Below are 144,179 nucleotides of genomic sequence, written 5' to 3' on the forward strand. Positions count from 1 at the left end.
TTTAAGAAAAAAAAGCAAGCTTGCTACACAAAAATACATTAATAGAAATGTTGAACAACTACGGCGTCAATAAAATGAACAAATACTACATAGTGGAACGTGCACATTGAATTCTATTTGATTAACAGTGTCACTTCGCAAAGTAAACTTATCATGAACATGCACATCTTTTGAAATTACTGCAGATCTGCCTACAGTTTCCAACTCCATTTTTTTTTTTTTTGCTGACGTGTCACTACTTACACATAGGCCAAATGTTGGGGAGACTGCTATTCTTTGTAAGAACTGTTTTCCATAGGGAAAACAGGGAGCATTTGAGGTCTGGAAGTTATTGAATGTTAAGCCTGCTTTGGGGTAACGCCTATTGTTATTGTAGGTTAGCAATTACTGGTTCTGTTTCAAGAAACAAAGAGATTTATTTTCACCTTCTTAGAGTGATTGGGATGTTTCTGGCAACTCGGATTTGCAGCATTTCGCAGAACAGGAGTGCGGAGGGAAGAGGACAGCTGCACCCAGAGTCTTTAAGTGGTTCTGCTCCTGCTCCTCTGCTTCTTTACAGCAGAACCTCGGCAGACAAATAGGCAGTTGCAGGATTTCTGCGGCCAGTGACAGAAATAACGCCACGGGGGACAGAACACTACACGCTACTTTTCAAAGAAGTGACAGCGATTTCTAACAGGAACTCTGCTCATGGGAAGAGGACAGAGTTTGTATATTCATAAGACAAGCGTTGCTTTCACGAAACACAATCAGCTGAGCAGCTAAGGAAAATCCACTTTCACTAAAATACATTCATTTCTCAGCAGCGATACTTAAAATAATTTATACATATTGCTTCATTACATAGAACGTGCCAAAGAGCCAGGTCAAAGCAAGAACCTCAGATTCACCTTGGAAATACACACTCCTCTGAATTGGCAGGATATAAGATGACAATTCCCTCTGTCTCAAGAATCCATTAACAAAAAAACGGAATCAAAGTTTACCTTTAGTGATTATTTGTCCCATTTTCAGACACTTCTCTGTCAGTCTTTGACCTGCTCTAGCAAGAGTGTTCTCTTTAAAATTATTTTATGGATTCCACTTCAGTTGCCTCCTTTCTCTGCAACCTTGGTGCTAAGATGGGGGCCACTAGTTTCAGTAAATTATTTTCTTCCACACAAATCTCTTAAATTAAAGTACTGGGTACTGACCACTGCAGTCTGCTATTCCCCTGCTCCTCTGCATCCTGCCGAGCCATCACTACTCAGACTACCTGCTACAGGTTGCACTGATGTGCCTAAAAATGCGGCATTCCGCACCAACAGGACAATTCAAATAGGCTCAATAAGCAGCTTTTGATTGATTACAGACAATCTAAGCATCTCTGTGAAAGGCAGCGCAACAATCAAGCACACCAAGTGATCAAAGCTTGCGGAGACAGCTAATTAGCAACGCTAGTCAGAATTGTATGTCACAGCTGAGCTTCAGAAGACACTTCAGTAGCTAAAAGAGCATTTTACTGCATTTCCCTTCTCCAATTTGTCTCAGTACATCGATCAAAAAGATCTCATTTACAGGGTCAGAAAGTAGTCTTCAGCTCTTTTGGGCAATTATATGGCACTGGGTATTAACTTTCCTTCTCTGATTATGCCTGTAAGCCTGGACTCACCCAACCTGACTTTAATGATGCGGAGCTCCCAATCTCAGAGGTGACAACCACCTCGCATCGCTGTGCTTACCACAGGAACCCACAGATATTCCCAGGATAGGAAAGATCTTTATTCTATTAAAATTGTAATTGAGATCTTCTTTTAAAGAGACAATTTTCCATATGACTGCTAATTAAAAAATGCCTTTTTTTTTTTACACAGCATTAACATAGATTTGAGCTATTTTCATATACTCAGAGGAACAGAGCAAGCTATTACCCGAAACATTTTTTACTGATAGAGGCAACAATTGCACTAACGTGAAAGCATGCCAGAAAGCATACACAAATAGCAGTGGAAAGAAAAGATAATACTTTTTAAGAGTAATTCTTACTAATCCAATGTAAATAAAAGCTCCTGAAAGCATTTCTTAAGAAGTACGTAGCCAGTTTAATATCTAAGCTTACTTAAATAAAGTGGTTTGGTTTTGTTTTTTTTCCAAAATTAGTCTTATTGTTTGACTGCATTAAAACACTAAGTATTGCATTTGTCATAGTCTGTACAATCATTCCATTTTCTGTTGCTGGGTGCCTTTCCCACTGCAACTGAAAAGTACATAAGAGGACAACTGTAAGTAAGTTTTAAAATGAGCATGCATCAGGATAGCTGCAAAACTTAATTTTTCAACCATTGCAAATTTCACCTATTTCCACCTGTTTCTGTCAGACAGAACTTGACAATGAAAAGCACTGTATTTAGTGCTATCTCAAAATACTTCAAAAAACCTTCAGCAGAACGTAAAGATTGTGCTATTACACAATGTTTCCTGTGACTTAAGACAATGCCACTCAAAAACAATGGAGAAAAAAAACTGCCAAAACTAAAAGGTACCTTACAAAAGAATACACATTCTCAAAGAGGCACAGCTTTACTAAGAAATTCAGAACTATGTAAAAAGCAATTCACATTTTATTTTAAATTGCAATAAACTGTACAAAAATGTCATATTCTTGCCAAAAAATAACAGCAATATTTCCAATCTTACTTCTAGACAAACCACAAATTCTTATTTTAATCTTTCCTGGGTGAGTTTACAAATAAACAGAAGAGATGCACAATTTTGTGTCAGAATCAGGATAGAACAAACAGATTTATATGCTTGTGGAATAAACTTTAAGTTTTTAGTGTCTTTTGGGAATTTCAGTACTCCTGCCATGCCTGTTAAAAGCCTAAAGAAAGAGTTGTGTGTCTCACACAAAGGAATGTAAACAGTCATCAAGAGATTAAAGAGGTTGACTCTTCCAATGAAACCGTAAACGTACCTCTATACCACTGACATTCACTTTACACTACGAACGGTGAACGGTCCACAGCACGAGGATCGTGCAATAGCTGAATCCACTCTCCAAAATGACAATTAAATATACAAAGACCTTTTTTTTTTAAAAAGTTTTCAAAAAGAATAAAATCCTAAGTAACAGAACTGAAATGAATTATACTCTTTTTAACATTTTGAATTTTTTTTTTCCTTATCCTAATTCATGAGCAAATATGTAACAGCCCCATCAGATCTACAATCACAATGTCCTTTTTCCAAAATGCAATAAACGAGCACCTAGTTAAGTCAATCAGATGTAGAAAGCACCGCTGCCAAGAGCGCGGGCTTATTTTCAGGGTTGACTTTGTTCGCATAACACATTTAATGCAGCCTAACAAAACATAATTTGGGTCACCGACCACAGCTTCTTCAGTCCGAGACCTAAAATGGAAATACAATTACCATGATTTTTAGGATTTCGGGTTTTTTTCCTCAGCGTTGAAACCTAATTAAGAAACAGCTGTTTCAACAGATTGGGTAGAGCTTAAAAAAATTAAGCATCTTCTGTTACTTCAGAGTTGTTTGAGGGAATAAAGTCCTCTTGAAATTCCACTTTATCTGGATAGAGTTTAATGTAGGTGTCCACCATTAAATCCAAGTCATGTTTTATATCAAAGTTTATGTTCAGCACAGCTAGGTTGCTTGACCTTTGCTCTGTCAAGGTGTTTTTCAGGTATGCCTTCAAGCGCTTTCGTCCTACTTCATATTTTTCATTCTCCACCTTCATGACTGGAAGTATGCATAAGACTTTAAGCAAAGCGTAAACATTGGGGAAAAACTTAATGTCAGGCAAGTGAAGTGCTTCATAAATAGTAGCTGGAAGTTCGATATCTTTTCCTCTGTGCTTCCACTTGATTCTCCAACAGTGAAGCTCAGCAGAAAGCGTGTCTGGATTAGGCAAGTCATTTTTATACAAGTCAGCGTGATGTTCCTCGGACGTATTGAATTTCAGCTGCCCCATGACTGAGGGCACTAACGATAAACACTTAAGAGCTTTTAAATGTTGTTCTGAGAATATATCTTTTAATTCTTGAATAATATGCTCCACTGTGGGGACACTAAGGATTTCTTTGTAGTAATTTTCTGACGTTACCTCAGAGTTCAAGTTCCCCTGTCGTGCTCTGCGAAATTTTCCTGGGAGTTTAATTTGTACATCCAGTTTTGTAGCCAAATTTGTTGCTTCCTCAAACCAAAATTCATGGTAAACTTCAATATTCTCCATCACTTCATTCAGAGAATGTAACACTGCTGTTAAGCTGCTAGCTGCAAAGAACACATCTGATGTTTGCCCTTGGAGATTTTTTCCGAACGCTCTTGTAAAAGACAGAACGTTTTTCAGAATTACAATGGTGACAATGAAGTCAAAATCTGTTAATGCACTTGAAAGTACAAATGCTCGACCAACAATAAAGTTGTTCCACCTGACGGATGAGTCACTGCTTACCGCATCCAAGCACAGTACCAAGGCTTGCATGAGGTCCACTAAAACCTCAAACATATCGTGCCTGCCCGTCCACTGAGAACGGCAGATCTGCTTCAGCTCGTTACCCTTCACCTCATTGTTCTGAAAAAGAACAGAAATCGTGTTGTCCAGTTCTACCAGTAATTGCGGAGACTGATTAAAAAGACAGCAAACTTCTTCAATTGTTCCTAGTGCAATGGAAACCCCAACAACAGGAACGGATTTTGCCAGCCAAACGTTTAAGGCACAGGAGGAACACAGCGTATACACAGCTTGCGGATACTTTTCCAAGAGTCTTGTAGCCACAACTTTCATCTTAGAAGCAAACCCACTGGAGACAATGTAGGCTTGACCTCGACAGTACTCCATGTTCAGACCCCACTTTTCAGTGATAGTCGTGTGGAACTTAACAGCTAAAATTTCGGGATCGGCCTCATATGGTAAAAACCCTATGAATTCTTCTCTTAGATTATGAGAATCATCAACAAATCTCACCAACACTGGCAAATGTTCCTCTCCTGCTATGTCTACTACTTCATCGGTGACAATAGAAAAGAAATGTGAGTCTCTTACTTCCCTCAGTGTCTCTTCTCTAATACAGCTTTCGCAGATCTCAAGCATTTGTTTCTGCTGAGTTTTCGAACAATACTCAAGATTGACTGCAGTCATCTCAAATCGTTTCCTCAGAACTTCATCTCCAGCATTTATTCTATATTCCAGTAGAGCCTGAAAGTTATCTGAAGTAAAAATACCTTCTGGAAGCTCATCAACATTATGGCCATCCAAAGGAATATTTTGTTTACCCATTAGGATCAAAATTTCAAACAAAGATTTAAGGTAATCTTTGTTTTCTCTTTCTTCCAGTGTTAAGGAGACAGCTTCTTCCTCTTGTTCTTCCCCTCCTTCCTCAGAGACAGTATTTTGTTCATTGCTTTCGTTCAATTCTTGGGTTGCCTGTTGCCGTTCAAAAGCTTCATCGACTGCAAAATATAAAATACTGTAAGTGTAAAGATAATAAAAATAAAACATAACATTTGCTTTCCTCTACTATCCCCATTACCTTTACATTACTGGAGTCCAGAGAAGAATGTTCCCACTTTAAAACTGAATGAGTATTTAGGAAAGAGTTTAGGCTGGCTGTTTGAATCAAGCAGGAACTCAATTATCCTCCTGATATAAACTTACAGTTACATGTCCTACATTACCTTGTCAGCCTCAGTAAACAAAGCTTTTATGAACTCAATTATTTTGCCCACTTACTCTTTTGTTGCTTCAGTGTTCTTATTTCATCTTCACTCTTAAAAAAAGAAAAAAAAAAAAAAAAAGAACTTTGATGATAATGTGTACCGCATGACCTTAAAATACTAAAACACATCAAGATCAGACACAAATATTGTAGATGAGACCATTTTAAGAGTGTTAATGTTTACCAAAAAGTGCTACAAGGTCCAAGAGAAATAGGTTTCTTCAGGTAGTTTATTGCTACCAGGACACACACCTACTAACTACATGAGAATAGTTTGTTGCTACTGCTAAGGTTCCCATACTTATATTAGGAGTTTGATCAATATATATTTTATACTTATTACTAAATAGATTCCATTAAAGAATTATGTTTCAATATGACCATCACTGTCAGTAGACAGAACTGTCTTTAACTCTTATTTTCAGTCAGTAAACAGACTCAAACTTATGAAGAAATCTTTAGAAATTGTCTGTAAGTTTTCCCAACATATAAGCAGAGTTTAGGAGTTGAATTCCTCTTAATTGTCAGTATACTTATAACCACAGAGACCTAGAGACACTTTTTCTATAAATGACACAGAAGACGTATCACCAAGACACAATTCCACAAAAAATTGATCTTGGTTTTATACATGGATCATCTTTTCAGAACAATAAGCTAAGCTAAATATGTCTGAATTGGTGCAGGCTTCAAAAGTTATATGGGTGAACTGACGATCACAGTCAGTACGTAACAAGAATTTTAGGCTACTATGCATAAGCTGCATTCAGTTTGTGCTGTAATAACAAGCAAAAGGAAGCTATGCACTTTCTTTGGAAGGCAGAGTCACCTCTGGATCAATACATTTCATTTTCCAGATTATTTCATTAAACTTTCCTTAGTAGATAAAATTTACATCAGCATAATATTTGGACATTTGCATATAATCAACAAAAAGATACTAGAATAGGCAGTACAGAAAACATAAACTAAGTGCTAAATATTATTATTTGACACTTTTATACAAAAGTTTCACATAAACTTACTTGCAAAAAATCTTACATGAAAAACTTACCAGCTCTTTTATCCTTTTCCTATGCCTGCTGTGGGGATTGTTCAGGTGACTCGTAAGATCAAATATAGTTGGCACAGCATTATCCCGCAAAACTGTTCTGTAAGGGCTCTGTAAGAAGACAGACATCAGGATTAGGGATATCTCTGGGAAGTTCTCACTGTGTGTGCACAAAAAGCCCTCAGAATTTCAAATGCCACGCCCTGCCCCCCCTTCTTTTTTCTTGCTTTTTTAGAAAAGTATTTTCACTTTCTGATGTCTCAAAATAAAGCTATGCTACGCAATTTCACATTTTGGGGTATGAAGAGAACACTGAAAATGAGAAGAGAGATATTTAAAAAAAAAAACAAAAAAAACAAACACCACCCAAACCACAAACCCTTTTTCTTCCCCATTATCTTCACATCAAAGACCCCAGATACAATAATTAATGTAATATTATGATTTTTTTGTTCTGGATAAAAAAGACAACTATGCATCAGAAAGGAAACTTTTTTGGTACTATTGAGCCTTGGGTTTTATCATCTATTTCACAATTCTAGAAACAATCACACAACCATTTTCACAATTAAAATGTTCAACTGCTTCTTTATGTAGACTTACGAATTCCACAAAACATTATCGTGAAAGATCATATTGAGGAAAACGTATCTGTCAAATGAGCAGCAGGTCGAAAAGACTTCTAGGTGGTCATGTAAACATTTCTAACAGTTAAAGAAAAATATTTTAAGTAAAATTTTCTATTTGTATATAGTGTAAACTTACATGATCTAAACTGGCTAATTTCCAGTAAGTGCAGAATTTTATTTGATTATCTTTATACCTGTCATTAGACTGAAATACATTAAACAAAGTGAGTTTCATAAAGCTTCATTTCAGATTCAGAATTACTTCCAACATTCATTTGTTCATTTGTTTCTGGGATGCTGGCTAATCAGAGACCCTGTCATGTGTAATACCAACAGGAGCTTAAAGTCTGACCTGTGTATTTTAATTACGTTTCACAACTAAAGGACTGATTTTGCCTATCTATCAGAATAAAATTCAGCCTGGAGATTAAAACCGGATACAAAGCCCCAAATCCACCATTTCCTACTGTTAAGTAAGCTGTTAAAAATAATCGTTAACAAGAACTGAAAGCTGATATTTCATTAACAGGAAACAGTGCCACGATTTTAGCTGGATAAAATATATCAGGAACCAAAAGCTTGTCAGACGTAAAGAATGTTTAAATCTCTTGGCCACAACAGTGTAATTTAACTGAATCACACCATGTACACACTTCAGTAACAGCACATTAATGATTTTAAATAATTAGAGGTATGCAGACTTACATACTTACACCCAATAAATTTATATAATGTTGTAACATCTAGTGACAACAAACAAAATGAGCATTACTTTGCACAAGGAGAGGACTGCAGTGAAGACCAGGGCTCCACAAACACATTAAACCAGCAGGAGCAGCTCTCTTTTTCTCTTCCCCAACTGCTCATTTCCACCTCAACCTTTGTGCCAACATCTGCGAGTCCGTGCGGTGCCCTGGACCATGACAATGATCTCAATTAGAGCTAAGAGATTAATTTTCCCAGGCACCGCTCACCCAGGGGATCAAAGATTAAAATGCAGCATTCTGATGAAAAACGTTAATCACATTTTGCAAGATGCTATAAACAAATGCTTGGTTTTACTTACACTTCTACATATCATAGAAGTCTCAAAATGTTTCGCGCACAATCTGTAATGCTTGTTGAGTTGATCTGGAGTTTTATCTTCTAGATCTGCCCTTCGACAGTTCTCTACCCATCTTTGACATCTGCACATAAGCAAAAGAATTAGTTAGTTTTAAGATAAACCAATTCCAACCCATTCTCAAAATTAGAGCGCAGTGAGCCCTGCCCTTTATGCAAGGCTAAGGGAAGTTCTGTACATCTTCTGTTGTAATGTACCATCAAATCTTTTTAAAAGTTTGGTTTTCTCCTTTTGGTCACCACTTAATACCACACCAGCAAATTCAGGAATCTTTTCCCTCACTTTGTATATTCTTGCCTTTTGTCTCACACATACACACAACCCCACCAGATTTTAGTGCAGCTGTTCATGAAACCTGCCTATTTAATTCCTATTAACTTAATCTTAAAAAGACAGGTTAAAAAAGAAAGATGTGCTTATAGGCTAAAGTCATAAAGTTTTTACAGGTATCTATTAAAATAGTTGTTTTCCTCTACTGCCCTTCAGAATACAGCATTTTTCTGATTTATTTTGGTCATTGGGGAGTTCAGAGTAGATTTCTGAAAAGGGAAATAATAAAAATAAAAAATAAATCATTCTATAAACAGTGCTTACAAGCCTGAAGTAAGTTTTTGTTAGATGCATATTTTTCCAACATTTACTTCTGCTTTGGGTTAGTTCTCTGAGATATAACACAAAACTAAAGAAACATTTCCCCTACTAACAGGGCTCCTTTTAGATATGCAAGGCACTACTTCCTCTGGCAAGTAAAACACTTGCAGTAATTGATGCAAATGCGTTAGTCAGCTTATATTTCCCCCAACAAGAGTCTATCTAATCACTTTCTTGCTATGGATTTTTGAGCAACAACATGCATAGACTGATTCTGCACAGCTACTCCAGTAAAACTCATCTGCTATTTTATTTTGCAGTAAATATATAAATATATGTATATATAAAAATTAATAGGACTCCAGCAGCTATAGATATCTCTGTATTTAAAAGTTTTACGAAAAAAAGTCATCCTTTCCTTCCTGAAAAAGTAATCCTCTGAAGCAGCATTATTTTAATGCACTTGCTTACACTTCACAGCATCACAGAGCTGCCAATTTACAACAGCACGTAAGTAAACAGCGAGTTGAAAATATACAATACAGATGACTAAAAACCTTCACATGGACATGACTGATAATTTTTTCACTACTCAAACTGTAAATAGAGTGGTTACACAAGTTCCCATTCCTCCTAGGGTAAATCCTTCCCCAGAGAAACTCAAGAATGCCAGAAACAATTATATTATAAAGAATTACACAATTATCACAATAATTCTAGAGCAAAAAGAAGAAGGAACTTTCACTACAGTCTCAGAAACTTGTTTTATTTACAGTCCATCACTTTGCTACATACTTGTCAACATGGACTCATACTTTAAAGTGTTGTGTTATTTGGGTTTTTTTTTTTACTTTTAATTGGTACACATTGACAATGTCCACAAAGTTCCAGGAATCTACACAGAGAAGTTACACAAAGAGTTTACTAGGGCAAAATTGGGGGAGATCTCCCCACAACCCAATCATTGCTGAAATTCATGAAAGTGAAAAAGTCGGTTCACTTAAAACCAAAAAGCTTTAAATCTTTTTTATTCCTAAATTAAAAAGAAGATGGGTCTTGACCCAAGAAACAGATGTTAAGAGAAAGCACTTTTTATTATTATTTTTGACTGCGAACACAGAATTATTGCTCATAGGAGCAAGGAGGGAGAAAAATAGTGATTATTCAATAATTTAGGAATGAAGGCTGTCTCGCCAGATGTTCTGGTGGGTAGCCCAAATGAGGAAATCCACAGCTCTGAGTGGATTCACCATCACCTCTACTTTAACTAAGTGCAATAAAGGGCAACTGTGAAGATGAAAGAGGGGAATCTTGGATTCCTATCTCTGCTGGACCAACAGTTTGCACATCTTCATTTTCACTGGTGTAAAATATCAAAATAACAGCTATAAACAGGAATCATTTCTAATATTGCTCCTGTAGATCTAGACATAGTCATCCTTAATAATGACTTAAAATAAGAAAGGAAAGAAAATGTTCAAAAACATCAGGTTTTTGACACCACAGATCTTGCACTCTTGCCTGGACAGCACAATCACCCGAACAAGAGAACGTTCTTCAGTTAACCAAACAGTATAAACACAACCTTTTTATACAGGGGGCCTTTAGCATGCAGATTATATTGAATCTGGCTCGGACACTTTCTGAGGGGGTGCTGATTACCAGTTAAAGGTGATAGCACTGAGCTGTCACAAAGGCTGTTGAGCCTCCCTATAGCCAGTGGGGAGGGTCTCAATCCAGAAGGGTATCCAGCGCAAGAGCCTGACCCCAGCAGTCTTACCTGCCTTGCCCTGTGGCTCAGGGAAGCTGAGGAAGACTACCAGGGAGCAAAGTCAGAGCTCCTCATGTTACACTAACTCCTCTGAATCCCCTCCCGGCAACAAATGAGTGGCAGTGACGGCGCATCTAGAACTGGCACACAGTTGTCAAGGACAGACAAAAATCAGCCTGAATCCCTTCACCTCCAATATTGCTGCCAACCAGAGAACCAGTTAAGCAGATACCGGTAATAGATGGGGACCAGATCAGACTGAGTGATGGCAAAAGACACCATGAGCTCTTCAGAGGGGACATACTCAGGAAATGAGCCTCCCAAAGATTAAATTAACCATTCAATATTCCTCTCCCTTCTCAACTTCTTCTACAGTTACATAAAAGTGGCTCTGGAGGCTGCCTTTTGTGACAAAGTCAACACTGTCTGAGCATACGATCCCGATGAAGCCCTTGAGATCTGAGCCCCAGTTTGTGGGTCCTGATCAGACACGGGCACTGAGCTCCTCACCCCATCAATGCAGCTGATGGGAAACCACACAGAGCTCTAGACATCTAGGAAGCTCTACTGGCAAAGGCTAGAGCGTTGATGCTTTCTCAAGTAGCTACAGGACTAGAGGGAGATGGTGGAAATTATGTGACTGGACTCAAACATGCAAACTCCATGTGAATCGGACCCTTCAGTCTTGCCAAGAATTTGTCTCCAAAAGGAATGCTCTACAAGGAATGAGGAATGGAAGAACAAAGAAAAAGGAGGTCAGACCCCTGAAATCACCCAACACAGCTTTGCATGCCATTATCCAAGCAGCAATTAAAAAAGATTTAAGAATAAAATTATGTATAAAAATTTTTCCATTTTTTTAGTATTCAACGAACACACACTGTATACTGTTGCACAAGCGCTTTAGTCGCAAAATATTTCGAACAAATTAAAAGCTATTTCAATGCAATATATTACATCACTGCTTAGGTATTGCTCATTAGTTTTTAAGGTTTCCTCCAGTCACAAACTTCACGTTTTCAGAGATCTGCTGGCACCTCATGGAAGCTCAAACAGCATTTTATTTAAGTGCAGAAAGAGTGACTTATATTACCTCAGTATTGGTCAGATGTAGTAGAATAGCATCTCTTTGCTTAAGAATTTTGTTCCAAATACTCACACCTCACCTTTACTCAAACGTCCATGACAGAGTCACAAACACAGGTGAGGGTTAAACAGACAGATCCTACTGTGGGGATCACAGCCTCGACTGCATAAAACTATAAAATATGTATCCTTATTAGGGTAACAGAGGTGATTTACAATAATGTTTGATATGAAAAGACTACGTACCATCCATTAAATGCAGCTGGTTCTTTTTCAAAGCCTAATCTGTGCACCCCTTCTCGTTTTTTCAGGTAGCAACGATAAATGAATCCAGTCTTAACTAACTGGTTAGCTTTCAGACTTGCTAGCTCTTGAAAGATCAGACTTGGAACATCCAACTGGAACTGCTTAGCACTGAACTGTGAAAACGTAAAGGGAATTATTCAGTTACTGTGGAAAACTGAAAGCAGTAAGGCAGCAGAGACAATTTACCGGGGACTGTGTATTTCTCATCAATTATTTTTTTAAAATTAAAAATTATTTTTAAAGATGTATTCTAATGCTGTTATACTCAACTTTCTCACTGTAAGCTGCCAAGTGCAAACAACACATTTTTGGCCTAAAGTACTTTGCTCGCCAGACCAGTTTGACTTATAATGGTAAGAGGTTTCTATGACAGCAAGCGGTACAAGCAACACATTGTCATTTACAACTGCAGATGCCTGCTGTACTACAAACTGGAGAACAAACCACCAACATCCTTCAGACTACAAAGGGAGAGGGTTGCATGGATTTATCAGTCTTTAAATGCTCTTACTGAAATAGAATATGATCAACTTTGGACATTTTAACATAGTCTTAAATGAGAAAGGTATAAAATATTCAAGGGGCGGTAAAACTTTTAGAGAACATAAGGAGAGTGTCATCTCTGTCACTGCATGTTTTTAAGAGCATGACAAAGACGCTAGAAACAGTTTAGGTATAGCTAATCCTTCCTTTGGACAGTGGAAAGGTCTAAGATGATCCTTAAGGGTCAATTCTAACTCTATTTTCTACTATTCTGTTACAGGAACATTAATCGTATTAGCCTGAGCTACTTCAAGGGGATTATGAAGTAGTCACACTCAGAAAGCGGGCTTGCTCGCACACTGTAGAAATGTAAGCCAATACATGCTTCCAAAAACCATGCCTGCAATCCACTTTAGCGTTTGCAAATGAAATATCCGTAAAACAATATTGTAGCTGACACACATTGGTTTTTTTCAAAAGGTTTTCATTTCTAAACTTCCACAAATAGTGGTTAAAAGTAGTAGTTGTCTAATTCTGAAATACAGTTAAAAAAAAACTTTAAGATTAGGGCATTCCTTAATTAACTGCACATTTTTGATCTCTGTATTGTCTACCGTGGAAAACATTCATTCAAAATGTCTTTCAATAGAAAAATTATAAACTGGAAGGGTTATTTTCTTCATACAATAAACAGTCACGTATTGACCAATTTTGCACAACTTGACATGACTCAGATTTTACAGCGTGGACTCCTTACAAATTAAGACTGAAGTTCAGACAATACCAAATCTCTTCAATTCCGCACAAACTGCAGTCATTCCTTTGATTGAGTAAGAACCTGTGGTTCTCACAGGACAGAAGGTGGAAAGAGACAAGGCTAGGAGTGAATCATACAAATGAAAGGTTAAGAGCTAGGGAATCAACTATTTCATTTTCAGTCTTCATTAAAAACATAAACATATGTAATAAGGATTGTGCTATAAAACCTTGAACGTACGGACATTAGAAAGAGGTCTGGTTATCCTAGCTTTAACACAAGGCACTGCATTCACCCAGGAGAGCTTGATGACATATCCAGAAACACAGCTTTAAGCAGCAGCTACTACTTATACAAGCTTTTTGTGTCTTCTTTTGAAATCACCTAGAGACTGATTCTAAGATTTCTAAGATTCTAAGATTTCTAAGAAAACAGAATGTTTTCTTAGAAAAAAACCTAGCTACCCACAATTCCCATGGTTTTTGAAATTTTCCAAAAATCAGGTCAAGCAGCTTCAAGAAAGGAAGCAAGAGAATACCGTGTACAAATCATCAAAAAATTCAGCCTTAATTATCTACTGGTGGGAGAGAGATAACTGGTATTGCTCTAGCACCTATGTATCTTTCAAAATTGTGAGGAGCAAGTCAAGTCAAATGATTTTAAGTGTTATCTAGATTCAAAGGGCTTCTACATGGGGGTTTCTACATCTAAGTGCATGATTTATTTTTCATGGTATTTTCCATGGCCTCTCACTCTCACACTTCTTGCTCTACCAGCGCATCACCCCTGCTTTTCACCCATTGGTAACTGGAATATCCCACCGCTTCTGCTGTTGCTCACAATGCTTCGCTACCAACCACCATCCTTGCAATCCTGTGACAGCTGCCTGTCACATTGGTGTCCTACTTGTCACACACACACCTCATCATCCAGCACCACATCACCTCAGCACACACGGTAGGACTGACAGGCTTCCACCACCTGAACCAGTGCTGGCCCTGCACGGGCTCCCCATAATGCATGGGATCCCTTGCCTCATCCCGTTGCTCCTGCACCCATCCAGCTGCCCCACACCTCTAACAGCCAAACGTCCCATTGCTGTCCCACACGCTCTAACAGATGTGCACCCCCTCACACCCTCCCATACCCCTCAGAGCCAGGCATTCCTTCACACCGCTCACAGCCAGGCACCCTCTCACTCCCTCCCACACTGCTCACAGCCGGGCAGCCCCTCACACCCTCAGCCCCCCACATCCCTCAAATACTCAGCATCTCCCCTCCCCCCGCCCCAACCAGGCAGCCCCTCACACCCTCAGCCCCCCACTCCCCTCCAGAACCAGGCACTCCCTCAGTGCCCCATTCCCTTCACAGCCCCTCACACCCTCAGCCCCACATTCCCCTCAGAATCACAGAATGGTAGGGGTTGGAAGGGACCTCTGGAGATCATCTAGTCCGACCCCCCTGCCAAAGCAGGGTCACCCAGAGCAGGCTGGACAGCAACGCACCCAGGCAGGTTTTGAATATCTCCAGAGGAGGAGACTCCACCACCTCTCAGGGCAGCCTCTTCCAGGGCTCTGGCACCCTCAAAGGACATTCCTCATGTTGAGATGGAATTTCCTGTGCTCAAGTTTGTGCCCCTTGCCCCTTGTCCTATCACCATGCACCACTGAAAAGAGTCTGGCCCCACCCTCTTGACACCCACCCTTTAGATATTGATGAGCATTGATAAGATCCCCTCTCAGCCTTCTCTTCTCCAGGCTGAACAGCCCCAGGGCTCTCAGCCTTTCCTCAGCAGAGAGATGCTCCAGTCCCCTGATCATCTTTGTAGCCTCTGCTGGACCCTCTCCAGTAGTTCCTTATCTTTCTCAAAGTGGGGCGCCCAGAACTGGACCCAGTACTCCAGGAGTGGCCTCACCAGGGCAGAGGAGAGGGGCACGATGACCTCCCTTGACCTCTACAACTACCCAAAAGGAGGGTGTAGTGAGGGAGGCCAAAAGGAGGGTGTAGTGAGGGGGGCCAAAAGGAGGGTGTAGTGAGGGGGGCCAAAAGGAGGGTGTAGTGAGGGGGGCCAAAAGGAGGGTGTAGTGAGGGGGGGGCGGTCTCTTCTCCCAAGGAACAGGCGATAAGACAAGAGGAAATGGCCTCAAGTTGAGCCAGGGGAGGTTTGGATTAATAGAATCTTCATGGTTGGAAAGGACCTTTGAGATCATCAAGTCCAACCATACACACACAAAAACCAACAACAACAAAAAAATCCAACACCTACAATCTCTGCCACTAGAGCATGCCTTCAAGTGCCAAATCTAGATGTTTCTTAAACACCCCTACGGATGGTGACTCAACCACCTCCCTGGGCAGGCTGTTCCAGTGCCTGACCACTCTTGCAGTAAAGGAATTCTTCCTAATATCTAATCTAAACCTCCTCTGCCGCAGCTTCAGACCATTTCCTCTGGTCCTGTCATTATTCACCTGGGAGAAGGGGCCAACACCCACCTCTCTACAACCTCCTTTCAGGGAGTTGTGGAGGGCAATGAGGTCTCCCCTCAGCCTCCTCTTCTCCAAGCTAAACATGCCCAGCTCCCTCAGCCTCTCCTCAGATGACTTGGTCTCCAGACCCCTCACCAGCCTGGTAGCTCTCCTCTGGACACGCTCCAGCCCTTCAGTGTCCCTCTTGTACAGAGGGGCCCAGAACTGAACACAGCACTCCAGGTGAGGCCTCACCAGTGCCCAGTACAGAGGCACCATCACTTCCCTGCTCCTGCTGGCCACGCTATTCCTCATACAAGCCAGAAGGCTGTTGGCCTTCTTGGCCACCTGGGCACACTGCTGGCTCATGTTAAGCTGGCCGGCCACCAGCACCCCCAGGTCCTTTTCTGCTGGGCAGCTTTCCAGCCACTCTTCCCCAAGCTTGTAGCGTTGCTTGGGGTTGTTGTGACTGAAATGCAGGACCCGGCCCTTGGCCTTATTAAACCTCATCCAGTTGGCCTTGGCCCATCCATCCAGCCTGTCCAGGTCCCTCTGTAGAGCCTTCCTACCCTCAAGCAGATCAACACTCCCACCTAGTTTGGTGTCATCTGCAAACTTACTGAGGGTGCACTCAATGCCCTCCTCCAGATCATTGATAAAGATATTAAACAAAACTGGCCCCAAAACTGAGCCCTGAGGGACACCACTGGTGACCGGCCACCAAGAGGATTTCACCCCATTAATCACAACTCTCTGGGCACGGCCATCCAGCCAGTTTTTAACCCAGTGAAGAGTACACTTGTCTATGCCACAATTCCCCAGCTTCTCCAGGAGAATGCTATGGGGGACGGTGTCACATTAGCCACCCTCCGGTCATCTGGTACCTCCCCTGTTGACCAGGATTGTTGATAAATGATGGAAAGAGGCTTGGGGAGCTCTCCCGCCAGCTCCCTGAGTACTCTTGGGTGAATCCCATCCAGCCCCAGGATATTAAGAAAGATTTCTTCACTGAAAGGGTTGTTAAGCATTGGAACAGGCTGTCCAGGGAAGTTGTTGAGGCACCATCCCTGGAGGTATTTAAAAGACAGGCAGACGTAGTGCTTAGAGATGTGGTTTAGTGATGTTTTTTGTCAAGAGTTTGGTTGATGATTGGACTCAATGATCTGAAAGGTCCCTTCCAACCCAGGCAATTCTGTGATTCTACGACCTGCTGGCCACGCTCTTTTTAATGCACCCCAGTAGATCACTGGCCTTCATGGCCACAAGGGCACGTTGTTGCTTCGTGATCAACTTGTCCTCACAGCCCCTCACCCCCCCCCCCCCCATTTCCCTCACAGCCCCTCACTCCCCCCACTCCCCTCACAGACAGGCAGCCCTTCAGTCCCTCACTCCCCTCAATCCCTCAGGCCCCCCCACTCCCCTCACAGACCCTCACTCCCTCAGGCCCCCACAGCCAAGCAGCCCTTCAGTCCCCTACTCCCCTCACAGGCCCTCACTCCCTCAGGCCTCCACTGCCCTCACGGCAAGGCAGCCCCTCTATCCCTCAGCCCCCACCCCACTCCCCTCATGTCCACGCATTCGCTCAGCCCCCCACTCCCCTCATAGCCCCTCACTCGCCACCCCACGGCACGGCCCCGCCGTCTGTCACCATCACCCCCACGAGTCCCAGCCGTTCCCTCCCGCGGTGGGAGGAAGCGGCGGCCGCGCCAGCGCATGCGCGGCCGCCCGCCCGCCTCCCCGCCGCAGCCCGGGGGGTCGGCGGAGCTCCGCCCCAACCCCCCCCAGCGAGCGGCCTCCGCCGGCGGAACCGGCAGCTCCGGGCGGCCCCGGCCCCTCGCAGCCCCCTCCCCGGCTCGTATCGCGGCGGCACCCCCTCACCCAGGTGAGGACAGGGGGCGCGGGGGTAGAGGGGAGGGAGACGGCTCCCCGACGCCGTGTCTCCGCAGGCGGAGCGGAGGGCTGCGGGCCGGCGGGACCTGAGGGGAGAACGGAGCGTGTGTCGTCCCCCCCCAGCCCGCCTCTCCTGAGGCGGCGCCGGCAGTGCCCGGCGGGGGGGAGGGGGGCGGTGTCTCACCTGACCGGGTCCCGGGGGAAGCGGAAGAAGGCCAGGTCGGACTGAGTGCTCTTACGGGTGCAGTTGGGAGCCGCACAGAAGTTCGGCATGGTCCGTCCGCCACCGGATTGGCGCCGCTGCCCCTTTAAATCGGCGGGCCGCAGGGAGGAGGGGGGGGGGGGTGTGGGGGGGTGTGTGTATGTGGGGTGGAGGAGGAGGACGGGGGGGAGGGAGAGGGAGGAAGGAGGGGGGTAAGGGGTGGGGGGGGGGGAAAGCGGCTCTACACTGCTGTGAGCGGCCGGGAGGATTCACCGCCGCCCTCCGCCGGGAGAAGAGCCGCCTCCTTCCCACAATGCACCGCGCCCGGCCGCCGCGGCGGGGCCCGGATGAGCGGTGCGCATGCGCCCGCGGCCGCACGACGCTCTACCCCCCCCGCCCCCAGCGCGCGCGCGGGAGGGCGGCGCGCCTGCGCACGGCGAGGGGCCGCCGGCGATGCCGCGCATGCGCAGAGGCGCCGGGCAGGGCCCTGTCAACGGCCGGGCCTCCCTGAGGAGAGCAACGTATATCTGTGGTACACCGACTGTATTTACCTTAAAAATGAACTGAGGATGTAGCGCGAGGTCATAATCTTTTGTCTGTTTTCTTCGTGTCCTGGTTTCCGCGACACGGGGCTAATTATCTTCTAATGCTGGGGAAAACCTGCACTTTTAGAAGGCTTTGTTGTCTGAATTTGTGAAAATATTTACTTTATAGCCAGCTAGGCTATGTGGGATTCAGGGTCTTTTCGAGCCTTGCCAGGTGCAGGGATGAGGAGGAGCAAGGCCTGGGCACTCGTCCTAAGCTGTCAACGGGATTATTTCATATCGTGAATGTCACATTCAGTATAAATTAGGAAGTTTGCCGAGGAGTTCTTTGGCTCCTTTGATGGCGGCAGTCCAGAGAACTTCTTGCACTGGTGCTGGACCCCTGAGCCCGTCCCTTCCTCCTAAAGATGTGGACACTTGCTGTGCACTGCTGGCAGTGCCCAGCTTCTACTGATATAACTGGCTGAGAATAATCCTTGTATATTTTATATTGATATCAGGATCAATACTGGTTCTTTAGTACTGTTAATTATTTAGCCTTATCCTATTAAATGTATTTCTATTTCACCCCTCATGTTTCCTTGTTTTTCCCTGATTCCCCTTCCCGAGTGGGGAGGGGTCATCCAGTAATAGAAGAATTGTCTAAACAACAATAAATTGTGGGTTTCTCAAACCATAACACTTCTGTTTTGCTTTTTAGGAGGAGTCATTACTCTGCATCCCAGATGGATAATGAGAGAAAAGATGAGTGTTTTAAGCAATAAAGTAATCAAAGAGGGAGTATGCCTAGTGTGAAGATGTTGCCAGGTCTGTCATAGGTAAAAATGAAGCAAAGCTTAGGAGAAAAAAAAAAAAAAAAGAAACAAGAAACAGAAAAACTGGATAGTTGGAAGAGGAAGAAAAAGACTCATTCACCAATTGTGGCCTGCTGGTAGTGTGAGGAAGTAGATACAGCAGCTGTGAAATGTATAAATGCTGATGGCAAGTGATAATTGTTTCAGGTGTAACAGTGCTATGGGGTAAGAATTCAGCTGTGATACATCTTTTTATATAGCTTTAAAATAACATAAAAAGTGTCCTGACATGGGGATTTGCTGGGCTTTAGGAAGCATAATCCAAATGTATGAAATTGCCAAAGTATGTGTCTTTTCAAAAAAGTGCATAAAGGAAAAACAACAAAAAAAAGTACTCATTTCATTCCTTTTGTCTGGCTTCAAAATTTGTAAACTTTTTTGTTTAGTATGAGGAGGATAAAAGCTGTCTTTTACATGAGGGAGCTTTATCATCAAGTGCCCTTCAAACTAGGAATCTCAAAGTATGTTTTGTTGGACTGATTTCCATAACATCAATTTATTTGGTGTTAATTCTTTGCCAGAACTCTAACTCGGGCATGTAGGCAAGTTCATTCCTTTTAAGTAGTTTGTAGTAGTCATTTAAGCCAAATCTAAAGATAAGTTTAGCTGCACCTGACTGCTTTCACTTTACTGGGCAATCGCCAACGTTTGTATACAGCAAACGGTATGAGTGAGTTGATCAGATGAGCAACCTTTTTTTAAATACATTCATTTACCTTTAGGTTAGATTTAATTCGGGTAACTGCCATCTGATTTGCTCTGCAGATTGCACAAATGTTAACGCTGACTCAAGGGAACGCACAGGAGAGAGCAGGATCATCTTCATTTGCAGTAATAGTTTAGAAGCATGACTGTATAATGTTAATGTGAAGCTCCCTAAATTTCAAACACTTAAAACCCATTTCGGTATGAAAAAGTACTGCTTCACCCTTAAATAATTGCTATTATCTTTTGCCCAAGATTGAAGGGTCTTTTCCCCTCCAAATTGATTCACCAAACAAAAGTGCGTGCGTGCTAAAACTCCTTAGGGTTCTGAACAAGCAGAACCAGAACAGTATTAAATAAACATATTTCTAAATGGCTACTTCTGACCGTAGCTTCTGTTGATATTGCATCATTTGAATCACTATACAAGCATGTTATGGCTGTTATCTTCTAAATGTGTATACATTTGCATATGAGTTTTCCTAATGAAATGGATGCAATGACTTGTGCATGTTAACTTACTGAAGTCTGCCAGATGATGTTTTTATGGGGAGACTAATTTTTAAGTGATCCCTATACAATGGGAATAAAATGAAGTTAATTCTTTTCAAAACCCAACAGTATTACTAGTAAGTCCATTATTTTAGTTTACATTACTACTTAGTGGGAAGTTCCAAAAATTAGCTTCTGTTGTAGAGTACAGACATCACCGAAACCCTTTTTTTCCCCTGCAGAGTAGCTTTTGGGGTGTACTTACATAACTTGTATGATAGCGATTTTGTCTTAAATAATCCTCCAGGTTATTCAAGTGTTCACAGTATTTTTCCATGTGTGTCTGTCTATTGTCTGTTCACGTTGAATGGGGTTTACAGACTGTATTAGTAGTGTTGTACATATAATCTGTATTGTCTGGATAAATTATTCTTAAAGGAATTTTGTGCATGTGTGTGGATTTTTTAATTGCTTTATTTCCCTTCTGTGCCTTTAAGGTCAGCTGTATCTTAAATCCAGGGCTCTATATCACATAATAGTGGTTGTAAAATAACCTCTTTAAGGTACTTCTGGAGATGAACTGGGATGTCTCTTTCCCAGGACGAAAGTCAGTATGCCTTTATTTTCTGATTGTACTGTTTGAGTATGATTATGTACTCCTGCAGGTTTCCTGCTATTAAAAGTTTATTTGCAAGAGAATATTTGAAGTGTGAAATGCTTTCATGACTCTTACTACTATTATATTCTCTTGCAAGCCCTGTTATTGTTGGGATAACCTTTCTGTAAGAACTAATGGACATCAGGTTAGTCCCATAGAGATATTTTTGTATTCTTGCTCTCTTTGAGACCCCACTGAAATTTGCAATGACAGGATGAAAATCAAGTTGCCTCTATCCAGGGCTTGCCTACGGTTCCGGAGAACTGGGAGGCAAAGGTGGGGAATAACTTAAGTCTCGCCCACAGTATGAGAGAAGATCTCAGAGACCATGCGAGTGCTCACTGAAGTATGCAATACTAGCTGACGAACATGCGACTTAACTCCAACCGTAAATTGGAGTAATGCAGCATCCTGGCTCCACCCTCATGGTTAGTTTTTTGCAAATGAGTGTCATCAATGTCTATGATAATATTTAAGGGCTCTCAGACCCAATTCCCATTGTATTTTCCCTATTTTACAGGTATCTTTCTTTTTTTTTATGATTCTGATTCAAAGAATGCAGATTTTCATAGGTTTTGGATCAGGATTTTGATAGGAGGGACTCCAGAGGGCCATTGGCATTGCAGCTTTGTACTTCTATGAGAGGATGTTGTGTCAGAGTCTGCCCAAATGACGTGGTTTTGTGCACAGGCATAGCTTTCCAAATGACCTGTACTCACCTGATTTACTCGCAGCCGTCTGTATTCCCTCCCAGCATAGGACAGCAGCCTGCTAAATTACAAGCAACTGCTCCGAGTCCAGTCCTCGCTTCCGCTGGAGCTGCTGCAGTTTCTGAAGGGTTCAGCCAGCCCAAGCAGATAATTGCAGCCTACCGTGCTGCTCTGCGGGCAGCCCATGGTAACGGACAGACAGACGTATTACCATGAAGGAGTTACAAGTGAGGGCATCTGAGACATCTTTTATTTTCCCTATTTGCTTGCCCCAACCCAGGAGTGACAGGTTGTCTTTATTTGTCTGCACAAGCCTTGCTAACCACTGCTGTTAAGACCAACCTCTTAAAAAGTACATGAACTTCTCCCAAAGTTTCAGGGAAGGCTGCACAGTGACAAAAATCTTACTGCTTGTGGTTTTCCAACTCAGCACCAGCTTGCTTTATTTCTCCATTGCTGTTTTCACCCTGCAACAATACTGTATGTTTAAGTAAAATTTAATTTCCAAAGTGGTCCAGGATGGATATAATTTCTTGAATTCAGGGTGCAGCAAATGGATGGGATCCTTCAAAAACAGTTGGGCATAAAGGGTTTATAAATGATTATATTGCTAGGAAAAACAAGGTTGGTGATTGTCGAGATAAGCAAATGCCTAGTTTCCTTGGCCGTTAGGTGATTACAATCGTTAACTGTTTATCCTGTTGTCTGTGGAGCTGCCTTTGTTACCCAGTCTCCCTAGAGCGATCAAATACATGCTTCGCAGTTGATATGTTGACTTGCTTCCCCAGCATTTACAGTACGTCTAGCCTTGTAAAAATACTTAATCAAAAGCAGGAGCAAGTCATTCACCGATGAGTTGATCTGGACTTACAAGAAATACGCAGTCTGTTGATGGGTTAAAAGTGTAGCTCGAGGGAGAACATGCAATCTCCCCTCAAACACAATGCAAATCAGTTCCTAGCGGGGCTGAGTACTGCTAAATGCTAATCTAGGATACGTTCTTTGAATTGCAGAAGTATGCTAGAGTTACAGTGGTTTGTAATACGCATATGTGACCGTAGATAAGGACACAAGTTGCGCACTTAGCCTTATTCCCTTCTGAGAAGCGCCTCTGCTTTCTCCCCAGCAAGTTTATATGTTCTTTACCAACACAGCACACTAAAAAGAGGATGGAGGTTTGCATCTGCCTCCCTAGATTGCAGAGGGTACCGACTTTAATTTGTTCATTGATATGCTACAGAATGACACAATAAAGGGTTTTTTTTTCATTATCTGAGGTTACCTAATCAAGTTCTTGCCTCAGTATAGTGGACTGTTTAAATGGGTGCTCAGCTCAATGCACAGTGGTATTTTGATGAATTTAAGCCTTGCCGAATTTAGGTACTTTCAGCACTGAAGCTTTACAATTTGTAAAATAAATCCATAGGTTGAATATAGTATGTATTACTTATAATAGGGGGGGAAAAAATCTCTATGAACTGGCAACACAAAGCTATGTTCACTGAAAGCAGTTGAAATATCTTTGTGGATTTAAATATGAATAGTCCTGGGTGACAATCCCGGTATCTGACAGGGCTGTATATAGAAGGCTTCCCTGGCAAGCTGCCAGCGCCAAAACACTGCTGAGGCTTCTGCTCTTATCTTAACCAGGAGAAAAAATGGGATTGGGAAAGCGTCTGAGGAGGAAGAGAGAGTTTAGGAGTGGTCGGAGGGCAACAGAATGAAATTAAAATAGAGATGCTTACGTCAGGAAAGCGTATGGAGTCACTGAATAATCTCTTAAGAGAAGTGAAAACTCCATTGGTTTGGCCATTTAACTCAGAAGCAAAAAATACCAAGCAATACTTTAACTTTTGTTAGGATCCAGGCTATTTCTCTCTTATGCAAGACAGGGAAGATACTTTAAACCATCTTTAAATTCCCTCAAAATTTAAATTACATACAACGCTGCACTCAGTATAAAAGCGTAGTGGTTTTCTTACTTCTTTTCTCAATTGCTGGCATACTGATAGAAATAAAATATTTTTTTTTCCCTAATATTCCAATTTTACTTTTGAAATTACCAACGTAAGACTCTTGGAAGCTGAAAACTCCCCGTTTATGGCAGAAAAGAAGCAGCTGCAGCAGCTGTGCATGGTTCTCATCCACTACCGAGCTGATGTGCTTCTTTTCTATCCGGGAAAAGCTGCTCTGAAGAAAAAGGATTATTTCGGAGTCTGTATCAATCAGGTTACAGCGATGCGAGTGGAGATGCAGTTAATAATCCAGCGAGAAGCTCAGTGAGGCTGCTGTGCTTGTTCCCTACGAGCCCCCGAAGAGCTGAGAAGCGCAGTTTTGTTGCCGGTGACCTGGGCTGCATACAAATCACCTTCTCCGCCAGAAAATCACCGCTCCTCCCTCGGGCCATCTCACCCCTGATGCTTCCAAGCTCATTGTCTTCCCCCTTCCATTGTCTTAGGGGCTAGAAGGAAGCGTGGTGAGACATAGATTATTCTGTAAGTGCCCAGAAAGTTTAATTAATTAGACCAGTGCCTGTAATTGATGAGAACCATATTATTTAAGATGGGGGATCTGAGGGCGTCAGGTCGTAGAGAATATAATACAAAGCAGGAGTGCTTGATGGTCACTACAATTCTTTCTCATACTGGAAGGAGGAACAAATTTTGCTGAAATGCACGTAATTGAGCAAATTCTTAAAAAGAATACCCAGCAGCATGCTGTTAATAATAATTACACAAAATTACACATGCATAAATAACAATGCGTGGCTTTTGTGTATCACCACCTGCCATTAGTTTTTAAAATGCTTTACAAAAGTGGGGAACGAAGGCACAAGAGACGTGATACAACTCGCGCGGGGTTGCTCACTGGGCCGCGATCAGATGAAGAATGCTGGTCCCAGTTTAATGAGTCCCAGTTTCACCTCTGCTGCCTGCAATAGGAAAGCTAATGGTGAGCTGCTGTGAACACATTTAGAGCTGAGGAACCAGCCTAGTATCACCAAGCTACAAAAATTCAGTGATTCACTGCTTGAAGCTGTTTTAATCACGCGAGTTCTTAGCTTGCCTCAACTGCAGAATAAATTGAATTATTACAAACTACTTTTACCTTGTGTTTTTCACACTGTTGAGCCTCGCCTCCATAGGAAACAATGAAATGTTGCTGCTGCCGACAAGTTTGCCTCTTGTTTTGTTTCCTGAACAGTCAGAAAGTGCTCTGTAATTTTGGGCCTCCTTAATCGATGACTCAGTCAGAGACTGAGCATGTAGGTAACGAGAACTAAGAAAGCGATTAACATCTGGAAGGCAACTAAGGCTAGAAAAAACGTTGACATTTTCACATTCTGCATTTTCTTCCTTCACCCACAATAATTTCCTTGATTTTTATATGAATTTACTGAGAAAAATCCACCTGTGGGACACTAAGCCATGTTGTCTTTATTGTCCTTTTTTTAGTATATAACTGGAACACTCCTGGCATTTTGTTCATCAGACATAAAGAAATGCTGTCAAGCTGTGGTCTCCTTCGGGTGAGCTGCCTGGATTAGGCTAGAAGATCCAAGCTGGCTCTGTGCAGTCATTCTGAGTCCAGATAATTTAGTCTTATGGAAAGATCCGTGCAGCTCCTGGGACCGGTTAGGGCTTCTTGACTCAAGAAGACCCTCCTGACCGAAGGCTGCTGGGCTCGGCGCATCTTCTGGGACTCACCTCTGCTCCTCTGCAGGGACAACCTTGATGGTTCCATCCCAGTTGTTCAACCGCCGCAGAGCTCTGGCCTTGGCTCAGGTTACTTACACTTTCAGGACTCATTATTTATGTGTTTTGGGGTTTTTTTTTGCTTTGCCCATGGTATCTCAGCCCTCCCATTTTCATGGGTAATAGAGAATTGATTGTAGGTTAATCTGAAATAAATGGCAGCAGTTCTGCCGTAACTACAAGCAGAATTTTGCCTTTGGACTTTCTGGACCTCTCTTGCGTATTTCCAAGTGTGGGTCTTCATCCTTAATAAAAATGAGAAGTATTCTTGGAAATCGTCTTACGACATCTGTAGAAATGCAGCAATCCCAGCTTCAGACACTTCATACATAACCGGCTCGTTTTTTACATCTCTCTTCTGTTCCGTGTGCCGAAGGAAATGAAGCGTATACCGTTTTCTTGAGTACATACATATGTACGTATGTGAGTGTCAGTCTGTGTCTGTCCACCTTGCCTGTAATAACTTTTCATCCCGTTGTCCTGTTTCATGCATATTTGAAAAAAAAAAATAAAGATCTAAAAAAATACCAACTTGATCTAATTAAGTTTAATGAATATAGCTGCTGAGCAGAGCTGAGAAAGCCGATTTCTGCTCTCTCAGAGCTGTGTTGTTAGCAGAGATTTCGCTGGAGAGCATGTATATGAAGAGAGTGCATTAATAAACACACAAACTCAAAGAAAACACTCAGATAAAACCTACACCTTAGTAGATAAATTTTCTTAAAAAAAGAGGTTTGGGGATTTTCTTGCTCACAGAATGATTTTTTCTACAAGTACAAGGGCCAACTGTTAAACACCTCAGATGCAATAAAACTGATACCCTGCTAGAGCATCACAGTTACAACTGACGAATAAACCTCAAAAAGGGTATTTTATTCTGATAAGCGGCGAGACTGTCCTGCCTGTTCCTACTGACCAGAGAAACCACATTAAAAAGCACATTTCCAGATGAGTTTGCAGCGCTGTCTCTGACTTGCGAAGGAAAACTTCAGCTTCTGGCACTTCCTCCGTTTGGAGCTGAGAACATTTATTTTTATTAGGTAATATTATGCAGAGATGCTGCTGCTTGCCTTCAGCTGGTTCTTGTTTAAGAAGGCATTACAAAAAACAGAAGGAAAATTGTTCTAGCTCTCCTGTACTGTTCAGCGCAATTGTTTTCAAGTACTCGAGATTTATACCGCTGTGAAGAACAATAGGAAATTGCAAGTGAGAAAATGTTCATCAATGATCGCAGGGAAGAAACATTTTTATCTATAGTTAGGTGGAAAGAAGAGTGCTTGCAAGTCTGCAAATAGGTGTTGCGATTCAATGCAGAGCATCCACCCGCCTTCTCTTCACCTCAGCAAATGTCCAGCTGTTCCTGGCATGGTGAAAGCAAACTATAAAATGAGATTTTCTGGGAGAGAGCAGCATAAAGAGGAGCCCTGCCCTCCTCTTCGTCACACTGTCCATCCCCTGGGCGCCCGTTCGCTTTGCAAAATCAGGAAGCGTGCAAGATGAAGCGTGTAAAACCAGTGCCTGCAGCAAAAACGAAGCCCTGTGAGATGGAGAACCGACAGAAAAAGCTCGTCCTGACGGGGGTTTGCTATGATTTTCCAGCGATCTCCTTGCAGTTTTATGGGTCTGGTTTTTTTTTTGCTTTCTCACTGCAACATGCACCCACATACAGACAGATGCGTTGTTTTCAAGCTTCAGCTACACCCCAGAGGTGTTTTCTTTTCTATTTTTAATCTGATCTAAGGATTTTAAAGAGATACAATTACTGCTTTTCTGGGAAATCACAGAATGGTTCAGGTTGGAAGGGACCTTAAAGATCATCTAGTTCCAACGCCCTGCCCTGGGCAGGGACACCTCCCACCAGACCAGGTTGCTCCAAGCCCCGTCCAACCTGGCCTTGAACCCCTCCAGGGATGGGGCAGCCACAGCTTCTCTGGGCAACCTGGGCCAGGGGCTCACCGCCCTCACAGCCAAGAATTTCTGCCTCAGATCTCAGCTCAATCTCCCCTCTTGCAGTGGAAACCCCTTCCCCCTCGTCCCATGGCTCCCCTCCCTCATCCAGAGTCCTTCCCCAGCTTTCCTGGAGCCCCTTGAGGGACTGGAAGGGGCTCCAAGGCCTCCATGGAGCCTTCTCTTCTCCAGGCTGAACCCCCCCAGCTCTCTCAGCCCGTCCTCACAGCAGAGGGGCTCCAGCCCTTGGAGCACCTTTGTGACAGATGATCAGAGCCAGATCAGATGACTTTTCTGCAAATCTGCCAAAAAAAATTTACAACTGCTGTTGTATCTGAAATAACAGCCAGGCCTCACGCTCCAAGACTCGTGTTTTTGGGAGCAGGCGGTTGCTCTGGTCTCCAATGAGTGACTGGGGGTGTTAAAGGAGGAGTCGCTGCCCGAACACTCACACACCGTTCACGGTGATGCTCACACGCACACACTTACTCTCCTTCCTCCTTCTTCAGGCTCGACCCGAGGTTTCCCACAGCAGAGTCTCAAGACGTTGGATTTCATAAAATAATTAAGTTAGTTGGAAGGTACAGCAGCAAGGACACCCCGGGCTGGGTGCCTCCAAAGAGAGGGATCCCGAGCAAAGAAATCCATGGGCAATGGTACCTTTGCGATCTCTACACCTGCCCCTCACGCGCTGTCCACGTGTCTTTTAGTCCAATGGTGACTTTTGGTCTGAGGTTTTCTAACATCTTCTTGGATTCTTTTTCTGTGTCGGGGCAGGGCAGCTCTTATCTTGTTGATCCGAAGTTTCAGCCGAGGGTTGGAGCCTCCGTATCTACTGATTTACACCCCTCGTGCACCTGCACTCCCTGGCAGAATGTGGAGAACCGAAGAATCATAGAATCATTGGGCTTGGAAAGGGCATTTCAGATCATCGAGTCCAACCATCAACCTAACACTGACAAAACCCATCCCTAACCCGTGTCCCTCAGCACCACGTCTGCTCATCTTTTAAATACCTCCAGGGATGGCGACTCCACCACTTCCCTGGGCAGCCTGTTCCAATGCTTGACAACCCTTTCAGTGTAAATTTTTTTCCTAATATCCAATCTAAACCCCCCCGCACCCGCCGGCACAACTTGATGCTGTCTCCTCTTGTCCCATCACCTGTTCCTTGGGAGAAGAGACCGACCCCCCCCTCACTACACCCTCCTTTCAGGGAGTTGTAGAGAGCGAAAGCGAGTCCCCAACTTGGGAAAAAACACTACCAAAACATTGTTCTTACACTAAAAGACTAATTGCAGCACTGCGTCTGCAGCTAAGAAAATTACTGAGAAAATTAACTGTATTGCGGGCTAAAGGCTTCAGCAAGTCTACATTCCTGGTCAGTACAGCTAAGCAAACAGCATAAATAGCACCGTATTATAAGCCTGAGTAATTTATTCTAATTAAAACTTACTTATTTACACTAATATCCCTCAAAAGCAGGGAGTGAAACCCTCTCCCTGAAGCGGCGTGGTTTTTATGACGTCACTGATTGCGCAGAAACTGTTTGCACCGCGTCACCACTGCCCGTTTTGAGTCAGAGGCTGGAAACGGCCAAATGACGTCAGGGCTGATGTCAGCCCCGCCAGATTTCGTTAAATTTCGGGGGACTTTCCAACCCTCCCGCTCAGGCGGACAAAGCGCGGCGGGTGGTATTTTGTCCCCTCTCGCTGCCCGTCCCCATGGCGGGTCAGGCCGGTGCCGCTCCCCTCCCTCCAAGGACTACAACTCCCAGCAGCCCTCGCGCCGCCGCGCATGCGATCCGCGCCATCTTGGCCCCTTCATTCTGCCATCTCCTCGCTTGCCGAGGAGGGCGGCCGGGGGACTACGATTCCCGGCGTGCACCGCGGCGGTCCGCGCATGGGCAGTGCGCCCCGCCGCCATCTTGGTCCCGGGGAAGCGCCGCCGCCGCCGCCACTAAACAAACCCGAGAGCGGCACCGGGAGGGGGGGAGGAGGGGCCCTGCCGCCGAGGAGCCTTTCGATGTGCCAGGCACGGCCGGGCAGGTGGGTCCCGCTCCCCAGTAACCCCGCCGCGCTTCCCCACCTTGCCCGGAGCGCTCTCCCCCCTCAGGGAGAGGGGCAGCTCCCCTTCCCTGGACGGCGGGGACCCGCCGCCCCCTCACGGGCCCGGGCGGGCAGCGCCCCGTCTCCCGCCTGCAGGGAAGCAGCGACCGCCGCCCACACTCTCCCTTCCTCTCTCTCGCCGGTGGGGGTCCCGGGGGCGGCCGCCTTCCCCCCCGAGCCCGGCGGGGACCGAGGGCCGGGGGGTCCCCGGGTGGCGTCTGCCTCCGGCCGCCCTTATAGAAGATCCTCCCTCCCTCCTTCCAGCCCAGCGCTGGAAGGTGAGTCGGCGCCGGGGCTTTTGTTCCCGGTGCCTCCCCCTTTCCCCCACCCCCCCGCTGTGCCGTTCCCTGCCCGGGGAAGGCGGCGCGGCCGCGGGCTGGCACAAGCCGGCTCGCCCCGCTCGCCTCCGGCTCCTCTTTTATTATTTTTTTTATTATTTTTTTTTCCCTTTTATTATCCTCGTTGCAACGGGGGGATGCGCCCTCTTCCTTCCCCGCCACCCCCGGAATCTCGCCGAGATCCGATCGGGCGAGGGGGTGTTCCCCTGTTTGTTTGGTTTGGGTTTTTTTTGGTGGTGGTGGGATTGGTGTTGGTACGTGGAAAGCAAATTTTCATGGTGTTTTTGCCATTCTGTCATATAATAGGCTAGTGCTAAATGCATTCCCCGGGGGGAAGGGGGGGGGCGTGCGGTTAGCTGAAAGAGTTCTTATAATAGGTGCTCTGTGCATAAAGAGAGGGAGGAGACTCCGACATCAATTCGGGGAGCGTTTCAGCATGAAAAAAAAGGCTTGAGAAGGAGATAGGAAACTCGGTAAAAAAGCTTGGGTGATGGATCTGAGCAGGAGAGTGTAGGAAGTCCGTGACCTTGTGAAACTGCTGAATTCCTGCATGGCAAAGCATGCCATTACAAAGGCTGGAGTAGGGATGGGAGCGAATGTGTCCGTGGAGTTGTGAGCAGGCTGAGGAGAGTTTGCATTAATCGGCTTGGGAAATCAATAAATGATGGACTTGCACTTACTGCATTTATATTCCTTTTTCAGCGAGGCTGAGCTCTGTGGGAGCGCAAACGCGAGGGAAAGATGCCCGTGGTGTGGCCAACGCTTCTGGACCTCAGCAGAGATGAATGCAAGAGGATCCTTCGCAAACTGGGTACAGTAAGATACAATTTGTGGGTCTGTATGTTTGCCCTTTTAAGATTTGCCTGGCTGCTGCTTCCACGAAATACTTTAATATGTCTACAGGCAACCTACAAGTCATTTCCTGCATTTTGCATGTGTCATTGGTTTGACAGCCCTGGCTTAAAATGATGTTTGGCAGATGCTCTCTGCCTGAGCAAAATGAATAGAGCAGAATTGTTTTGGTTTGGTAGGATCTCTCATGGAAGTCCTCATCTATCTCTGCCTTGATGTTGCAGTATTGCATTGCTGTTCTTTTTACAACTATTAACATGCAAAGGGATATTCTGTGGGAGGAGGGTCTTTGTTTTTCAATTCCGTATTAAGACACCTTTTTCTGCCAAAAAATGATGGAACCCTGGTTTAACTGGCACTGTGGGACTGAGTGTGAGTAGTAAAGGTACTGCTGTAAAGACCTGAAACAGAAGAAGAAAGGTGGTTTGTGATTTGAAGTTGCACAGATTGATAGGGAAGTGTGAAAACTGTTCATACTTAACTCATAACAGCAGCAGCTTTTTGCATTGTTTCAAATATACTTCAGTATCTGAGAGCCCTGCCCAATAGATAACATATTGGGAGGGTTTTTTGTGCACTGTCGCTGCAAGTGCATGCGTACAAGGAGACTTGCTTTTGTATGCTGGATGGTAATAAAAATATTTGCTCTTCCCTTGCATCCACTTTTGGCTACCACAGGAGAGAGAATCCTGTGTTGGATTGTTGATCTGATCTTGTGCAGTCATTTTTTGAGTCTTAGAGCTGAATTTCTTTTTATTTAGTTAAGGATTTTTTGCCAGTTTAATGATGTGTAGTATTAGAAGGGAAAAAGACCTTAGATTTCTTTTCAGGCTTTCTTCTGAGGAGCATAATCTAGGAGATGACGTCAGGAAGAAAGTTGAGACAGCCTCTAACTTCCTGGGACAGTCAAGTCACAGCTTTTCTTGTTCTCATTTTACTTGAATGTTAAAAGATGATGTGCTGCACTTCTTAACTGTGCCAAGGTTTTCATACATTATGAAGCCATCCACTTGATTTTCTGAGAGTTGAGAATTTATTTTCTCTTGCTTTGCCCTTTTTATTTCATTTTTTGGGAATCTGGGATTTGCATTCTCTTGAAACAGACAGCGACGCAGATGTTGCACACGATATTGCAACTAAGCTGTACATCCATTACGGTGACATCCCTAGGTCTCAAGCGAGGCTTGAGAAGTACAAAAACTAGGAGAAAGTGCAGGATGCCGAAAGATTTGGCCCGGATCTGTGCTACTAAATTTTGTTAACGTAGCTCTGCTGGCTAGGAGCGTGGAAAAAAAAAAAAAAAAAACTTCCAGCTGCCGGCGGTGTGCTGGCAGAACCTTGCTGGTGCAGCTGAGCCAAACAGAACTGCAGCTACACCTCCTTCAATGACATAACCTAGGCTGACAGGAAAAAAAAAAAAACTAAAAAAAAAAATAAATCTTTTTTTGTTGGCATGAGCTGTGTCCCCACAAGGGGGCCCTGCCAGCGTTAACAGAGGATCAGAGCCTGTAGCAGCCGCTTCTCTCCCAGGGTAGAGAAACTCTGTTTAAATAGGCGTACCACAAGATTGGAGGATGAAGGACCACAGGCAGTGGGAGCAGATATCTGTCTAACGGACACATCCAGCAATATTCATCTGCTTGGGAGAGTCCCGCTTTACCAGCTCTCAGCCCAACATCAGCTTCGGTTGAGCGTTCAGCAGTAGTGGGGTAATCCGTCATGAGTGAAGTGCAATGGTGTAGGTGAGGCTGAAATGCATCCTGAGGCGTGCAGGACCTAGTGTTGTTCTGCGGCATTTGTGGCTTATAACTGATTAAGGGGATGATGGTAGCACCTTACACTTAAAAAGATGGTATTTATTTGTGAAACCTGTTTTGGACGTTTGGTGTGTTTTATGTTGTAAAGAGAGCGCGCCAGTTAGTGATTGCTGCATAGACATAAGGGTGAGGACGCTAGTTATAGCTCCTGTTGTCTTTACTAGCTTCCCAAAGGCCGGAATGTGCATTTTTAAAGCCCTAATGTAGAGGTTCTCTATTAAAAATGAGGAAAGAGGAAAAAAAAAACCAAACTATCCTTGCTAAATAATTATATGGTTGTATCTGAGAATTATTTTATGTTGTTAACAGAGGAAAATAATTAGTATCTTAAATATTGTAACATGGTTGTCTAAATAAATGTTGATATTAGTAATAACCATTGCATTAATTAGCAAATGTTTTATAACTGAAGCTGTGAATGCTTCTGTAGGTCACTCAGCATCCCCGTGCAGGCTGCATAGTTAAGCAAAGCGACTCTGCTTTGTGTTTTGTCTGCTTAATCAGGACAGGAGAGCAGGACTTCTTTTCAGCACAATTCCTTGATTTGATTTGTAAATTAGCTCTTTGGAATCCTAAACTGAAAGCTTTTCAGAACAGCATCAGTCTTTCTTTTGCAGCAAACTTCAGAGGTGTTAGGTTTTGGCCTGCCCCTTTTGTTTTTGCTTTTGGTTAACTGAGATGTGTTGTGGGGTTGCTTTGGGTTGGCTGCTGAATTGGGGGTGCCGGATGAAAGGCACCTATGAAATTATTGAATAAATTTTTATTTCTGGCTTAAAGCAGGAGTTTCAGTAATGTTTCCTTAAACTGTGCTAAGATTAGAACAGCAAGTCATTCTCTGGCAAATTAGCAGACTCCATTATTTGCATTAAGTGTAGTAGGACAAAATTCAGAAGTTTCAGTAGCCTTTAACTATTCTGTTTTTCAAATAGTGTGACCTTTACATAGGTCACCTAGAATTACAAATTTACGTTAAATCAGAGTCGCATTTTTGTGAGTTAATCTTCGTGATGGCTCTACATTTAAGAATAGCTGAATTGGTTCTTTTGTGTTGAGCAGGTTCATTCAGTGCCTTGCATTCTTTTCAGGTTCAAGCAGTTGTACGTATCAAGTAAAATGGGCATAAAAGATTATGATGATCATATTTAACAAACTAGAGCTGATGTTCTCCGTGCTAATTAAGCAACGGCATTACAAAAAAAATTAGTTGCTCTTTTGATAGCGTATTTCTTTGTCAAGCCAAGCTTTTCCATGGAACTTTTAATGATGATACGTATTAAAGATTTTCTTCTCCTGCTTCTAGAGAGTTCTGAACTACTCTCCAAATTTGGGGACTATTTCTTCAACCTTTCTGGCTGAACTGTCAGCTCAGAGACAGTTTATAAACCCAACCGAATATTTCAAACTAGATAATCCTCTGTGATGATACAATTGTTTAATAGAAAAGCTGTACGCTGCAGAGTAATTGACTGAGAGAGTTCTAAATCATCAATCTCCTTTGAAAAGCACTAAATAATTGAAAGACATGTTCCTCTTAATGCTTTTGAAAATTAATAGAATACTGTCAGTAATACTGAAAATAACATTATTTTTTTCCCTTTGCTGTGAGTGTTAAATAGAAATATTTGCTCTAATTCTTCAGAACTGGAGGCATATGCAGGTGTCATCAGTGCCTTACGTGCACAGGGAGACCTTACGAAAGAGAAGAAGGATCTTCTTGGAGAACTCTCTAAAGTGCTTAGGTAACCCTGACCTTTTTAAAATAAGAACTGATGACCTGTTTTCTTTTAAGGTATCGCGTGCTTTTTCTATCACTAGTATCACAAAGCAAATCTTTAGAGAAGTAATTCTCCATCTTGCGGAGGTTTAATTCCTATTCTGCTTTGAGTTTTTAATAAGGAGAACAGCTATGCTTTTGTGGCAGCAGCTTTACTGTTTTGTTGGTGTTTTGTGAGATACTGAGTGTTAAAGGATTGCAGCTAGCTCATGAGGCTGCTCTGTCTTGGAATTCTGTCAAGGTAGGACTTCAAGGTATTTGGGCCCAAGTTATATCGAGAAAGAATGCTGCGTGTTCTGTGCAAATTTTTCTACCATATGCTTTGGATTTATTGCTCTAATTTGGAGGTTGGAGTCTAGCTGTTTTGCAGCGGTACCCTATGAACAGCAATGTTCTTTTTATTCTTTAGTAATACTTTTGAACAATAATACATTCGTTCTTTCTCACTGTGATAGCAAAAGTTAAGTGGCAATCTCTTAAATGTAAATGCCTGTTCCCTTTCGTCTCTTCAGCAGATTATTCATAAGTTTAATTTTAGGTAGAAATTTTAGATAAATGTTCATGTCTCTCTCTGACTAAAATATATTGCTGGTTTTTTTAATAGTATTTCAACGGAGCGACATCGTGCTGAAGTTCGGAGAGCAGTAAATGATGAAAGACTAACGACTATTGCACACAAGTAAGTTACAGGTCATTTTCTACGTGATTTCCAAAAGTACCCTTTGGAAAATCCATTATGCCTTGACTGAACGATAGAACTTTGAGGATTGATGGGTCTTTAAAGAACAGTAGTAAAAACAGTGTATGGGTGAAGGAATTACTGTATCAGATTTGCGTCAGGGAACTGGAAACAGTTATTTAGTCCTGTTGCATTTTGGATCTGAAGGCATCCCATTCACTGCCCAAGTACGATATAAGAAACAGTCTTTTGTCATGAGGAGCTTTCTGTAAGACAGACCAGAAGAAAATAGAGAAATCCATAACCAGGATGAACATGTATGTTTGCTTTATTATGTTTTGTTTTACCTTTAATTTTATTTAAATCCATTTAGAAAAGTTCTATTAAGAGGGACTTAACTATGTAGAAAGACAAAGGGAGGGAAAGAGGTGGCAGAGACTAGTGGAAAACAGTGCATCAGCACAGAGGGGAAAAAATGGTCAGAGTTAAAAAAACCCAAAACTGCAGCAAGCTAACTGATGACATCAGTGTCCACTGTTCCCGGCTTGATGCAGCTGCTGTGCTGGCATCAACTGGGCTGGTTCCTCCTTGCGTCTGCTTTCGCAAGCTCCACATGATTTTGGGAGGTGGAGAGGAGCAAGAGGGCAAATGCTTACGTATCTTTGATAGTTACTTAACAGCCTTACTCTTAATAACTGGCTTTAAACAGAGCTGGATTGTAAATGTCTGTATATTTTTTTTTTTTTTTTCTTTTTCTGTGTTACAACCATTGACTTCTTTTAAGTTTGAGTGTTGTAGCTGAGATGTTATGGGGACAAGAAAAGAAGTTGTACAAATAGGAGGCCACTTGGAGTTAGCAATTGTCTGATCCAAGATTTGCCAAAATCAGCATACTGTTTTAGTGCTTCAGAAGGATATTTAATATTTTAGTGTTTTAATGTTCAAGTTTAAAGAGTTAGAAATATGCTGTTTACCAAACAAAAAACACCAACTTCCGTACACCCCTTTAAAGAAGGGGGGGGGGGAATAATGAAAAATAAGCATTTAATTGTCATATCAGGATTCTTTTCTTGAATCGAGTTTCCTTTTAAGTAGTAGTTCTGTTTTTAGCATTTTACAGAAGAAGCATAAAGTTTGTCCTGAGGTGTTGAACTTCAAATGGATGAGATATTATATTCCAGACAAGGTGCAATTGTGAAGTGCTGCATCTCTTTGTTTTTCCTGTGGTAATTCTTTGTAAGTGATGGTTGGTAATATAGTATTTGACTTAAATAATTCTCTAACTCATTAGGAAAGCCAACTTTGCTAGCTTTGCTATATGCAACATTTATAGTCTTATTTTTTATTTTTTAAAAACGTATTTTGACCTCAGCTGATGTAGATCTGCTTATACTATATGAATGTGTATGAAGAACGCTGAAGCGTATCAGGATTTAACAACAGAGCAGATCCTTTGTGTTTTGCGAACTAATTTGTGGTAGCTTTTGCTGCAACTTGCTTGCAATAGTTCACGTGAGAAGTTGTTTTTCGGAATATATTAATACATTAAATGGGTTGATTTGCTTAAGAACATAACAGCATTGAGAAGTAATTTGCCATTTTGGTTTTGCTGATTTGACAAATGAGTCATGTAAAACAGTCATAAACAGAAACACTTCTCCATCTAGATAAGAACAGCATTTTCTGGAACCATTCTAGTTTGTGTGTAAGTACTAAGGTTAAGAGAAAATGAACGTAGCAGGCTGGTTGCAGTTGAGGGAGATGCACAGGGTGTGTTTAAGTCATTTCACGTTGTCTTACCCAGTTTGGGACTACTTCAATAAGTCTGAGAAACCTTTCTGTTCAGGTAAAACAAGATTTGCATTAGAAGCTGAGGTTTTTTTCCCTGTAACATAATCAATTTCAGTAGTGTTCTACGAAATCTATGGGTAGTCAAAGGTATTTTTGTCATCCAGAAGTAGAGAGTATACCAACTCTGAAATGTGAAAATTAGTGAATAGTAGCTAATCCATTTATGGGGTTTTGAATATGACATCCACAGGCCTCTGGCCCTTTAAGGGCTCTGTGAAACAAAACAGTAAAATAAGAAGAAACTTTTAGATTTTCTATGGGAGGATTTCGATATCAGGTGGGAAAAATGCAAGGGCTTTCATGAAATGAAGAAAGTTGAAGATTATTGCTCTCGTATGTCTTTAGAAACTGCCTTTTAGACTTTCTCTATTGAAAAAAGGCACTTAGATAAGAGTACTGAGTATTTTTGGAAACTTGTCAGAATACTTATAGAATACGCATTTCTGTTTAGTATGTCTGGACCAAATAGCTCTTCCGAATGGTCTATAGAAGGTCGTCGACTGGTGCCACTGATGCCACGGCTTGTTCCACAAACAGCTTTTACTGTTACCGCTAACGCTGTTGCCAATGCAGCTGTTCAGCACAACGCATCTCTGCCAGTTCCTGCAGAAACTGGAAACAAAGAAGGTGAGAGAAAACCATAATTCTGCAGTCTCTGGGAATATAAAAATAACGTCACAGTACAACTTGTTACCTTAGAGTTTAAGTAAGTGTTAGATACTTTTCTAAAAAAACCTGAATCGTTCTGATTGCACAGCATTCACAGAAATATTAAAAAAAATGTTTTTTCTTTTTTTTTTTCCTTTTTAGAAAGATGCCTTTGCAGCATCTGCAGCATAAATCTAACAGCTTTGTGTTAGTGAGTACATTAGCAAGTGGAATAAAAAAAAAGATAAATGCCAGAAAGTGAGGGGGAAATTCACTGGTTAAGCTCTATAAACTATAAAAACTTAGATCTATGGCGTAAGGTTTTGTAAAGTCTGTAAGCGGTGAAATATGGTTCAGAACACTTTAAGAATGTAAGTAGGTTTTGGTAAAAGTCAAGAAAATGTTGGTTTTCTTTTTTTTTTTTTCTCCTTTCCTTCAGATTAAACATACCAAGTTAACATGTTAAAAGATTGCTCTCAGCTGTCCCTATGCCTTTTAAGTAATGCTAGTACACATTCCATCTAACCTGGCTGAATAGGCTCGAATTATGCTTCATGCAAGTAGAGAATGTGTAACACTTCTTGAAACAGGCTGTTTTACTCTGGTTTTGTGAGAAATACTGGATCATTGTACTATTAATTATAAGCAACAGTTTAAAACAGCTGATGAGCAAAATCAGTTGTTCATTACTGAAGGAACACTTGGGTTTCTTCAGCTGATGTACCGTTGAGGAGAGGCAGTAGCTAGTTTCTGCCAGTTACTAGTCCAGATGTGGTCATTTACAGAAAAGCAAAAAGATCGAAATATTGAATTAATGCTAAAATGAAAAATAACAAATTGTAAAGTACAACATCAGATCGATACAAGTAAAAAAATCTAGAATCGGTAGCACAGATCTCTGGGGATGGGAGGAGGGGAGGTCAGATTTCTATTTTATCTTTGAAGGCCATTAATTCCATGGCTACACTTAGGTCAAACTGGAGAGTATTCAACGGTAACAGGATTGCAGAGGCAAAGATGTGGATAATGACCCAATAAGTCTTTGGCTTCCATTTCAATTGTTAAAATAGTGATAGAATAATGGGATTCTGCACTTCAGTTATATGGAAGGTGTCTTTTCTCCTCTTCAGTGGTGGTTTGCTATTCCTACACAAGTACCACTTCAACCCCAACATCCACCCCTGTTCCAAGTGGCAGTGTAGCAACAGTGAAGTCCCCCAGACCCGCCAGTCCAGCCTCCAATGTAGTCGTCTTGCCAAGTGGAAGTACTGTTTACGTCAAAAGTAAGTGATACTAGCAACTGATTAACAAAAGGGAAAGAAAGGGACAGTCTTGTGGCTGAAGCATGGACTGAATTAAACACACTGACCTTGGGCAAGTCATTTACTGCCTTTATACCTTCATTTAGTCTAAAGAATGAATTTATCGCTTCGCTTTTTCAGAGAAATTGTGTTCAGGATAAATCCAGTCACTGTAAAAAAAGCTGCAGGGAGCAGTAATGGCAAGGACAACAAGAGTGAAAAGTATTTTTAAAATAAAATGCAGGAATTGCTGTATGTCAGTGGATTTCTAATCCAGCTTGTTCAGAAGTTGTCTATAAGGTGGCTCTGCTGATCGCTTCCGTAGCGGACTTCCCTCTTCCTTCTGCTTAAATAATGCACAGTAGTCACTTATTTGAGTTAGAAAAGGTCCCTCCTTTCCACTTTAACAGTTGACCGGGACTTCTTTAGAATACAAAAGTTTAGCAAGCATTTATATGGTTACATTAACTACATCTAGCCATTTGGTGATATATTTGGAAGCAAATCTTAGTGAGGCTTGCATTCCTGGGCAACTGTGAAAACTCCATATGAAATTCCACCAGATACCCATCGTCATGTGTTTAAATTTGGAAATCCAGGGCATTACATCTAGAAACAGTCTTTTTTTTTTTTTTTTCTTGTCTCTTCCCCCACCTTTCTTTGGCTAATAAATCATCTAGTTCTGAAAGCAGAATAGTTCCTCATACGTATACATGTACCTAGCTAGTATACTACATAGGTAGTTTTATTTAACTAAAAATTAAAAATGTTTCCTTCTAGCCTTACTTGGTGCCTATCAAAATGCATCTGACAAAGATTGATAGTGAAGTAGATAAGTGCTATTTGTATGCTTGCTGGGGATACCTTTAATATTTTAAAAATTACTGTAATCTTTATGCTATATGTGTGTGTTTGTCTTCTAGCTAGTCAGAAATGTCACATTGTACATAAATACAATGTTACCTGCAAACCACCATCTTTAATGACTGTATCAACCCACAGAACCCATTACATTAAGATTTTTCATTTTTCTGATTTAATGCACTAATCACTCAGCTTTAGTTTAAAGATTCAGGGGAAAATGTTCTTAACCTCTTAAAAATTTAATTTAGACCTCTATTGAATTATTCCATGGTAACGAGTATAAAACCAGTCTAGACACACGATAGAAGGATGAAAGGTTCTCATTTTTTATTCTCGCCATCCCTAGGTTTCTTTTTTTCCCTTTGCCTGTTTTTTTTTTTTTTTTGGTTGGTTGGTTGTTTTTTTTTCCCAAGGAATCATGTGTCTTTCAGAATGTGTTATATTAGTCACGTTAGTTTTAGGAAACATTCTTAAGAGCAAGCTCAGGAGGCCTGAGTTATAGTCATGACTTCACCACTGATCTGTTGTGTGACCGCATCCAAGTCACAGTCTGATTGAGCCATTAACCTCTCAGTGCCTCTGCTGCCATGCCTGTCAAGTGTGAGTTATAGTTGAGCTCAATTACCTTTTTAGCTAAATGTTTGTGGAAAACGTCATGCAAAAGCAGTTTCTAACGTGAAATTACAGGAATAACATTCTTACAGAATCCCAGCAGTGAAAACGGGACATGAAATGAACTGTACTAAACATAAAAGAATGCTCTGCTAGTTAAATCTTACTTTCTTACTTTTGTGTTGTGGGATTTTGGGTTTTTTTTGTGGGTGAGGACCACAAACAAATATCTCTCTCTCCAGTATTTCTTGGTGACCCACCAAAATAACAGCTGTGTCCTAACATCCTAGCTGTGTGTGGATTTTGATTCAAATGAATTCTGAGATTCTGAAATTCCTGCACATATTTAATGTGATTAGTCACCTCACAGTTATAAGTTTGTATAGTGCACTCGCAGTAATTACTTAAAAGCTTGTTCATAGTAGACCTTGAAGTCACGTAACCAAATCTCTGCTTTACAGATGGATATCACCTCTAGGCTTGTTTAGGGCCATAAAGCAAATTGTTGATGAGAGCTTTGAAATCCGGACTTGTAGATCCATGCTTCATCTGTACTGCTACAGCCAGCTAAAACTAATTTTTGGAGTTCAAAGCAAACTTAAAATTGAGCCTTTGCTTCCCTTCTGTGCTTCAGTTTTCCATCTTTGTGTGGATAAAACTGTCAGCCTTCAGATGCGAACCTGCAAACGAGCTGGTGCTGGTACTAGGAGAGAATCCCATCTTTCAGAAATCCCTTGCTGTGCTACTGGGCACTTTCTCGTCCATGTTAATTCCTGCATCTCCACTCTTCTGAATGCCAGAATATTTAGTTATTTTAATTAGAGATTGTCAGTAATTAGATCTTGACCCTAATTAGAGATTGACTGCCAACCAAGTTTGCTTGGGTTACCAGCGAGACTGCTTTTTACTGTGACAGCATTTTTTGTCTGTAAGCCCCAGGCATACAGAACAACATTTCAGTCTTGTTCTGTGTAAGGGGATTGTGTATTTTCTGCATTTTTTTTTTTTTAAATTGTTTAACACTGGCTAATTTGGTAAACATAAATGCTACCCAATAGCTCTAAGAGATTTTCAGAGTAATTAAACTATGTCTTTCTGTAACGTATACCAATTTATGAACCTTTTGCCTACGTAGGGGAGAGTTTTGTATGGATTTAAGATCCATTGATCATGCTGCAGAGTTATCCATTGCTCAGCTGAATACTGCAGCAGACTTTTTTTTCCTATTTATGCAGTAAATTATTGTGAGGAAGAATGAACTCCTTTGAGGCCGGATTTTTGTTGTTTTTTGTGGTTGTGTTAGGTGCCGTTTTATATCTGTTGCACAAAACACACCAAACAAGGCAGAAGCTGATAAAGTGAGATTTGACCTTAATAGTTTAAGTATGTCATATTTAAAAAAAAAAAAAAAAATCTCAAGATGCTGTGCTGAGGTGAAAGGGAGAAGCATACTGTAATGATAAGAACGGCACGAAAGTAGGTACGGAGGTTGAAATCAGAGAAGACTACAGGAGGATAAACTTCAGTAGTCCAGATGCTGTAAACAAAACCAGCAATAAGAACAACAGTGTAGTGTAAAGTTTTAAACTGAAATGTGCATGATGTTATCCCAGCCCCCTTGTGTGTGTAGTCTCATTAGTCAGACTTCTGGAGACTGAATGAAATCCCTCTACTGGCTCTTATGTTTTTTTAATCTCTTAAACTGACTGAAGTGACCCAGTAACTGAGTAACTTGGGTTTTTTGGAGCTTGTTTCTTTGCTTTATGGTACTTTAAGTGTGGTCTGTCTCAAGGACTAAGACCATCTGCGGTGTGATACAGGTTAGTTGTGACCATAAGAAAGAATTTATCCTCTATTTCTTTTTCTCTTATTTGGAAGTGGGTGTAAGACTTGTCAAGTTTGAATTGTTTTAGAAAGCATTGAAAGCCACAAATGGGGAAAATATAATTTAGAAAAAGTCCGTCTTTTCCAGGTGTCAGCTGCTCAGATGATGATGAAAAGCCCCGCAAAAGACGGCGAACAAATTCTTCTAGTTCTTCCCCTGTGCTCCTGAAAGAAGTCCCGAAGGCAGTGACTCCTGTCACTAAAACTATCACAGTGCCTGTAAGTGGCAGCCCCAAGATGAGTAATATAATGCAGAGCATTGCCAACTCCTTACCACCACACATGTCGCCTGTGAAAATAACCTTCACTAAGCCCTCAACACAGACAACAAACACGACAACACAGAAGGTATGTGGGGGAAGCTGCCAAATGTTACTTTATTCTGGTTTTATCAATGAATAAGATGTGATGTTTGACTCTTCCTTTCTATGAACTGTCTAGCTTTTTTAAGGATTGCGCTTGGGATAAGGTAATCCCTCTTTAAAACGAGCAAAGAGAAAACCAAACTCGTGTATGAATTTAGTTCACCTGTGTGTGAAAGGACCTGGATTGACAGCCGTGGAGACTGAAGCCCTCTTTTTATCCACAGAACAGGTACAGCACAGGCAGCGGGAGTGCAAGCTTCCCCCAGACTGCCCCACCAATGTGCCTCAACCCTGACCTGAAGGGACCACTTCTAGGGATGAGAGGGGATTCAGTCTCCATGCTCATTCAATTCTTGGCCTCTCTGGTGAGACTGCCAACAAGGTTGCCAGTTAGTACCATTTGTGGTGTTGGGTTTTGTGATATGGACACTAGTCCACTGAGAACTGGATCACATAGGCCACTGAACAGCCTTCAGATGGTAACAACTATTGGTCAAAGGTAATCTTTCTTATTTCTATTTTCTTTATTTATAATTATTCTTTGCAGTAGTAGAATTCCAGGACAGATGGCATGGGCTTTCCCTTGCCGAGCCTTTTGTCTAGAGACTAGTTTTATGGGGGTCTATAAGGCTTATTCTTGGAGCTGGTCAAAGACTGGGGGGGCTTTATTTTCCTTTCAGTACTAGTGTGCCATTTCTCATTCTACATTAACACCGTTATAGTGCTCCAAATCAGTTGCGTTATTTCAGCCAAGAGTGCACAGCTTTCACCAGAATGCAGTGTGTGGAAAAGGGCTTTCCGTGTTGAAATTTTGTATTGGACTCAGATCTTACGTGCCTGATCTACGGCGTGACTATTTTCTCATGCTTTAGGAAGCATTTCAGATGTGTCTACTTTCTTGTTCTTCAGGTTTAAAAAAAAATTAATGGCTCAGCCCAAGTTCATTCTTGGTACGGTTATTAATTAAGGCAAACTTGGGGGGTCTGTGGAATTAATTTGGCCGTGATACCAACAGACTGATGGTAGGCTGGCCACTAACAAGCATTTTTTTTCCAACTGTGAGAGTTTGACTATTGAGCACAAACCTTCACACGGCATTTGTTCTATTAGGCTTCTTAATTGTTTTATGACTCTATTTGGATTAGCAGAGTTCCCATGTCCTGATTTTTGGAAACTTTAAAACCAAGGAAGATTAACTGAAGTAATGTGCAATAAAGAACTTGCTTTCTGGCCTTTTCCCACTTAAGAGTGCTTTGATGCTTTCAGTTGATTCGCTGTTCTTTAACAGTGTGCTTAATCAAATTTAATCTCTGAATTCTTGTATAGAAATTTCGTGAGTGAGCATAAACCATCAAATAAAATGTCCTGCATTCAATGCAGCAAATTCACAGCTAGGATAGAGTTTAACCTACCCGTCCTGTTGGTCTTATTATGCTCATCTTTTAGCTAGGAAGAATATTTTTGCCTTAATTTTTTTTTTTGCCTTATGTTTTTAGTGTTTTATTAAATATAAGTGTTATATATCATGGTAGTTAAAGATGGAGTGTCTTAAACCTCCAAAAGGGAGAGAATGGACTGTTGATAGTGTCTTTTCTGCAGTTGTGCCTCTGCTTGTCCTGATGTGGAAATTTTAGGGTTTGCTCTGCACAGTAGTATTTGAGAGTCCTACTAATCTGCAATGACAGGAGAATCATCACTTGTTTCATTAGGGAGCTTTAGTAGCGTTTCTATCTGATCTTGTCACACTGCCCTCTTTTGTTGGATTTAGATATGCCAAAATACATAACTGGATCATTTTGGTGGGAGAACTCCCTTTTAGTAGTTTCAAATTAAATGTCAGACTTGTTAGACTTAAATTGGAAATGTACTATTTTAAACAAGTGCAGTTGGATATGAGCGAAGTTGTTGGATATGAATGAAATTCTTCATTTCTGCATGCCAGCCTTCTGAATTGTTTTGACATTTTAGTAGGTTGGAGGAAGATTTGTCGGAACAACTAATAATGTCACAGCTCTAATTTCTGGATTCTCTTATAATAAAGGCCTCTGTCTAGGACACAGAAGGAATCTAGCTAGTGAAGCTTCTGGCAGTTAATGCCTTTATTCAGGGACTAGGTTTTGATGTCTCAAAATAGAGCTGACAGGACTAATTTGTATGTTTGTATGTTAGGAATTAGTTTTTACATTAACAATTAAAATTAACAACAATAAAAAGCAATTTGCCTTTTTTTTTTTTTAAATCAGGCAGTCTTTCTGCTGTAAAAAATGTGATGCGGTTTTGGGACCCATGATGAGGTTACTTTGATCACTTAAACATACATGAGAAAATAGTTTCTCAAAAATGTAATTGCTGTGATTTGAGCTTTAATGCTTTTACATTTTTACCTGAAAATTCTCTTTTCTGGATATACTTCATACATGAAGATCACTAAACTTTGTTCTGTGTCAATTTTGAAAGAAAAAATAGAATGGAGAGATCCAAACCTGCTTAGTCACTGGACAGGAATCTGTTGAACTATAATGCTTTACAGGCTTTTTTCCCTTGCATGATTAAATAGTTATTAAGTGATAATCTTGGGCTGATGGTTTTCTTTCTGCCTTTGAATGAAGAAGTGTGGTCTTCAGAGTTGTGATTATGCCCAGATTCATCCAACTTATCTGTACTTAGCTGAGATGCTGAGCTTGCCCTGTTACACTACGGGTTGGATGGGAACCTTAATGTGAATAATCTGCCTTTTTTAACTGCACGTTGTCTTTTGACTGTATTTCTAAATTAGTTATCCTTGGTAGAATGGAGCCATCCCTAGAATTCAAACACTTGTGAAGTACTTCTAGTGTTAACTTTGTATTTAAAAAACAGGATAAAACTCCAGGGGCACATCCTAGGATCTTTCTGCCTGCAAGCCTTGTACCAGAATCAGGCTGTGTCGGGTTCGGCTCGTCTGCATGGTCATAGCGTAAGGGCAATTTCAGAAGGGTGTTTTGATTAAATCGGGGTTAGACAGAAGGCAAAAATAAAAGTGACGCAGAGAAAACATTCTCCCTGGAGAATGCGATCAAGTAGTAGAGCAGCAGATGTGGAAACCTTGTCCTTCAGGCGTTGGTCAGTTGTGGTCAAATGCTGCAGCTCATGGAGGTAGTAAGGCTTTGGTTTTCCTTAGATCAAGATATTAAAGGTTTAACTAAGTAGCAGGTTTAGCTAAGTAACAAAAACTACGCACTGCAGGGAAAGGAGAGGCAGAGGCAGCTATGGTGGTGAAACTTGCTGCTTTTATTCCATCTGTGTGATTATCTCTCTTTTTTTTTTTTTTTTAAAAAAACCCAACAAATTATAAATGCTTAAACTCTTACTGCTTGATCTGTCACTTAACTCTATTTCTGGTGCCGTTATCATATTATTTCTTTTCTCTATCAGGCAAGGTTTCAGTAGTACTTGGGTAGTAGTGTAAGACTTCTAGTTTGATCTGACCTAGGTTTTCTTTATTCTTTCTGTACCTTTTTTTTTTTTTCCTATCTGCTTTTGTTACATCAAATCATTAATTTTCAAGGTTTTAAGAAATGAAATTTGTGTTGGGACAGTTGCATTATTAATACAATTTCTTGATATTCTTGCATGGTAAACTGAAAATATGTTGCATTTCTGTGCTGTTTCTATTTTAACTGTGTGTTTTTAAGTACAAGGAGGTACATATTAGCAGAATAAAAGGAATCTCTTTACGTAAATAGTCCCCATATTCAATACTTGAAGAAATGTTTAGTTTTCTAGGTCAGTTGCATAAGAACAGACCTCTTCCAATGTTATAATGAATTCTGTTTTCTATGTCAAATTAGATTCATGGTGTTGTAATTGTAACTCACACTAAGGGTAATGTTTATTGTCTTTAGGCAAATGGTTTTCAGACAGATAAGAAAGAATTTTTTGTTACTGAGGGCGCTAATTAAAGCAGAAATTGTTTTAAACCTAAACCATGTTTTTCACTGATGAAATATTGATTGTTTACAGCCTTGTGAATCAAAAATATTTTCCATTACTGACTCAGCAACTGCTTGTTAGTTCTTAAAGAGGAAAAAACAATCATCTGTTCTCTCACTGCCGTTTCTTGATATATGTGCAGGGTTTTGGAGAACAGTGTTTAAAACTTGCTTGAAATCCCTTTCGTTCCATTTAAAATGGGTTTCCAGCTTCCTAGCCCAGTTTAGTGAAGCCATTCCTGTCTGTTTGCCTTCAGACATGAGATACTATTACTTTAATTAGATAGTAATTGTTTTCCTTAAAAAAAAAAAAAAAAAAACAAACCAAAACAAAACCCTTCTAATTTTAAGGAAATGTTTATCACCACTTCTTTAAATGACTTGAAAATGTGTTTTGCCAGCAAATGTGAATATGATGCTCTTAAACAGTCTTAATAAACACGTATCCCTAAAACTAAATACACATAGACAGATATATTACTGAAACTTTGTGCTTTTAAAGAAATGCAAAGAACAAATAAATTTCTTGCTGTTTTTCTTCTTTCAGGTGATAATAGTAACCACCTCTCCAAGCTCAACTTTTGTACCCAACATCCTTTCAAAGTCTCACAACTATGCAGCAGTTACGAAACTTGTCCCAACATCAGTCATTGCCTCAACTACTCAAAAGCAACCGGTGGTTATAACTGCGTCTCAGTCCTCTTTGGTCAGTAGCAGCAGTAGCTGTTCTGCTCCCTCCTGCACCGCAAATACTATTGCTGTGACTGCTGTAGTATCATCAACACCGTCTGTGGTTATGTCAACAGTAGCACAAGGTATGGCAATAACGTCGTATTTATAAAAGCTCTTTCACTGATGAGTTGGACTTTGAGAATAGCATAGGGGAGATGCACTTTATGTTTACATATGATGAGTAAAGCACAGGAGACGTGGAAGAAGTCTGTTGATGAAACTAATCCAGGATACTCCACAAAAGTTCTGGTTGAACTCTTTTCCTTTTTAGTTCAACAATTAATGTGCAGATCCACTTTTTAAAGCAAACGTGGTGAGAGGGGTAATGGTTTCAAACTGAAGGAGGGTAGATTTAGATTGGATATTAGGAAGAAATTCTTTACTGTGAGGGTGGTGAGGCACTGGAACAGGTTGCCCAGGGAGGTTGTGGATGGCCCATCCCTGGAGGTGTTCGAGGCCAGGGTGGATGAGGCTTGGAGCAGCCTGGTCTGGTGGGAGGTGTCCCTGCCCATGGCAGGGGATTGGAACTAGATTATCTTTAAGGTCCCTTCCAACCGGAATCATTCTATGATTCTAGGTGTGGCATAGCTTTTTATTTTGAAAAGATTTTACTTGCAGCATTAAACTACTACAGCCTCAAAATGACTGGCTTTAAGACCTCTATCTGATGCGCTGAAAATGGATGTTTCCAGCATTTGAAGATGATTGCTTCTCTTAAAGCCTGCAAAAACATGCAAAGCTAAGATAAAATAAATACCACTTATGCTTGACATGCACAGTCTTTAGTATATTTCTTGTAGAAACTAATCTCAGTGACAATTCTGAAAAGTAAAAAAAATTTACACCTTTTTATCTGTGTATTTTATCAGCACATCAGTTTTCAAGTCATTAAAAATTAGGACCTGAGTGGGCCTGGATTAAAATTCCTAGTTTTCCGATTTCACACATATGCTAGCCTGACTGATTCAGCTCCACAGCTGCTAGCTAACATTTGGAAGAGAAGCTGTGAAAGAGCCTCTGTGACGAACACTTGAAAAATACAGTGCCTAACAATGACAAGTGTCACATGGCAATTTTTCCTTGTCCATATTTTCCATTCTTGTTCCATTCCACAAAAAGTTGAGCAACCAAATCAAGGCTGAGGAGGTATTTTGCCTTCCATCTTGCTTCTACAGCAGATTTTCATATTGTTTGAACTGTGGATTTTTAGTTGGGTTTGATCATGGAAGAGGCTATAATTCTAAAATACAGTAGACAGAATATCTCTTTAACAGTTTTTCCTCAAGACTATCAGTGTCATTGCAGAAGATGCTGGTGAAATGTTTTGTGACATGAACTGATAATCACTCCAAATGTGGGAAAGTTGAATGCATGAATGAAAACAGCTGACCAACAAAATGGAGGAACCATCTTGGATGATGCAGTGAGAAAAGGGTCACTTATTTAAATTGCCAGACTTGTAGCTTATTTTGATTTCTAACATTGGTCACTGCCATCTTTAAATGTAGAGGAGAAACAAGAGAGGAGTTTTTATTACCGTTTTCCGCTACAGCTGGGACCTGATTAAAAACTGCCTCCATAAGACATGGACTTTATGTTTGTCTCTTTTGGTACTTCTGGAGGTGCAGTTTAGAATTCCAAATGAAGGCAAATTTTGTTGGAAATATGACAACTGTGTAAGGGAGTGACAGAAATAAGTAATAAGATTTATATGGGAACTTTGTCTTTCCATCTTACTGAAAATTTGGTGTAATCGCTTTATTACTTGTAAGATCACCTAACCTATCAGCACAGTTTTCCTGGTCCACAGGACCTGGTCCACAGTTTTCTAAATTACATACCATTACTTGATTCATTATTTTAAAATAACTAACAAATACTCCCTTCTAATGTTGATGGGTTTGGTATTTGTGATCCTCATATTCTAATTTTTTGTAGTCACGGTTTTCACTATAAATATTTTGCTTTCTTGAAGCTTAAAGTTCAGGCTTTGAGAAGACTTGTGAATTTTGTGCTACATACAAAAGGTACAGGAAGTAGACGGGGATTGTGGTCTTTCCATTAGCTGCTGCTCTGCTGCCACTTTGGAAATCTGTATAAGGCTCCCTTGCCTCTGAACAGAGCGCTTCTGCTATGTGGGAGCTTTTTTATTTGTGTATTACCTATGCATCTTTCAGTCATAAAGACAGTTTAAATGCAGAAGTATTTTAAGAAATTCTAATGCTTTTCTTTTGTGTTGCACTGTTCAGTCTTAAACCATTTACTCTTTCACAGGTGTGTCTACATCAGCAATTAAAGTTGCCTCTACCAGACTACCTTCCCCAAAAGGTTTGGTTGGGAACCCAACTCAGATCTTAGCACAGTTTCCCAAACAGCATCAGCAATCCCCCAAACAGCAGCTGCACCAAATACAACAGGCCCAACAACAGCAGCAACAACAGCAGCAGCAGCAACAACAACAGCAGCAGCAGCAACAGCAGCTGGTGCAGTCTCCTGCAGCTCAACAGCAGCCCCAGCAATCTCAGTTGCCACCTGGCATCAAGCCCACGATTCAGATCAAACAGGAATCAGGTAGTTGGAGTTAATCTTGGCTCATATTGGTGATTAGGAGGTCTCACCACCACTCAAGAAAAGTAGGGCAGAATTCTGTCCCAAAATGTGCACAGGGAGCTGTTATTAAGGCATAATTACTTGAGTACAGGATTTGACATTAAACATGGATATAAATAGATATGAAGGATGTCTTAATTTTTTCAGCTAACAATAATTGAAGAATTTGGTTCTGCCACTCTTCTTGTTTGGTTCAGGTACACAGACCATACCTTAGGAATAAATTTATCTTTAGAGATTGAAAGGTATGTAAGTATCTTCAAAAGTTACATGATTGGCAACCTGGAAGACACCAGTTTTCTGAAGATCCAAGAGCTGTTCAACTGCATCAACTGGAAAAAGGAGCTAATCCAAGTTTTAATTCTTTCATTTGGTCCAGAAATCAAAGCCTACTTGTGGTTCTTGTCAAAACAAATACAATTAGATCTGAGACTGGAAGTTGGACTGGATTCTTTTTGTAATATTGATTCATTCAGTTGACTCTGGGCAAGTCATACAATTTTTCTGTGTTAGCTTTACTCTGCTGTAGAATCCGGTTCTTATCTCCATAAGATGTAGTAAGATTATCTAATTCTGAAGGAAGAAGTGCTATAAAAGTGCAAAGTATTTTTACATCCATATTTTATATTAATCATGTTAGTAAAAATATTATTTTATATTCATACTATTTAGACAAAAGTATTAAAATAGACCATAGAATGAAAAAAACCCACCAGCCGCCCTACTCCTGTCCTTTGATAAACTTATAGGATCATTGCCTAAGAAAAATATCCAATAAGACAGACAGACCTCCATCCGCCAGTCACTGAGCAATATTTGATCAGTAAGAGCTTCAGTCCTTGCCTTCCACCATGGGTTTAGGCTCAGTGTTCTTTTTGGTTAAAGTTTCTTTGGAAATACCATCTGCTACTTGTTCTTTCCGGAAGACGTGAATCAATTTTCAGAGAGGCTTTGCTCTTTATCCAGTGTTGTGTCTGGATGCAAAGGCTCCAGTTTATCTTTCCTAACTTCAGATAGTTTGTTATTTAAGTTTGGAGCTTGTTTGCTCCATACTGCTTTTATAGTCAACACAGAAAGAAGAAAAGTTCTCTGGAGGATGTTTCATGTCCTTACTGGACAAAATTGTTCATCTAGAAATACTTGTGGACAAATGTAAGTGCCTACATTTAGGTGGGATTAATTCAGGCTGGATGTTTCATGTCATTTGATCAAATAATGCAATAACTTTTATCTCATCATGGAATGTAAGATGGAAGTGTCCTGGATATACTTTTGAACAGATGATGTTAACTCCTGGTTTGCAAGTGAGAAGTGAATCTCGCAGAAGTCCCGTTCCACTACACAAATTGAGAGAGAGGGAGCAGAATCTTTTCTGTATTAAGGTGTTCCTCATCCTTTGTTCTTGCTAATTCTCCTCAGAGCTTGTTTCAGCCCAATTCCTTTGTGGCTTTAAGATAACCAAAAATTCAAGAGGAGAGAGCACAGTTTACTTCAAGAAACCTTCCCTAGCCAGTGTCACAGTTGCTTCCTTACACCCACGAATACCCTTTGTGCAGAAAGCTTTTTTTAATTTATTCAGAGGGATGGAATTCAACTAGACTAATTAAAACATATTAGAATTTACAGACTAAGTTTATTGAAGAACTGTTTCATTTTTAGATGGCTCATTATCTATGAACCAATTCAGTATTGGTTGTAACCTGTTGATTCCTGGGAAACATTCTATGTTTTGAATCATGGACCAGAAAAGGTTAAAAATCACTACAACTGATCAATGATGGAATAGAATCCCACGCCTCAGTGGGGAGTAGCTAGGAATTGAAACAGGCACATGAAAAACAAAAATGATGACTGTCTTGTTATTTGCAAACCAAACAAATTTAAAGCAAAAAATCCCAACCCAAACAAAAAGAATTATTATTTTCAGGATCAAGAATACATGGTCTCAGAATAGAAGCCTTGTGAGGCTACTTGCCCACTAGGGCTTGGTCTGAGAAAAGCATTTCAGAAAGTAACTTTTCGTGCCTGTATTTTAACAGTGACCTTTCTCCTTTCCTAGGTGTTAAAATAATCACTCAACAGGTGCAGCCCAGTAAAATCCTTCCCAAACCAGTTACAGCGGCCTTGCCCAGCAGTAGCAATTCACCTATTATGGTGGTTAGCAGTAATGGGACTATCATGACAACTAAACTGGTCACTACTCCCACTGGTAAGTTACGGCTCTGAGAAGGGAAGGGAGGGTAAACCCAGACATATAGGTGATCAAACATGGTTTATTAGGGTAAAAAAACCCCACACTTCTCTCTTGTGAACAGTGAGCACAAAAGCACATTGATAATTTTTCTAGATTAGGATTTTTGCAGTGAGTGCTCTTTTATTCCTCTTACGATCTTTTTGAATTGGTACACAAAAATATGATCATTCGTTCCCACTGGGTTTATTTTCAAGGAAGTTTTCTTGCAACTTGTACTTTGCACTTCTGTAGCACCTTATATTAGACAATTTACATTAATTTAATTTTCTAGGTACCTCAGACAAGTCAGCGTCATTCCTGTTTTGCATATATGGACTTTAAAAGACAGGTGACTTGCTCATAGTCCTGCAATGAATGTATAAAAAGGCCAGTAAATTGAATTTTAAGCTCCCGTTGTTTTTCTGGGGATCTGATTGTGTTTGTGTCTTCTTATTGGTTAAAAATCAGAAGTAATGCAGACTGTTCAGACTGTAAACTTGCACGAGGAAAGCTTGAAATGCAGCTTTATCCTCGTTTTCAGAAAACTCTTAACTTCCTGAATTACTAGCATGGGATGGGAATGTTAGCATAAAGTAATGGTTAATATTCTTTTTTAACTTTTGAAGGACTTGACGATAACATTCTTAAGTACATTAAAAAAAGTCTAGCAGTTTTGCTCTCCTCCGTATTGTGCTCTCTTGGATTTGAACACATGGCTGTATTCTGGTTATAACAAACTCTTTTGCTCTGTGATCTTCAGCAATTAAGGTGTGTAGTGCACTACCTGCAGCAGTGCAAGCAGAATGGAATGACAATGTTTGTGTAGCTGTTGTGTAGACTTGTATTATTTTGAGCAAGTTTCTTTTGTGGAATCAGTCCTGTTTCCGTTCCGAGGAGGAGCAGGTCTGAAAAAACCCAGCATTTATACCACCTCAGGAGGTTTCTTTTGTACTGCTGAATGCTAAATCCATAACATTGCATTATCATTGTAAATTACATCTTTTTTTTTCCTCTTAGAGTGATAATTAAACCAGTGGCTGGCGGTGGTCTTTATAAACAATTTGTCATATAGGAGAAGTGAGAGTATGGATGTCTTTGAAGAGAGGAAGAGATCAGGTCTGGTAGTGTCATTGGATGCCTAACTCTTCGGCATCTAAGGGAGCAAGTGGCAAACATGCAGGCAGAATCTAAACACCTATTGAAAATTAAAATCTTAGACAAAAGAATGTGAGTTAAAATATGGCAGTCGTGGAACCTTTGGTAGAATACTTCAGAAGACTCTTACATTAATTTAAAGCTGGCATATATTTGAATATTGCTCTGCCGGTTTAAAAAGTACTAGGAGAATTGTAAAGGGTGGTAATAAATTGCAGTGTGGGGTCTCTCTGAATCAAATCTAATGCTTTTTCTCAACACTAACTTATTTTTCCACAAATACTAGTAGAGAATCATGTTGTAACAGTGAACTTTCTTCTTCTCTCTTTAAAACAGGAACTCAAGCAACATATACGCGGCCAACAGTTAGCCCCTCTATAGGGGCTCGGATGGCTGGAACTCCAGGGGCTGCTACTTACGTGAAAACTACAAGTGGTAGCATCATTACTGTAGTACCAAAATCGCTGGCCACGCTGGGAGGGAAGATTATCAGCAGTAATATTGTTTCTGGTATGCCTATGAGTATTAATACTTTGATATTAAGTCTTATTTCAGAAGAAACTTTAGACTTGCTCTAGTGCTTCAAGGCTTTTCTTTGGGTTACATGCTGAAATAATTGTTATGACCTTTATTGGAGAAGAAATTAATTCAGAAGAAAAATAGCTGAGGATGAATAAGAAAATAAGGGGTAGAAGGCATGGAGGTAAAGTGTTCCTAAGGATTGCAGTAGTTCTTGCGTTTAAGAAGGAAACATTTAACGTGAGGGAAGCTTGAGAGGAAAAGAGAAACGTGGCAAAGGAGAACTACTGTATTGTCTTTTGTCTTCTGTTAGAGGGCAGAGAGATCAGAAAACTGTATTATCCCCAATTTAAAGCATTTTTTAATCTGGATGCTGCCCTTTTAAATTCCACTGCACGCAAAAAGAACCAGACTACATACAGAGCTGTTAAATTCAGCTGTGCAGTCCCCACTTTATCTTCTTGTTCTTTTATCAGTGACAGCCTGTCTTTCCCTTACCTCACATTCTAACTTGAGTTTTTCTTCCCAGCCTCTTGCAGACCAGCCTTGATGCTCGCTGCCAGTATAGCCTCTAAACGTAGGGTCTCTTTAGGACCAGGACCAAGCACACTCACACCAATCAGTATTTCTTAGTATCTGTTTTGGACTTTTATGAGTGCTAATGCAGAGAATTCTGCTGCGTTTCCTAGCTAGGTGCACATGTACAGCAAGATCTGCTGGGTCTACTCATCCTGGCTAGTAATATCTTTAAATTATTTGTCGGTCCCACTATTGGTGCTTAACACAGACCTGACATGGCACCAGCCGACTCCTGTCACTGGAAGGTGCTGCACAAGCTACCCAGTAAACCCACTCTGGGCTGTAGTGCAGTCAAGGTATTTCAGTTTTTCATATCGTGATTTCTACAAAACGGTATTTAGGGCTGATACAGTAGTTTCTTTGGGAACAAGTAACTTTTTTAGCTCGTTGTGGGTATGAGTAGTTGTTAAAGTTTCTGGATCTGCCAGTGAGTTTATACACAAACGCAAGTATTACTCTGCTGAGCACCAGTTAATGCAGGGAAACCCTTGGCTGGTCTTCATAAGGATAGTAACGATTGTCCTGAAACAACACAAGTTTGGAAAGGATGCCTGCTTTTTTTTTTAATTGTTGTTTCGTGGTGGATTTTTTTGGGGTTGGGTTCTTGCAGGGGATTGGTTTTTGTTGTTGTTTTTTTTTTTTTTTTTTTTGGTTTTGGGTCTTGTGGGTTTTTTGGGTTTTTGTTTTTTTTTTTTTGCTAAGGGAGCAGTCTTTAGATGCCTCTGAAGTCACTAGAATTCAATAAATCATCATCTTGTCTCAGCACTTCTTCCCTTTCCCAGAATTAGTAGAATCACTCTTCTGAAATACGTAGTGAAGTATCTACAGGCATAACTAATGGGTAGAAGGTAGCGAGCGGAAACCTTGGGTTTGCTGCTCTGCTGTGACTGAGTGGTGCTTTCTTCAAGGAGAAAGTGGAAGGTGTTGATAAAAAGCTGTTTGAGCAGATATTGAAATAGCAGTGTGATAACACTGATGACTTATGTATCAGCGTATGTTCTCTCGTAGACTGTGGAGGGCTGACCAGAATTACCTGTCAGTGCAGGTAAATAAAAACCTGGTACAGGGAACGGAACTAATTCAATACTGGGAGAGGAACAGAAATAGCCAACACAGTTCTTCAAAAAAGAAAAAAAACAACCCACACTTCTAAACTCTTTTAAGAACTGATTGTAAAACAATAGCATATTTTTCTTTTTTCCTTCTTTCAACCCACTACTTGTCACTTGTCTTACAACAGTTCAATGCCAGAAAGAGCTGGTATTTCTCTTGATTGAAGATACATTCCTGGTATGTGGATTCTTCTACAGAGGTTATCTATAGAAGAATATTTGTCTGTGCAAATAGGATCTTGAGTTGAGTAGTAGTGGTGTCCTTATCCCTCCCTAATTCTGGCTTTTGAAAAGTTAGGCATTTTAGCCTGAGAAAGCTGTTTATATGTTGAGTTGGGTGACATAAATTCCCATGCCAGATGCTGCCCTTTTTTGTAGCGCTGTCAGTTTAAAATACAGTGATTCTTACATAGCTCACCGACTTATGCAGTGGAAGGAAATATACATGTGATAAACTGCACATTATTTCTTTTCCCCAAAAAATGTAGGAACTACAACCAAAATCACTACAATTCCAATGACATCCAAACCCAATGTGATTGTTGTGCAAAAGACTACTGGAAAAGGAACTACAATTCAAGGGCTTCCAGGCAAAAATGTTGTCACAACGCTGTTGAATGCTGGGGTAAGTAAGAGTTTCCAGTCTCAAATGTCAAGTGAGAGGTTGTGTGGTGACTGCTGCATTCATTCTGCTAAAGTCCCTATTGAAACCAAACTGCATGAGCTCCTTAACAGATAGAGCACGCCTTAATGTCGTGGATGTTTGAAAAGCAAGGGTGTTTTGCAGGATGTGAAAGATGCTTAAAACAAGCTGGGAATGTTCTCAAAGTTAAAGGAAAATAAAAACTTTTGAGCTTGCCTTTTTTCCATGGTTAATGATTTTTGTAATCCGGAAGGGATTAAGTAGAAGAAAATTACTATGATCTTACCCTGTTTGTGCTGTAGTGAGAACCATGGTCCTGTGTTACAGATTTGCATCTCCAGCGGTTTATCTTTTGGATGTAAAGGGTAGAGAAATAAACTGTCCCCTCACAGTAAGGGTACCACCTTTCAATTTATGTGGTGTGTAACACTCTAATATCCTGTACCTGAGTATTGTATGGCGTTCAGTTACTTTTTGGATAACCTGATGTGTACTAAGAGCAAAATCAAGTTTCCAGCTCCAACTGAGTTGACCTATAAGTGGTAGTAAATAAAAATCATGATGTGCTTTATGTTCTTAGATAGAACTATGAGATTTAATGTGTTAATTGTGTAATCTTTAAAAGTCTACTTGAGTAGCAGGGATGAGCAGGGAGGTTTCTTTCTTTTTTAAAAAAATCTTTTAGGAATTTTTTTTTTAAGATTTTGAACTTTCCTAGTCTACAAAACTTGAAGCTATATTTTTCACACAAGTGGAAATCTTGTGACGTTACACAGCAGGAACCACGAGAATGCGATGGTATTTCTGAAACAAGTATGGTTCTTGGGATTTCCAGCTACTTGATGGGAATTGGTAGGGAATACAGGGAGAACTGGCAACTAATGTTTTTTTCTCATTTGGTTTGTTACTGTGTGGAGCTTAAAAAAAAAAAAAAAGCATGCTTAATGTCTTTGTTCTTCTTAAGCTCTCAGGAGTCTAGTCATACAGCAACAGTATTCCAAAGTCCAATGTTTCCTGTGAAACAGCTGTGAATCTGCATTTTTGTAATAAGCGAACTTTTAGTTTAACAAAAAAAGTCCGTACATAACTGATATCTTGATCCTGATGATAGTACAAAGATCTATATTTAAATAATTTCTTTTTAGAATCTCAGTTCAAGTTTTGTACATATCTTGCCAAAGTTAGTGTTAATAAAACTAAGAAGATTTAAAAAACCTTTGCGAAGGATTTGAGGGAAGTTCCAACTTACATGAATTCTTTGAAGCAACTTGGAAAAAAATTGTCAGTGTCTTTTAGTTATTCTTTTTTGTTCACCACTTCAGAGCAGCTCAAAAGGTAAAGTAATGGACGAGGGGATTTTGGTAGCTTTTCCATTCAAAGCCATAGAGGTTTTTTTGTTCTTGGTCTTTGAATATTTTTTGTATCAAATACGTTTAGTTGCAGCAGTGGTAGGTTGATTTCATGGTACACACGCTCACCTATAACTGTGTATTTTTTTAGAGAAGTGGGTCTCTCTGAAGAATTTCACTAAGTTAACCTGTAAACTTTGACTTCTCTACAGGGGGAGAAAACTATTCAGGCAGTGCCAGCAGGAGCAAAACCTGCTATCATCACTGCCACAAGACCCATCACAAAAATGATTGTTACACAGCCAAAAGGAATAGGGTCCACGGTCCAGCCAGCCACCAAAATCATCCCAACTAAAATTGTTTATGGTCAGCAAGGGAAAACGCAGGTACAGTGAGGACCCATTTCTGTCTTGAAATGTACCCCTAAATTTTAATGGGAAGTAAATAACTTTTCACTATGTTGCCACATTTGTTGCAGGATTAATAAAATGTCTATGGGGAATAAGACTTAGGTGTGTAATGAGGTGGCCTTGATTCTGCTTTCTTCAGCACAATGTTTGCATTCGTTAGCTGTTTCTGGAGGCCTAGAGCAAGCCAGAAGTATTAACTTAATCTTTTCACATAGCTGAAACTGTCTGGTCATGGCTCTGGATGCCCGTTTAAGTCTTATGGCTAATGGCTAGGTTGTGAGCAATAAGGATGGAGAATCTGGACGTAGGTCATCCATCAAATCTGAGGTTTTATTGACGTTATTTTCTGTTTAATGTATGTTCAGGTTGTCCCTGCAACCTTGTGTGGTTGTTGGGGCTGTATACAGAGAATCTGGCTTATTTCTGGAAGCTTTCAGTTTCAGCTTTTTCTTTGGTTGCACTTAGGATTTAAAAGAATTAAACTTTTATCAGATATATTATTTTGTGTGTCTTGGTTGCTCAAGACTGTATTTATTGTGGGCTGCAGAAGAGAGGTGCTCGTCCTTACCACTGCATTGCCATTGGGCTTTGTGGTTTAATAATCAGAGCTGCTGAATTTACAGGTAGACGTTTTCAGTAAATTATGAATATTACATAGATCTGATACATTGATCCGAGTGGCACCCTGTACTCTTGATTGCTCAGATCTGTTTTTTTGAGTGCTCTTACTATACACAAAATTTATCTTTCTAATTAGGTTCTCATAAAACCAAAGCCAGTGACATTTCAAGCAACAGTTGTGAGCGAACAAACTAGGCAGTTGGTGACTGAAACGTTACAGCAGGCATCGAGGGTAGCAGAGACAGGAAATTCATCTCTCCCAGAAGTGAAAGAAGAACCACAAACCTACACCGATAGCAGCTCTTCTTCTACAGAGTCCTCCCAGAGCTCCCAAGGTATGTATTGGTGTCGCATAAAATACGAACGGACTGTCTCCCAAGCATGCCAGCTAGTTTCATATAACTCACTGTCTCTCCGTTTAGCGCAGGTTTTCACCCAATCTATTAGCACTGAGTGTCATTGTTTGCTTCCCTTATGGCTTTATTTATCTCTTATTTACTATATGCCTTCATTTCCTATGTGAGAAGGAGAGATAATTCTTTCTTGCTGGGCTCTGACTTGCTGGTAAAATGCTTGCGGCCTGCAGCCTGTTCCGTCTTTTGGGGGAGTCTGCGAGAAGTAGGCAGTGTAGCAGGTTTTTTTGGCAGCCCATGCTCTGCCACCCTGGTTCCTGAGTGTATTGAAGCGTCTCTCCACTGTGTGACTGAAAGCTATCATGTGACCAACATAAATTTTGGTCCTTTTCTAGGCACACATATGTGCATCGGGACATATCTCAGACATGCAGTCCTGATGGGGATGCTGCCGTGGCTTCAAGCCATGATATAGATGCAGCTCTTTTGTGTGGTAGAGGAGGATAAATAATAGGGCATAAATAACACCTAGCCATAAATAACATCCAGGTGAGGAGTGACCATAGAGTGTATCACTGCATCGAATAAAACCTAATGTCTCTCCATGAAACGTGTGTGCTTACATGCCTTTCTGTCACCTTTTCTATATAATTCTGTTACTGTTGGTCTATACTGCCATGTTAAGTAAATTTAAAAAAGTTTTAAAGATTCAACAAACTTACCAAAATTCAGGAGCTGTTAATTCAGAATGCTGAATACATGTTGATCACCTGAATTGCTAAAACTTTCTGAAAAAGAGTTCGATCCAAGGCAAATTCAATATACGAAGAAACCTGCTGAACTTTGACTGTTCAAACCAAAGCTTTGATGAACAACTAAGATACGGGATCTTTTTTTTTTTTTTCTGGAAACTCTTCATAACATCAACAGTGTTTTACTTCAAGAGTCAATTGTAATAAAAACTAAAGTGTTGCAGAATGAGAGTATGCATCCTTGGCAGTACTCAAAACACTAAAGGAGAATTTTGAACTATAGCCCTATTTAAAGCAAGAAATTGGACAAGAGACCTCCAACCGAGAATGGTTCTGTGATCACTTGGTGTGCCTTTCTTCTTTTGCAAACAGATTCTCAGCCCGTAGTCCATGTGATTGCTTCAAGAAGTCAAGATTGGTCAGAACATGAAATTGCTGTGGACACGAGCCCTACAATAATTTACCAGGATGTATCCAGTGAATCTCAGTCAGCTACTTCCACGATAAAAGCTTTGCTGGAACTTCAGCAGACAACAGGTGTGAAAACAAGTTTAGGATAATTTCAAAGCTTATTACTTGCTTAAGCAGCAGGTTGTAGTAAGTTTTGTAATTGAAAAGCCACCTATCTTGAATCAGCTTGATTCCTTTCTTCTTATCCTGCAACAGTTTGTTTGAATCTGTTTCATAATGTTCGCTATCTATTTAGTTAAACTTTTGTATTTATATTGGTGGTTTATATATTGGAGGTTTATTTTGTGTTTTTCTTTTCTTCTAAAGCAGTGAAGGAAAAGTTGGAATCGAAGCCAAGGCAGCCTACCATTGACCTGAGCCAAATGGCTGTCCCAATCCAGATGACCCAAGAAAAGAGACATTCTCCAGAAAGTCCTTCAATTGCTGTAGTTGAGTCAGAATTAGTTGCTGAATATATCACAACTGGTAAGTGACTTAAGGTAGTGCGGTGCTGGGTTTGCAGTTAAAGTCTGAGGACTTGATTTTGATGTTTTCTTCTAATGGTTTTCATTTTTGTGCTTTCGCTGTAATTTGCTGTAGAGGAAATGAGTCTTTTCTTCCACTCTTGAGACCCTGTGCAGGGGACCGAGGTTGTATCTGCTTTTCTGGGGCATAGTGAAGAACGTTTCTAACTGAAACAAAGGGTTGTTGCTTCAAGACATCCTATTTGAACAGACTTTCTGTTCCCTGATCTGATAGAGAGGACGGGCTTGTCCCACTTGTCTTTAAGGAAAATGTAGAAAATGAAGTTACAGGAACTGTATACTGGTTTTTTTGTACATATTGAGAGGAGTCAGACTTTGAGTTAGTCTAAGCCATGTTTGCAAAATGTTACTTGCTTACCAGGAGTAAGTGCGTTTTTAAGCCAGGTGTGCAGTTAGCACACTAATGTAGTCCCCAGTTTCTTCATTTGCTAGAAGCTTTTGAACTGATAAATTTCCAAATTTAAACAAATAAATTGTTCACATTGAAATTATGGTTGGGATTCAGGTCTTAACTTTTGTAACTCTTGACGACTCCTCTCTGGTTGTCCATTTTGTGTAAGTCCTTGACCGCCATATCTCTCTGACGATCCCTGCTACCCCAGAACACTAGGTCTGCGCCACTTCCCGTACATTCATGAGAGGATCAAAGTACCCGTTTTCCATTTTCATTTCTTAAATCCACATTACTCGTCCTCTCTACTTTATTTGGAAATGAAAGCAAAAGCGTGTTGAAAATCTGCATTGGAAAAAAGGAATGAAACTTGATTGTATTAAATTGTATAAGTACATATCTGTAACTCCAGTCTTTTTAGTGTTAAATGTCTAATTTGATATTTTCATTTTTTCATTTTCCTGCTCTGTGCCTCCTCCCCTCGCTTCCATCCCTTGTATGGTCTGAATTTAAGTTGTGTGAAATTGGAGCTGGGGGGCGGAAGTTATTGTTATTCTTTTAAATAACGCTTACTGTATCTGGCTTCAATTTTGAATGTTTGAGTCATGCTCCCTGGATCTTTTTTAAAACAAACTCAAAAGTGTAATAAATAGTGTTAAAGCGATCTCCAGTTAACAGTCTGTTATCTTCACTGACACAGATTCTGTGCGTTGAGCTTCCATTTGAGGTACCAGTTTTTACTGGGTCTTGCTGTAAAAGCTGATGTAAAATAGGGCCCTTTGCAGGGAGGACGGGAAATTAGTCAATGTCTTTGTAGACTGAAGTCCTTTTCTGCAGCTTAGAAGCCATACAAAGTATAAAAGTTAAAAATTTCCTTGAGCTATGATTACTATTTGAAATACTGGGGTTTTTATAAACCTTGAGTTGATCCACAGGAATCAACCAGGGAGATGCAGGCTGCTGGGGGTCGACTGGCAGCAGTTTCTGCTACAGCACAAACCTGGTTATTTCGCTCTTAGATTTTTTTTTTTTGTCCCTTCCCCCAGTTTCTGTGAGCACTGCCAGGGAACGCAGGTAATGGAGTTTTTGTATTAATTTGTGCTTCTCGGGATTCATCGGTAATCCACCTAGCTATATTTTCTGCTAAAAATTCAGTAGTAGGATAGTAAACAGTCTATAATCTGTTGTGAAATCTGCACGCCCCTAGAACTAAGGCTTAGGCACATTTTGTATGGGAGCTGGGCTTCAGCATGTGCTTCCTCGTGAGATGAAGGGAGCGGTTCACACGTCTTAGTGTCACCGTTTTTTGTCTGTCTGCAGACTCAGGAAGACAACACTGTATTGGTTCACATTCGGAAGAATATCTACACAACCATATAGGTTAGAAACTTTATTTTTAAATGAAGTTTTCAATTGTGCAGGAACTGTTGGGGGATATCCACGACGGATCTGGCACAGCATGCAGGCCGGTATTGATATAATCCAACTCCTTTCTTGGAGTGGGAAAGTAAAATTATCATTTTAATTGAAAATGTGACCTTTCTTTTAACTTTCAGGAAGGTCACTAGAAGCTTTTCAACTTTAAGTCACCTTACAACTGAATTTAAACTTTGCTTGTTCTCCTTCAGTTATTAATTATTTTGTATCTCAGAAGTTAATTAGAGCAAATATGTACCTATTAGTATGGACAGGCATAAAATAATTTGAATTCATGTCTTATTAGTGACTGCAATATAGAATGGTTTGTGGGGTTTTTTTTCCTCGCAGAAGATCATTTCTTTGTCAGTCCACTCTTTAATTACAGAGCCATCACCGTAGCTCTGTAACTCATGCTGGATCTGTTCTAAAAAGTGATGTAGACCCACGATAAGGTCTCCATTTTTTGGTCTGTGATTTCTGATCAATCTCACTTGCTTTCTGATACCCAAACAGTTTGTAATTACTAATCTTTCAAATTTAGCCTGTGCTCTGGAGAGTATTTCTTGCACTTTATCAGTAGTAGCAAGTCAGTGAGCGAGGCTTGCTGTTCTTAATTGCAGTCAATTGTGCAGGTGCTTTTAACAGTGTGAAAACCACAGAATAACTTGTGCTCTACAGTATTCTGCTGGTGCTGTATGAAGAACCCTGAGGAAATTCGAGTATAAATTCTGCTTGCAAAGTTGGTGTGATGGGAGAGGGAGGCCGGAGGAGGTTTGGACCAAGCGTGGTGACTTCGGAGACAGAGATAAAAAGCAAAACCCCTGAGTTGCTACTTTAAGAGGCTTCTCAGAATAGATCTACACTTTAAGGTTGAAGCTAGCATACAGTAAAAGATGTTTTTCGTACTCAGATCTTTATTTCACTCATATATGCTTTCAGTTGAAGCTTAAATACTTGAAGTTGCTGCAGTTAGTTCTGCAGAAGTGCCACTGACCTCTTTACTTGCAGTCAGTCATCGGTCCCAGCCCCACCAGCAGTCATCTCAGCCCCAGAGGACTCTGCTGCAGCACGTGGCTCAGTCGCAGACAGCAACGCAGACTTCTGTTGTGGTGAAATCTATTCCCGCATCCTCCACAGGCGCAATTACCCATATCATGCAGCAGGTTGTACCCTTTCTTTTCCCAACAGTCTATAAGCAGCCATAGGTTATATGAATTTTGTAGGATCAGGGCTCGTTCTGCATTAATATGTCATGTTGGTTGCTGCCACTGAAAATGCGAAGTGTAAGGGCAAATTAATAATTTTAATATTGCCTGTTTTGATGGTGAGGGTGGTGGGATAAAAGGGAAGCAGTTAACGGGATTACTTGAGACTGCTAAATAAGAGGTATTAACAGCCACTGTGGGAAATATAGTGCTTCCTAGATTCTTGCTGCGTCTATGTCATCTCTTCAACAGCAACAAGCTGCTTTTTTCTATATGTCATATTGTAAGGGCCAAGGCTCTTTAGATTGTGTTGGTGTCAGTGTAGGGGGAAGAGGAATGAAGGAGAATCTGGTCAGTACACAGAGCGTGCAGTGTCTTTTTCATTTGAGAGCTTTCGTTTGTGAATATGCAAACTGCTCTGAATGAAAAAGTGAGATTGTATTTAGACAAGTACCATGAGGATCCCAAACACTTGAAACAAACAGTGTAGCTTGTGGTGAAATCTTACAGAAGCCATTCCAATGCTGTTGTTCAAGACCTGCTCAACTCTGCAGTGCTTTAACTTCCAGGAACCTCAGCTGTGGACCGGGACAGCACTGTTAGGGTTATAAACCCGCTTCAGAGAGTGCATTCTCACAGATGTTTGAGTAGGCTGCTTCGTCTTGCTAAGGCCATTTATTAATAACGTTTATACTATGGTAAACAAAGCATAGTGATGTAGATCTCTTGCTCCCTCAAATCCCTCAAAAAATCAAACAGTGTTTGTGCAACGCCCAAGAAAAATTGCAGTAAAAGTTTCGAGGAAGGAAGGAGAAGATAGGTTCTCTGCTGAAATAGGGTAGACTGTGGGTATATGGGGAGCTGCAGAAGGAAATTATGGAGAAGATGTAAGCTCTCAAGAGGCAAAATAAGAATTTATTGTGCGGGGAGACTCTGGCTTTAAAGAGGAGCTACTGGTTCAACCACCTGCTAATCCCTGCTGCTTCATATCCAACTGTCATGCAATTGCAGGGGCTTTGAACCTTAGTCTGACATAGGTGAGGGCTACATAATCTCCACTGAGGATTAGTTATGCAGTTAATGTTGTCACGTAGAGATGTACCATATTTTAACATGATAAAAATAGCTATTGGCTGCTTACATATTGTGGAATTTTAGTGTAAAGGTATCTTTTAATACATGAATTGGGAGTCTGTAATGGTAAAATAAGTTAAAGTAGTCCAGTTGAAACATTAAAATTTATTTTTAGATTGTGTATTCTTGTAATTTCTGTTTCTCTTTACTAACTTGCTCTAACTTCTTCTTATTAAGGCCTTAAGCAGTCACACTGCATTTACGAAACACAGTGAACAACTTGGAACTGAGGAAGGAGAAGTGGAGGAGATGGACACCTTAGATCCTCAGACTGGCCTGTTTTACAGATCTGCCCTGACACAATCGCAGGCACAAAAACAGCAAAAACTGAGTCAGCCGCAGCTGGAACAGACTCAACTGCAAGTGAAAACTCTGCAGTGTTTCCAGACTAAGCAGAAGCAGACAATCCACCTGCAGGCCGATCAAATCCAGCACAAACTCCCACAAATGCCCCAGCTTTCTATAAGACATCAAAAGCTAACCCCCCTGCAGCAAGAGCAAGCACAGACCAAACCAGATGCACAGCACCCCCCCCACCACATGATGGCCAAAGAAAGGCAACTCCCTACCTTAGTGGCACAGCCACAGCAAACTGTAGTACAGGTGCTGGCAGTAAAAACCACGCAGCAGCTGCCCAAACTGCAACAGGCACCAACGGCACAAAAAATCTACGTGCAACCCCAACCCCCCCAGAGTCAAATGCAGCTACCTGCCTCTTCAGAGAAACAGCCAGCAAGCCAGGTAACGGAATATTGATAGCATGCAAAATACACGTCGCTGTTCAAGGAAAAAAAAAAAAAAAAACACCCCCAAAAAATAATTGAAAACACCAACTCTGTCGCTGTAGCAGTGTTTTGTCCTGGCAAGAGAGAACTCCTCATTCTGCTGGTATTAATTACCCCATCAGAAGGTTGACACTAGGAAAGAGAAGCACATGTTGTAGGGGAAAAAAAAGAAATCCTTAGAGCTCACAAACGTGTTTTGTTGGACAGTTTTTATGAATTTCTGCCACCGCTGGTGCATGGAATTTGTCCCTAATTATTTTCTTTTAATTTTTAGATATGACACGTTATTAATTTCCGTTCCCGTAGCACTTTTTATTTCTGTGGAAATAAAGATGGAATACACTGCAGTCTCCTGAAGCTGTCCATTGTACGTTTTCCTTTGTAGTTTACATCTTCCTGAAATTAGATGGCTTTTGTGTGCAGGAGTAATTTGATTTTCCTTGGGAGGGGAAAATGTAAAGGCTGAGGAATGTGGGAAAAAAAAAATGTATTTTAACGAACTCCAGAAAAGTACAATTATCTTTTTTTTTTTTTTTTTTTTTGGCCCTTTCAGGAATACATGTGAAAACAAGAGGGTTAACAAACATCACATGGGGATGTAAATCCCAAAGGAATACAAGGCTGCTGTGGTATTATACTGCTACAATCCCTATCTAGCAGCCTAAAAAGCTGCTTTTCCCCAGGCTTCAATTAACTGTTACCATATGATTGCTAATTCCTTTGTTAAAACACTGAGTTTCAACTGTCTTCCTAATAGCAAGTATGTTGTTTGTGCCATACTGTCCTTGGAAATATTGATTAGATTTTTTTTCAATTAAAAAAATTAATCTAGCTGTAACATGCACAACAAAAATTTGATTTTCAGGTGCAGCATCCAATTATAACGCAAGGATCCACTGTTACAAAGATAACTTTTGAGGGGCGTCAGCCTCCTTCTGTTTCAAAGGTAGCAGGTGGCAGTTCTGGGCCCAGACTGGCTTTGCCGGTTACCAGCCTATTTCCCACGCAGGCATCCGCGAAGACAGCAGTAGCAGATATTTTGAGAGTGTCTATGGTGGAAGCTCAGATTGATACAAACCTAGAACATACGATAGTGGATCCCCCAAACGAGGCCATGTCCACTAGTAAACTCGCTAGCGAAGCAGAGTCGTCACCTTGTACCCAGGTGCCGAGGGTGACTGCAGTAGGGATGACGGCAACTTCCATCCCCCAGCAACAGACATGTACAGAATCCAGTCCAAGTCCTCCTGCTGTTGGTCCTACTTTAACAGAGAGGAAACTCGATGCACACGGAATGCCTACAACAAACCAGTTTGTACACATTCAGAGTATATCACAAAAGAAAGCTGAAGAGAGTTCATCAGAAATTGTTATCCAGGTAAGAGAAGACCAGAGCAAATAAGGCAAAGGTTGAGCAAGAGCAAACTCATGTCTAGTGTGATGATAACAACTGAACGGTGTTCCAGTATTTTTGTTTTCCTTCCCCAGTTTTTGGTTCTTTCTCTACTCTTATGCTTTGTAATGGATTACTACTTCAAAGTGTGTAATTCTTCTTAAATTGAGCTCGAGTTTCTCTAGCACTGTATCATGCGCTGTGTCCTCGGTGTCTTCCTTTCTGTTAAGAAAACAAACCAAGCTCATCTAATTTTACAAAGTACTTTCATTTGAAACGCTTACAAATGCGATCTTCGCCACTTACTATGGAACTGCGATCTAGAATTTTTTATAGTATCAATTAATGTTACCACCGAGTATAAAATTAGTGCAAAAAAAAATAATGAAGTAGCAGGGTTCTACTTACAGGGGAAATTCAGCAAATAAGGTCTGGATTCAGAAGAAAGCTTCTTAACTTCGCTTACGACCAGTCTTAACCGCTTCTGAGATAAAATGACTGTTGATCTTTAGCTTAAATGCTTTGAGTCCTTGCCTAACTGATGATTGATATTTTCATTGATCCTCCTGTCTTAAATATGATGGTTTATGATGTAATACGTGGTCAGAATGTCAACCAGGGAAGTACTTTAAGTCATCCGAGGACCCGTAGTGGTGTAACATGAATCTTTGTAGACAAGTTGGCATTGTATATGTTCATACAAATGATAGCGTGGATTGAAATGGTTTTATTGTGTGTCGTATTTGTGTTGCAGTGAAAATACTTCTGATGTGGGAAAATAACCTGTGTACAGAGCTTTCAGATTTTTCATGCTACTTTGTAAAACCTTTGTTGCCGCTAACTTCGCTTTTGTAGAAATCATAATTTTTGTGCTCACTTTTAGTCCCCGTTTCCCTAAATAGACAAAGGGAGATTTCTGTTCTACTTCAAATCTGTATATTTTGAGAATCTGCATTGTTTATCATTGTGGCGTGCTACGACCTGATTCAAAAGTAAAATACTGCCCAGAATTTCAGTTTTATGTAGTTGTAGATTTAGTTTCTAGAACCCGTGAAAGCATAAGCAGAAATAAATAGCTTAGATCCGTTGTGTTTCCTCAGCCTCTGTTCTGCTGCAGCTCTGAGCAGGGCTGGAGCTCGTATTGTATCATATCCAAAAAACAGAGTCTAGACATTCGTATCTGAATGTCTTGTCTGAAAAAGATAAGAAAAAAAAGATAAGGCTGAAGAAAGCTTCTGCTTTGCATTTGGGGAATGATAGATGGTGGGCGTTGGTGGTTGAGCTTTTGGTTATGCTGTCACAGACCTTTAGTGAAGATCCAAGGCCAAGATCAGTGGCTTAACAGCAAAATTATTCATATTTTACCTTTCACCACCTAATCCGGTGAAAGGGTGGTTTGAAGCTTTAGATAACATAATGTAACACGCAGCGGGCCTTACCCAGGGAAAATTGCTCTTGGAAACCCAATATCCCTTTTCCATCAGTACCTGCGCTTGCGCAGATGCCTTTACCTGTGAAAAACTGCATGTTTAAACTTAAATCTTTTCTTTCTTGCAGACTATCCCTCACTATTCCATCCCTTGTCACTCCAGCTCCAACGTAGTAGTGGAACCCAGCGGGCTCCTGGAGCTCAACAACTTCACCAGTCAGCGCCTCGATGATGAGGAGACGGCAATGGAGCAAGATGTGGACAGTAGCACTGAGGATGGCACTGAGCCCAGCCCCTCTCGAAGTTCTGCTGAACAATCCTAAGGAATTGGGACACTGGAGTGCACTTTAAAATATCTTGGGATTTTGAGTATCCAAGATGCCCTTGTATTGTGATGTGTTAGAGCACTTTTGCCTCTTAGAGTTGTTCATCGGACCCTTGAAGCATCAGTGTGTTTTAACAAGATGGTATTGCAAAAGTTGCATCTTAAAAATTGTTTCCAAAAAAAAAGAAAAAAGATGAGAGGGAAAAAAAAAAAAAGATGCGGTTACCGAGATTTAGTAAACTCGTGACAGTGGAATGTACTCCTGTTAAAAAGCAAATCTGCAGCGAACTCTACGGCTCGTGCTCTTGAAGTCCTTGCCCGGGTACTGAAACAGCTTCCAGTGAAAAGGGATCATTATTTTGTTGTGTCTTTTTGTTAGCTGTTGAGCAAAACACCATCAAAACAAAAAAACCCAACCAAACAAAGAGAATGTTTAATAAATATTTGTATTTTTAAATAGCATGTGAGAGAAAAAGTGTCTCTGACAGTGCTGGAAAAGCCCCAGGAATTTTTGGAATTGGTTAGCTTTCTTGCACTTGTGCTCACTTAAGAGTTCAAGATTTTTTCATGAGCCGAAAAATATAGTTTATTTTTTTAAAATTCTTGTTGGTGAATGTTTGGAAATCAGCAAAATCACTGACTGGTAGCAAAGTGGATTTGCTAGTGGATTTTTGTTTTCATGCTTTACAAGAGGTAGGGTAATAGTGTATGAGGCATTTCTTAGTGCCATAAGCACATGAAATGCTCGTCTACTCGAGTTAATGTTTGATTATTTATTTAAATATAAAATTTTAAGTGAGGCCAAGTTGTTTAAAAAGTTCCTGTGAAACAGGCAGGTGTGTTAATTGTAATGCAAACGGGGTGGGGGCGATGTATTTTGCTATAAATCACTTTTTCAAAAATTGGGGATAAGTGGTTCAGCATCTTTCAAAGTTGAACCTCTGAATTTAGAAGTGAGCTAAGGCTTTTAAGAAAAAATAATTCCGTGTTTTACTCTTACATGCTGTTTTTAAAGTGACCATTTGGGGAGTTTAATAGCTGAAATCGGTATACAGCGGTAGGTTTTGGAAATTAGCCTTACGACTTGGCTTGTTGAAGCAATACTTTGGGGTTTTGTGAGAATTACAAGCCACCGAGAGAGGTTTGGGTTCAGACGGGGAAAAGAGAACCGGTTTTAATACATTCTGCTAATGAAGACAATACTTTTCTTTTTTTTTTTTTTTTTTCCAAATGTATATAAAAACACGTTTTTAACTGTTTTGTATAGATTTCATTATAAATAACTAAGCATTTTAAGACTTGGACATATGATTTAATTGTATATACATCTATCAGCCTAACTGCCCACTTTTTGGTGCTGAAGTACTACTGTAAGTAGATTTCATCCAAAGTCTAATACAGCTTTTTTGCGTCACTTTTTTTTTTTAAGCTGTGATTTTACTGTTGATATTGTAGTTAAGATTAAATTCCAACTAGAATAACTCAAACTAAAAATACAAAGCCTAAAAAAACATCTATCTTACTTGTCCTGAGTATCCACCTGTGTAAGAACATGCAGTAACCCCTAGATGGTGCTCTTGGTTTTTCATCTAACCTCAGTTATTTTATTAATAAGCTCCCTATGACTTTCATACACTTCTTTTTTTCTTCCTTCTGTTTTCTTTTCCATCGGCATTAGTTCCAAAATAATGTAGTTTATTATGGTGAAGTGTCCTGATAATTTCAACATGCAAATGCCGGAATAGTGGGGTAGGAAACTAATTATTTTTGTGTTACCTTCATGTTGGAATAGATACTGGTTTGGTTTCTGCTGTTCTTAGTGCTCAGGATGGAAGAGAATGATATATATGAGATGAATCATACCATGTTTCTTTCTCTAGTAAAAAATAACCTTACACCTTTCTAGGTGGTTCAGGTTTTGATAGCTGTTGGGGAGCTTTTACTCTTGTTTTAGTGAAATAACGGTGACCAACAAGAGTGACCAATTAAGAGCCAAGTCCTGAAAGTTCCACATTGCTCTAGAATGACAAAAAGCCATTTAATACAGATTTTACTGGGATGGGACGGTCTGTTGTGCTTGGCGTATGCCAGTGTGAGGCATAGTCTGTAGTTTTCCGTAGGGTTATGAAAAAGCCAGAGCAGATGACACCCAGTCTTGCAGTATTTTTGAGCGTCCCTGGCAGATCTGGGACTGAAAGTCCATGAGAATCTAAAGTAGAGCAAGGTTTTTCTTAAGCATTTTTGCCCAAGAACTTTGCCTTAAATTATGGTTTAAGGTTTTAGTGAATGTATACGCGTCTCCAGCCAAAAAGGGATGCTAAGAAATGGCATAAGGTGAATTCAGCTCTCCTAATGCATTGAGGAAATTATTAAGTTCTGGTCCAATTTATGCCAATGTTTTATACAAGACTTCTGTTTGCGTCTTTAGTGCTGATTTCACAGCAAAGGTATGAACAACTACGGTGAACTACTTGACAGCAAATCTCTCTTCTAAACACGAAAGCTTTCAGTGTTGCTGTGCGAGGTAATTGTTTTCAGACTGGCAAATCGAAGCACGTGGCGGGGGAGTATCTAGGGATCATGTAAGAAATTTAGAAAGAGGACTTTTGTAATCGATGCATTCTTTCTTGGAACTCCTCTCGACGCTTTCCCACTGAGCTGAACTTTTTTCAGTTTCTTATTTTCATTTGTCTGTTCTAGCACTTCGCCATATAAGCAAATTTAATAATAAGGAATATGCAAGTTGAGCTAAAATTTAGGGTCAAGATGTTAATTTTTTCCCTAGTTATTTGATTTTTTTTTTTTTTTTTGAGAACTGGAAGGAGACACGCTCAGAGCATTTGGCCTTCTCCCCCTTTTCATGAACTCCAGGCAGCCCCTGCCTGTTCGTTGTCCTGCCCTGCAGAGGTGCAGATTTTTTCATACCCGCCCCTGGGATACTTCCCTCACAGCCTCAGAAATGTCACCGAGCTGCTAAAAATAAAACATCAGTGTGGATGATAACATTTGCATATCCCTTCTCCCTAATTAGCTGCGTCTTCCTTCCTGAAATGAGTTTGAAGTCCCTCCTTGGAATAGGAGAAAGGGGAGCGTGGTGATGATGCTGATCTCTGGTACCAGGAATCGGCAGGCATGAAAGAATAGTCTTGAATTCAGCTTTTTAATAAATGTGCTCTGCCACTGCAATAGGACGTGGATTTTCAAAAAAAGGATGCTAAAAAAAGTAAAATTGGAGGAAGCAGTGAAACAAGGGAGGAGCTACGCGCACTTTAGAAGATGCATACAGTCACAGGGGATGACATGTTTTCTGGAAAGATTTAACCATCAGGGTAAAAGTATTTTCAGTCTGGGTCTTTCTTCCCCTGACAAAATGAGCTTTTGAAACTTCAGGGCAAAACAGAAAACCAGAAGCTACTTCCAGTTGTGTCACCTTACATGTGGAGGATTTTTTGAACAGAATGCATGACTAAATAGATGGGTGTAAAAAAAAAAAAAAAAAAAAAAAAAAAAAAAAAAAAAAAAAATCCACCAAAACCCAAGACCTTTTAAAAAAAAAAAATAATATCAGAAGTCAGGGAAACTTAAAATTATATGCCTTTTTTTCTCTAATATATAAGAAGTTCCTGTAGTCTAAGGGTTTCACAGATGAGGGTGGTTGTGCGTTCCCGTGGGTACACTGCGACCGTAGATGGTTTCAGCTTGGCAATGTTCAATCCAAAAAAGACTGAGCATAATTTAAGATAATGAACTAGAAAACTCATAGTGTTTCGGGGTTTCCCTGCCTTTGAAAAAAAATAGTATGTTTAGCGCCTGTGTGTCTGTGCTGGACACAGGACTTGCTCCTCTCCCTGCGTTGGGTGTAAACCATGAAGAATGATTGCTAATGGCCTGTGCGAAGTTTCCTTCCATGCTGTGGGGCTGAGAGGTTTTCCCCTACCCAAAGTCTGCTCTGAAAATCTGTGAATCTGGTTCCTTCCAGTAGAAACGCAGCACATAGTTTACGATAAATTGAGAGCCTAACGTAATTTATCAAAGGGAAAGTTAAGAAAGAAGTGCCTTGAGATGAATTTGTGGGTTCCTATGCAAGAAGGAAATTGTCATTAGTGGCTCTTTAATCTGTATAGAGGCGTAAAAATAGAAACTTGGACAAAATCAATACCAAGTTTGAGGATAATTAATTACGGTTACCAGACAGTGTTGTGTTTTCTGTCATTTGGAGGCTTTTCTTTCCAACAAGCCCGGGGCTGCAGGTTGAAATCCAGTGACCTCCTGTCTCCTATAGCGGCGATGAAACTAGGCAGTTCCATCGGTATCTTAAAGCTTTAAGCTATGAAAAAGTATTAATAAAATAGTACTTGGTGGTTCCTTGAGGCAGCTGGAGCTGGGACTGGCAAGTGGAGGTAACTGGTGATCTTGGATGGATTGCAGTGGTGGTGTTTTTTTTCCTGTTTCACTGTGCTTGGGCAAAAGGTTGCTGAAGCAGAGTAAGATAATGGGTACCTGGGAGCTTGTTCATCATTCCTTGGCAAAATGGTCTTTGAATTATTTGGGGTAAGAAACATACTAAGAGGTTTTTAAGCATTGGAGACTGAAGAGTAACACTGCCTTGAATAATTTTTGGAGTTCCTGGACTGTTAGAATTGTCCAATAAATACTCCGGATCAAGTTCTACTCAGAACTTCATATGCTTTTGGTTTCACCCCGTACTTGGCCGCTTCTCAAAACCAGAATTTCTTTTTATGATACCTTGATATCTTTCTCCGCTTTTCCATCTCTCGGTATGTTTTTAACAGGTTTGAAATTTTCTGGGATCCTGTTTTCTGTAGCTGCCTTTTCTTTATGACATCCATTTGATAAAGATACTCGTATCACCTAAGTAGGGGTGGGTAATTAGGACCCTGGGCTCTTTGGGTTATCACTGAACCCTTCAGAGGGTGGTAGGCATGTCAGCGCGTCTCTTGTGGACTACGTGTGGGATTTAGACTCCGTAGAATGGTTGGCTTGGAAGGGACCTTCAAAGATCATCTCATCATGTCTCATGAACGCCCAGACTACCCAGCATGAATCCTCTGTGACGGACCATTTGCTAAAACTTTAGAAATTCTGAGTATCTTCTGTCTAATTTATTACTTGTTAGAGCAAAGGCTGGTCAGGAATTGCTCTCTTGTCTGGTAACAAATCCAGATTTTCGCAGCTGTTGGCCAGAACTGTCCTGGAGCTCGTAGGACTCTGGTACTTTGGGACTTCTTCACGTCAGTCTCTACCAGAGGCCAACTGAAGACTCTGGGAGTCTCTGCACAGGCTTTTATTTCTGTTAAGGAAGATGGTTTTTATATATTTATGCATATGGAGTGCATAGTGGGCTGGCTGTCTCTAGAGATGAGCGAGTCTGTCACTGCTGCCCTGTAGTTGTCACCATGGTTATTGGCTATCTCCATAAACGTAAACCCTTTGAGCTGGATGTTTGGTCAGGCCAGACCTTTCCTGCAGACTAGTTAATCCCTCACTGCCAAGTTACTCTTTGATATTGCAACCTTTTTTAAAAGCAAAGCAAGCTACTGTTTAGGGTTTCTTTTGTTTGGTGTCTCTTCTAGGTTTCTGTTTTCCGAATTCTCTTTGTTCCTAGGAAGCTACGTTCCCTCTAAGTTTAGTTCAGACCTGTCATTTGCTCTGCTATCTCCCATTCTTCCTGCAAGACTCATGGAATAGTTTGTGTTGGAAGGGCCCTTTAAAGGCCGTCTAGTCCAACCCCCCTGCCATGAGCAGGGACATCTTCAACTAGACCAGGTTGCTCAGCGCGCCGTCCAACCTGGCCTTGAATGTTTCCAGGGATGAGGCATCTCCCACCTCTCTGGGCAAGCTGGACCGGTGTCTCACCACCCTCATCATAAAAATCTTCCTTATATAAAGCCATGTATGATATATAATTTCCATGGAAAGAATGGGAATGCTTGCATCCCTTCCTTACAAGAAACTTCTCATTGCCTGAAACCTTAATAGAAAAGGGCTGGGAACAGTTCTTCATGCATTCACAAGGTCGGTGAGGTTGGCAGGAACCTCTGGAGGTCATCTAGTCCAACCATGCTGCTCAGAGCAGGGTCAGCTGGGGCAGGCTGCTCCAGGACTATGTCTGGTTGGCTTCTTTGGAAATCATAGAATCATCGAGGTTGGAAGGGATATTTCAGATCAACCATCAACCTAACACTGCCAAAACCGCCACTAACCCATGTCCCTCAGCACCACGTCTGCCCGGCTTTTAAATACCTCCAGGGGTGGCGACTCCACCACTGCCCTGGGCAGCCTGTTCCAATGCTTGACAACCTTTTTGGTGAAGAAAGTTTTCCTAATATCCATCCTAAACCTCCCCTGGTGCAACCTGAGGCTGTTTCCTCTCATCCCATCTCCTGTTCCTTGGGAGAAGAGACCGACCCCCCCCTGGCTACCCCCTCCTTTCAGGGGGTTATAGAGAGCGAGAAGGTCTCCCCTCAGCCTCCTTTTCTCCAGGCTGAACACCCCCAGCTCCCTCAGCGGCTCCTCACAAGACTTGTGCTCCAGACCCCTCACCACCTCCGGTGCCCTTCTCTGGACCATCACCCATGAGGAAACTCAACAACCTGTGTCAGTGTTTGGCTACCTGCACATTCATTTTTCTTTTCTTTCAATTTCCATTTAAGTGTAATTTTGTGGTTTTGAGTTTTTCACCCTTGTCTCTTGTCCTTCCCTGGGTTACCACTGAGAAAAGTCTGGCTCCATCTTCTTTACATCCCCTTTACACAAAAATCAGGTATTTTTACACCTGGAGAACATCCCCTTTCAGCCTTATGCCCAGAAACCTGAATGGCTGCAAAACCAATGGTAGAAAAAACACTTTGAGAAATCACTTCTGGTTTAAGTTTTCAATAACCTGGCCCAGGGTATGACGCTTGTCTTCTTGGGATGTTTGGCTTCTGCCACATGTCCCCGCCAGTGGGAGGATTTCAACTACAAGTGATGCAAAATTTGCTGCTTTCAGGGCTCTGGGAAATAAATGCCATTAAAACCATTGTCGAGGCAGCTTGGAGGGATTATAGCCATGGGCTTTTGGGAGCGTGAAAATAATACCAGGAAATGGTTTGAAATTATACCCAGGGAGGCTGGAATAAGATTTTCCTGTTGCGTATCACATGGAGAAGATGCTGCCTCTCCAGAGTCAGCACCGGGGACTGTCTATGGGGTGTCTACATGTCCCAAAGGACTTCTTCAAGGTTATGAATTTATCCAGAATTTAATTTCTCCCAGAGACGCAGGAATCTTATGGGTTTCAGTTGATTTTATTCTTAGTTTCTTTTCTTGTTTGTTTGTTTCCTGTCAAGATGTTATTTTTTGTTGTTCTTTGTTTGAACTAAATGTCACAGTGAGATGTCGTAGCGAGCTTGGGCTATTTATAGTGGAAAGCAGCAGTATCTTGACTTTCAAAGTCTGTAGCGCAGAATTGAGAGTGCAATATTTCTGGTCAGGAAATGGCAAAGGTTTGTTTTGAAATAAGCTGTAAAAGCAGAGCCTGTAGTATAAACAGCTACTTTGGGGTACTGTGAGGCAGGAGGAGTGCCTTTTTAGATGCCGGGACTGCATAAAGTAATACTGATCCTGAGCCAAAAGTGAGATTATTATTTTTATTTTTTTTTTTCTGTTGTGATTGCCTTTCTCCTTGTCCTGGCAACCTTCAACCTGGTGGTTGAAGAAGACGCTCTTCCCTCTGTAGTTACACCTTTGGGACCTTTTCTCCTTCCATCAGTTTTCAGCCCTTCTCCTGTGAGCGCCTGCTGAGCAAGGTGGTCGCAGGAAGGAAGAAATGCAATTTATTTCCATCTATCACGGCAGTGAAGAGTGGACGCGTTGTCCTGCAGCAGCTGGGAACGGGGCTGGTTCACGTTCACTTGATCATGTTGATCAAAATGTAGAGGTTATTCAATGGTTATTTGAATAATAAGAAGTTATTTCAATAGTCCACGATCTTTAAGGTCCCTTCCAACCTAAACCGTTCTATGACTCTATGAAGTATCGTCCTACATTGCCATCTCTCCTCTGATGCTTAGTGAGTTCTGCACTCTCCAGAAGCAGTCTGCACTTGGGAATTGAAGGGAATCCTTAGGGGACATCCCAGCCCAGCACGGAGTGAGCGTGAAGGATCTTTGGAATGCGCATGGTACAGGAGCCCGCTGCGGTGGAAGTGGAAATCCAGTCTAAAGGGTCAAGAAAAAGAAATGCTGCTCCAACAGCCCTTAAAAAAGAAATATTCTCTTTATACCTTGGTTCTGCACGTTCTCCAAGGATGCAGGACACATCCCCTTATCCTGGCTGGCTATTTTTTGTAATATGAGGATGTAGTAATGAGAGATGAAAAAATCACCTTTAAAGCAGACTGTCCATCAAGAAATTTATCTGTTGGGTTTGTTTGCTTTTTTTTTTTCCCAAATCAAATTTTGTTATTTAATTGTAAAATAGACCCTACTCTTTATTTAGAGGCATTTCAGTGCTGCTTTTTTTAATAAGTTAAAATAGGAACATGTGAACTCATTAGGGGGAAAAAAAAAAAAAAGAAAAAAAAAATTGACCTAAATTGTGGCTAAAATCCTTTTGGGAATGAGAAGGTTTCTGTTGAATTGTTTTTCGTATGTGCTGTGTTTTCAGTTTTTTCCCTTGGTTTGTTTTGGACATGAAATAGAAATACTCTCTTGGTTTGAGAAGAGGTTAAAAACAGCATGAGAACAAACCACAAGAAGTAGGAAGTAGCACAAGTTTAGTGAGAACAAAGTTTTGTAGCTGCAGCGTTCCCAGAAATAGGGATATTTGTTTTCCTCTCCGGACTTTTACTCGGACGTTCTGCCTGCAGCCGCGTTTGGGCTGCGGTGACGCAAAGCACTGACAAAGCGCCGTAGTGAGCTCCCACTTTGTGGTATTTCTAAATATTGAAAAAGTGTCCGGAGAAGGATTTGGGTGCTCAGAAATATTTTTTTTTTCAACTGCATCAGTTGGATGCAATAGCTATGAGTGAGCTCTGTGCAGCCTCCTCTTTTTGCATGAAAATACAGAATACAGATCCATGGGTGACCGTGGCATGGTTTTAGCTTTTATGAATTATGATTTTTTTTTTTTTTCCAAACCTACTGTGTAAATGTGCAACACAGAAGCTCAGAAGGATGAATTTGAGAACTGGAGGGCTGCCTTCCCTGTAAAGCAGTGATTTTGGTCAGGATGGAGCCTGGCTAGCCTTGCCTTGAGGACACACAAACTCATTTGGTTGCTGATACTGGTTCAGTGCCTCCCTCTGAGTTTGTCCTGAGGGATGGACAAGTTCTCCTATGATAGATGGGATTGAAGAGACCAAAATAACAGTAAATATCTGCCAAAGTGGTACAGATATCACAGGTTAGGGCTTTATTGCAAATAAATCTTATCAAGTGGCTTTATTACAAATAATTTTTATGGAGTGAGACTGATATTAGTGCACAGACTCAATGAGAAATTGCCTGGTCTGATCAGCCACCGTGAATGTACCGTGGATGTCGGAGTTACCTTTGGATCAGGGTTGGCACAGGTGCTTTTTGGAAGATTATTGTGGCCATGTTTGGAAATAAAATAGGAACCTCAAGCTGAAATAAACTGGGGTTGGGGAATGGGGGTTGTAAACTTCGAAGATGAGGGTAAATGTAACCTGGATCATTTGAATTCTCTCAGTCAAGGTGCAGGAAGGCACAAGGACAACTCTGGCCCTAGAGCTTTATCCCCCTTGCAAGAGTTGAGCGGAAGTGATCTGGGAAATTGCTTGCCTTGGACTTATGTGGCATCTACAGATGGTGAGTGGGACATGGGGAATGCTGGCGTGCAGATGCCAGCAGGACAACTGGAAGTGAACTACCGAAATCCCCTACTGAGAGCTGCAGCTCCTGTTATGGTGAGATATTGTTAACCCTGGTTTGTACCCAGATCAGAGAGTCCTAGAATCACAGAATGGTGTGGGCTGGAAGGGACCTTAAAGACCATCTCGTTCCACCCCCCTGCCCTGGGCAGGGACACCTCCCACCAGGCCACCTTGCTCCAAGCCCCGTCCAACCTGGCCTTGAACACCTCCAGGGATGGGGCAGCCACAGCTTCTCTGGGCAACCTGGGCCAGGGGCTCACCACCCTCACAGCCAAGAATTTCTGCCTGAGATCTCATCTAAACCTCCCCTCTTCCAGTTTGAAGCTATTACCCCTTGTCCTACCACTGCATACCCTTGCAAAAAGTCCCTCTCCAGCTTTCTTGTAGGCCCCCTTTAGGGACTGAAAGGGGCTCTAAGGTCTCCCCGGAGCTTTCTCTTCTCCAGACTGGTGGTTGATTCGATGGTGGCACAACTGTTTGCAAAGCTTACAAAGGCTCTCAAAGTTTAGAACAAAGTTACCAAGTTCCTGACTGAGGTGGACTAAGCACACCATTACCTCATTCCTCCTCACCTTCCACCCCTAGAAAATAAATTTTAAATTTACTATCTTCGTTCTTAAAGCTACTGAAAATCACTTTTCCTGTCCGACAACTTCCTTATGAGATTGAGGTTTGTTTTCATCACAAATCATACCCTTGTTCTTGGGTCTGGCAGAAAGGATGTCCTTTGTGTGGTTTCCAAAAGACTTCATGGTTTTCCTTTCCCTTCTCTTTTCTTCATGGACTTTGTGGTCACCCTAGAGTAATCTCTACAGCATAGAAGATGACTGTAACATAATGAATGGAGGTTTTCAGGTCAAATCCAAGTGAAGTTCCCCTTGGAAATCACCAAGAAATTGCTTAGTTGGTTAGCATGGCTGTGGAAAGGCATGGGGCTACTTCCTCACCAGAGGTCTAGAAAAGAAAAGAGGCCTGCTTGTGGGATGGGACATCTGGGACACGTATGTGTGGCATGCTGACTGCATGGCACAAAGCAAGATGTTGATGGGGTCCTGGTGTACAACAAGCTCAATATGAGTCAACATTGTGCTGCTATAGCAAAGAAAGCCAACAGGATGCTGGGTTGCATCAACAACGTGATCACCAGCAGAGATGAAGAAGTCATTATCCCACTCTGCTCAGCGTTGGTCAGGCTACACCTGGAATACGGTGTTCAGTTTTGGTCCCCACTATACAACAAAGATGTGGACAGGCTGGAGAAAGTCCAGAGAAGGACCACCAAGATGATCCAAGGACTGGGAAGCCTGCCGCATGAGCGAAGGCTGAGAGAACTGTTTTTTTTCAGCCTTGAGAAAAGAAGGCTTAGGGGACACCTTATCACCACGTTTCAGTATTTAAAGGGTGGCTACAAAGAAGATGGAGACACCCTTTTTACAAGGAGCCACATGGAAAAGATGAGGGGTAATGTGTACAAGTTACTCCTGGGGAGATTCCCACTGGACACGTGAGGAAAATTTTTCACAATGAGAACAATCAGCCATGGGAATAATCTCCCTAGGGAAGTGGTGGATTCCTCAACATTGGACACTTTTAAGATTCAGCTGGACAGGGTGCTGGGCCATCTTGTCTAGAGCATACTTTTGCCAAGAAAGGTTGTACCAGATGATCCTTGAGGTTCCTTACAACCTGGTATTCTATGATTCTGTGTTGAGTTGCACATGTTCAAGAGGGACAAGGAACTGCTGGAGAGGGGACAGCAAAGGGCTACCAAGATGATTAGGGGATTGGAACACCTCTCTTGTGAAGAAAGGCTGAGGGAATTGGGTCTCTTCAGTCTGGAAAAAAAGACGACTGAGGGGGATCTTATCAATGCTTATAAATACTTAAAGGGGGGTTGTCAGGAGGATGGGGCCAGGCTCTTCTCAGTGGTGCCCAGGGACAGGACAAGAGGTAACGGGCACAAACTTGAGCATAGGAAGTTCCACATAAACATGAGGAGGAACTTTCCTGTGAGGGTGGCAGAGCCCTGGCACAGGCCGCCCAGAGAGGTGGTGGAGTCTCCTTCTCTGGAGACATTCCAAACCTGCCTGGACGCGTTCCTGTGCCACCTGCTCCGGGTGACCCTGCTCTGGCAGGGGGGTTGGACTGGATGGTCTCCAGAGGTCCCTTCCAACCTTATGATTCTATGTTTGTTGTCTTTGCAGAGATGCATGCGCTACGCCACAGGCAGGTGAAGCCCATGGGCCCTTGAGAAGGAAGGAAGAGGATGTCTTTTGCAGCCCAGGACTGGTGAGCTCCACAGGTCAATTATGAATTGATGCATGGGCTCCCAAACTTCAGGTTACCAATCATGCCATCAAGAGGTGTGGTGACATCAACCATGTAGTCACTACCACTGTCCCATGGGATGTGCAAAGAGTCCTGGATGCGATGAAATTTTACAGTACAATAGCAAGGATAGAAATGATACTAACCTCCAAGGACTTGTGTAGTCCCCTGCGAGGAACTTAACGTGCCTTATCCTTCCCCTTGTTTTTTGTCTGTGTGCTCTTTGGGATACTATATTGTTATCTGCAAATAAGCGAGTCTGCACTGCAAAAACATTCACCCTTTCTGGACGCCCCATTTGCTACAACCTCTATGGCAATGTCCCTTAAAGTCATGACAGCGCCTTCGTTGGTTTTTGAGATCACTCATGAGCCCTGGAAGACAGCAGGCAGTGGGAACGTCAGGATGCACCTGGATAGCCTGGATTTTGTGCCTGTGGAAAATGGTGATTGTTTCTCCTACAGACTTAAGATTCTAACTTTTTTTTTTGTTGGTTTATCAAAATTCAAATGCTGGTGACTTGAGCCCTCCATCTGTTATATTCCACCCATCCTGTTCATCATACTCTTCATTCTGGAGTGTGCATCCCTCGTTGCCACCAAACCACTGCAAGATGCCCAATGAAAGGGGGCATTCATGCTGTCTGGTGTGGCTTGTCCAGTGGACTTGTCTTCTGCTTCCCTTGGCCAGGCGCGTTGCGTATTGCGGTGTAGTAAGCAGTAACTTATGCTAACATAACACTCACTATTGCTGCTGTTGGAGTCTTGCCAAAAATATTGTTAGGTTTATTTGTCAGATTTTAATACCAAAACATAAATAATCCAACCCAAGAGAGCTTAGTGTAGATACCTTCTGGCTGGCTTGGCAGGGACCCAGCCTAGCTGTGTGTTGACACAACACGCTCCATGCTGAGCATGGTGTCTTGGCTACAGTCTTGTTGCTCTGCGTTTGTGGCAGTGACGTTCCTCCTTTGCTGTCATGGTCTGTCCAAATTCATCCTGTACTTCCACAAACCATCCGTTTTTGAAAAGTTTCCTCTTAACGCTAGTGCTCTCTGCTGATCCATCTTCTGACCAGAGAGGAGTCACCATGGAGGATGCTTCTGAAAGAAACTCTGGGACTCGCTCCTGCTTCCTCTCCCCTACAGTCTTTTATTGGCACGCAATTTTAGATTTCCATCACTATTTAGGTGGCACCAGTCTCTTCTGAACTATGTAGGATACTGCTGGTTTGTAGGAATAAAAAAGCAAGGAGTCCCTGAGATTTCTGAGGCTCTAAGGACAGTGAGGAGCTCAGGGCCACGCGGAGCGTGAATGGGTTAAACCAACAAATTAAAGGCCACCGTTATTTGGGATTTCCATGGGTTTCTGTGCCACAGCTTCAACTTCTGTTTGCTTTTAGGTTCAGCTACTGAGAACTTATTGTTTCATAAAAAAAAAAAAAATACTGTTTTGTCAAAATAATAGAACTTGATTATAACGGAAGTGGAGAAAGACTGCTGTTTGGGAAAGACTGACTCGTTTAATTGGATGCTTCATTTCTGAAACATGAGCCTATAATGTCTTATGTTTGTGGTTTGTTTTTGTTTTTTTTTTCTTTTATGGATGCTGAAGGACTGAACTGGCAGAAAACATACGTGAGTTTTGAATTAAACATATGATTTTATTTTTTTTCCCCTCCTGAAAACATATTGACGTAAAAGACAAATCAAAGGGTCAGGTGTCTTTATCGGATGCCACCTGCGTGAGGCTCTCTAGGAATGAAGCCAGGCTTCTGCGGCCACGCTGCAAGCTCGCTCTTGTTTTGCAGGAGCGTAAACAATCCTATGCAGATGGTTCACAGCGAACCCAAGTCGGAACAGCACAAACTGCATCCCGCTGTAAACACGATTTCCTGTGAAGAACAATAATACTTAATCACTTTTTTTATGTTGCAGTTTGAGCTTGGTGGCAGGCCGGTCTCCTTCACGATCACCTGACAAAGGAAATAGCTCAAAAAATCAAATTACTAGGAGAAAACCCCCAAATTCGTTACTCTGGTACGATGTATGATGACGTTATAAATATGAATTCTTCGCGTCTTTCCCAGCCTCAACTGGGAGAGAGAAATTATGCTTTTTAGCAATCTCCATTTAATTTCTTATTCTGCTGTTCGTGCCTTGACATTTGAAGTGATGTCCAAGAGTGAACAAAAAAAGGTTCTGGTGAAAGTTCAGTTTAATTCTTTATATGTTTTTTTGCAACTCTTAAAGGGCAAGATTTTATAAGTGATATGTGTAGGAACTGAAAACCTGTTATTATTCTTTCCAGAAGCATCTTAAACGGATTGTTTTCCAAAGTCCATGGTTGAAGAAACTGCGAGGGGATTAAGTTCACTGGTTAAAATATTTGTGGAGAATCCTCAGTTATTTGTCCTTATAAGAAGGAGGAAGGATGGTAGTTTCCTATAATGGAAGAAAGTGCCTCTGTTAACCACTGAAGGCAGCGTATATAAGAGAAATGAGGATTGAAGGGAATGTGAGTGGGAAAATCATAATTAATTCCTTCCCTGTAAGCAGCAAGTTAAATTTGCTTACCTGTATACAGCTGGTGAACTGTGATGTTCACCAGCTCTCCTGGTGAACAGGAGAGCTTACAGGGTTTTTTGAGACGTGGAACTGAGCAAAGATAGTATTTCTTGATATTTAATCCAATGCACTTTCTCTTATATTCTAATGGTCTCTAAGGTCAGGTGGTGGTAACCGTAATGAAGACTCCTGGGCAGGGCAAAACCATGGGGCATCCTGTAGGGAACCAAACACAAACTTGCTGTGAGTCATGGGGATGACATGGTAAGCGTCCATGGTTGCCATGGAGCTTACATTTCAGAGGGTAATGTAAAATGCTGGTGGAAGAGGAAAATTGAAAGCTCCTCCTTATGCCAAAGCAGGGACGAGCATCTGTAGTGGAGGAAGATGAATTCTGACTCTTGCATAGACGATGCATCTCCCATACTCCGCTTTTTCAGATGGACTTTCATAATAGACCTTCTAAGCATAAAACCTTTTTGCTGAAGCAAGGAATACCGTACTGGATCCAGGTGACGAGGCGGTCATCCAGCAATAGTTGATTTTTGTATCGGTACTAAGCAGCCAGTCTAAAAACCACGAGGGAGAGCTTCTGTGTTGGGGAAAATGCATTACTCTCACCAAGCTGTTCAGGTGGTGGGAAGCACAGCTGGGAAACCTGTGGCTTCCAGGTCAGGAAGGGTGCAGAAGTCCTTTTCTTGCAGCCTCTGGAAAAAAAACATGGATGGCCTTAGTAGACCAATGTCTCGCCTCTCAAGACCCATCCCACTACCCTCTCTCCTGAGCTGACCCAACAGTGCTATGCACTGAGCTTTGCTCCAGCATGTGGACATAAATAATAATTTTTTTTTTCCAATCGAAAACTTTCACAATAACGTGGTGACTTTTTGACCATGTGTGTGAAATTTCTCTCTCTCTTCTATTAGTGTTTTTCTTATCTTCAGGCCTTTCTCCTCAAATAAATACCAGCAGGTTGCTGACCAGCTTCTCTCCTTCGGGGAAAGCATGCCTTTGTGGTGAAGACGCCGAACTAGGGCTCACATCATCTGGGTTTACATGGTATCTGTGACCACAGGCAAATAAATCACTGTCACTGCTCTTCGCCTTGGCTCTCCGAGCATTTGGCCATCTCCCTACTCCACGGGGTAGCATAAGGATAAAATCCATTTGTGATCCCGAGTTGCTTGGATACTGTGTGGATTTAGGGCAAAATAAAAAATAAATAAACAGAAAAATGCATCTTCTACAGTCTTGCCTCCGGTCTCCAGCCCTCCTCATCTAATTAACTGACCCCTGTGTCTTTCCTCGGGCCAGTTTGCCATCCCAAGCTGCTGCTTTTGCTGCTCATCTGGTGTCCTCACTCAGCAGCTCCCCACAGGGCCCTGCGACTTCTCTCCCTGATTGGCAGCTTTTAATTGGCAAATCATTGCCCTCTTCCATCCCGATTCCTCACTTCCCTGCAACGTCCCTAGGTGATGCCTGAACAATAAAATACAACTGACGTCCTCTTCCAGGGCTTTCCCCGCATCATCTGCTCCTCGGAGGAAGCAGTGCTCATTTTTAGCCTTATTTTACTATTAGGTTATATATTATTTATATATATACAGATTATCTCTCTCTATATATAATCTTTATTACCTAATTCCAGGCTGAGATTATGAGTTGGACTGAAGAATCCTTAGAAGCCATAGCTACAACTACACAGACGTTACCATGCAGTGATGACCAAGGTGTTTGTAGTTTTAATAGGAGATAAAGTGTTTTGCAGGGCTTGGATGAGAGGATTTGGCTGGGTTCCAAGGGGGGGTGTCTGCATTGATCAGCCCACGCTGATGGTAGTAGAGCTGCACCACTTGAAACCTGCTCATGACTTTCGATTCCAATTAATTATATGCTGAGATTTATTTTTCAAATGAGAATGAAATTCCTTGTTTCACCTTAAATTTTGTTCAGCATGTGCGGATGCTATAGGAAACTATGGACTTTTCAGTGCCATTAGCTAGAAGTTTGCAGCACTTCTGGCAACTTTTTATATATTTATATTTAAATCATAGAGTCATAGAATGGTTCAGGTTGGAAGGGACCTCAAAGATCATCTAGTCCCAGCCCCCCTGTGCCGGGCAGGGACACCTCCCACTAGACCAGGTTGCTCCAAGCCCCTTCCAACCTGGCCTTGAACCCCTCCAGGGATGGGGCAGCCACAGCTTCTCTGGGCAACCTGGGCCAGGGGGTCACCACCCTCACAGTAAAGAATTTCTTCCTAATATCTCATCTAAGTCCCCTCTTTCAGTTTAAAACCATTCCCCCTCAACCTATGGCTCCCCTCCCTGATCCAGTCCCTCCCCAGCTTTCCTGGAGCCCCTTGAGGGACTGGAAGGGGCTCCAAGGTCTCCACGGAGCCTTCTCTTCTCCAGGCTGAACCCCCCAACTCTCTCAGCCTGTCCTCACAGCAGAGGGGCTCCAGCCCTCTGACCATCTTCGTGTCCCTCTGCTGGACCCATTCCAATAGGTCCATGTCCATGCATATATATGTATCTTGAATGGTGTACATCAGCTAGCGACTGTTTGTGTACTGCTTTCTGGAAGCACATGCCAGCAGGTCCTTGCTTCTCCCCTGGAACCAGTATAGTTTGCATGGCTCAGCTACTGATGATGCTGAGATGCCCTGGGGAGCGTTCGCAGCAATTGGGCTTTATTAGCTGCCGACAACATACATTTTCCTTCCTCCTGGCCCCAGCATCAAGGCTACACTTGTAAAGGCAACGGGTCAGCTGGAATCATTCTTCCCTTTGGTGGAATATAGGGATGTTAACATGCGTTGCATCTTAAATTTACAGGGAAAAGCGATGTAGGTGCTGACTTTGTATGCAGGATACAGCAGCTGCTGCCATACGTTCTGCTAAACTGTTTGCCGAGGGTGGCTGGTCAAACGCTGAGTATGTTTGCAGTGATGGAGTTTTTAGAGCTGGAGCATGCTTCAGTGGGGGTCTTTTTAGTCTGGAAAAGAGAAGACTGAGCAGGGATCTTATCAATGCTTATAAATACTTCAAGGGTGGGTGTCAGGAGGATGGGGCCAGGCTCTTCTCAGTGGTGCCCAGGGACAGGACAAGAGGTAACGGGCATAAACTTGAGCATAGGAAGTTCCACCTAAACACGAGGAGGAACTTCTTTCCTGTGAGGGTGGCAGAGCCCTGGCACAGGCTGCCCAGAGAGGTGGTGGAGTCTCCGTCTCTGGAGACATTCCAGACCCGCCTGGACGTGTTCCTGTGCCACCTGCTCTGGGTGACCCTGCTCTGGCAGGGGGTTGGACTGGATGGTCTCCAGAGGTCCCTTCCAACCCCTGCCAGTCTGTGATTCTGCAATTCTCTGATTCTGTGTAAGATGCCTTTCCCTCTATTCCCAAATGATCTTCCCACTGCGTAGAAGGTCAGGAGGTACCACTTCAGTGACTATAACAGAACTGAAGGTCATCCTGGATTCTTCTTAGGTTCCAAAAGCCACTTCTATCTTTTCTATGTCGTTCCCTATTGTCCTGACTTACAGCAGTACACACGCACCCAGCAACCTGACTTCATGGGCTACAACTCTCCCAATAAGCCAAACTGGGTCAGGGCATGGTCCTGGGCATGGTCCTGGACATGGTCCTGTGGCTGCCAAGACCTTGACTGTTAGCACAGCAATTGCTATTACTGCAAAGCAATGTCAGGTGCTTATTCACAAATCTGAGTACGTGCTTCAGAGTAAATTCCTCCTGGATGGAACCAATGAAGCAAAACCCAGCTGTTTGCTCAAACGTAGATGCAAATAATGATTTCTTTATAGTACAAAGCAAAATCTCACTTAAAAATCAATCTCTTCCTGTCACTGGGTTCTTTGTTTTAGGCTTTAAATGGTTAACTTCACATCTTAGCTGGTCCTCCTCATCCTTTTGTGGCTGATCATAAATACACTGCAGTGAATTCCATTTATTAGATAACATTTGTAGAGTAGCATAGGTGTGAACAGTATTTCATAGATTACAGATAGGATGCACTCCCTGTCTATGAGAGACTTTGAAATCTAAAAGTAGTCAAGTTAAACACATGGTGGAACATGAGAAAATATTTCATCGCAGGGATTATCTGGGGTTACCAGTGATTAGAAAAGAGGAGTGCTGCTTGGAGAGCTGAATTTTAAGCAGCACTTTGAAGAATACAGGAGGTTTGACAGATGAACACAGGGATGGGGCAAAGGCACACGGCCAAGAATGCGAAGAGACAAAAAAAGAAATTAGATGAGAAGATAGAGATAAGCCAGTGCAGTGTGAAATAGTGGTCTGGATCTTCGTCTTGGCAGGAAAAACTCAAGTTATGAAGGTCAGAGGGACAGTGCAGGTAGAAAAAGAGAAGTCTTAGGACAGCTGTGTTTATAACTTCGAGTGTGTGATTGCGTAGTCTGTGAGGTCTTGGTCTCCAAGAGGGAAGTGTGGACTTCGGAATGAAAGAAAAGAGCACGTGATGTGCTGCAGCAAAGACATTAAAGGAGGAAAAAGAGTCAAAGTTCTGGGAGTCAATGGGAGGTGGAGAGGTGGGATCTGGAAGGAAAATGTGTTCATTTCTGGAAAAAAGTGTGTTTGAAGTGCAGGTCCTGATGGAGGAAGTCCCTATGGGTAGTGTCAGGATAGAGGGGGAAGAGAGGTCAGAGACCAGTGCCAAGGTTCATTGTCACGGCTGTATGGCAGGAGAAGCATAGATGAAATATGTCATGAGCATAGAAGGTGGATAGAAGGAAACACAGAGGATCAAAATCAGGACTCAGGCAAACACTAATACACACAATAAGACTAGAGGTGGAGGAGCCCTCGCAGAAACGTCTGTAGGAAAACATTCAGTGACACCTACTCCATCTCTGTTCTGTCACAGACATCGTTCCCTCTGTCTTCTCACATCCAACAAGAAGAGACCAACTACTGCTGCCTGGAGGTGGCTATTGTTGCTTATCTGTTAAACTTCCAAAAATACATGGCTGTGCTTTTCCATTCTGTGCCTCATCCTTGGGAAAATTCCCCTGTAGATAGACCTACATCAGCAAAGCATGCAGAAACCTTGATGACTTTTGTTGGGCATCACTATTGCTGTTTCCTCCCAGTGCTTTGTTGTGCTCCCCTGTCTATGTTCATCTGTCTGCCCCTTGCTTTATACCTCGACTGTGAGTCAAGCAGACCCTTCAGTAGACCTTCAGGGCGCTGCAGTGATACACGAAAATCATGTCTCGGTCTAGATGTTCCTCCCTGAGAGCTGATGCAGGGTGAGCTGTCGCCCTTCTCCCGGCAGGACTGGTGGAACTCTCTCCCTTGGGTATAGTTATATGTGTCAACAAGCACACTCTGTCTTTTCGTTGCTGTGATTTACTCAAGAACCTGAGAAAAAATTAGCATTGTGATACGGATTCAGGAATCGGCTGGGGACACCTACCTGGGCACGGGATCTGGGAAACCCCCAGTTTAGCAATATAAATGCAGACACAATGAGCTGTCTCCAGCAGCACAAAAGTAACAGAGGAGAGCTATCAGCAAACGACGGGGGAGTAGGTGGGTGGATTAAAGACAAAAATAAAGAAACCCATGAAAAAAAGTTAGGAAGGCAGGTTTTTTTTTTTCTGTCTGTGCTTGGCGCAACAGTTCCCAGAAAAAGAATGAGGGTAGCAAAATAACACCCTTCCACAAGCCAAAATTTGATTATGAGTGGAAAAACAAACTCCTCTAGCAGCAGCTGCTGTTTTATGTGTGGGCCATAAAGCACATAGTATTATGAAACTTGTAATAATATTTAGCAACTGCAGTAATCTAGTTAATTTTTTAATAGATGTTCACTTACATCCTGTTTATAAGATGTCCCTGAGCATCTGCAATATTACAAAGATGTATTGTCATGGCAAGGTGATTAGAGCAGATTGCTTGAGGTGGCGGTGATTAATTAGAGTTTGATTTGCAACCAAGAAAATAAACAGAATCGGAAAGCTTTGGCTGAAATTAAGACAGGTCTTCAGCTAGTCCAAGTTGGCCTGGGTCATTTGAAGACTAAACACTGGTCTGCCTTTCCGTTCTTGGTTTTAATCAAAATCATGTCATTTTACCATACCTTGTTACATGTTTGCCTACCAGCTTTAAGGTTTTCAGCATTATTTATACTGTGTTTTATTTTTATGATCTTATCCAAACCATGTAGAACGAGTTTGGAATAAAACTTGAGTGTTTCCAAAAAAACAGGTATTTCCCCTCAGAGGTTTTGAGCCGAGATGTCTGAATGAAATAAGTAGTCAGGAGAGACTTGCATAAAGACCCCGAGTTCTGTGCAGGTTTACCAGGTTATAAAGTTTTCAACAACAAACGCAAGGATGTCTGTGCATGACTGAGGAATGTCGTGCTGCCCGTGGGATTTGGGGTGATTGGGGCATGGCCAAGTGCTTATACAGCTACCTGAAGGATCGCGGACTTACCAGGTAAGCAGGAGGAGGAAGGCTCCATTTCTTACTGACCTGAGCCCTGAGCAGCTTCCTTGACTTGTTGGAGGTGTCAATCATCAACGAATTTAGAGGGTGGGCAAAGCTGGTAGGCAGTTTCCGTGCTGGTAAAGCCGATCTCATCACTTGTTGCAGCAAAAGAAGCAAGTGCAGAGCAAGAGCAGAGGCTCAGCCCGGGTCTCAGTTGAACACCTTGGTGGCTGCATTTTGCCAGTATAGTGTAGGGACAACGGGATGGCCGTAGTCTCTCCTCCACTCATCCTGCGGACAAACAAGAGGCTTCTTTCCTTCTATTTGGCAGCTTCCAACAGCTCCAACTTGTTTAGCAAAGAACCAAGGGGGGAAAAACCCTCGCCCCGATCAGTTTGTACAGTAGTAGCAGCGAGTGTTTGTGATAGCGGCCAAACAACTTCTTCTCCTCTTCTGGTGCGTGGGGGTGGGCAGGAGCGAGTCCAAAATCAATAATACCCAGAAACATAACAACAATTAGCACACATACGTAATTAAACCTCCCTGCCTAAAATAGCAGCTCGGAGCACATATTTACCTACTCATGCTTCCCACTAAAAATAAACAGATTAAAGTCACAAGCCTACTGTGTGAGTAGGTGGTGGTGGGGGGGGAAACCACCACGTGTGAAGCGTAGCATGGGATAGAAATTCCTCTGCGCAACATGTTCAGGCTCCCTTCCCATCTCAACCTCTCTTCAGCAGTTTGGATTGAGTTCCTGGACAATTCTTGCCAACAAATACTGGGACAGCGTGTCTGCTTTGTGTCTATGTTGTTATCAATTATCCACAGCCACTGCAACTGCATTTCCAGGCAGAAGTTATCAGAAGTTTTTCCTTTTGGGGGTTTGTTTGTTTGTTTGCTGGAGACACCAGGGCACCAGGTGACTCAAATCTGGAGTTTGTTTTCTGGCTTTGCCACGTACTCACTGGCATTGTTGGGAGAAGGTTGCACTCATGACATGTGGACTACTATCAATCTGTGCCCATGCAAGGTTTTTTATTCATTGAAAACGTAATTTTTTGACATGTGTCAGCGCTGCTCCTTCAGCTCCTTCTCTGCTGGCTTTGTGCAGACAGGACGAATCTCTGAACCATCAAAAAGGGGTGTTTGCACAGCAAAAGCCCGGAAGAATTAGGATGCTGATGGGCCTTATCATCTGCATTTTGTTTGATCTAAGAAGCAGTAAGCAGCAACTCGATATCTTTTGGTTGTGACCTCCATATTCAGCCCAAATCATAAAACATGTTGGCCTTTCTGCGAGTCCCTTCCCTGAAGGCACAAATACCGTTTCTGTTAGGCTCAGGAAATGAATCTGGACCCTCTCTTTCTTTTGGGTTGAAGTTGCACAGGAACTGTCCCATCAAAGAGCCCCACTTATTTCTGTCTCCTGAATATGCCCTGAGTAATTCATTCTCCAAGGCTATGTCTGCACTAGCAGGTTGAACTTGCCCATGACCGTTTGCCGGCACCAAGGCCAACTGGCATGGGATAGGCCATGTCTATACTGATGAAGTCTATTTGTCAAAAATACTTTTTCTTTCGGGAAAGCATGCGATCAATTTTACCTTGTCTGGGTGAGAGGCAATTCCAGCAATATTATTTTTCTGCAGCCTCTCAGATCTCTGTGAGACAGCAAAACCCCTTGGTTTTACAGCTCTGCGATGCAAGAATTATCATTCAAAATGACAGAAAGCAAAACAAAACAAAACCCCACAATTAGATACAGTGAGAGTGATAGTAATTTGGTTGAAGAGATTTCCATCTCTAGGTTTTTTTCCCATGTAGGCAAAATAAACACACAGATTTAATTAATTTCAAACATGTTTTTGTGAGTTAGTAGCAAGAAATTATGTTTGAGATACATCCAGCCTAACTGAGGAAGGCCTAAGATTTCTTACAGGAATCGCAGCATCGTATATGTGTTCCTCTGCCTGGTCACCTTGTGATCACCTCCTACCTTATTTTTCATTTGGGGATAGTGTGAGTTTAAGCTAGTTGAAGAGCCTCAGAGAGCAGGTGAGCACCACTCCTGCGCCAGATGCTTTCTTTTCCCCCCAGGTTCATCATAGGATGCATGAAGAGCTTTGCTATGCCGCTCATGCAGGGAGGGTGGGGAATGGGAACGTCTAACTGTTGTGGTAGTGGACTGCTGAAGGGAATCCAGATGAAACACCTTCTCAGTGAGAAAACAGCAAAATGTGTGTGGAGGATCTTTAAGATCTCCTTCCCTTCCTCCCAACTGAATCTTCTACCTCAGGGATGGAGTCAGACCGATTCCCCAGCTCTCCTTTTAGCCTCATTAGTTGTAGGAGGTGTAAGTGCTGCGTGCTGGCTCTGGCTGGAGACAGGGGTGTCTGCTGCCACGCTTGGGCAGGAAGGCAGGGTGTGGGCAGGAAGCCCTGAGCCCCACCTTGGCAGGGTGAGATCATGGTCTACGCTCATGTGCTGTAAGCACTCCTGTCTCTTGGGAAACTCCTGCTTCTGGCTTGAGTGTCGTGGCATGGATGGGAGTGGTGTGTGCCCTTTCAGACACTGCCAGTTCAATGCATGGACAGCTTGGATACCCAGCTGGGCATTACGAGATCCTCCCAAGCTGTCTTCCCAAGGATCATACAATGGGACATGTCAAAAAACCTCTTCTATCACCCAAGTGCCTCTCTGGTAGAACAGGGGCCTGATTCCTGTTGGTCTTATTAGAAACAGGAGACAAAACCCCTAGTAAGACTAAGATGTATTGGGCATAACCCGGGTGGAAGTTGGGTTACCCAAGTTCAGGAGAGAAACCAAAAACCTCTTGCAGATTCTTCTGAGATTTTTGAAAAGCTGAAGACATAAGTTTACTTCAGAAACTTAACAGGGAACTAAAGTTACTTTAAATGCAGAGGATGCCTTACTTCATCTGAGTTGATTGTCCACTGAAGTATCTAAACTTGGGGCCAACCACCTCAACCAAAAGTCCTGCTGGAACACACTTTGGTTCCCTCTCTGTACATGCAGCCAGGTCTTCTGCCAGGGGAAACCAGCCCAGGGAAGAGTAGGAGGAAGGGTGTAGCTGGGTCTCTTTCCAACACTCACCCAGGAGCTAAGTGATGCCGGTTCCTACTATTTTTCTGTTCCCCTGATGCCCACCTCACATTCCAACCATTTCAGGATACACATAATGGGTGACCTTCTGGCAAAATCCCTGTTCCTTCCACACTGTTTTCCAAGTATGGGTTTGGGGATCAAGCTTGGGCATTCAGTGATTAATTCAGTGTAATCTTCTGTTGGATCCCCATTTCATTCAGGATGTAAATTCTTCTCCTCTTTGTCCTCAAGGTGATTATTAGAAATGCTACCTTGGTGCACGTGTACAACCTGGACAGAGCTACAACTGGACGAAAGCCCAAGTTGTGGAGCATAAATTGCTGCTGTCAGTGTCTCCTGGGTGAAGGTTGTGGAGCTCTGCACTTACCTTGAACATTTTGTGGTTCGTACATGCGCTTTTCTTAAGAGCCCCATACAGGACCACTGTTACAGTCTTTTTAATTTTTTTTTTAATGACAAGATAAATTCTTTGTGGTTTATTTCACCAACAGCAAGAAAATAGGTAACAGATCTCTTAGTTAAAAACTAAAATGAAAAATCCCTCATGTGGCAAAAAGAGCTTTGAATGGTATCTTCCAGACCAACTCCGAGAAAGGCAAACAGGTCTCCTATTTCTTAGTGATCCACAGCCCTGAACATCTGTCCCAAAATATTCAGGCTCCAGACTGCCAGCAAAAGAAGGACTGGAGGTTAAGGGCTTGACCTTCCTGAAGAAACTATACTTGGCCAATAAAGACTTGGGCTAAAAGCCTTACTGGGGGATGGATGAAGACTCATCTCAGAGCAGAAAGTGATGCCAGTAGTTTGCTCAGATGTAACGTTTTAACAGATTTACTGAGGGGTTTTTTTGTGTGTTTTGGATTTTTTTGATGTTGCTTCTCTTTGCAAAGCTGAGACTTGTCCAGCAACACTCCGTTTCAGTCTTTTATATGTACTATCAGACATTTAAGAAAAACAAACAAGCAAACAAAACCAACAGAATTTGACAGTCACACCTACAGTTTCTTTTAACAAAATGAAAAACAAAAAGAAGAAGTTGGGAGTCAGCTTGTTTGTAATGAAAGGAGGTGGACTGGGAGATCTCTTAACAAACTTTCAGCTGAGGTCTTGGCAGAACAGAAAATAAAGAGCTGTTTTCCTTTGTTGCTGCCAACATTTTTAATGTTTCCACCAACTTCATTGGGCATCAAATGGTCACTAAATTTGGATAATACAATTTCCAGCACAATGCTTGATGCATGACTCCTCTGACAAGGCTGTGTTTTTTGGAAGTATCGTACCTCGTGGTCTTTAACTAAACACAGGTGAAGCTGCGTTTATTCATAAAGGCTGGGATTACTTCAGCCGTCATCACGGAACAAAAAGATAAACAGGACGAATAAAGTAACGAAGCTTCAAAAAATCCTCCTGAGACTTCAGCCCATCTGTAAATTGCTTAGTGGTTTAGCAGGAACTGCACATGTTGAGGAAGAGGAATATATGGCTCTAAAGCCAGGTTTTGTGGATTTATAACAGTTTCATTGGGTATGCAGAACTCTCCCCCTGTGTCTAAGTTAGTGTTTTTCTACGGGCGTTCCTGAATCTGTCCCATAGCAAAGGGGGGTGTCACGGAGTTCAGGATGAGGACCGACAACCTCTGAGTTGCAATGACTGACTTTCTCCTTAGATTTCAGCTGTTTATTTAAAGCCAAGCTTTGTTTCCCGGTCCAGCCCAGATGTAACCAAGTGCAGCCCACACCTCTGACCTTGTGAAATTTCCACTATTTATATCTCATGGGATTAACTTCAATATGGACCCAAACCTAGCTCTGTACTTGGCTAAATTTTATAATCTCCCTACTTTTATTTATGGCTAATCCATATCCATCTCTCACTCCACACTTGAATCCCACCCTGGCGTAGGGAACGGGTTTCCTTATCCAAAACCCATGAAGTCCCCAGGAGGACTCACAATACCTCCATGTGGTATTTTATATCAAGTTTCTGCAGATTCCTGCTTGTCCTGGTTTATGACACTGCCTTACAACAGCAGAGGGAACTTGCTCAGGGACATCAGTGTATAAAAAACCCCAGCTGGCACCTCTCGTCCGCATCAAAATTGAGAGTGAAGACAAAGATGTTGGAAAATAACAGCAAGAGGACTGTTCCCTGAGCACGATGCCTTTTACCCTCTCTCAGCGATGCTGAGAAGGACGAAAGCTGCTTTTCCAGGGACGCTGCCAATCAGTGGTTCACAGCTGGAGGGGACTGACTCACCGATATAAATTGAAGGGCGTTTAGAGTCTGAAATAAAATAATACTAAAAATCACTGGCCTTTTTTGAGAGGGAATGAATTTCTGCTCAGGCTTAGTGGAATAATCATAAAATATGACTGTTAATTATATTAATCAGTGTATTGGGGCATTCAGGAAACACCAGGCTATGCTTCAATGACATAAGTGGGGGAAAAAATTACTTCAGGGTTCTTGTTAAGCAACAAGAGGGATACAGTCAGTGATGGATCATACCTCAAACACGGGGGCAGACTTTTTGGTAGGGCTTGTAGCAATAGGACAAGGGGTAATGATTTTAAACTAAAAGAGGGTAGATTCACCTCTTAATCTAAGAGGGTAGATAGCACTTCAAACACTGTGTCCTGTTTTGGGCCCCTCTCCACAGGAAAGCCACTGAGGTGCTGGAGTGTGTCCAGAGAAGGGCACCGGAGCTGGTGAGGGGTCTGGAGCACAAGTCTGGTGAGGAGCGGCTGAGGGAGCTGGGGGTGTTCAGCCTGGAGAAAAGGAGGCTGAGGGGGGACCTTCTCGCTCTCTGCAACTCCCTGAAAGGAGGGGGTAGCCGGGGGGGGTCAGTCTCTTCTCCCAAGGAACAGGCCATGGGACAAGACGAAACGGCCTCATGTTGCGCCAGGGGAGGTTTAGGATGGATATTAGGAAAACTTTCTTCCCCAAAAGGGTTATCACGCATTGGAACAGGCTGCCCAGGGCAGTGGTGGAGTCGCCACCCCTGGAGGGATTTAAAAGCCAGGCAGACGTGGTGCTGAGGGACATGGGGTAGTGTTGGACTTGGCAGTGCTAGGTGAACAGGTGGACTCGATGATCTGAAAGGTCTTTCCCAACCTAAATGATTCTACAATTCTATGATTCAGACATGATATAAGGAAGAAATTTTTTACTTGGAGGGTGGTGGAGACACTGGCCCAGGTTGCCCAAAGAAGTGGTGGATGCCCCATCTCTGGAAACATTCAAGGCCAGGTTGGACAGGGCATTTGAGCAACCTGGTCTAGTGGGAAGTGTCTCTGCCCAGGGCAGGGGGGCTGGACTAGATGATCTTTAAAGGTCCCTTCCAACCCAAACTATTCTGTGATTCTCTGTTTCTAAACCCAGCACACCAGTGAGATTTGTTCAAAGGGTAAGTAACCACATAATATCATTAATTCATGTCCAATCTTGGTGCTTTACACTTTTGTTCCCAGACTGGTGGTTGCCCTTCCCTTTGTTCCTCAGATTCACACCAGCACAACTCCATGGGAATGAAGGCTTTTGCTGGAGTAAATGTGGTGAAGCGTCAGGGAAAATTGTTGCACTAATCACTCTTCCCGATCAACTCCATAAGAAATGCAATCAATATGGCACTCTCCCACGCACGATCCAGTGTGGATACGTGGATAGAAATAACTGCTGCACTAATGAGTAAGCAGATTGATTTCTTCCTTTACTGCACTGGGAACCCAGCACAACACAAGGTTCATCGACATTTACCGAAATCTCGGTGACCCTGGAGTTTTCATTTCCAGAGCAACCCCAGTGTATGCGGGAATTGCTCAGAGCATCATTGTGACTATTAAAAGCCAGGCCTTGTGTATTTGCTCAATACTATATTAATTACCTCTCATTGCACAATGCAGAACAAAGCTACACCTTACCTTTGCACAAAAGATTAATCTTGACCGTTGCTACCGGTCTCTTTTCTTAGCACCATTTCATTGGCTTTCTATCCTAAAAGCACTGCATGCATCTCAGTAAATGACCTGCATGTCTGTGTGCCCAATTATGCTTGTGCATTGATTAGCTTCTTCTCTCCAGCCCTTCAGTCCTATCTCGTTGTTGTAAAGCCTCACGAGTGTCTTTTTGTCTCTTTCTGAGTGTTTACTTTTGACCTGGAATAGCTGGGGAGTTGCCGTTGAATAATTATTTCTCAAGAAGCCTACGCTTTATGGTGGTTTGTAAATGTCACAGTCTTTTAATCTGAAACCCACATCTTATCTGGTGGGTGGGAATAATTTGTAGGAGTTGTTGGTCAACACAATTTTTTTTGGGCCTTTCTCAAAGTGACCTCAGGCTCTGTGGCGATATGCAAATTGCTGAATTTCACCCTATGAACTGCCCTTTGTTTACCCGTAAGAAAATGAAACAGGCTCGAGAGGGGCCCACAGGGGCTGGATTTCAGTATCTTCTACCCTAAAATGTATCAAAACAACATTGTCTCTCCTATGTCTGGGTCCTGTGGGGCAAAAGGGGTTGGCACCATTTCTTAGCTGTCCCTCCAAAACCACCGTCAACATTTCAAGCTGCCCTTGTGCTGCCTGGCAGTTGAGTTTCTGCTTTGTCAGGCTGCTGAGCACGTCCTCAGTGGTTTCACCGCTCACGGTGGTTTCTAGGCCCGTGTTCAAAACCAGGCTGGATGAGCCCTTAAGAAACCTGGTCTAGTGGGAGTTGTCCCTGCCTATGGCAGGGCGTTGGAACTAGATGATCTTGAAGGTCCCTTCCAACCTAAACCATTCTATGATGATTCTATGAATCAGCATGCATACAAAACCAGCCTCCAAGGCAGTCCCTGGGGATGTCCCCACCTTGCAAAAGTTAAGGCTGTGAACTGTCTGTCCAGAGGTGTTGGGGTCTGCACGGGTCCTTGTGCAACATCAGGATCTGAGGCCGATGCTGGTGCAAGCTTCATCCCATCCTCTTCTTGTGCAGGTCAATGGAGCCAGGCGGTGATGGAGTAGCATGAGCATAACCGAGCCAAGCACTGACCTTGAGATGGAATACTTCGGTGTCACTTCACCCGTCACTGGAGTGCCGTTGACTGTTTTGGTGTTGGATGGTGTGCAAGCAGTGCTGCTCTGCCTGGGTAGAGGGATAGAGTGGCAGAGCAGGAATTTGGCAAAGACTGGGCTTGTAATGAGCAAAAGCAATCAGTACTGTGGATTTGTGTCTTTGTAAGATGACGAAAGCCTACTGACCTGCTTTGCTAGAGTTTGGGACAGCTGCTAAACTCAGTTCTGCATAATACCATTAAAAAAAAAGGTGGAGGTTCTTTGTAGCTCAAAGTGCCCCTGAGCTCAGTTGTCTGAGTCCTGTGTTGGGTCAAATTTTCCGAGGCAAAATCAACATGTGTTGTGTGACAGACACGGCTTTCGATAGCCCAGATATTTTCAGGGTTGTCTCAGCTATAATTAACTATGAGGACTTGCAGCCTGAGCGTGTTTAGCAGGATTTCTAACTCTCTTCCCCTAGTTCGTGATGGTCGTTTCCGAGAAGGGCAAGACGTACTTGCAAACCCGCTGCCACCCTCGTGCACACATAGAGCTCAGTGCGAGTCTCACTAATTCGGTCTCGGTTGGCGTGACCCCTCCCACCGGCAGATCAGGAGGGAAAAAACTCCCCCAAACCTGCTGCTGCGGCTCTGCTCTGAGACGAATGACACCAGTCAGAGGTATGATGAGATGTTTCCTCCAGCAGTAAGGTCTCCATTGCATAGGCTGCTTCCATTTCTTCATTTCCTCTGCTCTAGCCTGACGTCATCCTCTGCTTTCACTCCTGCCTAGTGACCTTTGCATGCTCAAAGCAGCTTTCTTTTCAATTGCTTTTATCAGCACTTGCTTTCAAATCCTGTCTGAGGACACCTTACGTCTGTGTCTAGTGGAGGCTAGGTCCTCCTTCACAAAAAAGGGACTTCATATATTTAATATTGCAGCATCGCACTCAATAAACCACTTTTGAATCTCGCAGTGTTACAGGTCTCTTAAGGCAATGAACACTTAAACTGCACTCCTAAGACCTCTAAGGGGCGTTTGCAGCCTCCAGCACGGGACGAATTCACATCTAGCTTTGCTGAGAGGCCAACGTTCTTAAGCTGCTGTTCCAAATTTGTCTGAAACTGAATAAAAAGAAACAAAGCTGCTGTCTAGGAGTTGTCTGATGGTCAATAATAAGCAGACCCTAACAGATTGGAGCCTACAGGGCATTAAAGAAGATTAAACAAATGATATGGCGATGTCCTGATCTGCGTGCTTCTCCCTAGGCAGAGGTCTCCTGCTATCCCACTCCAAACCGTGAGGAGGCTGGACATCTGTGATGTGTCCACAGTGAGCGGTAGTTTCTTCCTAAGAAACTATTCCTGCCAAGAGAAATAATCTTTTGCAAGTCTTTGCTTTCTCAAAATTGTTCCTTCTTACCACACTTCCCTGGGCTGCACTCCCACCGCAAGGCCAGCAGAGAGCAAGTCACCTAAGCAAACCATTGACTCACATACACTTTCACCTCAAATGGGCAAAGATCACACAAAGCTGGGCCAGATGCATTTGTTGCACAAACTCAAACAACTTCTACATAGGCTTTTGCCTGTTTTTCTTGGGTTTTAGAAATTCTTTTCATACTCCGGATTCAGCTGGTTACAGCTCATTTTGTTGCTAACTGTTCTGACACGGCTGTAGCTCCTTGGAGGTACGTGTTGTTTGTATGGACGTTGGTGCAAAGACAATGGCATCTGCAGGGCTTGATGCAATGCTTGGTTTGATCCCAACTCTTTCTTCCTACTGGAGCCACACCACATATTCCCACCTCTTGGCAATGAATAAGGGATCTCAACAGTGTTTTGGGATAATACCTGGGTGCAGGTCCGTCGAGAGGGGAAGAGATCAGCCTCAGCACACGTCATCTGGCCCAATGTGTTCAATCGCAGCAGATCATGCTGCACAGGTCGGCAGTCGATACACAACCACAGAGCTCTGGTTGGGTTTGCTCTGAGGAGCTGGGGGCTTTCAGATACACCAGGGAGGGCCACCAGATGCCTTGGAGGGGATGACCAGCAACTTTCACTCAACTTGATGTTGAGTGAGAAGAGGACAGATGGGATCTGTGGTCTTCTCAGGAGCCCTTGTGAGTGAGGAGGTGCTCTGCAATGTGTTGTGCATCTTGGGATGACTTAGAGACAAGCACAGTCTTTCCATCACCTCCAGCCTGCTCTGGATCAGGCCCAGGATGCATCATCGTGGCTGTGATGTGCGGTGTGATCCTTTTGTATACACGACTGTTACCAAGTAAGGTTTCTTTTAAGGATGTAACTGGTTGTGCAGGAAGATCGTGGGCTTACAGGGAGAGGGTGATATAAGCTGGTTAATTTTTTAAAACCACGCATTCCTTCCCCCCTCTTTTCTTTTGAGTTTAATTTTCAAAATGGTCTGTCAGGTTTGTTGCCAAATACCGGTTCATCACTTTTTTTGTCAAACCTTCACAGCTGGGGACTTTCCATGGGACGGGTTGTTTGGAAAAAGTGATGTAAATTGTAAATCGTGTCTTAATTTGTCTTAAAATATCTAAGCCTGGGAAAACATGTCATCTTACTGAAGAAAATACACATGCTCAGAAACTCAGCAGGTAGCAGTTGAAAAATCACACCAGCAGTAAAAGTCATGGTTATTTTTGAAAATGATTGTTAAAATGTACAGCTGATCCTAAAATGAGATAATTAAATTTATGCATCAGAAAAAATCTTTTTTTCCCCCCTATTTTCCTACTGATAATGAAACCACATAAGAGAATAATTGGCTAGAAATAAATTACAACTGAAACATTTTTAATAAGATTTCAATAAGCAACTGGTAAGTTAGCTACGTTTCTTTCAATTTGTTCCTCCGATACAGAAGAAAGCACGTCCTGGAGTTCAAAACCTATGTCTTGAGCAAAACGTTCTCTTGTATGATACGTTGCTGTTTAGGAGAGGGGCAAAGTTTGAGAGATTCTGTGGGGTTTTTTTTGTCTCAGATGATCCCATTGCTCTTCTGAGTATTTCCCGACAAAAATACAAGACAGGAATTTAAACTAAATTGAGAATGTAAATTCATGTCATTCATTGAAAGTTCATCAGATGTTTTGGTTAAATGGCATCTTACTAAAATAATGTTCTCTGCTTTTGCAAACTGGCATAAGGGATGTGTATATATTTGTATATATTTTTTGCACAAGCTTTATTACACAAGAAAAGTAAATCATAGGTCTTCATGCTTTGCATCTTGAAGGTATTCATAGGAGTTTACTCATAATAAATACTTAAAATAGTGATTTTAAAAAATTATTTAGATCAAGATTCCCCGCAAATGTAATGGGACAACATACCTATGACATTAAACCTAATTTGAACATGTTTGAACATTTGAAATGTCTCAACCTTACTGAAATGCAACTGCTTGGTAGGTGAAATATTCAAAATCACAAGTATTTGATTATTGCACTAGACTTTTTACATTCTGTAGATCTGCAAGGGGAAGAAAACTTAACCACAGAATTTTCTAGACTTATGTTTTAAAACCATGTTCTTAAATTAGCCTTTAACACCTATATTTAGACGCTTCAAGTCTGATAATATTTCAAAGGTGCTGAGCACCTCTGCTTTCCATTGACACAGAAAACTTCTCGACGCTTCTCTGAATGAGATCACATTTCTCAGAAAGCCTAAATATGGTTGTAGACACCCAGTTTTGACTCATTTGCCTGAAAATTTCACAGTAAAACTGAGCCTCCAAACTAAAGACTGTAAAGAATTACTGAAGCAAACCCCAGTGCTTCAGGGGCTTGTGAAAGACACGCGCATTAGTTATGATCCCTTACAGGGGAATGTAGGTTTACCAAGGAATTTGACCACAAAAGCTGTGGCAAGGACACCTCCAGGAAAGGTAGCTGACAGTGATAAAAGAGAATTATGTTAATTGACTCTTTTGTGTGCCTATAATGTAGGGGTTGGTATAGAGTCCTTAGAAGTTGTAGCATAAGAAATGAAGCAGCACTTGAGCATCTCTCCCCATCCTGGCCTGAACCCAGCCCGGGCCATCCCAGCAAAGCCCAGAGCTGATACCAGGGTGAAGAAAAAAAAATCTCCTTGTTGGGTCTTTTCCACCTTCTTATTTCAGCTGAAGGCACCACTCTGCCATTTCAAGCTTTCTGGTGGTTTCAAGACAGACACATTGTGAATTCCCCCATCTCTTACAGCTCTCCATGCTGTGTCTGCTGGATCCTCCCCATGACAAGGAAAAAGAAGTCGCTGAGCTACAGATACTGGTACAGGTCCAGGTAGTTTTTATCCATCATTTGCAAGTTCAAGCTGCCCCAGATGAGCACCAACCAGAGTGATGATTTTTCACATAGGCTCCTGACCAATGTTGAGATGTCCTGAGACCACCAAATGCAGGCCAATGAACCATCTCCAGATGATAATACCGTTTTCCTACCACTGACTTTCTCCTAAACCCCACAATTCATAGCACTGGTAGGGCTGGGAGTGGTGTGGGTTCGGTCTCTGTCAGTGAAACCATCTGTCCCAAGTCTTGAATCCATGGGCATGTGTTAGATTCCCATTCCTTCTGCCAGGAGCACTCCAGCTGCTCCACTGCTGTTTTGAGCTCAGAGGTGCAGCAGTAACTGTGGGAAGGAAAAGTAGCACAAAAGATAAATTGCAGGATATTTTGGGTCAGGTTTTCCACTCGTGGCGTTTCGAGCTTCCATGCTTTGTTCAACATATGGCAGGACGTGAAGGCACTCGCGTCGCTTGTGTGCCTCGTACACAAAGCATGAGCCTGATCCCCCATGGATCCCCCGGAGTTTTCATTGTGGCTGGCAATCCTATTGCAGCAGAAAGTTGCTACATATCCTGTACTCCACAATGTATTGACTTCCTGTTGCTACAGAGATTTAAAAATGACAAATAACAGGGTCTGAGTCAGATGAAGTAGTCAGACCTCAGACCAGAGTTATATGTGTGTATATATATTTATTTTATTATTTTATTTTATTTTATTTTATTTTATTTTATTTTATTTTATTTTATTTTATTTTATTTTATTTTATTTTATTTTATTTTTACTTAACGTTAGTTAAAGAAATGTCATTTTGACACCAGCTTCAGACTTTGCTGCAATAGCTAAATGGCTGTCAGGTCTTCGGCAAGCCACAAAAGATGTGATTCCTCACACACGGCTTTAGGTACACACTGTGTCGATGTCTATACATGATCGAGTCACCTGTGACTCCCTTTACAGTCAGTAGAGAGGAGTGGGCACTTTTAGGTCGCGATTCATCTGACTTGTTTTAGCCATCTGCAAGGAGGTGAATCGCACCCCGGGAGTGTCTCCCCTCTGGTTACAAGGAGAGCACAGGGTGACTCGAACCTCGGGATGCTTTTAGTCAGACTGATCCCAGCCTTGTCTGTGCCTCTACTTCCCATCTTTAGAATGGGTCCACCTCTCCTCCTGGGTCAATGTGGTTTGACGTCCACGGTCTTCAAATGCAAGGAGTGGCTTAAAAGTGACAACAGCTGTTTTTCACTATCAATGCCCTGGGGTGTTCAGTAGTGGTATGTAACATGTTAGATACAGTTATTTATTAGTTAATTTGTGGTAGTGCTCAAGAAGTCAGAAGGATGAAATATGAAACCATAGGAGAGCACATCTAAGAGGTTCCAGTGGTATTTGAACTCTGATTTCCACCTTAATCATTTCAAATGGGGATGGTGAGAGATTTAGGAAGCCCCGTTTTTCAAGTTTCCTTCAATAAACATGCCCTCAGGTTTCCCTGGAGGACCTGTTTGCCATCCTTTCACTTAAAAAGCTGCAGATATAGAAATGAAGACCAAAGATGAGGCATTGGACTGCCTGCAGTTCACTATTGATAATGTATTTCCCATAGTGTTTCCCTGGACAATTTTCAGGGATCTATTTAAACTGTTTAAAACCTTTCTTCCTATGGAGGAAGGCATGTTGAGGCTCCGTAACACTATTTATACTGGCCAAATTTCTCTGTCGGGTTAATAGGTAGAATCATAGACTGGTTCAGGTTGGAAGGGACCTTAAAGACCACCCAGTTCCAGCCCCCTGCCCTGGGCAGGGACACCTCCCACCAGACCAGGTTGCTCCAAGCCCCGTCCAACCTGGCCTTGAACCCCTCCAGGGATGGGGCAGCCACAGCTTCTCTGGGCAACCTGGGTCTGTGTCTCACCACCCTCACAGCAAAGAATTTCTTCCTAATATCTCATCTATATCTCCCCTCTTTCAGTTTAAAACCCCTCCCCCTCATCCCATGGCTCCCCTCCCTGATCCAGAGTCCCTCCCCAGCTTTCCTGGAGCCCCTTGAGGGACTGGAAGGGGCTCCAAGGTCTCCCCGGAGCCTTCTCTTCTCCAGGCTGAACCCCCCCAACTCTCTCAGCCCATCCTCCCAGCAGAGGGGCTCCAGCCCTCCCAGCATCTCCGGGGCCTCCTCTGGCCCCGCTCCAACAGCTCCGTGTCTCTCCTGTGCTGAGGCCCCAGAGCTGGAGGCAGCACTGCAGGGGGGTCTCCCCCGAGCGGAGCAGAGGGGCAGAATCCCCCCCCTCGCCCTGCTGCCCACGCTGCTGGGGATGCAGCCCAGGCTGTGGGGGGGTTTCTGGGCTGCCAGTGAACGTTGCCAGCTCACGTTGAGCTTCTCACCCACCAACACCCCCAAGTCCATCTCCTCAGGGCTGCTCTCCATCCATTCTCCACCCAGCCTGGATTTGTGCTTGGTTAACCATGGGTAAATCCAACGCCCACCTGAATCAGGAACCTGTCTGGATGCAAGGCAATCACTACATCAGGAGGTTTTGAACCGTGTCCTGCTAATCCTGACCCAGGGTGGGGCGGGGATGGTGGGGAAATCTTGTCCTTTTTCTGCTCCCAGCAAAAATCCACCCCGTCATGACACTGGAAAGGTAAAGTCAATACAGGCTAACTCCGTGCAGAGGAGAATCACTGCATGTGAAGTGCTGACTTCAGACTAAAACTATGACAAATCATTAAAAAAAGTTTAGCGGACGTTTACTTGTAGAGTGCTCAGAAAAAAAAAAAAAAAGATGTTGAGATATTGCTGCGCTCATTCACTCCCCAGGAATTTCCCTTCATGCGGTGTTAGATTCATGACTAAGACTTCTTTTCTGACTCGTCTGTGCTGTAATGGAGTAAATGAAAACAATCTTGACTGTGTGGGGCAATAATTGTTTGCAACAGGGCTTTTTTTTTTTTTTTTTCTCCAGAACATGAAGATGATCAGATTATGAGTGGAAAAAAAAAAATTATGTAAGTAAATAAAGTACAAATACACATACTCCCAAAATATCCCCGGGCTCAGAATTACTAACCGTTCCTGTTGAATAGTTGGAGAGGGTATGAAAAACACATCTGCAGCGTGTCCGGACTGCTGTTGGCAATGCCTTTTTCTGTTGCTTAAGGGATCTTGATTTCTTCAGTCAACTTTAGAGCAAAGGCCCTCAGGAGTCTGATGTCCTCTGCTCCAGACCCATAAAACAGCAAGAACAGGCCTCTGATATTAACTATAGTTAATCTACCATAACCTACCTGCTTTCAGTATTTCTGCAGACATTTCTGCACCCAACCAACTTGCATCATTGGGAAGTCCTCATTGATAATCTGGTATTTATTTTCCCCAAAATGTCATTTTTGTTTAGGTCCTGGTAGTGTCTGGAGACTTCATAGAATCATAGAATCGTCTAGGTTGGAAGGCACCTTTAAAAGCATTGAGTCCAACCATTAACCTAACACTGCCAAGAAGGAATTTTTCCTAATATCCAACCTAAACCTCCCCTGGCGTAACTCCAGGGCTTTGCTGGGTAAGATGTTCTACAAACATGGACTAAACAGGCATAGTTGACATAAGTGGTTAAAAATAGTGGGCAAAAAGGATTATTCTTCTCTATAATCTGCAGGAACTGAAGTACAGAGCAAAATCTCACAAGAAGGGCATAGCCAGGAACTGAACCATGTCTTCCAGGTCTGTGTATAATGATTGATTAGAGGTCTAGGACATAGCAAATACCTCAATTGTAGGTGGGATTTTTTAGACCCAAAAAGAAAAAGATAGGGACAGTGTGACTTCAAAAGAGGCCTAAGGCAAGAAAACCAGATTTTGAGTTAAAAGAAGAGAAGCCCATGTTGGTATATAAAGTTGGGAGAGGTGGTTAGAATGATTTAATGAGTGGCAAGAGATCTTTGTTTTGTCTTTGTCAGAATGAGAGTAAAGGAAGTTGCAATAACTGAAGCACCAAGATGCTGAGAACATTGTACTTGTGAGGGTGGTTAGGAGGGGCCACAGCATGAACTTGTGTAACAGAAAAAATGTGCAAAACGACCTATAGCCTAGATGGAAAAACTCAAAGAAAGTTTGAAGCTGAAGAAGACACTATGGGAAGATGCTGATATCTTCCAGGCTTTCAGGTCAACCTGACCTCATCCTTTTCACAGCCTTAAAAATCTCTTTTGCATTTAATGAAATATAAGCATTTTATGCCTTTTGGCCACAGTCCCGGGCTAGTGGGCAGATGGATGATCTTGCTTATTTGTTTTCAGAACCTCAGAGCAAGGTAGCCAGGTGGGTTGTGTCCCCATCGTCCTTTGGGTATCACGCTCTGTGCTGCTAGGTGCCGTCAGGACATCTCCTGTGTGTTTGTTCATGGCCTGCTCATCTGTAAAGGATGGATAATAAGGACTATTTTTTTTTCTCTTTCTTTCCAAGTATTTAGAGATTTGCTGATGCAAAATGCAGGGGCCATATTTATGCATTGTCTTGCTCCTCCTACTCCTGGATACAGGCTACAGCCTGGAGAGCAAGTTGTAGGCATCTCCCTTCTTCCTTGCAGGCTCCAGCAAGCAGTATCAGTCAATGAGCAGCCTTACATGGGCCTCAGCTCCTCAACTAAACAAAATAGCATCCTAACATCTGGAAATTAGCAACATGTGCGTCCCATGCTTATGCTTACTCAGCCATTCGCAATCTGTTTTTCTAATCCAGGTTCACTAAAGGGACAAATACTTCTTGGTTCATTCTCGCAGCTGATACTCTGAATGATGTACCTATTTGATGATTGAGAACAGCAGTGGCACAAGCTGTAATCAAGAAAAAAAACCCACGAAATAAAGTCTGAGCTGTGACCTGCTCCACAAAACATGCAACCAGCTGGAAACATCTCAGCTGCTGCACTTCAATGTATGGACTGGAAATTGCCTGGACGAGGAGGTCTCCAATCGGTTGCTACAATAAATGCCAGCCCCGAGCCAGGGCTACAATATAAGGCCTTACTCTAGCAAAAGGCTTCCTCCATTGCTCACACCAGTCCCTTTAACAGAATTGTTGCCAAAAAAAAGTTTCGCCATTAGCAATGTGCCCTTCTGGCCAAGAAGGCCAGTGCTCTCCTGGGGTGCATTAAAAAGAACATGGCCAAGCAGGTGGAGGGAGGTCATCCTCCCCCTCTGCTCTGCCCTGGTGAGGCCACAGCTGGAGCACTGGGTCCAGTTCTGGGCTCCCCAGTTCAAGAAAGACAAGCAACTACTGGAGAGAGTCCAGCGGAGGCCACGAGGATGATCAAGGGGCTGGAGCATCTCTGTGCTGAGGAAAGGCTGAAAGACCTGGGGCTGTTTAGTCTGGAGAAGTCTGAGAGGGGATCTCATCAATGCTCATCAATATCTAAAGGGTGGGTGTCAAGGGGATGGGGCCAGACTCTTTTCAGTGGTGCCCAGCGACAGGACAAGGGGCAATGGGCACTAAGTGGAGCACAGGAAATTCCATCTCAACATGAGGAAAAACCTTTTTCCTTTGAGGGTGCCCAGAGAGGTGGTGGAGTTTCCTTCTCTGGAGATATTTCAAACCCGCCTGGACGCGTTCCTGTGCAACCTGCTCTGGGTGACCCTGCTTTGGCAAGGGGGTTGGACTGGATGATATCTGAAGGTCCCTTCCAACACTTGCCATTCTGTGATTCTGTGATTAGGCAGAAGTTGCCAAATCCTCTGCTTTTGCTGCCACTTGACTCCTGGACCTGTAAATAACAGATCACCCATTTGGCAACCACTTCTGTGCTAAGAAATGATACCCAATGCCTAGTTAGGTAGTCAGATTCCTGTTTGTTTTTCTAACATTGATTAATTTATTTAATTAATTTTAAATGTCTGCTCCTAGGAAAGTAAGAATGTTTACCATGAGATGGTGATAAATGATGTGACATTCTATATCAGGAAGAAATTCTTTACTGTGAGGGTGGTGAGCCCCTGGCCCAGGTTTCCCAGAGAAGCTGTGGCTGCCCCATCCCTGGAGGGGTTCAAGGCCAGGCTGGACGGGGCTTGGAGCAGCCTGGTCTGGTGGGAGGTGTCCCTGCCCAGGGCAGGGGGTTGGAACTGGATGATCTTTAAGATCCCTTCCAACCCGAACCATTCTGTGATTCTGTGATTCTGTGACAAGAGAAATACTGCTGATGAATACAGACCCTGCACTACCTGGAGCTCCAGTTCCCTCAAACACAGACACTGTTGCTGGAGCAAGGGATAGAAAACCAAGCACTTGGTGAGTGTCCTAATAGCTCATCTTTTTTTCTGACTTGTTTTTCATCAGCAAACATGTTTGTTGCATGACACTAAGTATTAAATTTTTCATATATCAATGAGATAAATCTGTGGTGGTGCTATCTTCAGACAGTAAACTTTGAATTCTTAATTGTTATTCTGAGTACTGCATAGACCTCAGTTGGTCGATTAGTAAAAGAAATGGAAAGGGAGCCAGCAGCAAGAAATATGACAGTCACATTTGGCTTGAAACTACAGGAATAAGCATCTGGATTGGTGTGTTGGTAATTAATTAGTCAATGCTTGAGCAGACCACCAGAAGTTTTTTCTCATTTAAGTCACCAAAATGCCAAGTACGTGCTCAGCGTTTCAGATTTAGCAAAGCAGAGAGGTACTTCAAATGGAAGTTAACCTCTTTGCTTACTAAAAATGGACTCTTCAAACAGGATGTGCTCTGCAAGCCCCGGAGCAGATGATCAGAAAGCACTTAAAATATTCCTTCCTGGCTTGAGCATTGAAAATCCCAGTGCCCTTTTCCGAACGAGGGCATCACCCACAGCCCAGATTGCGCGGTCACATTCCTAACTGTGCTGGAGAAAAGTCATTTCCTCTGGGGCATCCTCTGGGGACCATCCAGCACACCCAATGCACAATGGCAAGGCTCTTGCAAGAAGTTATTTCTCCGGTTATAAAACCCATTGGAGAAAAGTAGTGCCCTCTCACCCTGACCAAGTATTTCTACCCTTGCACAGTTCACAGACGCATTCTAGAAGCTGCCCACAGCGTAAGCCAAATATGTGGTCTGAAGTTTGAAATACAGAGGATCATAAAGACATGATGTTGTACTGGTCTTTCCAAATTCCCAGTAAGCCGGCTCTGTAGACCACAGAGATGATGGGCATTTGCTCCGTAGCACATTTAGTTACCACTCTGAACGCAAGAAAAATATGATGTGTGAGTGAATAAGCATACGTGGTAATCTTCTAGGAAGGAGATGTGTAACTTTCAGAAGTGTCCCATGTCCACAGTGAGACCAGATGCTGAAGTCATTTCTCAGTCCAAATGCTCAGACAGATTTGGGATATTCTCAGTTCTTTTGCCACGACGGGCAAAACAGCCAGGCTGTGAGCTGCTGGATCCTGGAAATTTTAGCCATCTCAGATGCTGGATATCCAACCTGGGATTGAAAACGGGCAATAATAATAAGGACTTGGATGGGCTTTTGACATGGAAGGCTTCTGGGAGACTCAACTAAATGTCAACATGCTTTCAAAACTCTAGCCTACCTTCTCTCATACCTTTATATCTGACTGCAGGAGACAGGGGGACTGTCAATATAATTTATCTCTCTGGATCATTCCCAGCCCTTCCTCCCTGATCATCCAGACTAAAGAATCATAGAGTCATAGAATCATAGAATCATAGAACTGACTAGGTTGGAAGGGACGTTTCATATTATCTAGTCCAACCATCAACCTAACAAAAGGTTGAAAGGAAAAAGAAAAAGAAAGAAAACACAGACACTGTCGCTGGAGCAAGGGCTAGAAAACCAAGCACTTGGTGAGTGTCCTAAAAGCTCACCTTTCTTGCTAATGAAAAACAAGTCAGAAAAAGAAAGAAAAGTTAATTTATCCTTAGGAATGAGCCAACTCTATTGCTTCGCACCCTTCACTCCACAGGATCCTCCAACACTGCCTGGGAAACCTCGCACCCTCAGGCACCCCCAGGACAACCCCATGTGCACCCAAAGATGGATATGTGTGCTTCCTACCACAGTATAAAAACTCCATTCTGGGGCTGCCACACAGAGCTGGTGAATTCGAACGCTTTGTCTGAGAAGACACAAGCATGAAATACATATAGAATGTGCCAAGAGCTATGCATGGGAAATAGAGAAACAGGGTGCCCCGTGGCCCCCACCCCCAAAGCCAGGGCTCTCTCCTTGAGGCAAACACCTTTAGTAAAGTAGTTGTGGCTTTTGACACCTGCCAAGGGCTTCAGAGGTCAAGCAAATGCCCTTTTCTTGATGAAAGACCCACTTTCAAAGACAACTCTTGGCGTGATGATGTTTGTGTGAGTTTGGGTCATGCTTCTCAAGTGTATGCAGTCGAAAGCCAAAAATGCAGCTGGTCCTTATCCCTGGAGCAGGACATGGCTTTGATGCAATGTGACCGTGTCTGTCTCTGTGACATGTTGCTGGCTAATATCAGCGACAATGGGTTCATCAGAGTCAGTAGTGATTGTGGCTGCACCAATCAGTAACTGCAGCAGGTTTAATAAGATGCTGACATTTGAGTGGTTGGTTCAAACCATCCAACTGGATAAACACAGCAGGAGTAAGATTAGGGTAGAAATGTCTCTCGAGGAACACAGAGCATTTTATCGTCTGCTTGCAAAAATCGCGCACTCTTTCGAGATCTGTTTATTATTTGACACTGCCATGGAATCTTTCTGCACACAAGATGCTTGAGATAAGCTCATCCCAAGACCTATGTGTCAAGGCAGCTGCAAAGCAGAGAATTTTCTGTCTCGGGAGGGCATGGTGAAAAATACCTTTGCAATGAATTTCGCTCTTCCTTGGGAGAGAAAGGAATGCATGGAATGATTTAGCTGAGCTGTGTATAGCCCAAGGCTGTGTGCCAAGAGAGAGGAGGGAAGATAGTCAGATCCCTTTTATAGCTTAGCCCCACCCGGCTGGAAAGACACAGAGCAAAGTGGCTGAAATAGCACAGACGGAAAATGCCAAGAGTTGGAGAGCAAGAACAGGGAGCGGGGAGAGGATCTGTAAAAGCACTTGTAAGCAGATTTGCTCCCAAGAGAAGGCAAAAGGTGCTCTGAGTTCCCACAGCCAACAGGTTTGGGCAAGTAGGAGTGAAGGCTGGGGGTCCCCAAGACAGGAGCCTGCAAGGGCGTGAAGCAGCAGCGTGCATGTTTTGTGCTTCAAAGTCTCCATTTCTGCAGAGACATGAAGGCCTGGGAGATATGAAGAACCCCGCTGGTTGCTGATCTTTGTCTCTAGTTAGTTTAACTCTTGGGGGAAGGATGGATTTGAAGAGGGCCTGGTGGGAGGTCATCAAAAAGGCTGTCACAACGCTGCTTCCTCATGGAGGGACAGCAAATGCAAGAGCAAACATGATGACAGCTGCCAGAGCAGTGAGAAAAAGTTGTGTTATTATCTGTAGGGCTAACAGAAGGTGTTTAGATGAAACACCAAGTAAGAAAATCTGTGTCAGGATGCAATACCTACAGGTATAAAGCCCAGACTCCGGTGTTGAACCCCCACCAAGACAGAGATGATAATTTCACTGGCCATAACCTCCAGGTTCTTCAGATCTCTGTGCTGCTCCCTGTTTTGCTTGAGCTTCTTTCTACCTACCAACTTCCCATGGCCAACCGTGCTTAATTTAGGGCATTTGTTGGTTCCTAGTCAGCAACAGCTCCCCAGCCATCCCACAGCCCTTTGGTGCCCAGGTTGCAGTGTCTCTGGACCACTTAGCTTTTCTTCTGCGGTGGAAACACATTGTGTGAGGGATCAGCACATTCATGGCCTTATCACTTAAGTCCCTGAAGTATTGACTTTTTCCTCACGTCTCAGAAAACTTTTGCTGTAATCTAATAGCATAAAATCCTGCTTGGATGAAATCCCCAGTACCATGGTTTAACTGAATAGATTTATTACTGTACTTAAAATTCCCATCTCACAATCTCTGTAATTAATGAGCACCCAAAGAACATGTTTCACAGAGACTTAGAACAGGAAAGGCTTTAAAGACCATGAATCTGCTTTTTGTATATTGCAATATGCATTTGAAAGAGGGTATTTTTTCCTTCTGATCAGGAACAAATTAGGTATGAAAAATACAGTAGAGTTCATGAAAAGGGGGAGCGGATAACACAAGAAAAGTGTTTATGTGGTTAAAGCACTAGACTGAACCTCAAAGGGTCAGATTTTGTTCCCAGCTCTGTCACAGGCTGGTCTGTGATCTTGGCTAAGAGGCTTTGCCAGATCTGGACTAAGTACATTACTAATTGTCTGTCACTGTTGTGGTGGACATGGCAGACAGAACTGCTACTCAACCACTGTCTAGACCTGAGGGTGCTACATTTCTGCTAGCTGGCACCAACATGTTAATATCTTCTGCAGCCAACAGCTTGATTAGACTTCATGCCAAAGCCCTAAGGAAGGGTCTTACGTTGGTGCCTTCTGCTACCTGATCCCGCAAAGAAGCTCTGAGCCTGAGCTTAATACATCCTGCACATTAGACAGCCAGGTGACAATGTGCATGTTTGCACAGGTCCTTCTTCATGCAGGTGACTCAGGATCTCATTCTTGCTCCAGTGGATATGAAGAAGAGTCTTGACTTCAAGCCCCCATGAATTCAAAGCTCCTCTGGCTCTTCCCTAGCACACAAGCTGGCAAGATCCTTACTATCATGGTGTATGAAATGTTCTCTGAACAGAAATATTGGGCTAAAGGATGCAAAGACTGGTGCTTAAGAAGGAGGGTCATGTCTTGGCTAGATGTGCTTAAGGCATGTTCCCCTTATCCAACCTGGATAGTGGAGGAAGGTCTCCATTCCCCTGCATTTGGAGATCTCTTCTATGCACATACTCTCTCTAGGAAGGAGGCACCTTGCATCCTGCAGACACGAGGATTTCATCATGTGATAAGGGGCAAACCCCCCCATATCCTACAATGGCCACCAAACTGTTTTGAAAGTAGAGCCTGAAGTCCTCAGGAGCACACAGCTGCACAGGTTCTGTTGATTTCCATAGGGTTTGGGTGCCCTTATGCCACATTAGACCTGCTCGGCTCTTCAGCTCTAAAGTGGGAGTGACAACATGTCTCTTTTTTGCTTGGTGTACATGGGATGCTCTTTAGGAAAGGGAAAACTCTTACCAAATGTTTAGTCAGTGTTTGGAGCAGGTTACTGTAGTATCACCTTGCAACTCCTGGTAATACAGTTGATTAAGTTGCCAGGAGTCTGCATATGAGTGCCACAAGCCCTTAGAGAGCTGTCAGAGCAATCAGAGGTTCTTTGTGAAGGTGTTGGCTGGGTGACCATCATTGTCATCCCTCCCATTCAGATTTTTAGGGAGCATTTTTGCCCTGAGAGCTATCTGAATGTAAATCTTGGGTCTTCACTTACTTTGAAGCTTTTGCTATGTGTGAGCATCTGCAGAGTCAGTGGCAGGAGGAGGGTTTTTTTTTCCTACCAGCTACTTTCACACACACTATGATGAGTATTTCTGGGGAACCGTCACTAACATTCCCGGACCACAGACAAATATGATCATTTGGCAGCTCCAGAAATGACTGTAGGATATAAAAGGAGAAAGGGTGGGGGTGGGGGAGATCCCAGAGGATAGACAGTAGCCTGTTCCCACACAAAGAGCGGAGGGTGTGATGCCAATCCCAGACGTTTGCTCAGGGTAAACCCAGGGCATGTTAACAGAAGTCAATGACATGAATTAAACTGGGTGGTTGGGAGGAGAGCCATTTCCAGAGATGGCATCAGTCGCAGATGAAGTCCTAATGGGACCAATATGTTGAGAACTTTGTAGGCTGCAAATCCCACACCAGTCATCCAAGCGCCAGGGCAGAGTATGAAAATCCACCAAAATCATAAGCTGAAGCGTTAGTCATCATCTGTAGAAATGAAAGCTGACAAGGCAGCAGCTGCCTCAGTCAGAGCTGTTTCATATTTGAATGGCCCCATGTAAAGAAAGTTTGAATCAGAAATGCAGTGAAGCCAAGAGGGAATGAGACATTAAGCCACCACAAGGGATAAAAGGGAGAATATTTCAATATGTAAACAACCAGAAATCTCCTGGGTGGCAGGGATGAGTATCAACTTAGAGCAAGAGGACAATGGCCAGCGATGACACAGAGTAAGAGGGGTTGGAGCAGAATTAAGTTTCACTGTCTGCTCTAGGTTTTGCATGCAAGTGGATTGGAAGGTCAAGGAACAGGCATTTCCTGGCTGAATCTTCATTGTTCAGTCACTCCTGGTTTTAGTTTAGCGTAGAATTGGCAATAATTGCTTGCAGAGCACCACAGATGTATCACAGAGCTGCAGACAGCAAGGCATGGGATCAAAACCAGGCAAACTGGCACCAAACTCCTTCCTGTACTGTCACAACTCGTAAGACTTTTGGCCAGACTGCTTAAGGGGGTCTGGGACTTCGCTCCTCTACAGCAGAGATGAAAATCTGCCCTGGCTTCTCTTGTTTGCTAAGATATGAGCTCTTCATGCCAATGTTACTGAAGGAGTGCTTTGGGTTCCCTCAGCTCTCCAACCTTCCTGGGAAGCAGTTGAACTTGCAAGGGCTAAACGCGCTGAAAGAAAGCAGAGATTTGGGTCACTGAGCAGTCAATTCTGCTGTCTTGGAGTTGGCCAGGGACCTTTCCAAGTTGTTTTACAAGCATGTAAGGGCATAAGGGTGACTGTGCTGAGTCAGACCAGGTCTGTAACTGTTCCCCATCCCTCCTGGGATGGAAGCTTAGAAAAGGAGCATACAAACAACATTGGAGGGTAGTGGTACTGCGTCGATACCTCCTCTGTGCCTACAGAGTTGTGGCTTAGGGACTTGCCAAGCCACAGGTTGTATGTTTGTGTTGAAGAGCCTCTGATGAACATTTCTTCCCTTGGCTACTCGATTGCCTGTGGGATCTGTATAAATGTTTGGTATTTATAACGCCTGCTGACAAGGAGGTCCGTAACTGAACTCCAGACTTTGTGAAAAGGCAGAATCTTGAGGTTTTTTTCTAAGCCTACTGCCCAATAACATCATTTGATGACCCTAATTCTGCCATTATTAGAAACAATGCATAATTATTCTCTATGCCATGGTGTACCTGTTTGTAGAGATATTTATTGTGTCTCTCTTGTATAATCTCTTATGAGGCTGAACAGTCTTATTCCTTTTATACACTTCTTGTGAAAAAACATTTTACACCTCTGATCCCTTTAAAACTTTTTTAATTCCGCTATATCCTTGATGAGGAGTAAAGCTCAGAGAGCAAAAGAGCTTTCAAGGTTTGGGTACTCTGTGGTTTCTTAAGTGACATCATCCTGTAGTTGTCTATCCCTTCTCAAGTAATGGCTTCCCCATAATAGCTTTTCCTAAATGTTTTTAGCCACAACTGAGTGTTCAGTTGACATTTTTGTAGAACTCACTGACACCAACATCTCCTGACTGAATGCTAAAGTGGTTCAGAGACCTTCTCTTTGTAGGAAAAAGAGTTTTCGTTTACTGCCTTTGACTTTTATTCCTCAACAACTCCACAACTTTTCAGTTACTTTCCTCTTTAGGATTCCTAATAACTGAGTGTCCTTCACATACATTGTCCCCTCACTTTTTACTCCTTTTTAAAGACGATTTATGGGTTTACTGCATGGTGCAGACTGTATCATAGATCTCGTGGATGTCCTCTGGTAGCGTATTTCCACTATGAAAAAAAGTCATTTTTTTCCTACCCTTCAAGTGATATCAGTCCCTGAGTCTTCTCTTGCTTTGTGAACTTCTTAATCCAAAACTAGTGCCAAACTAAAAGCCTGTATGAATTAAAATCCTCTGTTCTTTCCTCTCTTCCCACCTTCTCAAGAAAAAAACCCAGAAAAATATAATTCATGTGGTGTTTCTTTTCCAGCAGGAAATCCCATTAGACCCACTGTAGCCATCATGGGAGTTATGTATAATTTAGATACGCTTGGGCAAACATTCAGTTGAACATGACCTTCGAGTCTTTGTAGGTCCCCTGAGGAGTCTTTTCAGGTTTTCTGTTGATACAACTCTATTTGGCCATTTCTGTGGACAAGTGCCTGTTGATGGGAAGACATGCCCTGGTACCAGGCTCGTCATTAAATTCTACAAGTATGCAATGCCAGACAACACCAATTTTTTTTGGCATGGCATTTTTTGGCTCTATAAGCAAACCATACCAGCGTCAGCATACTGGCCAAGACTTGCTGTGTTCTCCTAGGCTTTCCTGTGCCTCTGTCCTGATATCTCATCCAAAACTGGGCAGCTACTACTTGTCTAGCTCTCTCATCCAGTAGAAGGGAGAAAGAGGGTCCAGAGATGGAACTGTGGTCCTTCTCGCTGCCTCTACTTGTCACTGCCTGAGCTCTGGCAATGCTGCTCCCCCTGCTCAGGAGCCTCAGAGCTAAGCAGAGCTAACCAGCACCTGGAGATACTTCTCCTGGAAGGGAGAATCAGTGTTTCCCATCTCGTCCCTGTTCTACGGGGGGCAGCAGGCCTCTGGTTTAGCCTTAACTACTTCCTCGTACCCTCTTTCTCACTGGGCCATAAAGAGCCTTCCTTCCATGATCCAGGTTGGGCATCGGGGGCCAAACTCCATACGCACCTGCAGCACCACTGAAACTTCATCAAAACCGTTCTACATTTTCACCAGCAAGAACAGGGGTGGCTTCACTCCACTGGTACCAATACTAAGACCATTTCATCTTCCTCCACTGCCACACGGTATTGGCACCCAGATGAAAAAACTAAAGAGTGCCTAAATTTCTTGACTTGTACATTATCCCTCCTAAAGTATGTAAAAGTGGATGTTCATGATGAAGCGTATATCTGTTCCTGTTGTAGTCACTAGTCTTCTAGGTGTTTACTATTCATTTACTTCTTTTAGGGTATTTTTCATCAAGGACCAGTCATCTGCCTTTGAAGTCTCCTACTGACTTCAAGCTTTGTCGTATGCATTAGAGGAAAATTAATTCCTGACTGTAAAATCAGCTTTATTCCTCATAGACAATGAGAACACATTGTTTTTGAACAGCAATGCACACACCATTGATGAGGAATGCACACTGTGCTGTGTTTTTCTCACTGAACTTTCTGTCCCCTTTACATGTCAGTCTGTAAAGTATCCCTCCAGAGTGTTCATTTCTAGTCATCTCTGTGCAATGCAAAATGAAACATGCATTGGAATTATTCATACCATAAGATGACTCATGAAATTTTTCTACAAGAGACATTAGATTTTGAAGTAACAGCAGATAAATCCAGGAAAATTAAGGGGCATGTTGAAGAATATTATATCAGAGCCAAAGGCTGCAGGCAAGATATTGGAAGACCCATAAATTTCATTAGTAGATCTATAGCCTTCAAATATGAAATTAACCCAAGATTAGATTCAGTCATCCAGCTTGGAAAAAAACCTGAGTGTTACAGCAATTTTATTTAGCTTCTGTGAGATGAGATTCGAAGGCACTGTAGAAGGGGCCCAATACCTACGCAGCCATCAGTGTCTCTGGGTCTATAGTTTCAAGAAAGAAAAGAAGATGAATTTGGTGTGTAACTGGACAGATCCAATCCAGGTTTGTGACAGTTTCCTTTAGTTAATAGAAATCCCAGTTTATGTGATACCTGATGGTCCCTCTGTTGCATTTTCCTGCCTGTGGCAGTGGTCAGCAGTGATCACTTAGAGAAAGGGAGAGAAGGAGAGCGAAGCAAACTCTTCTCTGCTAGCAACATCTGGCTTGGCGAGCAGGTGAGCAGGTACTGGGACAAGAACAATTCCACAGCTGTGATGGACTGAGCAGAGGCATAGCACTTTTTAACCATGCTTTTCTGTCTTGCCCAGGACTTAATCTGCCTTTTCTTTGCATGCATCAGAAGAAATCTCATCCCTTTTTGATTACTTTGAACTATGGCCCTCCAGGCAAATCACAAAGAAAGCTCTTACCGGCAGGCAGGGAGCCCGATCATTTCTTAATTGTATCTCTGGGAAGAGTTCAATTATAACCATTTCCTAAGTGTGGAAATAAACACTTTGCGTGGGTTGCTCGAGTGGTTAAGAACCTCCTACCGTGTCCTGACTTACAGACCAAGAAAATTGTCTTCCTGCTAGGTAGGATTAAAACAAAAAGAGTATCTTGTTTTTAGCCCTCCTAAACCTGAAAGCTTCTTAAAAGTCTCAGAAAAACAAACAAGAAAAAAACAAAACAACATCAACAATCAAGCCATCCAAAACTATTCTTCTGTCTCTTCTTATCCATTCTCCTATATGGAACAGCTGGGAGCAGCTTGTTAAGAGACACCAGCTTATGGTCAGCCCATCCTCCTTCGCAGAGAGTGAATAACAGCCGAGAACAAGAGCACTTCTGATGACGGCCACCGTGTAAACAGTCAGCTAACAAGGGTAACACTGCATAAGAAAGTTGCTCCCCACTCTGTTCTTCATAGAAAGCCTCATTACCTACATGGAGCTGGTAGAGCTCGTTCTAGGTATCTTGACAGGTTAATTTAGTACTATTCTTTTTCTAGCAAAAGGACCCAAAGCGCAAAAAAAAAAATATTTTGGGGTCTGGCCTGAAGCATATATCCAGGGATCCAGGGAAATTTATCATTCCTATCTTCTCTCCAGAGTGTATGATATGGATATCTCACTTCCAGTTGAGTTTTGGAGCAATAAGCTTCGTTCACCATAGTCACAGGAACTGCTTCATCAACATGAATCGCCTTAAAACACACAATTCAAGCCACGTCAAAGGTCTGATAATATTTTTTCCTGCACCAGGGCTACTCTTTGAACATCGTGGGGTGCCAATCACCCCAGAGCGATGGGGTGGGCCGTGTTAGGACATGTGGAGAACTGAACCACCCATCCCCTCAGAGGCATGGGCCTCCTCATGAACCCCAGCTGATACCAGGGCATGACTGCCCCTATCCTAATATAAAGTCCAACAGACGGCTGGATTCTGTGGGATGTACAACCCAAGGGAGGCAAAGCTCTGTCTGCGGAAGGGCTATCTCAGAGTAGCTGGAAGCAATATCAGAGGTGAAGAACATAAAACAGCCCCAAATCTGCCTTGTGAATGACTAATCAGGCTGAGTCTTGACCGAAAATCAGATGGTGTCTCATCTACAGCCAGACTCTGTTATCACCCACCAATGCTAAAAATGGAGAGCAATGGTTCGCAGTGTAAAAGGTGCATTTCAAACTTTCTGAAACCCCAGGAGTTCTGCAGACATTAGAAATGATAAAGCCCAATTCCCTACTGAGCTGTGGCTCTTGGTTGATTGCCTTTGGTGCCTGAAAAGCCTATGAGCTCTAACTAATATTTTTGTAGCTAGGGGTCTGTTTATAATGTCTCTCTCTTGTGTTCTCCTCCATGTGAGTTCTCAGATGAGAATTGGTAGGGTCTCTCTCCTGCCCAGCTGATGGGAACACAACACAGCTGAGATATGGGATGGACACAAACACCAACTCATGACCCACTAAAGCTTTCTCCTGGGGGATTGTGCATAGGCAAAATGGCTTACACCCAAATACAGAGGAATTACAGAAAGTTAATAATTTCCACGGTTTTGTGGCTAGCTGGGACCTTTGAGATAATCTTATCTGTGTTGTACAACTCAGGCCAAAGAACTGCACTAAATGGCTTCTGCATAAAGCCCTTATCTTTTTTTTTTTTTTTAGCTAACCGGCATCATCTTATAGAAGAAACAGTAAACTGGGATTCAAGAGATCAGCATTAAGTATCTAATCTCCTGTTTTACTTTGTGTTGCTTAATTAATTCTGTGCTTCAATTCCCTTTGGGCAAAGTATAAACAACAATACTTCACTGTTTCACAAAATTATTGTAGCTGTTAAATGTTTGTAAAGTCATTCAGATACCACAGTGGTGAGAGGCATGGAAAAATCTATACATAAATCAGCACTGTTTATATTTCTGCTGATAGCAGAGATACCACAGAGTTTCTCTTGTATTGGTTTTTTTTTTTTAATCCCCAAGTGTGGAGAAGATGTTGCCTCTGTCATATTCCACAATGAAAAAAAAAATTAAGCTCATGAACATCATAGTACAAAAAAGGGGAATAAATACTTCTTAGCAGCAGCGTCGTTCTTCACAACTTCAAAGCACTTCACAAATATCTGCCAGGAAGCTGACTTTCCACTCTGACGTTCAGATTCCCAGGGTATTGTTTCTATTTTGGTGAAATGTTTGTTATGACAGCACAACCTTCCTGAAAGAATAGCTTCAGCATTTGAGAACCCATCCCTGGCAGAACTACATCTCAAACCGCTTTTTTAAGTGGCTCTTCTAAAATATATCTAAAAGCACGTATCAATAATCCCACTCTTTCTTATGAATTGACAAGGAGACAATACAGGAGTGAATCAACCAAGCCTTCCTCCTCAAATGTGTAATAAGGAGGTTGGAGGGATGCCTTCATGGAAGGAGATGGGATTTAACATCATAAACATAGTTTGGGGGAAAAAAGATGAAAGCTGAATTTGCATGTGCTAAGGAGACCATCCTCCTGACATTCCCCTCTTCAGAGGTGAAGAAGGACACAGAGAGCCATGGGGTTGCTCCTGGGACAGTGAATTAGAAGCAGAGACCTGAGCTTTGGATGAGCTGCTCTGGAGGACCTGTCTCTCCCTGATCCTAAGCGTTTAAGGTCAGAGGCCATAGGAACGAGCCCTCTGCAATTAATTGCTCCTGGAGAGCTCAGAATTGAAGTTGCCTGAGAAACTGAGACCCCAGAATTCATGCTAAGGACCTCACAGCACAGCCCTTCCAAGCTCAGGGGTGGGAATGCCCTCTCTTCACTGTAAGTGAGAAACGCAGCATGGTCAGCATTGGATTTTTGGGCAGTTTCCTAAGGCAGTGCGGCTCTGTGAGTGGGCGTCAATGTGCAGTGGGAAGGGTCTGTTTGCCAGACCTTTCTTTATAAACCCAATAATGAATGTCATGCAGAGGTCTTCAAGATGGTGTCATGAAAACAGACTGCTCAGAGAAAGTCCCAATAAGGGCTCCATCTGAGGTAAAAGCTGTAGCGTGAGGCCAGCCTTTCTTTGACAGCAGGAATCGATGATGACCAGAGATGCTGGGAGGGCTGGAGCCCCTCTGCTGTGAGGGCAGGCTGAGAGAGTTGGGGGGGTTCAGTCTGGAGAGGAGAAGGCTCTGCGGAGACCTTAGAGCCCCTTCCAGTACCTAAAGGGGGCCTACAGGAGAGCTGGGGAGGGACTCTTGATCAGGGAAGAGAGTGATAGGACAAGGGGGAAGGGTTTTAAACTGAAAGAGTGGAGATTTAGATTGGATATTAGGAAGAAATTCTTGACTGTGAGGGTGGTGAGCCCCTGGCCCAGGTTGCCCAGAGAAGCTGCGGCTGCCCCATCCCTGGAGGGGTTCAAGGCCAGGTGGGACAGCGCTTGGAGCAACCTGGTCTGGTGGGAGGTGTCCCTGCCCAGGGCAGGGGGTTGGAACTAGATGATTTTTGAGTTTCCTTCTAGCACTAACCATTCTATGCTTCTATGAATCACCTGCATAACCTCACTCTGGAAGAGACCATGGGCTTCTTTTGTTTTGAATCCTAGATTCAAGGTAAAACTTGCTCAGTGGGAAGGAGGGAGGAGAGCAGAAGAGAAAAGCCTGTTCACCAGAGATTTCCCTTGATGTTTTGCAGGGTTTTTTTTTTTCTTCCCTCTCCCAATCTAACCATTCAACTGCACTTTTTCTTGTGAGCAAACACAGCCAGTACTTCCAGCTGCAGCACGGGCTCTGGTATCCACCACGTTGCAGAACATGACTTGGAGACCAAGTCATTTGAGGAGAGGCTGAGGGAGCTGGGCATGTTTAGCTTGGAGAAGAGGAGGCTGAGGGGAGACCTCATTGCCCTCCACAACTCCCTGAAAGGAGGTTGTAGAGAGGTGGGTGTTGGCCCCTTCTCCCAGGTGAATAATGACAGGACCAGAGGAAATGGTCTGAAGCTGCGGCAGGGGAGGTTTAGATTAGATATTAGGAAGAATTACATTACTGCAAGAGTGGTCAGGCACTGGAACAGCCTGCCCAGGGAGGTGGATGAGTCACCATCCCTAGAGGTATTCAAGAAACATCTAGATGTGGCGCTTCAGGGCATGCTCTAGTGGCAGAGATTGTAGGGTATTTTTTGTGTGTGTGTGTGTATGGTTGGACTTGATGATCTCAAAGGTCCTTTCCAACCATGAAGATTCTATGATTCTATTCTATCATTCTTGTAGCCTCCTGTCGCTCTGGCACAATGCAGAGCAGCAACAAGCAGTGTAAACAGATCAGCCTGGAGAAATAAACATTAGACCAAAGATTATTTAGTAACTGTTTTTGATTAAGTAATTTACTGACCGAGGCCGATGGCATGGGGTCCTGCCTCCCATGAAGACCTTGAATACTGTGGTGTGCAAGAGATGGAAATCAGGGGGATTTCTTTGATGTGCAGAGGTTGTGCCAATTTACACCCAGATAAGGATCTGATCCTGTGAGTTTGCCACTTGCTTTGGTTGGAACAAGGGCAGGCCCAGGTTTAGCAAGACTAAAAAAGATCAAAGAGGTGCAGTTTCTTGGAAACAGCGGAGGAGGGAAAGCCAGTCCCTAAAGATTTCCTGCTACTTCTGTAGGAGAAATGAACAAACAGCTAAACAGAAAAAGCAAGCAACAGGGTTCCTGATATAACCAAGGCTCCCTTTAAACATCTTTCTCCATCTGGGATGTGTATAATTGCTATCTTCCGGTTCAAGCCACAAATAAAAGGCACTGTAAACATTTTAGAAGGGCCTGGATTCATCCTACCTAAATATAGGCAATGAGCTGTGCTTTCCACGTTACAAGCACGTCACTGTAGGCTCCCTCTATAATTAATAGAAAGTGTATACTTTCTACGCCACTAAGCCAGAGGGACAGTGACCGAGACCTGGCCTAAGGCTGGTATTCACTGCTTAAAGTAATCACTCTCTAGAGTCAACATTTTGCATTGGATTTACACAGCCTTGACTCTGCTCTGGACTTTGTGGCTCCAAGACCTAATGGTCCCAGAAACCCCCCTCCAAGCCTGGGCTGCATCCCCAGCAGCGTGGGCAGCAGGGCGAGGGGGGGGATTCTGCCCCTCTGCTCCGCTCGAGGGAGACCCCCCTGCAGTGCTGCCTCCAGCTCTGGGGCCTCAGCACAGGAGAGACACGGAGCTGCTGGAGCGGGGCCAGAGGAGGCCCCGGAGATGCTGGGAGGGCTGGAGCCCCTCTGCTGGGAGGACAGGCTGAGAGAGTTGGGGGGTTCAGCCTGGAGAAGAGAAGGCTCCGGGGAGACCTTAGAGCCCCTGCCAGTCCTTCAAGGGGCTCCAGGAAAGCTGGGGAGGGACTCTGGATGAGGGAGGGGAGCCATGGGACGAGGGGGAAGGGTTTTAAACTGAAACAGGGAAGATTTAGATGAAATATTAAGAAGAAATTGTTTATTGTGAGGGTGGCCCAGGTTGCCCAGAGAAGCTGTGGCTGTCCCATCCCTGGAGGGGTGCAAGGCCAGGTTGGACGGGGCTTGGAGGAACGTGGTCTAGTGGGAGGTGTCCCTGCCCAGGGCAGAGGGTTGGAACTGGATGATCTTTGAGGTTCCTTCCAACCCAAACCATTCTATGATTCTACATCTACATGTGTTTCCATTCAATGTACCTGAAATAACATAGAGAGTGTTGTTCCCACCAGCGTAATGTGTCAATGGGGTGAAGTCACCAAAAACATTGAATGCTCTGGGTGGTGGATCAGGGCACTGGGAGGTGTTTGAAGGTGTGAAGCTTACTGAACCAGTGTTGGAAAACTGCATGACTGGTTCTTCTCCTGGATCAAACTCAGGCCTGAACACAGCCAGGGAGGTAAGGAAAAATGAACAAGGATGGACAAGCCAGAGTTGACAGCTTAAACCTGTCTCTGACATCCTTTTGTTCAGTACAGTATGTAGTAAACATTTATTTAGGAGTGCATTGATACACACAGATAGATGCTGTATGAACCTGATGTCCGAGGACATCTGTTCATATTCATAGCTCTGATGGCACAAAATATACATGTTTTAGTGGTTATTTTCCTACATATCTGCGTAGTGTCCGTCATCGCCTCATCTCATCCCCTTCTGATGACTCACATGGTCACCCTCCCAGCACAAGTGTGGCACAGAGAAGGTCTTACGTCCCATTAGAAGAGTGTGGCAAAGGGAGGCTGGTTGCTGTGCCCCAGGAGAAGAGGAGCACTGACATGGAATCCTCATGGGAGCTAAACCTGTGCTCTTACTACCAGAGCCTCCTTTCTCTTGCTAATAAGTTGTGTTCCTAGATACTTCAAATTCTTACATGATTTCTTGCATTAGGCGTCAGTAAACTCATCCTGCTGTGGTTAGCCTGCCCTGTCGGACTCGCCAAGTGTCAGAAAGGAAATAATTCTTTATTCCTGGCAGAAAATAACAAGTCATGTTTTAATGTCATGTCCACAGAGACAAAAACAGGATGATAGAAATTGAGATTAATTGGGAAAAAAGAATCAAAGATAACGTACTGGTGGATCATGCTCTAGACTTGGCAGTTTTGATGGGCTGGACTTCTTGTCAAGCAGCCTGCTGATTCAGGTTCTGTGCTCCTTGGAGGATATGTCCGTGACTGCACCCAGATGTTCATCAGTAGGAATGAACAATGTCATGTCTGTGATAAAAATGGAGAAACTGTTGGTAGCTCTGTTGGCCGCAGCTGAAAAGTGAAAGGGCTCTTGCGGCATGTACACACCAGGGTGAGTTCTTGGGAGAAATGAGTAAAAGGTGATGTGGTCTGTCTGGTTTCTTGGTGTTTGTTTCCTAGAGACCTACTCAGTCCATGGGGGAAACATTTGGATTAACAAGAATTTTGCCTGTGGGCTGAAGTGCTCTACGTTACCCCCTCTGTATGCTGGCATGCCAGGAGTTTGATCCTGCAAACCTCTGGAGGGATATGAGACATCTCCTTTACATCATCTTTGTTTAGAAATTTGGAGTTACTTGTTATTTAGTGCGACGTCCTTCTACCTGAGACTTCACGATACACATAAATGGTGCTGCCACGGAGGTAATGAAACAGCAGAACCTCCTCTTTGAGGAGCACTCGGGCTTATTTTAGTACAGCGTATTTACCGCAAGTGAAAGGAGATGGTCTGATGTGGCATACAGCACTTTTGTACCAACACAAATCTTGACGGTAGTTATTACATCGGTTTGTTTTTTGGAAAAGAAAATCGCCCTCTAAACCAAAACAACAATAATGGTAAGAAATTTAAAGGTGGCCCAAACCTAGACCAACAGACCTATTTCAGCATCACAAGTTGCCGTGCGAGGGCGTGCAGGGAGTGGAAGAGGTGGGACACACATCGTCAGAATAGCAACACCAGCAACCCTCATTAGATAGGCTGAATACTGGAAAAATATGCGATTTTTCCCCCTCACAGGTATTGTCAAAGGGAAAGTTTACTGAACCAGATCCTAAATGTCTCACAATATTTTTAGGCGCCTGGAGGATTAACCCAGAGTAAAGACTCCTCCCCTCACCAAGCTGCAAGGAGCTCTGCCCTGAAAAAAACCACATGCTAAAAATTCAAACAGTTCTCCCAGATATTTGGTTGTGACTACGACTGTCAGAATCACGTCACTGTAATTTGAGTGGAGGGGGTAGCTGCGAACCCAAACGTAGCTCCTTGTTGTCTGGAAAATTGTGGACCCTGGGAGTTTGATAAATTTTATTGTGGGGGGGTTTCTTATCCAAAAGCCCGCGGGGTTGAATGGGACAACTTCAAAATAACTGCAGCCTCTGCTGGTATTTCTTTGAGCAAGTTTGACCTTACATGGGGGCACAGAAAAAATGTAGTAATTCTTAGCTAAAACGTCTCAAGCAGTGAAGCCTGTAGAAATTCCTAGGATTTAAACTGAGTTAAAGGAGAAATGAATAATATTCAATTTACGGAGCCAGAAAGGTTAGGCTGGTCAACAGAAAATAGTTTTAAATCAGTGAAGATAGTTTACTCCCTCCACATTTTTTGTCTTGAAGAGGCGTGTAGAGTGAGCTGTCGGTTTAATGTAAGCAATTGCAGATAAATGCCGTCAGACGCTGATGCTGTGGAGGAAAGATCAGCTTTGTTTCATAGAGCAAAACCAAACAGCAGTGACAACAACAAAACTGCCAGCAACGGGACCTCACCCACGCTAAGGAAAGCTCTGCCAGGTCCTTAATCTGTCATCCACAAGGACGGAGGTTTCCTCCAGCCTTTGCTTTGAAGGAATATATTTTGGCAGGGGGAAAAATGCCTCCTGGGTCTTGGACTGGGAGGATGGTCTGGTACCACATTTGTTTTCCTACCCGGCTGTTGGTCATGTTTCTCACCTGGGTGGATGTGGTACAAGTCATCTGTTTATTGCCTGGTTAATGCCATTACTTTTGTTGGTTGTTCAAGTCCCAGTTCTGCTTTGCTTATCTCATTACGCCAGGAGCTGAGCAAGCAGAGAGAGACGGGCTGGGTGGCTGAGCAGGACAGCAGCGGCACTCGGTCCCAGCAGTTGGCAGATAGCTAATTGTCTGATCGATTTTAGTGTCTAAAAATTCTTGTTGTTGCCATTTGTCCAGGTCAGAAGAGAAGGCAACGTAGGGTGCTATTTTCGGCACGTTATTTTTTTCACTCTTGTGGTCTGCAGGCCAGTGAAGGGTCTTACTTTTCCAGACTTCAGTAGGACTCCGTTAGGAGAAAGATATCCCCTTGGTCAGAAAACACATTTTTTTTTTCCCCTTCGCTCTTCCGCTGCATATTCTCATGGGGTTAGCTGATCACCCCATGGGTGTGGTAGGAGAAGACTGATAACTATGCATACCAGGACACATATTCAGAAAAATATTCTAATATTTGGGGCAGATGAATTGGAAACATATGTACCTCTGCAGAACTGAATGCCAAAGCAGAGCTGTTTATCTGCTGGATGTTGTGTACTACTACTGGCAAAGAAATCAATGATGAATCTACACTACTGAAAAAAATGAAGTGCTACTTCAGGGTTGTGCTTACAAACGCTCTTTCTTCTCCAATGCAATTATCCGAATGGCACCGACCTCCGAGCAGGCAGGTGCTGAGATTGCTTTATTCATGTAGCTGGGTGATGGCCCCAGGAGTGTGTGAAAGTCCCGGTGGGAAATGCTAATTTCAGATTCCACAAGCTTTAAGCACCCAGACAGAGATATTGAACACAGGAAGAGCGTAGCTGTCACCTTCAAAGCGAGGATTTATCACGCTTGACTTTGGGCATTCTCCATCAGACGCAGCTTGATTGCCCATTTGAAATCCTTGACCCAGAGAGGTGGAAAGGTATGTCTGGGATTAAAGGAGAGATCATAGTTTCTGCCTGAGAAATTGTGACATGTTTTACGTGCATCCATGATCATCAGTTCACAGTTGGAGAGCAGGTCTCCGTGCTCCTGGTGTCCCAACCTTGAGCCATGACCTGACCCAATGAGGAGCAGCCAAAGCAGAGAGAAAAGCAGCATGAAGGTGATTTTTCATAAATACTCCCATTTTCTTCATCTGGTTTCTCAGAGCGTAATAAATGGGATAATAAGTGGTGTCAGGACATTTGGATTTTGTGTCCCATTCCTCTTTGTACACGAAGCTATGTCTCTTGGCTGAGTTGAACGTTCTGTTATGAAGACAGCATTTTCAACGCAGCTGCCTGGGGAAAGGGTCCCGTCCCAGGGCAGGCTTGGGAAAAGGTTAAGCCATCACCAGCAACTCATGCAACACAAACATCACACCTACAGAGATAAACCCTGAAGAAGGTGATTGTGATGGTCGTGGTGGTGGTTGGCCTGAAGACCCTGCCTGCAGGACAGTTGTGATTTGTCCAGCTGCCTTTATACATATCAATTGAATTCAGAATCAACAATATAAAGTATATGTGATATACATGCATATATAAATATAAATGCCATGTGTTCCACCAGCAACATCGCCTTGCCAGTGTTTATTTTCAGTTCTGTCTTCTGATTTGATTCCCCTTCCTCATTTTTATTGTCAGCATGTCTGGACATTTTTGTCAAAGTTTCTGAGACTTGAAAGCTTTTTCTTCCAAGCACTAAGTTCACAGACTCTCCTCCTGATAAAGCAGATAAACATCTGAAGCAAAGGGGCGTCTACTAGAAAACAGCCCAGCCAGCCTGGGGACCTCTGAGACCAACTTAGCTGGATACAGCTGGAGAGTCTGGGAGAAAGGGACAGTCTTAGTTCTGATAAGATTTTTTTAACCCCCTGAAACAAATCTTCAGCTGGAAAATACAATCCAAACTTGACATCTTTTGGGGACGGAAAATGTACAGCTATGACTAATTTCATCACTATCGCATTTTTTTAATCCTTGCTGATTCCGTTAGGGTGTTTGTTCAGAGGGAACCTGTGAGAAACCGAGGTCTTGTTCTCAGTGAAGTGTTGAGATCACAGGGCATGTGATTTTTTTTTTCCCCTTTTTCTTTTTTTCTTCTTCTGATCTCAAAGCAGAGACAGAAGACAAGCGATGAAGGGGGAGGTTAGTAATGAAGTTATTTTGCACACATGCAAACACACACTTTAGATCTCAGTGATGCAAACCAGATGTTCACTGTCTGACTCCTAGGAAGACTCTAATTTAACTCATCCAGAGTTGTAGAAAATATGGAAACTTCTATCAAACTGTTGCCAAAAGAGGATTTAGCTATTTCTAAGAGGAACTATGTGCTTATATCAAATAAAGTTGTTACAAATCAATCCTTGTTAGTTGAAATATTGTTCCTGAATCAGCTGAAATTTCTGAGACTCTGTTATTTTTTTGTAAGAAAAGAGTTTCACTGAAAAGCTTTTGTTCTGTGGCAAGAGTTCCCAATTTCTCCTCTTGTGGCTCCAGTTTCATCAGCCCGATGTCAGAAATTTAGCTCTATTTTGATCAGCCTGATGTCCTCAGTTCAGGAATAATTGAATTTCCACCAGTCTCATAACCTTGTTCATGAATTTATTGACCTCTCAGTTGGGAGCTACTGCTGGATGCGTGGTTTGTTTTGTACTGTTCATTTGGGTCTGTACTGGCCTCTGCTTCTGTTTCTGCTTTTGGGTTGTTTTGTTTTTTTACATATAGCTCATATGGTTTCATTTAAGCTCCTTGATTGCACACAACTTAAATAGAAGGATGACAACTCCAAAATGCAGTTTCAGTGATAATTTTAAAGTGAATAAATGTTACGGTTAATTTCAGGATTCCCAAGCTCATTCTCATAATCCTCCCATAACCAATAACAAGACCTTGCAATTCAAAGTGAACCAAAGGCTGGGTTTTAATTTAAGAACATATCTACAGCTCTCATTTGAGGTTAGTTTTCCACTGTCTGGTTGCCAGACAGTGGAAATATAGCTATCACGCTGCTTTTTAGAAACACACCGCTGTCTAGTTAGCCTTTTGATGTTGCTGCAGCATTTTAGGTGAGATTCACATCCCCTGGTTTTGCTGTGTATGTAGTGGAGGCATCCCCACATCCCTGGGATTTCTGGTTGCCCAGGTTCATTTTATAGTCAATGGAGAGAAACAGGCACTTTGGAGACTCCTCTGCCTTATTTTACATATCTTCTTGAGGAAGAGGTGGTTTCACTGCGTATTTCTCTTTAGGTGGATATCATCGGCTCAGTTGATAACTCCGGTACCTGCATGGGGTCAGCTCAATCTCACCCTTTCTGCCTCTATGAAAAATTGAAGTCACATTCAATGCAAAGTTCAAGTGCGTTAATTCAGGAGTAAGTGGTGTACCCTCCTCTGTTTAAGGACCATGTAGCGGTCCCCCCTTAGTCCTCCCATTCCTTGTCCACTCTAGGTAAGGGACCTAGTCTGTTTTATGCAATTGCAACCACTATCTTGAATTGCAACTACCCTGCCTGAAGGCAGAGGTACTACCTTTATGCCACTACTGTTATGAAATAGCTCTAAAATCTGCTTGAAACTTCACGGGAAGTTTGTCCAAAAGACCTCGATCTGTCCTAGCCTCTGAAAGATGGACAGAAGGAGGCTTTTCAGATGTCCTTCATGCTTCATGTGGTCCAGGGTGGGACTGGATGAAGATGGTTTAAGCAGAGCTTTACTCACACCCCTTTCCCAAGCTGTGGATATGGGTGTGCTCCTCAGCTGTGGTAGGTCTCCACGTGAGCATGTCATTCATTTCTGGGAACCATGTTCCTGGATAGCTAGAAATGCATGAGAAAGGATTAAAGAAGTTGATACGTAAAGCTTGGCACGGAGATGACTGAGGAGGATCGTAGGATAGGAGTCAGCTGAGATGTGAAGGCTGTGAACATAAAAGGAAGCGAGGGGTTATTTACTGAGCTTTGCCGAGAGGAAATAGCACAAATGGGATGAGGCCCAACAGAAAACGTCAGTCTGGCTTTCGGGAAATGGGATGCATTTTTAGGATGCCCGGAGTGAGGATTAAATAAGCAGCGCGTTATCAGATACGATGCTGAATCATGTGAGATAATGGTGATAAAGCACGGAAGAGAGCCGCAGCCTGGCAGCTGGGAGCCAGGATCCTCTCCCTGTCTTTTTCATCTGTTTGCCAGCCTTGGGAAACCTGCTTCTTGCCTTCACTTGTTGCCTCATTAAACTGTAATTGCTTTGGGAAAAGACTTTTGGGACTTGTTTTGAGTTTTACAATGCCTACCCCGAGGGAACTATTTTCTGGGTGCTACTTTAATAGCATCAGTAAGTAGTCTTCACCGGGGCCAGATTTACAGGGAGGTTTGCTCAGTGTAGTGGTGTTTTAAATGCCTAACCTCTCCTGGGCAGCTAATGCTGGATTTGGGTTTATCATCAGATGTTGTGCACCAAGGACAAGGTCTATGCTGCTGATCAGAGCACTACCTAAGATAGCAAACAGAAAATGTAATGGGAGGACAGGGCTTTATCTTCAGGCTCTGAAGAGTAACAGTCCACCCAGTGCTGACCTGGTGGAAGACACTTCTCAGGATTCATCAGCTTGCTCCTTTGTGCTACTGGAATCCTTTCTCATACAATATGTTGAAGGAATAAAGCTTCTCCCTTTTAACTCAAGGTGACCATAAAGCCTTCATGGAAGACATGACATGCTGGATCCAAGCCCCTCCTCTCCCTCGGGTGACTTGAAGACAAAGCTCCTTCCCCAAAATAAGAGTGCCCTTGCAGCACGCTAAGGGACATCCCAGTTCCACATTTCCCCACTGTTGTGTTGTGGCATGGGGCAACATCTGGATGTCTTTACCAGACCAGACTCTGAATAGGAGAGAGAAACATCTGGTTTATGAGCTCCACTGGATTTTAGGAGTAAGCCAGGTATTGAAAGGTTGATGCCAAGACTTAGGCAGTCCTTTTCATCCCACCAAAAGACTATAGTAGGCTGCTATGGAGTGCTACTCCTGGGAACACAGACAAAGGAGATTTTAGGGATCTTTAAGGTTAGCAAGCAGCTAATTGAAGGATTTTGGCATGATGCTGGTGCCAGAAGTAACAACTAGATGCTTAATCCTTTGGTGAAATTTAGCATTTAATCTTTGAATGCTTCTTCTTCCAATTTCTTGAGACCTAACAAGGCAACGACCTTCCAGCATGTTAAAAGAAAATTCCCAGCAAACGGAGAAATTTTAGAAACAAACCAAAAATGAAACAAGAGCAGGATGGGATAGTAGCAATAAATACACCAGTGCTTTTTTTTTGCTCTCACAGCAATAGTCCTCTGCTGGGAACTTTGCCTTCAAAATGCCTGCTGGGAGGTTCCCTGGCAAAGACCGAGCAGGTGAAGTGCTTCCAAGCTAATGATCTGCAGCAGATAAGAGCAGGAACTCATCTGGCGAAGAGATGATGCCTTTCTTTTTTCTTCCGAAGGAGCTTTCAGAGTAGCATTGTTGGGTAACCACAATTCACAGAAAATATTTGCTCTTTGGGAAATGAATCTGAGATAGTCCCGAGTCTGGCAGAAAATCCCAGTAATCCCCAGAGAATATGGAACATGAAGGGGAAATACCATTGGCTCCGCAGTTCAAAGCCGAGATAAAAACTCCCCAAACTATGGGTTTTCTTTTAAAGAACATTTGTAGGCTTTAATGTAAACTCTTCGCGTGCAGTCTCCTTGCTCTGAATTTCTCCCCCCCACATGTTGTTCCTGATTTTTTGCAGTCCTAAAATGGCAGAGAGGACAGAAGGTCACGTTCCCTTTGATGTGTGAGTGCGTGTGTGTGTGCAACCTGCTGGCAGTCCTGCAATTGCATCGGCCGCCGTGTTGCATAGAGATGTACTGAAATCGGATCCTGCTACACTAGGTGCCATAGAAAGATGTAAGCAGTGACAATCTTTCTCTCAACGAGATTACAGTTGATATAACGGACCAATGAGGTGGATAAATAAGTATATTATGGAGTGAGGGGAGACGAGATGATGAGCAGATATATAAGGGTGTGTTATATCATCTGCTGAAAGGCCGTTCAAGGCTAAATGTGTCTCTTGGTGGTCTGTAAGAGACCCGTCCCTTTGACATAATATTGGAAACAAGACTCCAAGTCCTGAGCTTGGGTCCTGCTGGCAAGCCACAGGTGGAATTCTTATTATGCGCCGCAAACAATGAAGTGGGGAAACTATTATCAAGAATTTTAAGCACCAGACAAAATTATTTTGTTCATCTCCAAACTCATGCAAAATTTTGACAGAATTTGCCAGATAGCTTCAGTGGGAAGCTTTGGGGTAGGGGATGCAGGTAACGATGAGGAGGCAGCACCCCAGCAGCCCTTCCCAGGACTGTCCAGTGGCTCAGTCTGGATGCGAGAACGGCAATTCAATCTCTGCTTTGACCAAGGGCATCAGACCCCCTCAGGCTCTTCTGACACAGCAGCTTTTTTTGCCAGCGCTGCCCCTGGCTGCTCCAGCCTTTGAAGGGGATATTCTCCCCCTGCTCTACAAACTTCATTGCAGCAGATTTATTAATTTTTTTACCCTTTCACGGCAGTTAGAATTATAGTGTATTTGCCTCCAGATGAAATGAATGAAATAAAGTACTAAGGAAATGTTTGAAGCTAATAAAACCAGCACAAACCCCTCCCGATTCCTCTATCCTGCTGACTTCAAAATACACGAGTTGGCTCACATTGACCTAGGAATGACTGCTAGGACAGACAAATGTATGGGATATGCGATATTTCTGTGAATAGCTGCTAAGATGCAAGCGAGGCATCTTATGCTAGGAATCACATTCATAAATCAGGAAAGGGGAATTGTGAACCCATTCTGATCCTAGCTCCTGGTCCTGGAGGAAGGTCACCACAAACTCAAGGATGAGGTGGACCAGTGTGTCCTTGCTTCTGAAATTCTCGAATTCTCTATTGATTCAAACATGATAAACATTTTGGCCCAGATCATGAGCTAGCAGCATGTTTTTCCCCAGAAGGAACAAACTGTAAGTTGTAATCTTAGATCTGAACGTTCCTTATTAACCCATTCTTTTATCCATGATAGCACTAATTGAAGTACACATTATTAACAGCATGCAGGAAAAAACAGGAAAAAACATATCTAGTGTAACATGTTTAATCAGGGCCATGTTTAAGTCAAAATTGCATGTTTTTCTTACAAATACTCTTGTGCAAATAGAAACTTGCCCAGAGGAGCCTGTTCTCTGAGTTATACAGGCAACCAGGCTGAAAAATCAAAATTATCCATTCTGGTCTTATAACCTGTGAATCAGATTTGGTTTTATTAGTGTGACTGAGAAAGAAGTTGTATCTGGACAGCAAGCCTCACCAGACTGTAAGCAGAGATCTGTCCTTTTCTGCAGCCTGTTAGAGTACTCCTCTTGGATGAGCAGGCAGAGACACGCTCTTCCAAGCAAAGTAGAGGTGGCCCGTCTGCTTTCAACCATTGCTTAATGTAGCTAATAAAACATTCACAAAAAATAGGGCAATGATGCAAAGGTGAAATTCTGCTGAAACCTCAGTTCATGGCATTGCCAGGGAAGTCTGTGGACTAATGGTGGGTGTTTTCCAAGTATAACTTCCACAGGAACCCACCGTCCTGCAAGGAACAGAGGAGAATAAGCTGTGACAGCAAAGGCAAGTAGATCTGAAGAAGAGCACTACACAATGGGCTTGCTCGTGGTGTTAGGCACAGCATTTGGGATTTCAAGGAACTGAAGAGGCAGATGAGTCAGATGGGTCTGGTGCCGTAAGGGTTAGTTATGCTCAACACCCCCATTCCTGGAAAGCCCATGGAGAAGTTTCTGGAGGGTCCTGCTGACCTCTTGGGATGAAACTGGTATAAACGAGAGTAAAATTTGACCTGAACGTTTCTTAGATGTCTCTCCTTGTAATGAGGAAAATCAGGAGTTAAAGCCAAGAATAATTAAACATTCTGAATCAAGTTCTACAACAGTCTGGTTTCCAAATGCAGAAACATTGCCTCCACTTTGGCTCACAGAAGCAATTCGCATACTAGACCCTCAGGGCCACCATTCAAGCTCCCTGCAATACTTTTTTTCAGCTGGGAACTGCCTTTAAGTTTTTATCAGAGCTCAGCTATCTGCTTGTGTTATTTATATGCATACACATGCGTACCAGATCCTCGGTTAACTAATTTATACCCACTGAGGAATGCAAAGAGCAGCATGCCACTATTTGCTCTTGGAGATTATTTTTTTTTTTAACAAAGTTTATCCCGTTTTCAAAGCTGTGACATTGTTTTCAAATTAAGCCTTATTTTTTTCTTTTTTTTTTTTAGTGTATTTCAGGGAGGCTGATAATTTGGGTTCTGTTCTGCTTCACTGCTGGGTCAGACCCCAGGCTCAGAGCATGAAAGTCTGTATTTTGGGACATTCCCACGTGATCGTCTGCTTGAAGGGGCTGACGTTAGTTGTCTCTTCAGTGACCAAACCCGTTGGTTGGTTTTGAGGTCAAAGCTATGTGTGTGCAAGAGGCCTTCATGGTAAGCCAAATCATATCAAAATCTCTATTGGTTTGGGATCAAAGAAAATGGTGTTGTTTGTAATAACTTGGAGAAAAATCTATGGACATTTGCTGGAAATGAGCTTGTGAGGGATACGAGGCTCCTGTATTTGACATACTCTTTTTTTTTTTTTTTGCTAGCTTCTAATCGATGCTGTAAGTGTTAATGGCTTGCTTTGGGCCAGCCGAACTTGATAAACTCATTAAAGCAGGCTGTGGGACGATAAAGCCATGTGTCTGGAATAGCTGAGTCAGGTCCTATAGCAGGAGGAGAGGCCTCTGTTTTGCCTTGGGTGGCGCTAAGAGCTGCAGGTGTGGTTGATGGTTGAAAGAACAGCAAGGTGGGTCTGGGATCTCAACAATCACCTAAAAGTTTCAGGGAGTCTGCTACCAAGTGGCCAAGACCCCGGAGAAGGGGGCTATGCATCAAAAAGGCTGCTTCCCCCTACCGCTGATGGGGTGCTAAAGTTGTGTCCCCACCTGGGGCAGTGTGGACCGAGGACTGAGGACTTTGCTTGGGAGCCTGCAGTAGCATCCCATGATGCCTGTACCCCTGGGAACACACATCCTTGGTGAATTCCCTCTTCAGCTTTCCAGATGACAAGTCTGGTTTAGGCAGGCTCAGGCTCATGCCCAGCTTCAGATCAGCTCATAAACTCCTGTCCAGCTGGGAAGAGATCCAGAATCAGCAGGGAAGGAAGAGGCAGCACTGTATTGTCTCCAACACAGCTGCACAGCCAGCAGAGGAGCCAAACTTAGTGCATTCTCCATGGGTAAAAGAAACCACAGGACTAGGGACAATCCTTGTGCAAAGACGGGACTGTGAAAAAACCATTGGGCTTTGGCCCAGAGAAGGAAACATGTCATGTTTCAAGTGGTGATCTATCCAAGACTGAAATAAGGTACTCTTAATGGAAACTTATGTTCTGCATAACACAAAGTTAAGCAAAGCACCCCTGTTTGCATTTGAAGAACAGCATCAATTTCCAGAGATAATCAGAAATAAGTAAGCTTAATGGAAGGAAGCTTTCCATATTCTGCTACTTCTCTTCTCATTCTGTACTCATAAACACCAAGTCTTGGGGAGAGATGTTCTTGACCACATGCAGTTTCATAATCCTATCAAAGCCTTGATGTCACTAAAAATCATAATCAGTTATTTACAGAGGGCACAAACACTGGGAAAATGGCAAAGGTTAAAAGGGAAAATTTGTAACATAAGAAAACGTAAAATCATATATACAGGATCAAATTTGAAAGCCACACTGACAAGATGAGGAAGATTATGGAAAACAGGAAGGATGGAAGAGACTTGGGAGGTTGCTGCTCAGATGAATGTAATCATCTGATGGCATCTCAGAATGAGTAAGTGGGGAAACTTTGAGCTTTGTTCTGTTTCTATTCAACAACGACTGTCTCCAGAATGAGGTACTCATTTTCGGTGTCTATTTAAAAAACAACAAAACAAACAACCAAGCCTGGAAACACTCAGGCAACTGAACCAAGGGTAATTCATGTGTTGAAAACTTTGCCTTGTAGCAAAAGTCACAAGGTGATCAGACTGTGTAGCTGTCAAAGCTAGACATGTCTTGATTCTTACAGTACTTAACACAGAAGCTGATTTAGAAGAATTTGAAGTCTTAGAGACAAAAGTAGATCGAGACCTAAAGGGTGGAGGTTGAATCTAGACAAACTGAGATTTAAAATAAAGGCGTGCAACAAGTCATTGGAACAGCTTGGAACAGGGAATGTGGTTGAATTTCCATTGCTAGCAGTTCTCCAAATCACCACAGTACATTTTTCTCCATTTCAAGCATGAATTAACTGCCAGAAGCCTAATGGCCTCTTACGCAAGAAGTCAGACAAGACGATCACCATGGTCTCCTCTGATCTTACAGCCTATGACTAATGTATCATGTGTTTGTTCTCTCATTGTCTCTGGGGGAGAAGGAGATGCAGTGGGCTGTTTTGTTTTGGAAGGATTATTGGGAGATTTTCATGTACTGTACTTATTTTAGAGGAGGGAGGTCAGAAGTGTGTGTTGTAGTTGGAACGGAGAGTTGCAATGTTTGTGGGGGTTCTTTGTTCTTGTGGGAGCTTGTCCCATCCTGGCCCCTGAGAACGCTCTGTATTTTGTCCCTCTTCTATTAGAAAGTGTTGCAGTGCCAGAGGATTGAGATGTTCCCAAGTCCTGGAGCTGTGGATGATCCTTTGCCAACGCCAAGGAACCCTTAAGGGTCGGGGTTATGACACTGAGCTGTAGGAAACTACTGTGCACAGGAGAGGCATTGCATGCTTCCACGTCTGATGTAACTTGCTGTGGTGCTTTGGGCCCCATGGAAAGAAAACCCATTGCTGATTTGGAAGACCCGTGTTGCCCCTCTGGTCATCCACAGCCTTTCTTTCACAGAAAATGAGCGATGTACCGCCCAGCGATGCTTGCCGAGGGGATAGCGTTGGCCCTCTGAACTGTGTCAAAAGTTCAAAGATGAGCGTCAGGGCTTCTGAGTCACTTTTCAAATATTAAGATAGCTCCCAATATCACTTGCAATCAGCCAAAGATAACTATCTCCCTCTCATGTATCCAAGCTGTGACTAATCAAAATTATTTTTAAGGGAAAAAATATTTATCCAGGACAACAGCTTTTATTATTTTATTTTTTAATCAAAAATGACATTGCTTTACAGTGTTTAATGAAGCATGCAATATCAGCCTTGCTGCTTGTTTCTTCTGCAAGAAGAAACTATACTGTAGATGTATATACCGTGTGTGTATATATACATGTGTATGTATATATATACACACAGTATACTATATGCTATATTCAATTCAGGAAACAGTGAAAAAAGGGAGGGGCAAAGTTTTGTAAATATACAGCCAATCTTTACTATAGTGTTGAGCAAAACATTATCATCACTCCATATAACAGTACAATAGACCACTGAACGAAGGAGACAGTTGTTATTTTACATGTAAAGAGAAGAGGGACACGTGCACAAAAGGAGTCAGGTGCCTCAGCCCTCTGAAGCAATCGGGACTTGGGTTTTTAAGAGCCTTTTTTATGTCCCACCATTATTAACTGGTCCAAAGTCACAGACAAAGGAATATAATCCCTGTTCGTTCATCCCAGCCTGTATACAATACCCCTTGGACTATTTTGGTTAATAAGACCTCAACTGTCCCTTATGGAGGCTTTGTAATTTATCCAAACCAGAGCACAAGAGCTAAGAAGCCTGAATTTGAATATAAGTTTGGGTTCTTATTTTAGATTTCAGCTTCTTATCTTGGGGGCCAACAGCAAAAATAGATAAGCAGTGAGCATCATTGGCAGCATTTGCAATTCAAGGCATAGGGTTTAATCTGCAACCTCTTGCTGAACAATCCAACCCTCAAAGCTTTGATGAACAGGCAGAAGTTATCCACCAGGTTCAGCACTGGTTCACTATTTCTATAACAATACCATCATTTTCCTCCAGGCACTATTCATACATACAATAAGACTTTCTCTGAAAATCTTGCACCTTGTGTTAGGAATATAGAGGCTGAGAACATAGGGTGAAATTAATTGTTCAATAAAAGGAGCAGAAATCAGGATTAGAACTTTTGAGCTTTATCATTGTGAAACTGCTCAGGAAGAGGAAATCCTGTTCCCTTCAATTCAACAGCAAAGTACCAACCTCTTCCTGGAGGTTGCACATTTTGACAAACTCATTCTTGACAGGTGCTTTTACCCTCCTCACCAGCACCCTTCTGCTCTCAAAGCAAGGGTTTTTCTAGGAATGATCAATGAGAAAGTGCAGGTTCTCACTTACATTTGGCAATTTGGTTGGTTTGGGGTCAAACCCTGTGGGATCTCTGGTATGTCCCAATCCTGATGCAGCCAACAGCACTTGGGGTGCTGAGCTCTATTTTGCGGGGTTTTGAGGGTGCCCAGCCATTCATGATTTTGAGCTTTAAGGAAGGAGATCACATCAGAGAACTGATCTTGGCAAAACTGAGTGGAAAGCATAGAATCACAGAATGGTTAGAGTTGGAAGGGACTTTAAAGATCTAATCCAACGCCCTGCCCTGGGCAGGGACTGCTTCCTCCAGACCAGGTTGCTCAAAGCCCCATCCAGCATGGCCTTGAATACCTCCAGAGATGGGGTGTCCACAACTTCTCTGGGCAACCTGTTCTAAAAATCTAAACCAGATCCAAGCTCAGAGTGTAATAGAATGAATCATAGAATGGTTCAGGTTGGAAGGAACCCTAAAGATCATCTAGCTCCAACCCCCTGCCCTGGGCAGGGACACCTCCCACTAGACCAGGTTGCTCCAAGCCCCATCCAACCTGGCCTTGAACCCCTCCAGGGATGGGGCAGCCACAGCTTGCCTGTGCATCACATCCTCCTGTTCAGCAAGATGTGGGCTTAGAGCATCACATCCTCTTGTGCAATTCAGACCTGGGTAAGTCCTTCCCAAGATCTGTTATGAGTTTTTTTGCAGCAATAGTTCTTTTTAAATCTCCTGCCCTTCGCAATGCCCTTTTACAGATGTGTTACGAGATTGATCCTGACACAGACTGGTGTGCGCTCCCTGATGGTGCCAAGAACCGTAAGTGTTTTTCTTTTCCTTTCTCCCAGCGCACTCCTGTGTTTCTGACGAACGAGCTATTGTAATTCACATGACTCAGGTCTATTCAGCACGCTGTCAGACCTGGAGTGCTGTCAGACTTGTTTATTGCTTTTACACCCTTCCAGGCCTTTTATAGGAAATCACAGAAAGCCGCTATTTCACCACGTACACCTCTCGTATCAACAAACCGCTGAGTAACACAGCCCTCCTTTCTCTGCACAATAACTTGTCATATAAAATTTCACATGGCTTACTCACATTTCTGAAGATAACTGGTTTTACCTGCACAGATGAAGTAGACCCAGACAAACTGACGCATTTTTGTAATACGTCCTACACTCAGATTTGATCGTTTGCATGCCATTTCTCAAATTTGCAAATGCAGACAGTCAACAAAAAAGTGATTTAAAAAGGAAAAGTTCTTAAAATGTCTCTTTTAGATTTTCCTGCTAGTCAAGAATCACTGTGTTTGAGGTAAATGCTTCTGAGCAATGCCAGTAATCACTTCGGTTGTGCAAATCTTTAGAGTGTTGCTCCTTCTCGAAAGAGACAGTGTTGAGATAAAGTAAAGATTTCTTTTCCAAGGGGGTTGCAAGGACTTTTCCCCAGACTTACAGCAAGATTTGTGCAGCCCCCCCGAGCTAAAATGGACAGGCACTCCTCATCCCCTGTGTGACCCCTCCTATCACTGGCAGGAGTGACCTTTGAAAAGTGGGTTTGAAGAAGGTTTGGCAGCACATCTCTGCTGACCTTTACCAAAATCGCTGCTCGCTGCTGAGCTGCCGTCGCTCTACATAGTCCTGCTCTCAGCCTACCTCGGCTCCCCAGTGGAACGCTCGTGTTTAAATCTCTCCTCATGCCAAAGCGGAGTTGTGCTCTTGCACATTAGGAACGTGCAAAAGCCAAGTACCAGAGCTGAGCTGACACGCCGTAACTTCTTAACAACCCATTTGATTATATAGAACTGTTTGCCTAAGGGCTTTCTTTTACTTTTCGACCCCCCGTGCTGGTAGTATTTATACACATATTTAACTTTATGTATACAAGTGTCTGATGTCAATTAGCCCACTCTGATAAATGAAGCGTAGCGCATATGTCAATGTTTGCGAGGAGGAAGCTTTGATCCTGTTTATATCTTTCCTATCTCTAAAGGAAAACAATCTATGGTCTGTAAATCCAGTCTCTATGAAAAACTCATCTTGTCACATCATTTTGCTATTGGCCAATGATATTACCGCTGCTGTGGGACACGAACACTGCTGGAGGACACCGTGTGGGGGCTTGAGCCAGCCAGTCCTAGGTAAAGTTCCTTCCACAACCTTTAAATATGGATCAAAAAAGTCCAGAGTAAGGGAGAAGTGTCCAGAGTTCAGACACTGGGGGAAAATTTTGCCACATTCAAATCAAAACCCTTGCCCTTACTGATGCCAGAATTTTACCACTGGCATTTGGCTTTGAGCTTGTTAGAAAAAATGTATGCCAAGTTGCCAACTTCTAGTATAAAGTTAGCATGGCATCAGGCTTAAAAACGAGGTGGAATAGGGGCTGTGTTTCTGTTGAACGACACTGAAGTGTAGGGTGCTGTTCCCAGAAATGTCTGGGATTTGTAACCCAAGAGGAGCCATTCACCTCAAACCGTGCAAATGGTCACTCGTTTTCTGACAAGACCGATCTATCCCATCCCTGCTCCTGTTGGAGAGGCTCATTTAGCATAACACTGTGGAGGACAGAGAGAGAAGAGGATATCTCTATTTAATCCCTGGTTTGGCGTTTTGATGAATGGGTAGTCAGGGTTTTAGTTTCTTTTCCATACGCGCAGGAAGAAATCCTTGCCGCCTTCAAAGACTAATTCTATGAATTGCGTTGACTATTATGTGCCGTACTCGTTTATCCATTCAACTTCATTGTAACAGTACGGTAGAAGGCGATCTTCAGTTAATTTTTTTTTTAATTCATGCTACCTTGAAATGTAAATGCATTTGATTTCATCCCACTAGTTGATTAACTCCGGCTTGTTCAAAACCAGACCTTAACTATTCTCACTGTTATAAATTTTCATTTTGATGGAGGACGTACGTGGAATTTGCCTCCTGACACAGTTTGAAGAAGCCCACCGTGATTTATAATCACATAAGATTCTGGAGAATGTCCAATTTTAATTTCTACATTATCCTGTCCTCAAACCTTCCGCCTACTCATCATCTTCTTGCTGAAACATCTGGTCTTTAGACAACTAGAAAGTGTACTGAATTATAAACTGTGAGGTTGCTCTTCAACCTCGCACATTATCACTCAATAGCAGATATCAGAGACGCTTTACTTCTAATAAACATCATATGCATTGCAATGGCTTTGGAGATCCTTTCCCTTTGCTAGTAAGCAGGAGATACCCAGCTGCACTATCAAAACTGCAAATATTTGAGACTAAATTACACAAGATGTGCTTTCTATTTGAACCATATTGGTGGGATTTGCCAGATTAAATATAAATGTATGTGATGTAGATGTTTGCTTTTGGGCTCCCTTTTTTGACAGTGGAGAGAAAAAGGCACTGTTAGAGACTGATTGTAGAAGACTCTGACCCAGCAACTGATCTTGATTCCATACGATCTTATAGACATACAAGTTTGGAAGATCCTGAAGAGGTCACCTGTGTCCCCACTCAGTCTCTTGGAGTGGATCAAGCACGTCTGGACCTTCCTTAGCAGTTGTTTGTCTGAGCTGTTTATAACAAAAGGAAAAGACCAGGTACTATGTTGACTTCAGTAGAAGACAAGCACAGATGCCTTAATCCTACACTAATTGATGAAGCGTTAATGGTTGGATCTGACACTTTTTGTTTCAGCTTCTGAAAAGTTATGTACCTGCTTTAAGTTACTGTTCTACTATTGGCCATGGAGAGAGAAAAGAATCTCTGAAGAACATCCTTCCTGCCTGAAAATACGTAACATCCCTTCTTGGTGATATGACTCTTCTGGAAGTGCCTCTGTCTCTCTGTTGGCTGTAGACCAACACCATCTGCCCAGTTTTAAGTGTGATGGAGTGAGATGGGATGAACCTGACCATTGTCAGGCCAGGACTCAGATCCCTGATGTGAAAAATTTTGTTCGTGAGATGACCTTGAAGGTATTCAGATTCCAGACCAAACTGGTGCCAGCTTAAAAAAAAAAAAAAAAAGGAAAAAAAAAAGATAAAGTAGCCTCTACCCCTCTACAAAAATGAAGACTCAATAAGCCTTTAAAATGTGTTTCTGAAAAATGTGAGCCCGTAGAGCTTAGGTGGAAGAGATTTGGCTATATATAACAAAAATATCTGCCAGTGACAATCTGACCTCCTTAAATGCTTAATTTGATTTAAAAGTGACATGAAAATTATGACAAGGCTAAAACCAAACAGGAAGAGCTAAATGACCAGAAGACCATCGGTCTTCTCTCCCAACTGCTGTTATTATCCTTCCATCAGGGCCTGGTGGATAAAGTACCTCTTAAAAATTCGGCACTCCCCTCTGACGGCAATAAGGAAAAGTGTTTCTGTCATTTGCAGTTGACACCAGGATATTTTCTAGATGCTCAAGATTATAAGTGCTGCTATTGTCATATCACAACCTTTAATGGGCATTTAAAGGGACTACTTGGGTAACTTGAATTCTCTACATTTGAAAAGCATTTTGAGTTCTGGTAAAAAAAAAACAAAATTGGGAAAAAAAAACCCAAAACCAACAAAAACCATTTTTCTACACAGTGAAGTGAAAGGCTTTTCCTAGGCATTGTTGTACTTCTTTTCTCAGTCCCCCTGCTGTAAATTCCCC

At 42.6% G+C, this 144,179-nt stretch overlaps 2 protein-coding genes and 1 long non-coding RNA gene across 10 annotated transcripts; 1 reads left to right on the plus strand and 2 right to left on the minus strand.

Moving 5' to 3' along the window:
* Positions 1-2,558: 2,558 nt before the first annotated feature.
* On the minus strand, positions 2,559-21,359 carry THAP12 (THAP domain containing 12). Of its 3 annotated transcripts, XM_074572307.1 has the most exons (6): positions 18,055-21,359; positions 12,215-12,387; positions 8,464-8,584; positions 6,772-6,879; positions 5,732-5,768; positions 2,559-5,451 (listed from the first exon to the last, which is right to left on the minus strand). In XM_074572307.1, exons 3-6 carry the CDS (start codon positions 8,476-8,478, stop codon positions 3,503-3,505), a joined length of 2,109 nt encoding a protein of 702 aa, XP_074428408.1. In that variant the 5' UTR covers positions 8,479-8,584; positions 12,215-12,387; positions 18,055-21,359; the 3' UTR covers positions 2,559-3,502. The 3 variants fall into 3 exon arrangements, with proteins under 3 accessions (XP_074428408.1, XP_074428406.1, XP_074428407.1); XM_074572305.1 differs by lacking the exon at positions 12,215-12,387; XM_074572306.1 differs by lacking the exons at positions 12,215-12,387; positions 18,055-21,359 and adding an exon at positions 15,020-15,148.
* Positions 21,360-29,631: 8,272 nt separating this feature from the next.
* EMSY (EMSY transcriptional repressor, BRCA2 interacting) lies at positions 29,632-70,360 on the plus strand. Of its 5 annotated transcripts, XM_074572308.1 has the most exons (21): positions 29,632-29,786; positions 30,887-30,995; positions 34,493-34,592; positions 35,232-35,306; positions 37,609-37,784; positions 38,936-39,088; positions 42,555-42,814; positions 47,350-47,617; positions 49,809-50,105; positions 52,204-52,353; positions 53,869-54,042; positions 56,231-56,367; positions 57,947-58,120; positions 58,902-59,100; positions 60,243-60,407; positions 60,648-60,806; positions 62,577-62,636; positions 63,684-63,838; positions 65,192-65,755; positions 66,665-67,177; positions 68,750-70,360. In XM_074572308.1, exons 2-21 carry the CDS (start codon positions 30,926-30,928, stop codon positions 68,942-68,944), a joined length of 4,044 nt encoding a protein of 1,347 aa, XP_074428409.1. In that variant the 5' UTR covers positions 29,632-29,786; positions 30,887-30,925; the 3' UTR covers positions 68,945-70,360. The 5 variants fall into 5 exon arrangements, 4 of the variants coding, with proteins under 4 accessions (XP_074428409.1, XP_074428410.1, XP_074428412.1 ...); XR_012585202.1 differs by lacking the exon at positions 62,577-62,636 and having other exon boundaries at positions 60,651-60,806; positions 66,353-67,177; positions 68,750-69,122; XM_074572309.1 differs by lacking the exon at positions 66,665-67,177.
* An 11,573-nt stretch (positions 70,361-81,933) lies between these two features.
* On the minus strand, positions 81,934-90,761 carry LOC141737525 (uncharacterized). Of its 2 annotated transcripts, none has more exons than XR_012585204.1 (3): positions 90,258-90,720; positions 83,751-84,448; positions 81,934-83,618 (listed from the first exon to the last, which is right to left on the minus strand). It is a non-coding gene; the product is annotated as an uncharacterized LOC141737525 (long non-coding RNA). The 2 variants fall into 2 exon arrangements; XR_012585203.1 differs by having other exon boundaries at positions 81,935-83,618; positions 90,219-90,761.
* Positions 90,762-144,179: the final 53,418 nt, after the last annotated feature.

The sequence above is a fragment of the Larus michahellis genome, chromosome 1 (assembly GCF_964199755.1).
Source record: "Larus michahellis chromosome 1, bLarMic1.1, whole genome shotgun sequence".
Lineage (NCBI taxonomy): Eukaryota > Metazoa > Chordata > Aves > Charadriiformes > Laridae > Larus > Larus michahellis.

Bases quoted from the DNA above. Each gene is read 5' to 3' on its own strand.
- THAP12 (XM_074572305.1), bottom strand. From the start codon at position 18,143: ATGCCGAACTTCTGTGCGGCTCCCAACTGCACCCGTAAGAGCACTCAG. The intron at 8,585-18,054 runs GTGAGACACCGC...GCTTATGTGCAG, and splicing joins TTCCCCCGGGACCCGGTCAG to ATGTCAAAGATGGGTAGAGA. The intron at 5,452-5,731 runs GTAAGTGGGCAA...TATATTTTGCAG, and splicing joins AACACTGAAGCAACAAAAGA to TCGATGAAGCTTTTGAACGG.
- EMSY (XM_074572308.1), top strand. From the start codon at position 30,926: ATGCCCGTGGTGTGGCCAACGCTTCTGGACCTCAGCAGAGATGAATGC. The intron at 60,807-62,576 runs GTAAGTGACTTA...GTCTGTCTGCAG, and splicing joins TGCTGAATATATCACAACTG to ACTCAGGAAGACAACACTGT. The intron at 65,756-66,664 runs GTAACGGAATAT...TTTGATTTTCAG, and splicing joins AGAAACAGCCAGCAAGCCAG to GTGCAGCATCCAATTATAAC.